The sequence below is a fragment of the Podarcis melisellensis genome (genome assembly GCF_964234715.1).
Source record: "Podarcis melisellensis genome assembly, chromosome: 1".
Taxonomy (NCBI): domain Eukaryota; kingdom Metazoa; phylum Chordata; class Lepidosauria; order Squamata; family Lacertidae; genus Podarcis; species Podarcis melisellensis.
Window position 1 is genome coordinate 72,085,939 of NC_138528.1, and position 103,453 is coordinate 72,189,391.

Below are 103,453 nucleotides of genomic sequence, written 5' to 3' on the forward strand. Positions count from 1 at the left end.
GGGGTGGGAGAGACGCGCCGCTTGCCCGCCTCACCCAGCCCGGACGGGGGCGGGCGGAGAATGTCAGCTCGAACAACTTCCTACTGGGCTCCCGGCGGCAGGCAGTAAAAAAAAAAAAAAGCAAAAGCGACCTTTTCAACTGCTGCCAACGTCGCCGGCCGATTCCTGCCCCCTGGCAGCGTGGAGGAAGCGATGAATGGCCAGAAAGGGGAGGTGGCTGACGCGCTGCACTCCCCGGGCCGCCGCCGCCGCCTGTCCTGCCTGTGCATCTCGCTCCACCCCGTCGCCGTCGCCGCCGCTACGGCCGCGCACTTTCCCCCCGGAGCCCGCGCTGCCGCCGCCGCCGCCACAGAGGAAAGAGGCACCGGGACACCGCCGCCGCCCGGGGCAAGGCGCGGGGCCGAGACAGCTGCGCGAGGAACCTGGACGGCGCTCCTCCTCCTCCTCCCTCTCTCCGTCCCCCGCCTTTCTCCTTCTCCTTTCTGTTTTGGCGGGCGGGAGTCTCCCTGCCATGACTGCGCCGAGGGAGCCTGAGCGAACATGAGCCGCCGCGGCGAGGGCGAATTCCTGAACTGCCGCCTTTCTCCCCCCGCCGCCGCCGCCGCGACCATGAGGAGGCTGGCGCTGCTCGCGTTGCCTCTCTTGCTGTGCCTGGGCGAGGTAAGGCGCGGACGGTTTGGAGGACTGCCACCCCCACCCCACCCAACCCAGGCTTTCCCTCGCGTCCACCTACATGCCCGGGGATCTACATGTCTCGGTCGGCGAACCTGCTTCCCCTGAGTAAACCCATCCATCTTTCGTCTTCCTACCTGTCTCTCTCTCTCCCCCCCCCCTTCCCTTACAAGTCCCTCCTTGGCTTAAGCTAGGGCAGCCTAATACGTCGTGGGTAGGGCAGCCTGTAGCTCTCCAGACGCTGCTGGACTCCAACTCCCAGCATCCCCGATCGTGGGTTTCGCTGCTCGGGGCTGATGGGACTTGGAGTCCAGCAACAGCTGGAGGGGCCACCAGCTTCTCCAGCATCTCTACTATACGTGCTTGGTTTTGTTTTAGGGGACTGTCCCCCACCCCCGTTGAGGATAACGGGTCGTCTGAGGAAAGTCATATAAGATTGGGGCGGAAGTCTATAAGAAACTGCTCTGGTCCTTTTAAAACAAACGGCAACAGGGCATGACCCTCTCTGGTTCCTAGTCACTTCTGGTGTGTGTTTGTTTTGAACCCTGAATTCCTGCAAGCCACTGTGCCTCACTCATTAGAAGTCAATGGGTTTAGCCAACTCTGCGCTGTTACAAACTGGCTGCGGAGGAAGTGTCCACGCATGACTCTGAATGTGCCTGTGTATGTATTTGCAAGGGAATAATGAAAGAAAGCTTTTGATGTACACTCTGTCTAGCCAATGCAGTTTTTCTATTCGAATTACAGATATAGGGAACTGTTGACTAGTTATTACATAGCATAGCAATCCTATGTATGCTTACTAAGGAGGAAGCAGCAATGAACTTAGGAGGACTTTGAACATGCATGTTGTGTGTTTTGAAGTGATCTCTGATCATGCCTGTAAAATCACTAATCCAGATAATCTAACCTTTGATACACCTCAGCTGCTTGTATTTAGACTCAGATTTAAAACAGTAGCCAACCTTAATAATGCATGTTGGAGCACCTGCTCAAAATCACATAACTTGCACTCATTTCCCTTTAAATCGTCTTGTTGTGCTCTCAAATTAGCATGGTTAAAGAACGATAAAAGTAAAAAACTTTCCCCACCCCCTACATACCCTTTAAATCTAAGTTTTTGGAAGAAACCATTATGTTAATCTATAATTAGGAAATGAGGGGGTGGTAGCTATTCTGGATGCCAACACAGAGTATAATTGTGTAATATTGGGTGATAGCATGGAATGGTGATCTTAATTCATGCTAGTTGCTATGGCTACAGAAATGGAAAGTTGTGTTTGGTCAGGATAATTGATCTGGAATGAGATTATTGCCTATTGCCCATTAACTAATCTTGCAAATGCACCTATTAATGGTTTCCAAACTACATGTTCTATACTAAATCCATCTAAGCGGCGGAAAACCCAATTGGGCCAAGGGCCCCTAGATGAGAGTACTGGCAGGTTGCAAGATGTGTATGAGCACCTGTGTTGCTACTGTGCTTGAGTCATTTGCTGACGAAGACGCAGGTATGACCCCAGGGTTTCCTACAGCCATCGTGACATGTAGTTCTGCCCTACTGTGGATATGATGGAATGCAGATAAGGAGTGCTATCATAAAGAAGATCAAAGTGCAGTGTGTAGCGATGATTTTAATAGGCAATTGCATTCTTTGGTGTAACATAGATTGGTTATGTAGTTTAATTGTATTGGCTAGCCTGGTCTATTGCCACAGCTGTCGTCATCGTCCATTATTCCCAAAGAACTCTGAATATGCTGCAAGCCAAACAAAAAAAAAACACAAAAAAAACCAATCACTTTCCTTACAGCAGTGGAAAAAGAAGTCATTTTATTTCTTGCGTGCTCTCTCTCTCTCTCTCTCTCTCTCTCTCGTACACAACTTTCCCCTCATCATTGCTATTGGTAGATGATATACCCTTTGAAGCAAAAGAGATGGTTGGGTCAGATTTTACTGATTGCATTAAAAGTTTGGGTGAAAAGCTATATCATCTTATCTAACTTGGTCTGAATATTGGTATTTCTGGGAGTCTTAATATGAGAGAAGAATCAACTTTCAGAGAACAGGTGTGTAGTGTATGCACACGCATGGTGGTCCTGGTTAAGATATGGGAGAACAGACACCCCAAAGATGGAAGAATCCAAAATACATTAGGAATGGTTTTGTGGGAGAAAACTACTGCAAAGATTGGACAAGGTCACCCCATGTCTGGAGCAAAAAGGCTTCTGATCTGCTGCATAATGGTATAGTTGTGGCAGTCCTTTAGTGAAGTTCTCAGATGTTCCCTAGAATTATGAGACCTGAACAACTTTATTGCCTAATTTGGGAAAAGGTAATTAAAGTTGTAGAAGGTATTTGAAGAAAATAATTGCAGTTGGACCATTGAACTGCAGGCTGATGTCAATAGTGTCTTGGGGCCTCCTCTAATGTCACTTTCTAAGATTCTGGGTGAATGCACTTTAATGCATATAGGTATAATGTTGGAAGGGCTCGCTTCTTGCATATTAACATTTCCCCAGTAATTTATTTATGTGGTTTTGGGCGTCTTCAGAAACCAGTTGACATTTCCTCTTGAGTAACCTTCAAAGGACCACATGCCAGTAATGGGTGGGTCCAAAGGCAAAATCTACAGACCAGCACATGTAAATTTTGACTTCATGCAGCTAGTTTCCACACACTTGTGCCCCTCTCTATCCTCCACCTAAACAACCAAGAGGCATTATCAGAGTTCAAGTATACATTCCAGCCAGGCAAAAACACTGGCAGGACTAGTAAGGGATGTGGACTGGAGAGACGGGGTGGGAAGAATTCCAAGGGCCAGGTAAGAGAGGTCCGGAGGGCCATATTTGCCCCTCTACCAGAAAAACACCCCAGGGCCTCCAGTTCCCCAGCCCAGGTATGTCGCATATACGGTATATAATAATCTTTCAAATATGTCAAGCCACAAAAGTGAAAACTTTAGTAGTCCTCTTTCGATGGTGTGATTCTAAGTAAAGTGAACACATGAGGACGGATAATGGAGATGAGGACAAAATTCTTGGGGAGCCTTCACAAGTAGAGGAGGCTGCCTGCTTCAGACATTCACTGACCAACTCTTAGAGAATGACAGGAGAGGAGAGGAGCAGGGCACCCATCTGAATTGCCCTCCCAGAACCAGAACACCATCATGAGCATCTTTGCCACGGGGTCCAGGTGGCCTTGATGGCTAGGAGTGCCTTTTATCAGCATCGGCTACAGCCATTCCTGCATAAGGGTAACTTTACTAAGGCAGTCTGTACATTTGTAATTTCAGGACTGGTTTACTGCAATGCTAGGCTGTGGTGACGTCCAACATTTCCATCTACTGCAGAACGCTGTAGCTAGAGTGGTGATGGGAACAGGCTATGGCCAACAATAACACTGGTGTTAAAAGACCTGCACTGGTTTCCCATCTGCTGCAGGGCCAGAGTCATAGTTTTTGTACTAGTGTACAAAGACCTGAACAACTAAGGACCAGGATATCTTAAGGACTGCCTTCCCCCAGCTGAATACTAAGATCAAATGGGTGAGCACTATTAGTGGTCCCCTATGGACACAGGTGGCGCTGTGGGTTAAAGCCTCAGCGCCTAGGACTTGCCGATCTAAAGGTCGGCGGTTCGAATCCCTGCTGCGGGGTGCGCTCCCGCTGCTCGGTCCCAGCGCCTGCCAACCTAGCAGTTCGAAAGCACCTCCGGGTGCAAGAAGATAAATAGGGACTGCTTACCAGCGGGAAGGTAAACGGCGTTTCCGTGTGCAGCTCTGGCTCGCCAGAGCAGCGATGTCACGCTGGCCACGTGACCCGGAAGAGTCTCCGGACAGCGCTGACCCCTGGCCTCTTGAGTGAGATGGGCGCACAACCCCAGAGTCTGTCAAGACTGGCCCGTATGGGCAGGGGTACCTTTACCTTTACCTATGGACCAGAAGGATGGCTCCAGTCAACAAGCAGTTGTGCCTTCAGTGTAGTGGGCCCTACGCTATGACATCCCTCCCGTTAGAAAACAGGCACACAGCATCGCTGCTAAGTTTCAGCTGTCTGGTTAAAACTTTTTATTTCAGGAGGTCTTTGCACCATGAATGCTGTTCTGATGATTTACTTCTTTATGTTGTATATTTTTATTCTCTGCAAACTGCTTTAAGACCCATATGAGGGGGGAAACAGAATGTAATTTTTAGGAATAAGATGGCTAAATTTGAGAATCTGAATTAACACAGCTTTAAAATAATGGATAAATGTTTCTCGACATGTAACCTGCCAGCCTGCCGAGCCTCAGCGGCTGAGCACCAGGTCCCTGTTCAATCCCTGACATCTCCAGGTAGGTTTGGGAGAGTGAAAACCCCGGACAGCTGCCCCTAGTGAATGGATACAATACTGCGCTAGATGAGCCAATGGTCAGATTGAGTTTCCTATGTTCTCTCTGCTTCTACAGCCTTTGGGGCTGTCCCTGCTGGTCACAAGTGGTTTAGTTCCACTTACCAAGGTTTACTTTTCAGATTAGGGCATTTTTGTTGTCAACAGCAAGACAAATGTGGGAGTGGCCCTTTGGCAGTGACTCAGACCATGGGATTGATCGCCCTGACTTTTTAGTTGAAGCCCTGTGCCTTCATTGACTACAGTGGCTTTACTTGCAGATTATTCACCCTTGCAGCATGTTTAAAGAGTCGCAGATTTGTTCTGGCATATGCTTTTATGGGCTGGTTCCCACCTCTTCAAACTACTGATATATCCCAAAGCTCCTTCCCACCACTTATTCTTTCTGACAGTCTGCTTAATGATAATGCACATAAGCTCTTCGTTCCTTGGTGAACTTGCATTCCTTTCCCAGAAGCTGTTTACACTCGTATTGTGACCAAAGTTTGAGGAAGACGGTCACAGTTCCGCTATAATAAGCTTAAGTTGTGTTGCTGCTAGTTAATTAGTTACAAATGCTCTTATCACAGTCAGCATTTAATCTCTCTTACTTCCCTAATGCTGGGAGAAGCATATCTGGAGTTCTTGTGTCTACTTTACACTGAATAATGGAGAGGGAAGGGGAGTGGCAAGCGCAAAAGAGGGAGGACTCTTAGAGGACAATTCTCTCTATTCCGGCAGCATCTTTCCAATTGCTTCTCCCTTTATTTGCCCCAAGGCAGTTTGCTAAAAAGCTTCAGTGTGAATTATCTCATTACAAAGCATCTCTGTTCAAAGCAAATATTTTGTTATTGTGAGTCCAGTTTGCTGCTTCTTCTCTCTTTGCCCCCAACCCCCTGACTGAGCATCTGTCTTTAGTTTATGCGTTTACATTTTTTACACGTTATACATCTAGTTAATTTCTATCTCTCTCCCTCTCTGCCCCCAGCCCCCCCTTTTCCATTTTGCATGAAAAGGGTGCTTTAGAATATGGGCTTGGAAACCTTTGTTTTAAAAGAGGTCAGCAGGGCAGGGAAAATACTCAAGATTCCGAGGCATCAACATCAATTTTTTAGGCATCAGTTCAGTGTAGGGCTGAGAAATACTTCAAATTCCTAAATGCCACCATGGGCTTGTTAGTATCCAAGCAACCAATTTGATCAGCCCTTGTGATTTCTGTTTACCTATGGCATTTATTGGCTTACCTTTGTTAAGTCATCATGTGAGTCTAAGTGCTGCTGTAGCATAGTGGTCAAGGATGCAATATTACACCAGAGTTATGCAGGCTGAGGGGCTAGTGAAACACTAGTGGCACAACTGCTAACATCAGTGCAAGTGAGTAGCCACCATCACTTGTCCTCTCTGGGAGGAAGAACTGGAGTGCAGTAGTGGGGTCTACTGGAGGCTATTTTGCTGAGCCCCCCCCCCCCCCCCCGCAAAAGCAAAGCCAGGTTGGGATGCAGTGATCTTCATTGGAGCAGTTCTTCCACCTGTAGAGGAATCCATCCAAGACCTGTCGTGTGGATGTAAAATCTCACACATGTCCAGAGAATAGTGCTATCCTTTCAATGCAGCATAGTGTCTGTTATCATCCTATAAAGCTCTGGCAGAGGATTCGTTTGCTTGCAAATGCTTCTGCTCCTCTGGTTGCTGCTACACTGAATCTGTGATGAGCATACTCTCTTTTGTTCATTGCAGAGTTAATAAATCATAGAGTCAGTTGCAGCCAAATTTGTTCTCTGAAGCCAGACCAATTCAGAACTTAGACATTTCCCAACATGCGTAAGTATTCAGCCTAGGAAAGTACCCTCTAAATATCTGTTTCCAAATCTCTGGTAGACAAAGGTGCATGAGTCGTAAAAGTGTAGAATTGCAAGTAATGATCAGAGAATGCATACATAAATCAATCTTGGAGTATGGAAGTATCAGCGAAATATAATGTATCCAGTGCTCAGCTATATCACATGTAGTTTTACGAAGGGGGTGGAAAGGGGGTGGATTTAAGGGCTAGCAATCTGAGAATAAATCAAGGTGATATCAATGAAGCAGACAAACTCTAAATCAAATACAAAATAAAGTCAATACAGTGTTTATTTTTAGTGGACGGCAGATATGTAATCAACAGACACCACTACAATAATTCATTCTCTATCTCCATCTCTCGTGCACTTTAAACGAATAAATGAAGTTGCTAGCCCATATCATTCATTCCCTTCCCTTCTGCAATTAATGTTGTGTGAATGGTGAGATGATTCTACGATGCAAATGGTCCTGCCCCTCCCATATGACTCTGTTGCTGCAACCTCCCTCCCTACCCAATGTATTGGGGGCTGAACTTTTGCAGCAGAAAGGCGGTTCAACTCAAACAAGCTCCCTGCATGATTTAACAGTCTGGTCTTCCTGGGTCTTAAATAAAACAAGGCACTTCCTTCAGCTGGGAAGGACGAAGGAATGGTGATGGGTTCTGCATGGGAGGGGCAGGGTCACTCTCCCTCTCATGCAATGGAAACTTGTGTTTGCGTGTGCAGAGAACAACTGAATAGGGCTATTCTCTTGGCCTGAAAGCATTCGTTTGGGACAGCTGCTCCCGGTCCTTCTCAGGCAATGGGGAAAATGACAAATAACTACATTACCTGCAGTGAGAGAAGGCATGTCAACAATGTCCCGCTGAAATTTAATCGCTCAGCATTAGCCACAACTTTTAAAATGAGAGAGAGAGAGAGAGAGAGAGAGAGAGAGAGAGAGAGAGAGAGAGAGAGAGAGAGATGGAAATTCTGTGTACAGTTAAGAGCTCATCCCTCAGTGAACCTTCATACCTGGAGCTTACTGTTGAGAATTTCCATGCCATGTAAATTATCTTTTGTTAGAGAAACGTGAGATTTGAAAGCATGTGGGTGTGTTGGTACATAATATAATTTTCTGATTACACAATGAGGATGGATATTACTAATTACTGCTACTAATTACAGGCTCGCTGCTGGAGAATATGAAAGTTGGCTAGCTTTGCGATATAGCAACCAAGCGCTTCCTTTTTCCAAAAATAGAGCCTCTTGCATATGGCAAGCTTAAGACTCATCTCTGCTCTACATTCTTTTTCCGCTACTCAGTTGAGATCTGCTAATTGGCTTCTATTCACTTAAAAGTAAGAGAACACTATTAGCTGCCTGTTCCTGCAAAACTTTGAAACAAAAGACAAAAACCGGAGGTTGCTAAGTGTCAGAAGACTCGTTTGGCTAGCTTTAAAACTAGCTCAAGTGGCAATCCGCACCTATAATATAAAATAAGACTACAAAGAGAGATGCAGTACTGTAAAAAGAAAGCAGCAAGAATATGCCTTGGTTCAGGTGACAATATGTATAGCCCTGACAGGCTTTGGCTGGATCCAGCAGAGATATTTTTTCTGTTCTGTTCCATTACTTCATGTGGCTTCTGCATATGGCAAGTCCTGTTTCTTGCGCCTAGCTCTAGCTATCGATGTGAATTAGCCTCTTTATAGCAAATTAAATCGTAAGACAATTTTTTGTTCTGTCTTGCTTTTTCTCACATTTGCTCAGATCACCACTTTTAGCTTCACAGGGACTTGGTCAGTTGGTCAAGGTTGAAAGATAGCAATTTGCTCAAGCGCTCCTGTCCTCCCTCGGTGTAAACAAAGTGGTGGGGATTTGAACCTGGTTCCAAATTGCCATAACCAAAGCTCTTTGCCAGACAACTGCTGTGTATAGTCAATATTCCAAACAGTCTCTTTGTTTCGCCACAGTGATGGTGAATGTATGCAAACACTTTGTTAAAATAGCAACCTTTTGCTATTTTACATCTTTTAGGAATTCATTATGGGAATGAATTGATGGAAATTAATTGAAGCCTCATTTTTGACCCTATATGTCATGGGTAGGCCTGGGGGCTGGATCCGGCCCATTCATCTTCTCAATCCAGCCCACAGATGGTCCGGGAATCAGCGTGTTTGTACATGAGTAGAATGTGTCCTTTTATTTAAAATGCATCTCTGGGTTATTTGTGGGGCATAGGAATTCGTTCACCCCCCCCCAAAAAAATATAGTCCGGTCCCCCACAAGGTCTGAGGGACAGTGGACCGGCTCCCTGCACAAAATGTTTGCTGACCCCTGCTATATGTAGCCAGGAAGGGCATATTTTTCACCTGAACAATTCTACACACAAACGCAAACTGTCTCTCCATAAACATGAAAAGCAGCAATTGCTCAGCTGGCAGCAGTTACTTGGCATATGTTGAAGGATGATGCCAAGAGTATGTGCCGTTGCTTAACTGTTCATGTAGCTGGCTTCAGCTAGGTTGCTTGGTTTTGTCCTTTTATGGGGTTGAGATTTGCATATGCTCATTTTCTGTGTGATAGGCCATATCAGATAGGGGATTGGGCATGGTACTTAGGCTAGATCATGCACAAGGATAACACAGTCATTATCGAACAGGTGAGATGTTTGGATTGAGACCTATGGGCATAAAGTAGGCATAAATTTGAGAATGGATGCCTGCAACCTTTAGATGCATGGAAAGAAAAGACTAGGGAGGGTTAGACTGAAGAGGCTGTCTGAAATGTGGTAAAGTCATAGGGATGGAGTTTTGCAGCAGATTGAGGTACCAAAACCATGACTTTGCAAATAATTGTTCCAGAATGTTTATCTTCTTAAACACAAAGACTCTCCTCCTGCAAGAGAGGGGAGTGGTTGTGGGTGGGAGCCGGACTCCGCCCCAAGCAAGGGGCGTTTGCCCCCTGCCTCCCACTCACCTGGCTGGTGCCCACGGCCAGGCGCCCAACCAGGTGCCTTCAAGGGGCCGTGTACAGCAGCCTAAATTGCTACGGCGCCAACCTCACTTTTCGGCGTCCCGTCGCGAGTCACCCACCCTCCACTCCCTTAGAACAGGGTTTCAGTTTTCTTTTGGCCTTGCTATGGACCTTAGGTTGGTCGCCCTGGTTGTCCGGGGGGCCTGGTAGGAGTTTTTCCATTTGGCGTTAGGTTTTTTGGTTTTTTCGCCTACCTCGTAGCAATCGTCACAACTTTTGTGGTATTGGTGGGTAGGTTAGGCATTGGAATAATGTGTTGTGGTGTGTGGAAGGGCTAGGTGTGGCCATCGCCTACGCCTTCAATTTTTGGGTATTCCGTTAAAGGAATCCGTCAGTCGTGTATTCTGTCTGATGCCTGCGTGACGGGAGGCCATGGCACGACCCTCGGTGACATCAGGGGAGAGCTTATAGTTGGATTAGCATAAACAGGCTCCACCTACTGGTGAATAAACCCCCCTCTCTAGACTCACCCCTCTCCGAGTGGGTGGAGTCAGCTGACGTAATCCAATGCCTAAGCCAATACCTTTTCACTCGCTGTAATCAATAAAGTTGTGGCCTTTTCTTGCCCATTAACCTTATATCACGTGTCCTTGTGTTTTCATTCCACTATGCAGGGATTGGGTCCTCGAACCACAAACTTAATTTATTTACTAACAGCTATTGTTGTAACTTAAATGAAATAATTCATTGTTAAGATTAAATTAAGCCTCCTTTCTAATCTTGCTTTTAGTGTTTCCTAAAAGTTCCAATTAAAAAACCCCATATATATGCATGTGTATTAAGGCAGGGGAGACCCAGAGATATGCATGTACATGTCTTGCCAGGAAGAGAAAATTACCTTTTTCTGCAAACCACGCCCACCTGCGCCACACCTGATGTCATATGTGATGTCAGATGTATAGCAGATAACGATGTGAATACAAAGGTACAGTTCTAATCTTAAACTGTTACGATTGCTGTCAGTGCTGGCTGGTGCTCACAGCAAGCTCCAGGGATTAGCTGGACTGTGGAGGTCCTCTAGTGCAGGTGATTCCTGCCTAAAGTTGGGCTTGATGTAGCTGCCATTAGGCTTGATGTAGTCAGCTGATTGATGCTATCAGGAAGTCCCACAGGGAGGACAAGCTGGGCTGCAAAGAAGGAAAGGAAAGAATGGTGAACATAGTTAATATGGGCTCCCAATTCTTTCCTTTTGAGGTTGGGTTACCTGATGATACGGTGATGTCAGGTAATCGGTTTACGTGGAGTAGGAAGCTTGATCTTGTTCCCTGTTGCTGACTTAAGATGAGTCCAGCTGGATCACCCGTTCTAGTCCAGCTTTCTTTTCCCACAGTGGTCAATCAGGTGAAAAGCCTGCAAGCAAGACATGAATGCTACAGCTTTCTCCCCACTTGTGCTCCCCAGCAACTGATATTCAGGGGCCTTATGCCTCTGCTCATGAAGATAGCACATAGCTATCAATAACCAGTAGCCACTGATAGTCTTTTCCTCCATTAATTTGCCTAACCCTCTATTGAAGCTGTCCAAGTTTCTGGTCACCTCCATATCCTGTGGATGCAAATTTCATACCTTAACTATGCACCTTGTGAATAAATATTTATTTGTCCCGAATATCCCTCCATTCAGCTTCATTAGAAGGCCCTCTCTTATAGTATTATGAGTGAGGGAGAAGTGTCTGCATCACCACAGTTTATTGCATATTTAAGAAACAGGCTACCTTACTCATATGTTCCAGGTCATAAGCTTGTGTGTATTCTACCACATATAAGAATGCCTGGCAGATAAAAATGTACGTATGCTAAGTATGTATGCCATACTTGTTGTAAATCAGTCAACCAAGTAGAAAACCGTACCACCCAGAAAATTCTTTGCTTATATTTACTCTCTTGCAGTCTAGCTTTAAACAAGGAAATTGACACAAGGAAATTGTGAAGTACTAATGAACTGACCTCTGGTTACAGATGCTTCAGGTTACAGACTCCGCTAACCCAGAAACAGTACCTCGGGTTAAGAACTTTGCTTCAGGATGAGAACAGAAATCGTGCAGTGGTGGCGCGGCAGCAGCGGGAGGCCCCATTAGCTAAAGTGGTACCTCAGGTTAAGAACAGTTTCAGGTTAAGAACGGACCTCCGGAACAAATTAAGTTCTTAACCTGAGGTAAGGTCTGAACCCATAAGGCTGTGATCCAAAATTTCACTTTAGCCATGAACTCAAGCCACTCCTATTCCTTCAATCCTCAGTCAACGTTTGCGGTACAGGAGCAATAATACTGAACTACCTTGCAAAGCTGTCATTGCTAGATCTACAGATTTTGCTCTGGGGGGCAAAGGTTCTGCCCTGCAGCCTCCCCCTGCCCCCTGTCTCTTTGAGAGCAGCAGTGCTGGGTTAAGGGAACAAAGAGGAGCAAGTCTTTATTCCTTCTGTGCCCCATTCAGACTTCCATAGAATGTCCCACCTTTTTGCCCGCTCCAGGAAAAGGAATGTGAGGAGGAGTGTCAATGGAGGACAAAGGGGAGAAACTTTTTCACCATTGATTGTTGTCATTGTCCTGCCGCTGGGCCGGCCACTACAGCTTCACACTTTCCTCTCCTTGGGGTGGATAAGGAGGAGGGCTTTTCTCGGCCACTGTAGATGGGCCATAGCCAACCACACCTCATCCATTGTCAGGGCCTGACTTCACCTTTACATTCCTGCTGGTTACGCTCCTAGTGTCCACCCACCTCTTTGAATATGTGGAATCTGGCTAGAACATAAGGACTGTGATGTGGCTGCAGTGTGCCTCTGTCCCATGCAGGATGCTGTTCTGCTGCCCGGGGCACGTATCCCCTCTTGCCTCCAGGCCTAAAAGCTAATCTGCAAATTAACCTACTAATATTAGAGGTGGTGGATAGAATGCATATGAGGTGCTTTGAATGCTCAGAAAGCACTTTATATATTGAATTGCGTACTTAGGCCCTGCTTTCCATCCAGAATTGACTCACAAAGTAGTTTACAACAATTGAAAACCATCGCGAAGAGGCGCTCAAAAATGTTAGCCATAAATTGTTTGTATGAGAGGATATTATATAAGAGCTACCCCCACAAAAAACCTGAATATTCATCTGTGCAAAATGACGGTTAATATTATATAGATGACAGTACATAATATGAGTGTAAATACTGACATGATCTACCACCCCAGATATTAACAGATTAATATACTTTCTGGGAGAACCCTAAGCAGTACTATTTCCCTATCATTTCTAATGCGCTGCAGTATGTGGTTTAACTGGTTGGTGCTTACTTTCAACACTCAAATTAATTCACATTCTTTACACCCATTTGAGGATTGGTTTGCTGGCACAGCGTAAGAGTGAAGCCTTTGAGTCTTTGCTGATAAACATTAATCATCTTGGATATATCAGCAGTGTGAAGCATGTTCTGGGTTTTTTTTCAGTTCTTTCTGACCCTTGGCTAACTGGTGGCAAGAAAAAATTCCTTAACTAGTAAACATTGTTTTAAATAGTCAAAGTCCCTTTTCTTCCAAGGCAACTATGACACTCATAAGCTATGCAGTTACTGCTGGGAAAATGTAGCCCCAGTGAAACCAAAGCTACATAGAAATAAGTCCTATTGATCTCAATGAAACTTCCTTCTAGGAAAGTATATTTAGGATTCCAGTCCTAAAATCTCACCTCAGTACAGTGTAGCTCAAAGCAAGGGCCACAGCTTTTTCCATTGCAAGCAAGTAGTGATCTCTGCCATTGGCATCACGCCAATATGACCCGATTAAAAAATCCAGAAAACAGATGCAGTGCACCACTACTGGTTCTGTGCGACTTCAGAATGGAGACGTGAGGATTACAGATTTGAATGCTCTCGTATGTTAAAAATATAAAACACAACCCCCACTCTCTTTCTACATGGAAGGCAAACACACCAGCCTGTCTCAGAAAGTCACTGTGCTGGTTTGGATGCTCAACCACCTACTGGAACTGCCCTATGTGGTACAAGGTGAACCACTTCAGTACCAGCACCTTGGACTCTCAAATCCCCAGCAGCAAAGTAAAAACTGATGGCTGATAGTAAAAGATGCTGGGAGGTCCTGAAGAACCAGTAGGGCCACAATCCTCTTGGGTCACACTAGTAGCAGTTTCTATCTCGGGTCCTAGCCTACTGGCTCTTTAAGAGGCATTGAATAGAGTTACAGTATTCTCTTTAAATCTTACTGTCTGGAGTGGCAAGGGTTAGACATAAAGGCTATTGCAGTGCTGGTACTGCATGGCTACAGATCAGAGGGGGAAATCCAGGTGTTCCATCACCTACAAAGATCCTTCAATGGAAAGTTCTTTGGAAACACAATGAGACTTTATGGAGATCATGCAGCAGTATAACAATTATTTCACTTGTTGGTTGAGGAAATAGCATTGATTATAGGCCCTATCTCCATAAATGTTGCTTGTGAGCCTTGGAATGACGGAAACATGATATTTCTCCTCAGGTACTTCTCCTTTTGGTGAATTGCATACGCAGGCAATTCTCTTTGAGTATCGCCAGTAAGATAAGATGATAGATTTATCTTTGCAGAGTGTGTTTCTAACTCCCATTTCTGGGTTTCTCTGTAAGTGAAGAACCATACGCCATGTTTGATGGGGCTCCTTGACACCATATGGGGAGCAGGAGAACGGGGGGCAGAGAAAGAGAAACTCAACCATGAGTTAGCACTATGTGGGCAAACTAAAGTGAGCCCATCAAGTACTGGTTTTCTTCACTTCCCTTTCTTCCTCTCACATGGGTGGGAAATGACTTCAGTTCAAATAACGATGTCACTTTGTGCAATACAAATCAGGAAGCCTGGATTACAACAAATTCTGGGAAATTAAACTGGTCAGCTTCATAACCTGTTGTCTGACGCCGGCTTGCTTTGAAACCACAGTTTGTTGTAACCCAGATTACTTAATTCTTATGAAACAAGTCAGCATTCTTAAAAAACAAAACTATCTCCAGGCCACATAGGAGGGAAAGGAGCGGGGAGTTCTCAACACAACTGTTTGCTTGAGCTTGTTGCATTCCACCCATGTAGTATTAAGCTGTGGTTTAGTGTTGCATGCAAATGCAGCTCTTTGTGTGTGAGTGACTCCCCCCCCCCCCCGCTATCCACAGACCATCTTCTATGTCGATTCTGGAACAAAAGGCTCATTAAAACAATCCCACAGCAGCATAGGAACTGCCTTGTACGGTCCATCTAACTCGGTACTGTCTACACTGACTGGCAGTGGGTTTCAGGCCCACCCGTGGATGCCATGGGGTCGAACTTGTGACCTTCTGCATGGAAAGCAGATGCTCTGCCAAGGAAGCTATGGAGTTGCCAGGAATCAAACCTAGGATGTTTGGCATGCAAAGCAGGCATTCTGCCGCTGAGCTAGAGACCCTGTTTTGTTCCTATATGTTTTATATTTATCATATATAACTTCATATATAGAATTAGATATATTTTAATATAAAATTAGATAATTTATAGCTGTAATAATGTAAGGATCTCAATGTGAGGGATATTAAAAAAATAAGACTATCAGATTAATAAAATAGAAACAAAATAGATGAAGGAGCAGGGACCAAACACCAAAGAAAACCCCCCAAACCCTTGAATGAATAAAGCAGCCCACTTAAAATTCCTGTTGCAGTCAAACAGAAAGCTGCTTCTAAAGCTTAGGAGTTGCTACTTGTTCAGTAGTGGCTACCAGCGTAATGGTTGGACTGCCAAAAGCAGGGGTCAGCAACCTTTTTCAGCCATGGGCCGGTCCACCGTCCCTCAAACCATGTGGTGGGCCGGACTATATTTTGAAGGGGGAAAAAAATGAATGAATTCCTATGCCTCACAAATAACCCAGAGATGTATTTTAAATAAAAGGACACATTCTACTCATGTAAAAGCACGCTGATTCCCGGACTGTCCACGGGCCGGATTGAAGAGGCGATTGGGCCACATCCAGCCCACAGGCCTTAGGTTGCCTAAAAAAAGGTAAAGGTAAAGGACCCCTGACAGTTAAGTCCAGTCGCAAATGACTTTGGGGTTGCGGTGCTCATCTCGCTTTACTGGCCGAGGGAGCCGATGTTTGTCCGAAGACAGTTTTTCCGGGTCACGTGGCCAGCATGACTAAGCCACTTCTGGTGAAACCAGAGCAGCGCACGGAAATGCTGTTTACCTTCCCGCCGGAGCGGTACCTATTTATCTACTTGCACTTTGATGTGCTTTCGAACTGTTAGGTTGACAGGAGCAGGGACCAAGCAACGGGAGCTCACCCCGTTGCGGGGATTCGAACCACCAACCTTCTGACCGGCAAGCCCTAGGCTCAGTGGTTTAGACCACAGTGCCACCTGCATCCCTAGGTTGCCTACCCCTAGCCAAAGGTTCTCAATGATTGAACTTACAGAGCAGAGAAGTACACCTGGAAGAATGTGTTCTCTCTGCTAGTTTCTTATGCAGTGAGGGCCAGTGCTACTAGGATGTGCATCAGAGATAGGGAAAGAGGGCATTCTCATAGCTTGCTTCACTAGGGATTTTTTTTGTACACCCCCCAAAAATTACCTTTTAAAAAGGCAAAACCCTTGTACAACTATTTGCATGGATTATCTATGTCTTGGTTATTCCGTTTTACTGTGATGCCTTACTGCTATCCTATAAGGATTGAACTCCATAAGTTTCCTTAGGGGTTGTAAGAAACTCACCACCACCACTGAGAAAGTAGAGGAGGTATCACACTTTTGGGCAACACACAGACAGAGAGAGAGAGAGAGAGAGAGGTGATGTGATGTTAGCTTAAAAGCTTTGCGCTATAAATTTAGTTTGCAAAATACTAATACTAAGCCAAAATGACTACTGCAACACTGGCCTCAAATTATAAAGGGGGGGGGGCCTTGCCAGATAATACTCTTTGCCCAACTCTGTAATGATGAAATCCAGATGGGTACAGACTACCCTTTTGGAGACTTCCTATCCAACTACAGTGCATAATACGTTTGCATTGTTCCATTCACTGATAATCCACAGATGATCAAGTGTGCCTTCCACACCCATCGCTTGCTATGAGGTCATTATGAAAAATGCACATGGGTTTAATCTGGCAGGCTTTGTATCTAAGCAGGTGACTCATAGTGCCACAGCCAATTTTGTATTTTTTTGTTATTAAAACGTGCTAAATAGCTTCCTGTGATGAATTGAAAGAGCTCCTGAACTGGATGCCACAAATGACCTTTGAGTTTAGGATTTCGAGTGCAAGTTTGCTTAGAAATTGTGGTGAGTTCTTCAGAAATGTGTTTGTGTAGATGTATGGATGGACAACAGATGCTCAAACTAGAACCCACAAGCGTATGCAAATTTCTGCTTTTGTATCTCGGGTGTAAAGAAAGAGAGAAAAAGATGAGAGAATGAGCTGTGAGGTCCGGAGTTCAAATTTCACCTCAGCCATAGGTTATTCAGCTCACCTAAGGCAGGCTACCACCACTTAGCCTAAGGCAGGTTACCACCACTTTGTTACAAGGGGGTAACAAAACTGGCCTACATTACAGGGTAACTGTGTAGATTGTTGAGATCATGTACACGAATCACTTGAAAGGGTAACCAGGATTAGAAGTTGAATTTTCAGTCCTTGGGGTATAGTGTTGCTAAGTTTGAGTGATTAATGCTTAAGGAACCATGCTGTGACTAGAACTTCCTACAACTGAGAACGAAGTATACTGGAAACTAACAGAGCATGCAAATACTGGAAGGAACAAGATGCCTCCAGGCTTAGTAAACATTGCATCACACGGAAGTTTCTGGAGGGGAGAGCTAAGCCTCATCTTTTGTAAGAGTAACGTTTTATACACGTATGAAGTAAAAAATGCTATTGATTTTGTGTTCCTGAAAAAGAAAAGCGGGTCATTCGGCATAATTAAGTTGTGAGAATACTGGATTTCCTAGGTTGCCGCTGGATTTAGAATCCAGTGTAAATTAGCAGGAATGTAGCCCAGTTCACAATGAGAAGGTGGAGATCACCCCTGCAGAAGATCACAAGTTCAGATATTAGTTGGTGGGTTTAAAAATGGGCATGAGGCAGTTTTGCAACTGTGAGCCTTTGGGTAGCCTCCTCTGCCCCTGAATTGTTAGTTGTAAGTGGTGGCATAGTAGTATGGTTGTACCTTGGATCTCGAACGACTTAGTTGCCGAATGTTTTGGCTCCTAATCAACATCCAGAAGGGATTCTGTTCAACTTCCAAGATACGACTGTATTAACAGTAGTAGTGTGGACCTGCCCTAACAACCTCCATCTTGATTCCTCCAAGTTCACTTGCTTCTTTACTTACAACCAGTTCAGAGGGTCGGCCTGGCTCTCTGTTTCCTCCTAGGCTTTAGTGTTCCCCTTTGCAACTCAGGAGGAAAATGGGGACAAAACTAGCATTAGTTGGCTCTGTTAGTCATTGGCTCAGCCTCCACCTACAGTTGGGTTCCTTGCTTTCTCTCCCACCAGGGCCTATTCCAATTAGTAATAGCAGTAAATAATATAATTAATGGCATCTGTGGCTTGTGCAGCTAAGGACATTAGTCAAAATCTCATGTCTACCCCAACTCCCTTTTAGGGTTCTTTATTTTTTAAGAAAGAAAAGAAATGAGAAAAAAATGGCAATAACCCATGTTGCTTGTACATTTCAGCTTACAAGCAGTATCAGAAAATCCAAGATCAGCAAAATATTACAATTCCAGAACAGTTTCTGTGTTTCCTCCCTCTCAGTTCCCTACTGCAGCTTTACAGAATGAATCTTGAACACTGATGCCCCTGCTTTCTGTGCATTGATTTCGTTCATTCTGCATACGTAATAGATGGGAAGCATTTTTCCAGAAAGTTATCCAAGCAGAAAGGGTTACATGGCCCATTAATTTGAGCTACAGTTTGTCCCCAGCTAAAAACTAACATGTTTTACCAAGCCAACTGCAGTGGTACCTCGGATTACAAACACTTCGGGTTGCAAACTCCGCTAACCTGGAAGTAGTACCTCAGGTTGAGAACTTTCCCCCAGGATGAGAATGGAAATTGTGCGCCGGCGGCGCAGCAGCAGTGGGAGGCCACATTAGCTAAAGTGGTACCTCAGGTTAAGAACGGTTTTGGGTTAAGAACGGACCTCCGGAAAGAATTAAGTTCATAACCCGAGGTACCACTGTAGTAATAAGTGGCAGACGCTTGCCTTCCCAACTACTGGTAGTTGCCCCTTGCAAATTTAGCAAACAATATCAACATGAATATTTTATTTATTTATGGGCAGTATCCAGGGGCTTTGTTCTGTTAACACAAAGAATTACGCTTGCACAATGGAACTCCTCCCCTCTCCTCTCCCTTCCCTTAGTGCCAGAGAATTGAGGGAAACACCAGAACAGATTTAGGGGATGCACAGGGGAAGGAGAGGGTCGAAAGTTCTGTTGCGCAAGGGTAAATTATTGCACTAATGGAATGAGAGACTTGGTGCTTCTTTGAATGCAAGATGATTGCTTGGGGCTTCTCATTGCATTTTATCCGCACATCCTTCTTCCTGTGACAGATCTATTTATTATTTAAGTATATATCCTTGTGGAATCCCCAAAGTAGCTAATAACAAAATATACAACAAAATGCAAAATAAATCATTAAAACATATGCCATCATACCAGGTCACATTTTCATACCATTTCTCACATATCTTGAAGCAGGTTGAAATACACCATTTGAAATGCCCATTTATTAGTACTGACCTATTTATTTACTTATACTTTTTATTTATTGCATATTATTAATAAATAGACATAATTAATAATTAATTTTAGATGTACAATATATAATCTGCTCTAAGAGTGTTAGTATTTGTTATATTGTACATCTAAAAATTAATAATTAAGTCTATTTATTCATAATACGCAATAATTAAAAAGTATAAATAAATAAATCACATGTCGTGAAGTGAGTAAGGCCAACAGTCCTCATTCCTCAAATGGTTTACCAGTAATAAATAAATAAACATTCAATTTATAAATGCAGTAAATTTTTCATTGAAACATACTCCTTGGCCTAAAATGCTTTGTTCCCTCTTTAACAGGCTCCATTTAATGTCTCAAAATCTTTCCTTTTCCTTTAGGTGACTATTAATTTTATAATATACAGTTGTTCCCATAGCTTTCTTCCAAGATCTGATTTGTTGAGTTTCCAGTTGCTTTTCCGTGACTTTGCATACAAAATCCTGACTGCCGTGGTTATATATAGTGCTGGTTTTGATGTTCTGGTGCTACAGTACATGAGTTTTTTACATAGTTCAGCAGACATAAAGGAGGGTCCAGTGGAACTTTGTACAGCAATTACTGTATCCCAAAACCTCTTAGCTTTGCTACATCCTTATCATAACCACAAAAAGTCTCCCTTATCTGTGTCGCAGGGCCAGCACTTAACCATTCCCCTTTCTCCTCAACTTTAACTGACTTCCAGGGAGCCCAGTGCCACTGAGGTAACATCTTTACAGAGATTCCCTTATAGTTATTTGCAACTGAGAAAGTAGCCGACTTGGAGAAGGGCTTGTCAAGCTTTTGCAGCCCAACATTTGGAAACCTGAGAAACTGTTATGGGAGACTATGCCCCCCAACCATTGCAACCCCTTCATCTCTTACGACAGTGTGGTCTTCTCATGATAGGCATGGGTGAACTCACAGGAGGAAATCTTTAACAATGTAGTAAGGCTCAGATGTTTTGTAAGGTAAGACAGGACCAGCACAAGGCAAGTCTTCTTTACTGGTCCCCATATGGATTTGGGCCTTAACTCTGATCTTAAGCCAACAAGTTTTTTGATCATTGGATAACTGTTAAATTGACCAAACAACTTGAGAGTGTGGGGGAAACTAGCTGTCATGGCTAATGACCTATTTTCAGACAATGTATCCTGTTCCTCTACAGGCCCAGGGTGCCTCTGTTTGTTAAGGCTTGGCACAAGAGGGGGTTAACTCTGTTTTGACAACAGGCTACTGGCACTGCTCTCCCAAGAACGGAAGCCCCCGAAAAGCAGAACAAGCTTGCGGTGACATTGTGGTGAAGCTTCAAGCTGCTGACAGATTGGTCAGAGGCGGAAAATTTCCTCACTTGACTCACTACAATATTGCGGAGATGCTGGAAGGATCTAAGGCATCTTCCCAGAAGAAGGGTAGTCTAAGGCTGCAGTCCCTAAACACACTCACTAGCAAGTAAGAAGTATTGAACACAATGAGTCTTACTTCTAAGTGAACATGATAGGACGGTGAGGAAGGAACAACTCAAAAGTGTTGTTGTTGTTGTTTAGTCATTTAGTTGGGTCCGACTCTTCGTGACCCCATGGACCAGAGCACGCCAAGCACTTCTGTCTTCCACTGCCTCTCGCAGTTTGGTCAAACTCATGCTGGTAGCTTCACGAACACTATCCAACCATCTCGTCCTCTGTCGTCCCCTTCTACATGTGCCCTCCATCTTTCCCAGCATCAGGGTCTTTTCCAGGGAGTCTTCTCTTCTCATGAGGTGGCCAAAGTATTGGAGCCTCAGCTTCACGATCTGTCCTTCCAGTGAGCAATCAGGGCTGATTTCCTTAAGAATGGAGAGGTTGCTACAAAAGCGTTGTAGCAACCTTTGAAAGCTTGCTTTTTTGAAGTAGAAGGAGGGTTGTGATGTAAACCAGGTGGGGACAACCTTTTGTCAGGGTTTAAATTCCTTTGGGGTAATCTGTTGGGATGCATGTTGACATTGAGTGGGGCCAGAGATAAAAATGTTTTGGAATAAAGAGCCTTCTGCTTCATTTTTCACTAGCAGTGGCCGCTGGTGCCCATTGGGACTGGTAGGGGAAAAGGCTGGGAGACCAACAGTAGGCAGAGCACGAGCCAACTAAGGTCACATCCACACTATACATTTAAATACATCTTAGGCCACTTTAACAGTCATGACTCCTCCCCCAAAGAATCTTGGGAACTGTAGCTTGTGTGCAATATAGCTAAATTTCCTAGCAAACTATATTTCCCAGGATACTTTGGGCAGAGCCATGACTGTTAAAGTGGTATAAGAGGGCTTTAGATGCATGCTGTGGGTGTGATCTGATTTCAGTTTTGCTCCTGTCCTCCTCCCTGTTGAATCCTGCAAAGGCAACATGGAGACTCAGGAGGAGGAAACTGGCAGGCAGTGCTATCCCTTGAGGTGGACATATAGGAAGAAGGCCGGACAGGCAGGGGCTGGTGAAGGGCAGGCTGAGGTTGGTGGGGCAGTTCCACATTTTCCCACATGGACGAGCCTCCACCTGATGCCAGGCTGGAACTGGAATTCTGTCACATGGGTTAGCATTATTCTCCTCCTCCCTTTTTTATATTGTGTGTCCTGTGTATAGGTTAATGTGGAGGAAATCATTTATGGGCACACTTGGAAACATAATAGAGCCCTCCCCCCACCCCTGTAGCTGAGGCCAGAAACACTGGATGGGTTGAAGTGATAAAATGCATAAAAGTTGCCTCTTAATCATCCTGGCATCTGTTATAGCAGTGTGTGTGTGTGTGTGTGTGTGTGTGTGTCTTTGTGTCTTTCATTTGTGTTTGAGTCCTGTAGGAAAGAGAACTTGCTCAGAGCCATCATGTTTCAGACTTGTTACCACCTCCCTTTATGGAAACATTTGAAAAGAAAGCTAAGGTATTTGGGATATCTGCAAGAAGTTAAGAACACAGGGTAGTGTTTTGAGTGTCTAATGAGCTACAGGTTCACCCCGTTCTACTGTATTTGAATCCCAATTCATGTCTCTCACGTAACCTACCGCTATTTTAAAAAGGTAAAGGTAAAGGGACCCCTGACCATTAGGTCCAGTCGTGACCGACTCGGGTTGCGGCGCTCATCTCGCTTTATTGGACGAGGGAGCCGACCTACAGCTTCCGGGTCATGTGGCCAGCATGACTAAGCCGCTTCTGGCGAACCAGAGCAGCGCACGGAAACGCCGTTTACCTTCCTGCCGGAGCGGTACCTATTTATCTACTTGCACTTTGACGTGTTTTTGAATGCTAGGTTGGCAGGAGCAGGGACTGAGCAACGGGAGCTCACCCCGTCGCAGGGATTTGAACTGCTGACCTTCTGATCGGCCAAGTCCTAGGCTCTGTGGTTTAACCCACAGCGCCACCCCTGTCTCTATTTTATAACACCTTAATTAAATAGCACCGCTATTTTATAACACCTTAATTAAAGAGCAAAGGTACTGTAAAATCTTCGATGCACATTCATTGTGTGTGTGTGTGTGTAGCGTGTGCTGGCATTTGCATACTTCATCATTTTGATAATCATGAATACTTTGACACATGGAAAGGTGGAACGGGAAATTATTTGAATATGCTAGTCTAGCATGGCAAGGAACAGCTGCCTGAGGTTTTGCTAGAGTAGACAGTGTATATTCTCACCCCTCCACAGCATGCAATTGCCCCTGAGGCCTGGATTAAATGCAATAATTGTTCCAATTAAATTGCTGTCAGTATTTTAATAGGCATAACTGCATGTGCCATCTGTGGAAAGCCCAGTTTGCAAAACCAAAATATATTGGTTCACAGTTCACAGTTGAATTGGATTGCACCAATCAAATTACCGTATTTTTTGCTCTATAAGACTCACTTTTTCCCTCCTAAAAAGTAACAGGAAATGTGTGTGCGTCTTATGGAGCGAATGCAGGCTACACAGCTATCCCAGAAGCCAGAATAGCAAGAGGGATTGCTGCTTTCACTGCGCAGCGATCCCTCTTGCTGTTCTGGCTCCTGAGATTCAGAATATTTTTTTCCTTGTTTTCCTCCTCTAAAAACTAGATGCGTCTTGTGGTCTGGTGCGTCTTACAGAGCAAAAAATATGGTACTTTTGTAAACAAGTGGTTTTTTTCCACTGAGCAGTATATAGGCTGATAAGGTTGACATCTCTCCCTATGTACTTGTACACTTATGTCAGGTTGATTCATGATGATAGAAAAAATATGACAGCACAGCACAGGCTGTTTGCTTGTGCATATGTTACATGGGATGGTTTCTGGGGCAGAGATGGTATGGCAACTTTCTCATTCAGAAGCAGTTGTTAGTGGGCACCTGGCAAACTGATGTAAGTCTCCCAGGCCACAGAAATGAACTTTCTCTTCCTAAGGGAAGGGTGGGTTCTGTAACAGCAAAAGTGACCACTTTTACTTTTTACAGCTTCTCTTTTTCTCCGCACCCTGCAGTTCCAAAGGCCCAATTGAGCTCTCCCATCTTTGAATACTTAAAAGTTACCAGCTTGCAGCTTGTTTTGAGAGGAGCAAGCTGTGCAAATATTTTGCCTATGCTGAAATACCAAAACTATAAACATTTCTAAAATGGCACCCAGTTTATAGGGTAGAACGTTTCCATTTTTTCCTCTTTTCATGATGGATAAGAGTGTGTGTACACATTGTACTTGGTTGTGTCATGCCACGCAATGGCAGGCGTGGGGAACCTTTAGCCCTTCAAATGTTACTGAACAACAGCTCTCATCAACCCCAGGAAGCATGGCCAATGGCCAGGGGTTGTAAATCACTAACATCTGGAGGGCCAAAGGCTCCATACATTAGAGCCTCTACGAACTGTTACTGTTCCTTGCCATATGAAAAAATGCAGGTATGAATACAGGCTGAACCAAATTGAAATTTTGCGTGAATGCAGAATTCGTATTTTTAGAGGAATGGATCTGTAAGGATGCTGAGTGAAAGCACCCAGTATTTGTTGGAAGACAATTTTTTTGCAAGTCAGGAGTAAGGAAGATGGCAGCTGAGACACAAACTGAGTGAGCCATGACTCCAGTGGCATTTCAAAGGATTCTGGGATGTACACTGTAACTTGTGCCAGAATGCCAAAGACTATATTGTGTATATTTTGGTTTCAGGAAGGGAATCTCTTGCCTTAATTAATTAATTAATTAATTGGTTTATTTATTTGTGACTCTTTTTACAAGAGGCATTCTAAATTGATTTACAACAGAATAAAATATTTATTAGGCACTGTACATAAAAGTAAGACTTTGGGAAGCGAATACGTAAGAGCACAAGGGCTGATAGGTTTGTTCTGAGATAACTTGGGCAGTTTTTACATGCTTAAGAAGCATCACTTTGACAAAACCTGAGAAACTCTGCATTAGTACATTCTGTTAGGTTTCCTCAAAGGAGGAAATGGAAGAATAACTTTTAATTTACAACTGGTTGGCATACGCCTGTGGAAGTCCTAGAGTCATCTAGGGTTAAAAATTGCAGATGGAATTAAAGTTTCTGTATAACTTGATGAAGAACAGATGCCAGAAAACAATGTGGGGGGTGAGTGGGAATGTTTGGGTTATTGTTACAATCTCTCTTCTCCCCCACCCCAAGCATGCAAGAATGCATATTGAAACCATAGCTGTTTGAGAACCCAAATTGTTACCTGGAGGACATGCAATTTTTGGTTGACAAAATTGCTGCCGGATTGGAATGCACAAGAGGGTTTGCAACTTGAAGACCTTATTAAAAAGAAGAATCCACTCTTCCTCTTTAAAAAAAAAAGTTTTTCCATTTTCCTTTTTGTTTCCTTTTCTTAAAACCCCCCAAACTTCATCAGTTTAATGCACGGTTGTTTGATTCCTGCAAGCCTTGGTGCACAAACAGAATACTACTCTATTTATAAACAAAGGGGAAAAGAGGAGTGCAGATGAGCTTGACGCCACTTTAGCATAAAATTGCAGGAGTAAACAAGGTTAATTATGTGACTGGGGGGGGGGAATATCTGGGAAAAGCTGGAGCTTCTCTGCAGCATTTGCAAATGGTGGTTAATGTAATGTTAAATGTTGATTTAAACTTCCCTGGTTGAATATTTGATGAGGAGTTGTCTGCTTACCCTCTGTTTCGAAGATGTTGCCTACCTTTGGGCAGAAGTCTTTGGTTTTACCAGGGCGAGATTCTGCTTCTATAAGTGATACCACATCCATTGGGATAGAGACAGAAGAAGTCAACATGTCTGAATAATAGAACTCTGGAAGGTTCAGAATGGACCCCAGCAATGATCAGTATTGGTTGATGCTGGGGTATAAGCCCATTTTCAAAAGGTTAAGGACCAGGAGCGTTTTCTAGCTTTTTCTTTTAAACACAGTACCTTCTAATCTACATCTGCTACATTGTGCCAAAGACAGTATTGCTGTTGTGATAGATGTGGAAATCACATGATTGGGGAGAGAACGACAGTGTGACGTAGCTCCTCTTGCCAATTAGATGAGTACTACCCAAGACAATCGTATGACAACAGTTGTGATTTTAAATCTTCAAACAAAATGAAGCAAGAACTAATAAAGACCAAGTTCTGTTCATTTAGGAACATTTAGCTGATTAAAGATTGGAAGCTTGCTTTGTGTAAACCCCTCCTGAACTTCCACTTTATCTACACAAGTCTACACATGATAACACAAATGGGTTTTTATTTTTTCACATGCATGAGCCCCATGGAGACATGGTGGACAGGGTGAACAGATGAGGAGGAGTGGAAGGAGAGTGAGGAAGGTCCTTCCAAGGAGGGCCTGAGTGACTTGGGAAGTAAAGACCTAGATCCGGGGGAAGGACCAAGTGGGTTGTCAGAAGAGCGGCACACTTCAGCATCATAATGTAATCCAGGTGCAACATCATCACCATCCAAGGGGGCCCCAGTGCCTCTCCTTAGCAGCGAGGAGGCATCACTCTCAGAGGAGGCACCAAAGGATAGATATGAGAGCAAGTTGGCCCCATCATCTCTGTTTCCATCTCCCAAGAATGCAGAGGTGACAGTGCTGGCAGGACCATCCTCTGCTCACTCATAGCACTTGCTTGGCCAGCCCTGAGACCTGGGGAAACGATTGCACAAATGACGTGCCTGTCCCACTTTTCAAAAGGGAAGCCTAGGGGGTGAGCCAAGTGATGGAACAACGCCTCAGCTTGCCCCTAGCCATGCGTTGTAGAGCTCTGCTGTGCTTTATGAACCTGTCACCTGACCTATGTTGAGATGCTGTACTGAATTTTCAACTAAAGCTTTTACAGCTCATCCACACTTCTGCTTGTGCTTAGAAAGCACAGGTCCGAGCGGTTTTCCCCTTACCCCACTCCTTTCTGAGGGAAAACCCACTCTTTAGCGATAGGTGTCCATCTGGAGAAAACCCGAATTGCCGCTTGCGTCAGTGGAACACTAAAGAGAGGTTTCCCCCTTCGTTGCAGCACCAGAGCCAGGAGTCCCAGGTCAGCAAGTGGGAGCCATGACAATATATATTCTGGCCTTTTTTCAAAGTGGGGAATGTGGATTGGCTTTCAGCAGCAAAGGCCAGGTCTGTCTGCCTGCCTTTCTGTTCATGCAGAATCCATTCACCCGTGGCCGTAATGTCATAGTAGTGCTGCTCATTTTGCTGTAACCGAAACCCTGACCTGTGTCTTGTCAGGCTCATTGAGAGGAGCGGGGATTCAGTCTGTGGCAATTAGGTATTTGGAATCACCTCTATCTTTTTGGGGGGTGGGAGCAAAATCTTGATTTTTATTCCTATTTTTATCATTGCTTCCTGATTCACAGGACACGTACAAGAATAACAGGACACTTACAATATTCTTAGTCATCAAGAAAGTCCCCGTATAAAAAGTTTGCAAGTATTCCAGTTCACAGTCTTCCTTGATGAGGGATGATCATTACTTCAGCTGTTGAGATTTTTTAATTTTATTTTATTTGCCTGTTAGAAACAAGAATGGCGTCTGAATTGAGTCTTTGTGAGGCTTCATCTAGTGAGTTGCAGGGGGGGAAACCGTATAAATGACTATCTGCCCTGATGAAAATCCTCAATAGAGCCCATTGTTTTTTATATGGCTATTATTGGAGATGGCTGGATACTAAATGATTTTAACCACCAGGCTGAAAAACGTCTGTGTTGGGACACACTCTTTCTTTCTCTCTCTCTTTGCTGGGATAATGACACTGCTTTGAATTCAGATATGGAATTTAGTTAAGGGGAGTTAAAGATCTGCTGTTCTACCCATTGTGTCTGTCTCTGAGACAGTGGATCACTTTAGGGTTTGTAACAGTGACCCTGTTGTCTAGTTCAGTTAATCTTTTATTGCTGGTTTCAATAAAGTACCATTGTAGGTTAAATTTACTGGGTCACCAGAAAATGCTGCTAACAGCATTTGAACAAAACAGAAGTCAAGATGGCTGATTAAGGCCTCTCTTCTTGTTTTGACTCTTCTAGTCAGCAGTGGCTGCTGGGCTCCACAGATTTCTTTTTCGTTTTAGGCAGTTTGACTTGTAGAGTGAATTGAAGGGAGGGGGCCAGGATTGCATTCATTGCTCTCAGTCTATTCTCATTCAGCTTAATCTGTGAACAGACCATAGATGCCTTCCATACAAAGCTTTGCACATGATATGTGGTCCTCCAAGATGTTGCTGGACATTCTTAGTGCACTTCTGATTTATGTAAGTTGACAGTATAAACTTTGAATGGCATCTGACATGTTCGATGCATGTGCCAGAATGGGCTAACATAAATTCTGCTCTGTTTTTCTGTTTTGCTCATTCCCAAATTACAAGCCAGGATTTCTTGGTTAGTTGCTGATCGTTATTCATTTGGCCTCTTAAAAAGAGCAGAGGAAGCATCTCTTTTTTTATTTAGGGTTTAGATGAACAAGTGGAAACCAGAGAGAGGGTATAAAATAATAATAATAATTCCCAGTCTCTCTTTAAGCAAAAATTAATGGGAAAACAACCCTGAGCTAAGCATCACACACACACACACACACACACACACACAGAGAGAGAGAGAGAGAGAGAGAGAGAGAGAGAGAGAGAGAGAGAGAGAGAGAGGTGTTAGCGTGTTCTGCCATGCATCAGAATGACACCTCTTCCTTGGAAAGGATCACCATTTTTTTGCATCAGAAAAACCTGTAGTGTTTTTGCCAGTCAGAAAAGGGGATTTCCACACTTAAGGTTGCATGGCAATGTGTGAGTGACGTAGTCCTGTGCAAGCAGGGAGACGGATTTGTGTCCTTGAATTATTCCTTGCCCAGTTCTCCTCTCCTTGCTCTTTTTGAGCTTTCTAGTATCGTGTGCAGGCACAACAGTGCAACTATGAATGGCAGTTAAAATCCACTAATAAGGATTTATCTTAGTGGCTGCAGGCAAGCAAGTAGATTCCCATTCATGTCAAAGGAAGGATGCAAGGGCTACTCACAGTAAATTCTGTGAAATGCAACATGAATGAAAATCACGCAACAAGGACAGCTTAGCAGAGTGTGCAAAGCCGTCTCTCGAGACACACAATGTTTTTTGAAGGTTATACTGTAGGTATGGCGAGTACGTTAATTTTAATGAGGGAAGATTCCTTGAATATCTGGTGAGTTTCTGACTCCTCTGAAGAGGTTCTTACTGGGAGATGGCTAGTCTGTGCCCTCTCTCTTTTCTGTTTACTAAATATTCACAAAAACGGAAATGTTAATAAATAACTAAGTCCTGATCTTGGTTGCTGTTTTACTTGCTTTCACTTTTGTTGTTTTGAAATCCATTTTTAAAAAGACAAAGATAGCGCACCAACGATGACTGGTTCTAGGTCTTTAAACTTGACTATTGTAATATGCAAACAAAAAACTAGCTGGAAAGATTTCTTTCTCCCCTGCTTTAGAGATAGCTGAAGTCTGGTGGTAACAGAAGTAATTATTAACTTTGAATGGAACCCTGTCACATGGGCAGAGAGAAAAAGCTCCTGGCATAAACGGAGGGCAATAAAATGTCCCATAAACCTTATCACTAAGAAGTAATTGCTTTCTCCTGCTAATACATTCAGTATGGGGAATAGTGACTATGAGATAGATATCAAACCTAGTGGAAGAAACCTAGATTAACCTTGGCTACATCTCAGTCCACATATAGCTTAAATAGGTGGGGTTTCTCTTTTTTTCTAGGCTCCTGGGACTTCTGTCTCTGGTGCAGAAAGGGCTTCTGATGAAAGAAATGACAATCTGAAGCAGCTGCACTCTGTACCCAAACTTCCCCCTTCACTTCGGTTTTCTGCTGCTCCTGCAGCTTTTCACATCTGCCATTTGTGGGTGCTCCCACCCATCGACCATGAATTCCCATCAATGAGGAAATTGCATTTTTAGCATCTTACAGTGTCACGACCTCTGTTTTGGCATCACACTTTTCCTAACTCAAACTAGGAGCTGAGCCCTAGTGTAAAAACAAGGCTGAGGGCAGTGGAGTCTCATCTGTGCCTGCAAAATATATTCGCATCTACTGCTTTGGATTAAATATTCTGAGTTACTATAAATAGTCAGGTTTTCTTCTCCAAAATGTTCACAATGGCTTTCTTCACTTTAAGCCGCCCAGAGAGAGAGAGAGAGCACACTGTACAGTTTATTATTTTGTATTGAGAAGGACCTCTGTTTGGGACAGCTAAGCAGAGATTGTGATGGGGCAAATAGAGTAGCTAAGCCAAGCTGCACTTCAAACCTAAATTATATTCTGGGATATTCATTTATGTTAACAGTTCCCAGTATCTATATCCATAAGGTTGTCTGCAATATTAAATTAGTTACTCATTTTTAAATGCTCTTAGAAATCTTGCTTTCTCTTACCTCACTGTTATGTTCCTATTCAGTTTTTTTTGTTTTTTTAATTAAAAAAATACTTTACACAAAGCAGCCCCAGAGAGTTGGAAACCCCCTTGGAATGGTTCGGATACAGTACCAGAGACTGCAGTGGGAGTGTGTATCATGAGAAATCAGATGGGACCCTTTGTGCAAGGGTAAATCTAGATCCAGTCCCATGAAACGGGGCTATTAGTGTAGTATTGTTCAACAATAGCAACATGCACATGTTGCATGCTTTAAAAAAAAGAATGCTGCCTCACAAATATGAATTGTTTGTTGTTAATGAAATGTTTGCACTGTTTAATATAAATAAAAACCTCTAATCCGTTTACATAAAAGCAGTTAAAAATATAGCAACATTCAATAACGGTTCCTAAAAACTGGATAAGTAAAAACAAAACTATAGCTCACAAATAAAACAGACCTGTGTACGGAAACAAGTGAAAATTATGAGGAACTTTTGGGAAATCAGAACACATTTTAAATATGATTACTTATAGGAATGTGTGGCAACTTTTTCAGTTTGAGGGATGCACACAGAGGATGCTCATTCATAATTTACAAGTGTCTATTGGAAAAGTAAGTGGTGACGTAAAGTAAAAGATTAATTATTAGTTAATTGATGGACTTTGTTAAATAAGTCTTCCACATGAGATTTTATGGATTACTTAGCACTGGATGCTGAGAAGCTTTACAAGCTTCGGGTGAGACATCTCAGCAGCCACGTGGCCTTGACGTGTGAGCACCTCTGAGCTCCAATCTCTGCCAGTCACTCATGGGAATAATCGAGCCCTTCCAGAAGTGCTAACATGGAGATTATGAGGAAATGCTGGAGGGTATGGAAACATTAGAAATCAGCTACAAGGGCACTTGAATTCCTGCCTCCCCCCCAAAAAAAAACCAACTAGTGGGGAAATGGCACATTGCAGGCCACAAGAAAAGAGAAGTTTGGTTAAAAAGGAAACGCAGCCGCCACATTGTCGGGGGTCTTAAGAGGCCTGCTAAAAATCTCTTGGAGCGCAGCAGCTGGGCCACAGGTTGACCATACCTGACCTGTACTTGGGCACATGCTGGCGTTGCTCAGCCTGTTTCACAACAGAAATCTGCGAGTGTCCAACTATCACGATGGCAGGCTTCTAGATAGTACTAAACTTCTCCAGGTTTTCAACCAGTTTGTTTGCTCTGTTGGGGTGGTTGCTGACATGAATCTCCTATTTATAACGAAGCAACAGACAGTGTTTGCCATCCTCAGGATTGGAACTAGCGCTAGGCTGTGATTCTGGATCCCCTCGAGTTTTTCCATTGAAAATCTCTCCAGAGTGTTGCCTTGTGAATGGGACCTCCTGCTTTGCCTTGTTTCAGCTTTTTGCCAGGGCTTTGATGCCATTCATCCTCATGGACTACTCCTCACATTGGAGGGGGGTTGGATATGGCTGGAATAGCCATCCAGCCGCGATGGTTTTGCAGTGAAGTGGGTGGGCAGGCGAAAGGTCTGCTATGTTGAATGTATTCTGGCACTGACAGCTCAGTATTTGCTCTCTAAGCTCCAGTGATAAGATTAGCGATGAATATTCAGGAGTTACCTTTTAATATTTAAATGCTTACATAATTTCATTTGAGATCTCTTCATGCACCAAATTAACTTGGGGGGGGTCAGTTTGTATATGCATTGCCCTCCCCCCTAAACATGGGACAGAATTCATTGAGCTTGAACACACACTGCACTACCAACAAAAAGCACTTTTTTTAAAAAACACTCGTCTGCTTTAACGGATATTTGGCTGCCAAACAAAATAAGCTGAAGAGGCTTGGATTCCTCAGCATCCTGCAACATGCTTTCCATTCCAAATGGTTTGTGAAATTATGAGCTGGTTCTTTAGAGTTCGTGGAAAGGTCAGAACATGGAATTCTGCCGGAAGAGAGATCTCCACCCCACCCCACCCTCGGTTTACATTTGGGATTTTCTTTTTATTTCCCCATGTTGCTTATGCTTTCCAAACGCTCTTACAATGCCAAACTTTTCTTAAACAGAGAGTCAAAGTGTAGCATCTCCATCATATTTATGACATGGGAATCATTGGGGATGCTTTTTAACCATTGCATTTTGGCTGCTTGTGGGGGAACTGATCAAGTTGATTGCTAAGTGGCCCTTTTCAGGTGTTTAGGGACTGCACAGGCAAGTGGAATCAGGATCCCCTCTCTCTGTGTGTTTGCTGACTTTTCTGAATGCCAGTCACAATGAAAGCGGGCAATTTCAACAGACCCCTGTTAACACCCCCCCCGAACTATAAAATCCCTTGGTGTGTTGGCCCTTTGGCATGGGCAGCCAAGAACACAGGTTTCTGGAGGTGCACGTTTGAGTGGAATGGGATCAGAGCTAGTGGGAAGACGCTGCACAGGTATTGTGTGGGACCTAGTTCTGTTTGATGCAAAACTGTCAAAGACCCTTCAACTTGCAATCTTGGCCTTGATTCTAAGAGATATTCAGTGGGGGGTTACTATAAGACTAATGCTACTAGGAATGTAGCTGTGTGATACAAGAATTGTGTGACTTTAAGAACTTGAGCTTGCTTTTCCTTCCTCTGTCCCATTTCTTTTTCCTTGCGTGTCGTGTCTTTTTTAGATTGTGACCCTGAGGGCAGAGTTGTCTTACTGTATGCTGCTCTGAGAACCTTTTTGGCTAAAGAGTGGGGTATAAATGTCTGAAATAAAAGAAGGTAGAAAAAGGGGAAATATTTTCTGAGCTTCTCCCAGCAGCTGACCCAGATAATCACATCTTCTCAGTCCCCAAAGAAGTTGAGGAAACTTTGCCAGAGGTTTTCAGACTTATGTGGATTTTCTCTTTCATACATTCTTAAGTTTGGTGCAAGTGGTTTTGAACACAAATGCCACAGAATGTTTGTCAAAACAAATGTTTGTCAAAACACTTCTACTGTACTTGAGAATACCTGCTTGCCTTCGTCCTTGATCTGAATCTTAGAGAGTCGTCGGTGGTTTATTGGAGTAAATGGTAGCTTAAGTTATTTGTTGTCAAATTCTAAGTACGGTAAGTCCTGACTTGGAAAGCACTTCTTAGCTGACAGAACCACGCTTTTGTGCCATCTCTGATATAAATCTGCCCTTAAGTAAACTTTCTGCAGAAAGACAATGAACTCGCTTACTAACAAAGTGTGGAAGGAAAGGAAGGTAGTAATATATGAGTTAGAATCTCAAATCTGGGAGCACCAGGCCAGTAAGAAGACTGTGTGAGGTTGGGCCTTCTTAAAAACTGTTAAATGAGAAATGCCATGTGCTGGGTTTGAAAACTCCCAATATAGAATACTTGACTGAAACATTGTTCCTCATTGCACTTTATATCATTCATTTTCCAGCTTGGTAGTAGAGCATCTACTTTCCATCCAGAAGATACTAGGTTCAGTCTCCAGCATCTACTCCTCTGAGTGAAAAGGGCCAACTGCTTAATAGGACAGTTAAGATATTTGTTGACAGCTCTTTAATATGGGCAATCCAGTGAGTTAAATATAATGGTGAAAGGATTTCTCACTCACATACACCACGTGGATGCATGCATGTGAAATACTCTTTATGTGTGTGGTTTTTATATGCATTAGTACAGGGGTGAGGAATTATTCTCAACTAATTAATTCCATGTAAACATGTGTGAGCTTTTTTTACGTGCTGGGAAAGCAATTTCAGTACTCACTGAATTTGCCCAGACAGAGATCCATATGCTCTCTGAAGCACATGCATCTAGCTTTAGAAAAATCTGTAGAGTGAAGATGCAGAATTGTGGATTATTTGCACTTTTTAATGACCCACGACTTCTGAATGCACAAATAGGTTCTGAGGAACACTGCTTCCTTCTTTAAAAAAAGTTGACTTGAGGAAGTTGTAGTGATAAATTGAAATTATGTACAATATTGTTGATCACACAGGCACTTCATTTCCCTGACTTTAAAAGCTTGAATATGTGAGTTTGAGCTGTGGAGTTACTTAGTCTATGGTCTGTGACACAAGTTTCCCAAAGCTGATCGTATCTCCAGAAGTACCCCCTTCACTTTAGGCCACACCAATGGCCTGTATTGAATCACTGAGACCTTTGCCCATTTATTTATTTGCCTTACATTCATATCCTGACTTTCTTCTGTCATGGAAGTGAAGGCAGTGTCTATGCAGGTTGTCTGTATATATGTATTTCCCCTTTGAGGACCTTTGAATGCTATGAGAGGGAAATTGAAGCACATGTTCATCATGAAGGACCATAGCTCAGTGGAGGGACATCTGTTTTGCATGTAAAGAGCCCCAAGTTCAATCTCTGGCATTTCCAGGTAGGGCTGGAAAAGATCCCTGATGGAAACCCTGGAGATCCACTGCCAATCAGTGTAGGCAGTACTGAGCTTGATGGACCAATGGCAGTGTCCTATGTTCCTATGCTCACATTCTTCTCCGTCTTGTAGGTGAAAACTTTCCTAAAGGCAAGCCAGTAATTTTTTTAGTGTCTGCATGAGAGAGATTGTGTGCATATGTGTGTCCTTTTGCACATGCATCTCACAGATCCTGAAATAACTTCTGTTTTGTCCTAATGCTTTCTACTTTGTTGCAGTTAACTGAAAGCATAGAGCACCACTCAAGAGATTAATTTTTCTGTTGCAGTTGAATGCCAAAGCCTTGACTCCCTTTCTGGTTGGCTGGCATTGTGTTTCCTTGTTGTTGTTAAATATTCCGCATTCACAAGTGCTGTGAGAAGTTAAACACAGCAATATTTCAATTCAATTGAACCATTCTAAGAATCGAAAGATACTCCTGCCATTCTGACTTGTTTGGGAGTGGCACCCCAGTCTTGACTGAAGGGAAATAATGAGTAGTGCTGTTTACCATTGTGCCAGGAGTGCTTTTGACTGACTAATCAGCAGAACAGAATAGCCTGCCTAGAGGAACTTGGCAGTTACTTTCCATCTTGCCATTCCGCAGGGTGATCAAAACACTTCCGTGGCTGTTTTGCCAGGTAAATCTAGAGGCACGCCTAGTGATCTAGGAGATGCAGTGTGGGGAGGGTAGAAGGGAGGAGCTTTTACAGTGGTACCTCAGGTTAAGAACTTAATTCGTTTTGGAGGTCTGTTCTTAACCTGAAACTGTTATTAACCTGAGGTACCACTTTAGCTAATGGGGCCTCCTGCTGCCGCTGTGCCGCTACTGCGCCATTTCTGTTCTCATCCTCAAGCAAAGTTCTTAACCCGAGGTACTATTTCTGGGTTAGCGGAGTCTGTAACCTGAAGTGTCTGTAACCCGAGGTACCACTGTATAGCCGTAGCTCACCTTCCTTCTTTCATGTAACCCAAAGCAGTGGCCACCCATCCAGGTAGATCTGCTTAGCTTTAGAAAGGTGATGGGTGAGGCACCTGCAGTCTGTTGCGGGGAAACTGCTGCTTATGTACATATTAAAACTAAAACAAGTCTTCTCCAAGATCAAACATGGCTTGTGCCTCTTTCTCACACATCTCCACGCCATCCCTGCTTTTGTGTGTGCCTCTAGGCACGTTAAGATGTTGGCCGACTGGGTCTCACCAGCACTACGCTTTGCAGCATTCCCAGCCACTTTGTAAACAAGGTGGTTGGTTGTTTTGGTTTTTTAAAAATAAGTGTTATAAAAGAGGGGAGAAGCAGGAGGTCCAGGGCCCAGGACAGACCCAACTCCTCTTTGGTATCCATCCATAGCACCCCTGCTCTTCACAAATCTAGTACTTTCCCATGTTTTTAAAAAGCAAACGCCTCCCTGCACATAGGGCACTAACATGGGAGGGAGAAATCTGGACTAGAGGACCCGCCTCCCTGACTTGCTAGTTCCAGGTTTGTTTTATTCTAACATCCCCACCTCCCAGGCAGTCTGAAGTGGCTCAGCAATCTTTCAGAAGCTTTGCCTTGTGTGTCTGCTGATTCGTGTAGCTCTACTTTTAGGTTCTTAGCTATAAAGCTTGCATTTCTTCCTGCTATCCAGCTATCCCACTTTCCTCTTGAAAACTGTTGTACAGACGTACCTTGGAAGTCGAACGGAATCCATTCTGGAAGTCCGACTTCCAAAATGTTCGACTTTCAAGGCGCGGCTTCCGATTGGCTGCAGGAGTGTCCTGCAGCCAATCAGAAGCTGCGCCAGACGTTCAACTTCTGAAAATAATTTGAAAACCGGAACAATCACTTCTGGTTTTCGATTGTTTGGGAGCCAAAACATTCAAGTTTACAAGTGTTCGGCTTCTGAGGTTCCACTGTACTATGAATGATCAGCTAAAATTGTATTGCAGGAACATAAGACACTGCCTTCTACTGAGTCAGGCTATTGATTCACCTAGCTTGGCATTGTCTACACTGACTGGTAGCGACTCTTCAGGGTTTCAGAATTTGGTCTTTCCCAGCTGTTCCTGGATATGCTAGAGGCTGAGCCTAAGACCTTTTGCACAGGAAGCATTGAGTTATGGTCTTCTCACTGTGCTCCAACCTCTGTTAAGCAAAACACACACACCCACACCCACACACACACCCCAACAGGAGTTAAGAAAGGAAACAAGAGTCAAGTTTCTCGAACACTTATTCCAAAGATCCAGCGCATACCACGACTCATATTCAGCCTGTAATAAAACCTTTTTCCCACAATAGTGTCTGCCAGCTGCATCAATTTTCGCCCCCTGAAATAAATTTAAAACATGTGGTCCCACTTATGTTTGTCCCTTTTTCCGCTTAGTAATGTTTCCAGTTCAGGATTGGTGGTCCTCCCTGAAGTGAACCCTCCCACCCCACATTGAAGAGGACAAGGTTGAATATGGAAGCAATAAATCCCCTACTGCTGTGCTGAGTGTTGGCCACATTGAGTACCACTTGTAGACTTAGGTTCATTGAATGTGTTGGATCAAGGCCTGGCTGGTTGAAAGCAGTGAGAATTTGGCCACAGACCTAGCAAAGTTTCACCCTTGACATGTAACCTCGTGTCATGTGAAGCCAAATAATCCACTGTAACACAAGAGAGTAGCTGCTTTCCTGTAATAGCTGGGCTTCTGCTACTGGAAGGGTTGAAGCAGTGGTTATGAGGCTTAGCTGTGCCCCTCCAGGTGTATCTGGACCACAACTCCAATCACCTCTGACTCCAGCAACATCTGAGGGGGCCATAGGTTCTACATCCCTTGCCTTAGAACAACGGGGGGGGGGGAATAACATTTCATAAAGGCTTTATTAGTATAATGGAGGTGATGGGGACCAGCAACCAGATATTGTGGATGAACCAGATTTGGGTAGTTTGCCTGAGATGTGCACAGTTCGCTTGAGGGCGTTCCATTTGTTGGCCAGGTGGTGTTAGTGGGACAGAGTTGGGTAGCGCCATGTGACACCCGACCGCTTTGCCTGGTTGTAGGGAGAGGGACAGAAGAAACAAGGAGCTCCGGTCGATTTTTATTTTAAGACTTAGGTGAGCATTACGAAAGACTAAAAGTCTATCCTTTAGGAATCTGGATCCAGACCATTGCCTGCTTCCCATGGCTATCTTAGAGATCACTTTAGCCTCATAAGGCTTATCTCATAATAAAACTTAACTCTCCCAGGCATTTGATGGTTTATGATGATTTTGCTGGTGCTGTTATTTTGCTGCTGTTTTACCTTTGTCTTCTATGGATTTTTGTATGATTTTTATGGTTGTAATGGATTGTTCTCCCCCACCCATCCACCCCGTTTTACGCTTCTATTAATCCATCCAATTTATTTGCTGCTTGCTGCATGTAGTGATTGTGATTACGATGCTTCTGTGTGGCAGTAACCAGAATGAAGTGACAGGCTCTTGTAGGAAAACAAACCTAAATAGAAATCGCATTTCTGTTAGTCCTACCGCAAAGTAAAATTTCTACATTCCTCTACAACTTGTTTTGAGGTTTCTTTTTCAATTGCCTTAGTCCTGTAACCCAAATTGCTGATGTAATGGATTGTCTTTGTTTGCCAGATGTGACACACTTACAAGTATAGATGTGCTTTAAAACAGTTGGGTGTGTGGGAGGGGAAATCCCAGCCATAAACTAATGTAGTTAACTGTTTGGGACAGCCAGGCAATGATTTATGGTAGAAGCCGACTTAGACAGCATTGCATGATGTCGTTTGTTTTGCTGATGTTGTTAGTCTTTCCTTTTTACTTTCTGTAAAATCAAGCAGGTTGCAGAGTTTGAAGTACTAATGGAGAGGGGGGGGAGTAGGAGGTTACTATTTTTCTTACATTTCTCCATGTAAATTGATAGCATTTCAGCCTTATGCTGTAGAAGCAGGCGAGACATTTTCACTTTAAAGTAGGCCTCTAATTGTAAAGTGTGTTTATATGTATTGCTGACTTTTGTTTTCAGGAATGTAGCATAAAATGAGATTAAACAACTCCCTAATACATTCCAGGAATTCTATGTGCAGTGATAGCAGTGTGGCAATGAAGAGATTTACATCACTTTCTTTTTTTTTTAATTAGATGGCTTCACTACTCGCAAGTAATTAGGAGTGCCTCCTCCATAGTTCTACATCGAGTACAGTGGTGCCCCGCAAGATGAACGCCTCGCAAGATGGAAAACCCGCTAGATGAAAGGGTTTTCCGTTTTGGAGGTGCTTCGCAAAACGAATTTCCCTATGGGGTTGCTTCGCAAGACGAAAAAATCTTGCGTCCCCCCGCGGTTTTTTTCCGCCCTTTTCTTAAGCCACTAAGCTGCTTATCATCTGTTCCGCTGATAAGCCGCTTAACAGCTGATCGCTGGAAGCCGGTTGACAGCTGTAGCGCTAATCCGCTAAGCTGTCAATGGGCTTGCTTCACAAGACGAAAAAACCGCTAGACGAAGAGAATCACGGAACGAATTCTTTTCGTCTAGCGAGGCACCACTGTATTACAGCACCTTCATAGGTGGCATTTTTTAAAAAAATGCATTTCCTTCAGTCACATTCAGTACATAGGTGTACAGGCTATGTTCCAGATGCCAGCTACTCATATCAATGAGGAAATTTAGCTCAATTGATGCTTTTGTTGTGCCTGAGGTCTATGTGTAGAAAGCGGAAAGGCCACTCATATGAAAATTTCAGGCTGTTGTGATGTGCATGGAACATATCTTAGAATTGCTTCATCCAGGCAAGAATTATTATAGCTACAGATTAAAATTTTTTGCATCAAATGTTGTTGGTGCTTCTTGCACTGTGGCTCCAGTGGGGGCAACTGCAAATGTAGTGGTGATTACCGTATTTTTCGCTCTATAAGACCACAAGATGCACCTAGTTTTTGGAGGAGGAAAACAAGAAAAAAAATATTCTGAATCTCAGAAGCCAGAACAGCAAGAGGGATCACTGCCCAGTGAAAGCAGCCATCCCTCTTGCTGTTCTGGCTTCTGGGATAGCTGCACAGCCTGCATTCGCTCCATAAGGCACACACACATTTCCCCTTACTTTTTAGGAGGGAAAAAGTGAGTCTTATAGAGCAAAAAATACGGTAACCTTTCTTTCCCAGGGGCTGTATTCACTCTTGGCCAACCCTCCATGGGCCTTCTTTCAGTGATGGGTGAGGCCCTACACTCTTGTACGTACACACACACACACACACACACACACACACACAGGACCTCCTCATCTGATTGGTATAGATCAGTTGAACTTGCTGCTCCCTCTCTGCTCATCTAATTGATCTAATGGCCTGAGTTTGGTTTCTGACAAAAATTAAGTTACTGCCTACCATGGGCATAGCCAGGGTTTTTGGGGGGGGGGGGCAGGACTTTTGTCAGAACCGGTGTGATTGGTCAGTTAAGTATTTCTATTGATTTACTTGATGAGGGGGAACTGCCCCTCCCTGCCCCCCCCCGGCTACATCCATGCTGCCTGCTATGGCAAAATATTTCACAATCCATTACATAGTCCTTTGTGTTATTGTTGTATTGTTCCAAACCATTTATTTCACTGCAAAGGAAATGCATTGCAAATCCTGGAGGGATTACTATTGATAATTGTGTATCATTATACTTCATCTGTGGATCGCTGTTTCAGCCATGGGACAAATAAGTAAATATCAGCAATTTCTGCTCTACTTTCCATTGAAATTCTCCAACATCCCTTCCTGATTTGCGTGCCTATCAGGGTTCTCTGCTGTGCCCACTGTGTAGCTTTTTTTGTTTTTGCCACCATGAAAATCAGTTGGGTGTTGGGGGGAGGGAGGAGAAAAACGTATTTCGGAGCCTGCATCAGGCCCCTGAATTAAGGTAAAGGTAAAGGGACCCCTGACCATTAGGTCCAATCGTGACTGACTCTGGGGTTGCAGCGCTCATCTTGCTTTATTGGCCAAGGGAGCCGGCGTACAGCTTCCGGGTCATGTGGCCAGCATGACTAAGCCACTTCTGGCGAACCAGAGCAGCACATGGAAACGCCGTTTACCTTCCCTCCGGAGTGGTACCTATTTATCTACTTGCACTTTGACATGCTTTCGAACTGCTAGGTTGGCAGGAGCTGGGACCGAGCAACGGGAGCTCACCCCGTCGCGGGGATTCGAACTGCCAACCTTCTGATCAGCAAGCCCTAGGCTCTGTGGTTTAACCCACAATGCCACTCGCATCCCAGCCCCTGAATTAAGAGTTAGCTAATGGAAATAAAAGGAAGGGATTGTCTCCTGGAACAGATTGGGGGGGGTGTTTGCTGGGGAGTGCAGCGGAGAATCAGCAAAATATTGCCTCCTTTCCTCTTCTGAAAGTGGATTTCTCTACTGAATCAAAGTTCCTTGCGCTCCTAGAAGGGTAACAATTGGATCAGCTACCTCCTTCTGAGTTGTCTAAATGGACAATAAAAGGCTTGTAGGTGGGGAAACCTCCTTCTTTGCTGTAAACTAACTACATGACAACCTTTCGCCATTCTTGTTTTATCTTATGCCTGTGTTTGGTGATGGGCTTCGCTTGCAATAGATAGAGAATGTGGACAGAATGACACATTCTGGAAACAACTAAAATAGCAACAAATGTATATGGTGGCATTCAACTAAATAATTGTGCTGGTGCAAGGATTACCAGTAACTCAATGGGACTTTCCCCCATCTCCTCCCACTACACGTGTCCCATGCCTTCTCCAAATCTGCTCCGGAGTGTTGGAGGAACCCTAGATTAGATCTACAGGGCGTGGGGAAATATCATTCCTATTTGCCTTTGTCCTATGCTGAATACAACCCCTTAATATGCACAATTGCCACTGATCATAACTGTTGATAAGTATTTCTTAGAACAATACTCTGCCGAAGGAAGAGATTGCAGGCATTGGAATGGGAGGATACTTTTAAGTGCACTCTTTTGTTTCTGTTACGTTCCAACACCTTACTTAAAAGTGACGAAGAATCTTGTGGCAGCCTAAAGTCTGCCATTCGTTTTGCTGGAAGCTTTCTTCAACTACAATCCCATTTCATCATAACTCTGAAGTGCTTCCCTCAGGGAAAAGGGAACGAACGGGTCTGATTCAAAGCCTGTAATCACTTGCTTTGGCAGCATATTATTAAAGGTGCACCTGTAGCAAGAAATACCTGTACTGGTTGACAGTTATGAATTGCACCCATTCATTCAGTTTGCTCCAACGGAAGCCCCCTTTAAGGCGTTAAGATGCAAGACTGTGAGAAATGCAGTCTTTAAAAGTTTCCATCCATTTCTGATACAGTAATCCATTTACAGCAGGAATAGGGAACCTGTAACCTTTCAGATGTTGAGCTGTAACTCTCATCATTCCTGACAATTGGCTGTGCTGGCTGGGGCTGATGAAGTGTGTGTGTGTGTGTGTGTGTGTGTGTGTGTGTGTGTGTTGATTGTAATAGATTTTATTAAAGTTTGAAAAAACATACAATGGTTAGTATCAAATATCCAATCTACTTTTATCAAAGGTTTAAAAAACCCTAATCTAAATAAAAGCACAAACCAAAAGAAAGAGAATTAAAAAAAAAGAGGGGGGAAGGAAAGAAGAAAAGGAGGGGGATGAACAAAGGGGGAATAACGTCTGGTGCTTTGACTGTCATCTATATATCGAAAAATGTTTGAAACATCCACTTTGAGATAACACCCAACAATCCCACTTTCTAAAAAGATTTATTTTCTTCAATCCTCAAACCCAGATATCATGTCCATTTTCTTTTTCACACAAAAAGTCTATAAGGAGTTTCCAGTCTTTAGTAAATAAGGGTTGGTGGAAGTTTTGTCCAGCAACAGTTTCCCAGCCCCAATTTATAGTCAGGTTCAAGGTATGGATGCTTGATGAAAAGTAAGTGCCGCTCTGAGGAATGACATTTATTCCCAAGTAAGGAGACATAGGATTACAACCTTTATTTGCTGTTTGTAGCAAAATATAGAAAAAAGCCTATGCCTATACAATTAGTTTCAATTTCCAAAAACAGCCCAGTGAAACTGGCTTGTTAGATTTCACTTCTTTTTTCTGTGTACATACAAAAAGTATTCTGGAAGGTGGCATTGGATGCCACAAAACAAGCAGTGGTCAAGGAAGCAGAATTGAAGTGTTTCCTTCTTATTTCATGCGTCTCATCATGAGGGAGACAGGTGAGTCTCTATTCATTATGTAGGATGTGCTTGGTGTTAAGAACAACCCACAGTGAAACTAAGGAACTGTAAATTTCATGTTGGCTTTTATTTCCCACTACCACAATTCAAGTGCAGTGCTATTTTAATATCACCGTGCATCCTTAGCATAAGATTTTCATTCTGTAGAACTTGTTTGTGACCTGTCTAAATTGGCTCATCATGTTGAGCCCAAATATCATTTAATAATCAGGCAATTATCTGAAACTTAGCAAAGTAAGTGGAAAGGTCGTCCTCAGTTTGTTTCTGATCAAGATAAAGTTAGGATAAAGTGTTATGAAATTATCTTTGCAGAGTAATTCTAGGTTTTCTGTTTCATCGCATGTTTGTATTTAAAGTAGAAATCTGTATAGAGAGGGTTAGGTTTGAACAAGTGTTACCTTAAAAGAACAAGCCAAATCTATATATACATAATTGAGGAAGCCAATTTGTTGGAAATCTCATATGAGATACACACGCAGTGGAAGTCTCTCCCGGTAGTAGTCACCACATGGAATCAGCTTAAGGCCCAAATAGTTTACTGTTGCAGAAGATAGCTAAAACAGTTATTGTATGTACAGCTTGTAGGCTTTTGCAGATACAGATATACAGTGGTACCTCTGGATGCGAACGGGATCCATTCCGGAGCCGCGTTCATATCCTGAAGCGAACGCAACCCGCACCTGTGCGTGCGCGGGTCGCGATTTGCCGCTTCCGCACATGCATGTGACGTCATTTTGAGCGTCTGCGCATGTGCGAGCAGCGAAACCCAGAAATAATGCGCTCCGTTACTTCCCGGTCACTGCGGAGCGCAAGCCGAAAATGCTCAGCCTGAAGCATATTCAACCCAAGGTATGACTGTATACAGAAAATAGAAGTACAAAGTATCTCTGTTGCTCCAAATAATCTCCAGCAATTCAAGATGTAACCCTGAACAAGTAACACCAACAGACTGACGACTTACATACTAACTGACAGACTACTGAGCTAATGCATGCCAGCCCAGTAGTCTGTCAGTTAGTATATGAACAGGTATCATAGATATAGTCGTGGCACTGGGCAGTTACTGTAGAAACTGGCTTGGCTGACCTTGCACCTGTGATTAGCTCATCCATAGGGTGACTCACACCAATGAAGGAAATTGACCGCTTCTTATGTCCGCTTACTCCAGCACAATTATCTGAAGCTTTGTGATGGAAGCCAATCTCATAAAATGAGTCCTTTTATGCAAAGCTCTCTACAGGAAGCAGATTGAATGCACTGCAGGGTTTTGTTTAAACTGCCTCAGTAAACTCAGTACATTTCTCTTCTAAAAGTCAAACTGGCTAGTAACCAACACACCTGTTCTTCTAGTGCAAAGGATGTCTGCTAGTGGAACAGAACCGCCACCCCTTCTCTGCCCGCCTGCGGCCCACTGTGAGCCCTCAGAATCAGCTCTGGAGGGTTGGGGAAGAGGAAGGTGAAGTCATGTTGCGCAGGCAGAAGTCTGTGGCACTCAGACCCCTGAGCAGTGCTTGTAACAACTTTCTTTACCCTTCTATCATAGTGCATTTTCTTCTCACTTGTCCCTCTAAACCTCTCATTTTTCATTTGACTACAAGGTCTCATATCCACAACAATCTACAATGTGGAAAAAGAGAGAGAGAGCGTGCATACATACATACATACGTACATACATACATACATATATCTGACATAAAAGTTATTTATTGATTTCTTATTTTTGGCATTTATTTACTGCCCAGCCAATCCCACTCCCTGGGCTGCTCCTATTTTAAATATATATAAATTAGGCTGCCAGTTATCCACAGAGGGTCTGTACTGATCAGCACCTGCAGAAGGGAAAAGCCCCTCTAGGGCCTGCCTTTGCCATTGAACATGTGTTTCTTTAAGTATGCCAGTGTTTTCTAAAAGCTTGCCAGATTTTCTGTGAACACAGCCATCTTATCAGCACCATGAAGGCCCTGCTTCCTTTCTGGGCCAAGACATTAATTTATCATGTTTTTCTTCACATTTATAAAGATAGGTTCATAAATATTTATAAAGGAGGCTGTTTTCCTCTTTCTTTAAGACCTTGATAACTCCTGGGACTTGGCTGGTGACAGAAGGAAGTCATGTTGAATTCAGTACTTTGGGGACCTTAGCAAGTTTCCAGCAAGCATATATTAAATATTGCCAGTAACGTACTCTTTTAGGAAATCTAGTAGCAAACCAGTACAATGCAGCAGGTTTTATTTGTACTTATGGGCCACCTGTTCATCATGGAACCCAAGGCTTGCATACATGTGGCTCTCAGATAGCCACCCAACCAGGTATGACCAAATTCATACCTGCTTAACTTCAGCAAGGTGGCCACATTCTGTGCCTTCAGATCACACTCTGGAGCAGTGGGTGTCTCCACTTAGCCACAAAGTCCACTGGGTGACCTTGGGCCAGTCACTGTCTCTCAACCTACCCAACATCAAAGGGTTGTTAGGAAGATAAATGGGACATGAGGAAAGCCATGGTACGCTGTCTGGAGCCTGGAGGAAAGTGGGGATATAAATGAAATAAGTACATAAGAATCAAGGGGGGTATCCAGTGCTCTTACACTTGTGCAATAGAACTCCCCCCTTTTACTCTCCCTGTCCCCACACCCTTGTGCACCCTACACTCTCCCATAATTTCCTCTGAAAGGTTGGGAGAAATTCCCAGAACAGATTTAGGGGGTGCATGCAAGGGGCGGGGAAGTTCTGTTGCACAAGCATAGATCCTTAGGCTAAAAGAATGAGTGACTTAGCGCTACTTTGGATACAAGCCTAAATAATTGGCATATGACTCTTCAGCTTTTGAGTTCTAGAACACAATAGAAAAATTCCTAACCATTGTAGAAATAAGTTGCTGGAAATCTAAGATAATTGTGCAAGGATGGGATTTCGCTCACATATAATTACTGCTTTTATTTCAGGTCTTTCTGGCTTTGCTTCATCATTCTGTTTTGTCCTAGGGCACCGTGAACCCTTTTCAGGGTGGAGTAGTATTTCAGATAAACACTTTGTCCCATGTTTTCCGTGATAGCATTTTAAAAAAATAAATCACATGTCTCTCTTTGTTTATAATACTTACTTCAAATCAAAAGTTGTTCTGATGCACAATTAATTAAAGCAAAACTTCGTGCTGTAAAACATAGTATACTTCCATACTTTATAAAACAAGTGAAAAGCAAAATTAACAGTTCTCATTAAAGTACATTTACAAAGTAGGGAGTGATACCAGCTAATTAAGAAGTTTTAAATAGTGATTTGGGGGTTGTTCCACAGGCTTCCCAGGAAAGGCAAATTCCAATTATCCACAGCAACTGAATCAGGTGAGCCTGGCGGAGGTGGTTTAAGGGAAATAGTGGGCAGACAACAACCAGCTTAGCTCCTCAACCGGTCACTAGTACTTGCCTAAGATGCTGGATCAGTACAGGTGGCTAACATCTTAGACACGTCCACGCACGGGTCATTTGGGACCTGGAAGAGGATGGAATGGGGGCGGGCTGAGGCACGCTTCAGTGAAACATGGCGGCCAGGAACAGAACCCCCTCCCCACAAAATGGTCACTGCCTGTATAGTTTGCAGGAACAAAGAAAAGGGCCTTCTCAGTTGTGATACCCAGGATGTAGAAATCCCTCCCCTAGAATACCCACCTAGCCACCTTTTCGTTGGTCTTTCACCATTAGCTGAAAGAGTTTTTGATCTGGCAGGACTTTGGCCTGTCCTTCGTTTGATTCTTTCTCTCTGTCTGGATGATGTAGGGTTTTGTCCTGCCGGTTTTTATTGCTGCTGTGACGTCTTAAATTGTTTTATTTTGGATTTCTGTTAATCATCTGCTGCCCTGAGCACTTTGGAGTGACAGGTTGAAGTGGAAATTTCATAATAAACCTAACTAGTCATATCAGACCCAAGGTTATCTGCTCCAGGAAGTTCGTATAGGTGTAGGGGAATAAGACAGATCCCTGTGGCACTCACCATAAATCTCAGCGGCAGAAGTAAAATGGCCCCAAGTAAAACTGCCCACTGGGATTGCCTGGAAAAGAAGGGGGACAGTTAGTACAGTGCTTGGCCTCGTTGTCCCTGCCAAACCCTGATAGCGACCCAACAGAATAATGGGTCATTTGGCTGACAAAATCTAATGTAAATGTTTCATATTTTAGGTTATTGTGAGCATATAACTTTTGTGGTTTTGTTGTGGCCTCTAGTGGTTTGCCCTCAGTATTACAAGAAGTTAACATGGTAGTTTAGATAACAGCATTTTACTTGAAGCGTATTGATTTCATATGCGTGGTTTGTGAAAGGCAAACAATACACTACAAAAAATATTTGAATGTATGTATATTATTATATCTTCTATAAAAAAAAGTTGCTTGAATGATTACATTAATACTATGGGGGGGACTATAGCTCCTGGGGATATTCAGTAGACAATAATCGCTAATCAACTCAATCAAGCCAGCAGAATTTTTCCTTAAGTGTAGAAAAACAGATTTTGTAAAACTTTTTTTAAATTAAAAAATCTCATTTAAAATATAAAAGATCATTTGACTTTTGTGTATGAAAAGTCAGGTTTTTAAAAAAGAAATTTTAAAAAATATATAATGTTAGTAGACTATTTTTTTTGTTAAGAGGTAGGCAATGGGAATAATGGAAGGGTCCAGTGATCTGGGGCTTCACAGTGGCCTAGATGAGCTTCTGTAGGTGTGAGCAGCAAATAATGACATGATGTCTACATGTATCCAGTATAAAAAGCTACTGTAAGTGATGCCCACAAATGGAGTCACTACATAGCATAACAAACCCTCAGGGGTCTTGTTAAACATATTGATCTTTTCAGCTTTTCATGTTTTATAAATATTTCTAGCTGCCATATTTAGGGGAAGTGATAGAATGTGTGTCAACTGCTATCCTTTCTCCCCATTCTTCTGCATGTACATCTCTCTGCTTTTTCTTTTTTGCTTATGCATCTCTATGGGTGAAAGCCAAAGCTGACATTCTTCTTGCAGAATTGTAGCACCCTGCTTGTGGTTAACGCTTAGCTGGAATGAAATATTCAACGCAGCAATAGAGAAATTAAAATAATAATTTATTTGTCAGACAAATAAATGAGAGGCACAGTGGTATATGTTACCAAGCTCTGGCCTGGGCTCCTGCCATTATGGCCAGCGCTTATATTCCCTCAGCCCAGCCTCCTTGCTCCTCCTTTGGCTGCCTCTGTCCAATCAGCCTGGTTGAAATTCCCATTGGCTGTTTGCTAGAACCAATCACAAAAGATACACCCATTTCATATTACCTTTTATGGGAGACAAAAGCTATATATTCTTCTATCTATAAATGACAAATAAGTAGTCATTTATCTTACATTTATCTCAACAAGGAACCTTAATTACCAGCTCACCTCTTGCCCTCCTTGCCCTATTGCCCTCCAAAACAGATGGTTAATAGTTTTAAATTTTTATCTTAAACAGATGTCAAGGATCTTGAGTTCACATTCTCATGCATCATCAATGAAAGATCTCCTTTTGGAGGTCTTTAAACAAAAAGCCTGACAACCATATATCAGGAGTGCTCGATGGCGTCTCCTGTCTGGCAGGGGGCTGGACTCAATGGCCCCTGTGGTCTCTTATAACCATGATTCTATGAAATAAGAATCTAGCATAAGGTTTTAACATTTCTTAGTTTCTAAATCCTTTGCATAATTACATTTAAGCTAATATATTTCATACATAACATAAATAACCTTTTAAAAGGAAAAGAAATCTTAAAAGGATCTCAGTTTAAGAAAGAAACAACTTTAGAAAAAGATTTCCCAAAATACTCCCTCCCTTTCTGCCAGCCAGATGCTTTTCCATTGCTCTTGACCTTTTTAACCTTAGGAAGAAGATATGGCTCATTTTACTATTTACCAACGCTTAATTTGTAGGGTCGGTGTAACCTTGCTCTTAGCCTGTAATTCCCTTTTTACGACTTTGAGAATTGTTTTCTGCTATAAATCAAGGGGCCCCTTGTCCAGGAGAATAAACATCTTGCCAAGGTTCTTAGGCAGCTGGTCTTCTGCCTGGCATGAAACATTTGAAAATCTTTAAGCTCATTTTAAAATACAGATCCTGATCAAAATATAGCCTGGATAAAAATGCAGGCTATGATTAGATGCCTCAGAATGGCTTTTCATCCAGTGGATGTTTGTTCACAAATTCCCCCCATCCCCAAAAACCTGTTCCAGAGGATTAGATGGTGATGGAAGGAACCACCAGGGAAAGGGTGAATTGGAGAAAATCACTTCCCTCGCATTAGCAAACACCATTGCTGCATCAAAAGCACAAATGTATGCCACAGGGGTAATAACGTTTTCAGGATCTTCTAATACCTTTTCTTTCCTTTTAACAGGTAGCAGTTGCTGCTGAATGTAAGTACCACACTTATTATCTCTTCAGATTTCAATTCTGTCCCTGATAGAGGGGTCACTGGTGTTGATTTATGGTTACCTAACGCAGCTCTGTAAATGATGTTTGAAACCTTTCACCTCTGTACCTCTGTTCCTAGGCCAGAAAGCACCCCTGGAGTTGTTAACTTGTTACTTGAATTTTATAGCTTTTCACATTATCCGGTTTATGAATATTAAATGGTATGTTGATAGGCTTGCTTCCCTTTAGATTGATTATTCCACTTCTGTAGATCTGCTTGGTTTGTACCAATGCAACAGCTTCTACACTTCGTAGTTTCTCCCTTGCAGAAAACCTAACTCTCTTTTGTTGCTATGAACAGAAAGTCACTGAGAATGCTGCATATTGTGCTCATCCAAGGCCCTACCCCCTTTTTTGTGCCATTGCCATACAAGTATCCTGGCATTAGATCAGTTCTGCATACGATCTGGTCTCTTGTTGACTCTTGATCTGCAGAAGCACCTCTTCCCACCCCACACTGCTCACCAGTTTCATACTGTCCAGAGCTCATATAACAGACAGAGAGTGTTTCCCCATACTTCGTAACAAATATTTCATTTAGCAGTGGAAAAAAACTCTAGCTAAGCAAAGGCATTTAGCTGTTGGCTCTTTTTTCCTTCTGCATAGGTATTAATGAATGTGGATCTGTAAATGTAACCGTATCAGAAACAGAAATACATATCCAGCCACATGACAACCATACAATAAGTAATGTAACTTTTGCAAATGGAACACGTGCTGGAGTGCAACTATCGAATACGACGGTATCTGGACTTCAACCTGGCACGCAGTATGAAGTGACTTTTGAGATTTCTACCAATAAGTCATGCTGCAAAATCATTACAACAAGTAAGTAATGGGCTGGAAGAGATGTTTACGGATCTGAAATGGCATTGGAGGCAGTTCTTACATTTTAAATAGAGAGAAGATTGCTTGGATTTCTCACACGTGTGTGATTCTGCTACTAGTAGCTGATTCCAGTAAGACCAGGCGCTGCTACTGACTAATGGAACTGAACTGTTCATTCTAATGCAAAGCACAACTGAAGTCTATAGCCTCTACCAGCAGCCAGCCATCTGATCAATAGTGCAAATGACAGCCAGGGTTCTTCTTCCCATGCTTAGCCTTGGAAAGCAAATGGCTCCTCCTACAATTATTAGCACTTCAGGCTCCATTGTGTGCACTTTGCCTCACTCAGGAAGTTTTCCTGCTGAGCTGTACAGGTTTTCCTTTCGAGTCATGTTTGTTCCTGCAAGCAAATAAGTCCAAATGTAAGCCTCCTTCATTTGGTCCACATTTAGAATTTTTTTTGGGGGGGGGTCTGTGTAGTGCTTTGAAACAGTAATATTCTTTACATAAAAATAGTTGGTTTAAATTCAAAGAGAGCACTCATTTTGTTTCCCTGTTTCATGTGGCTATTCTTTTTTTAAAAAATAATAATGTCGCAGGAAGGCTTTTTGAGGTAATGGAACTATACAAAGTCCAGAGCTGCCAAGTAAGAGCCTTAAATAATTAACTGATGAATATAGTAATTGAGTTCTACAGAAAAGAGATTTGGTTTTAAAGACACTCAGGAGCAATGTTAAGAATTAAAAATGTATGAATAGCTTTGCTGTCCTTCAAATCCGACATATGGGATCAGGATTTCCTTTGCCACAGAATGTTTGTCAGTACTGTATGAATCCGAACCTTTTCCTCCTGACACAATTGTCTTAGATGTGTGTTGAGACTACACAGCTTTGCCTGGTCAGCTGCTGTGTACATGAAGCATTTCTAAAATCACTGCTTGGAAACTGTAGGTTCACCCTTGGGTTGAGTAGCCAACATTTGTCTTTCTGGACCTTGCTGCCACATTTCACAATGTAGTGTTGGTACCCAAATGTATAATGACCACCAGCCCCTTCTCAGCATACACAGCTAGACTGCTTCATGTTATGTGCAGTTTTTCTTCTGGACAGACAAGTTGGTTGCCATGTCTTCAATGCAACCATTAAAGCACATGCCAGTGTCTTTGAAAGCAGTTGTGTCCAAGCCTTTGTAGACAAGAACTTCCAAACATTATAGACTTTCCCTTATGAGGACTCATACCTCAATACACTTGCTCACCTTTAAGGAACACCTCTGGTGTCCTTGCTACAATTGTCTAGAATGAAGGCCGTCGTGGAATTAGTCTCAAATGCCTGTTTTTGAAGAGTGACTCTCCCATTAAGAGGACCTGTATGAATCCATCTTGAGGTACCTCCAAGATGTGGCATTCACCTGATCGTTGGTCATTTTGTAGCTTGTGCCTTTCCTCGCATGGGTCGATTTTGAACTGTGTAGGCAGAAATGGCTCACCTGATGCTGCTGTGACACCAGCTGATTGGCAGTTGGACAACTCCACCCAACTGTCAAGCTTGCTGTACTCCATCAGGCCAGCTACTTTAGTCTTCAGGCTGTGCACTTGTTCCCACAAAGACTGCACTAGACACACAACCACAGCATCTGTCCAGCAGCCGTTGGATATGCTAAGTCAAATTTTGTGCAGCTCAGCTCTTCCTTCACACTCTTGTTAGACTTTTTCTGTACTTCCTGTTTCTTTTTAGCTTTAAAGAGTTTTTTATTAAGCCAGGGATTGGGAACCTGTTGCCTTCCAGATGTTGTTGTACCCCAACTCCACCATCTCTAGCCATTGGCAGTGCTGGCTAGAGCTTGTTGGAATTTGAATCCAACAGCATCTGGAGGGTCCCAAATTTCCTATACCTGGCTTAGCCACTATATAGTCTATGCCAAGTATTAAGAACTGCTTCTGATTACCTGTCTGATTACTTAGCTGGGAAAGAGCTTGGATTTGGGGTTTTTAATTTTCAGAATTTGTTGCCTTTCTTGCAATAAAACAGTAGTTTGACATAATCCCACAGGTTATGGTAAGCTACCTGAGCATTGTTCATCTGACTCTTGTACCTTTGTGCAATAGAATGCAGTTTTCATACACATCGATAGAAGGGAATATTTAACCTTAAACAAAAATGTCCTGTGGCTTCCAGGTATGTTTGCAGGACATATCAACTGATATACCTCCCAGGAGTGAAATCTCAAGTGGCACCAGTGCATGAGCTTGTGGTGTTGCATCTCCATCAGTTTTGTTGCCTTCTGTTCATAGGTAAATTGTTAATGAATAGGAAGCGCCTGCTTGTAAATTCCCAATTATTCAACCGGTGTTGTAACATATATCCTCAAGCAGATGGTAACAAGACTGAAGGAGAGCCAAGTGCTGCAAACATTTATTCAAGTGTGCCTTCAAATGATTGATGCAATTGCACATAGAAAACAAATGTTAAAATTTAAATTGCACTCACTCTGTTTCTTCACCAGAACATATTAAAATTAAAAGTAGAAGTTTAGTGCAATTCAGGTACCTTTCCATTTTTATGTTATTTATCAAAACATCTATAACTGGAGCAAAATGAGCACAGTTTTTGCAAACCAAATTGTAATGCCTCGTATCTCTTAACAGATTTTGGGTAGCACATTCTCATATGGAGATATTTTCTTTCAGTGGTGCAGATAAAGCCCTTTTTCTTTTTCTTGAACAGAACCCAGCCCAGTTTTTGACATCAGCCTTGAAAACCGCAGTAATTCAACAGTAAGTTTAAAGTGGAGCAATCGCGATCCAAATGCATCTAACTACACTTATCGGATACTAATAGAAGGAACTGATCCTCCCAGGAAAGAAACTTCTAACACCACCAATGCAGTAATTAGGGGCCTGGAACCTGCAACATTGTATACATTCACAATATTCCCACAAGCCGATAATGGTAAAATTGAAGGAGAACCAAATCATACAACTGTTTATACCAGTAAGTAAACATTTGAAATGTCATGCACATTCACATTTTATTTATGCATTTGCCGTCTTATGTGGGTGGGTGGGGAAAAATAAATGGAGAGCAGGTTTGCTACCCACCAATGGTGAAAATAGTTTTTTAAGTCCTCCACCTCTCTTACCTGGCTCTAGGAAGGTTGCAGGAGGGCTCTGGGAGCACCTCAGGACCCTTGTGCGACCTTCGCAGAGCCCACTAAGCACCCCTCACAGGGGTGGGGGCAGTTCTTGGGGTTCCTGGCTTTGCCTGCTTTTGGTTTTTTTGCGCTTGGACCCCCAGAAACAAACTGTCACATAAGTGGCTAGTCCACTGCACCTTGCTTCCTTGTGCAGCTTATGTGCATTAAGGCTATTCCTTTCCAAATATGAAAGATGCTTTAGGAAGTAGGTGGGAAATTGACTGCAGTTATTAAAAATGTTTTCTGAATTTATACCAGGGTATGCACTGAAAGGACGCAGGTGGCGCTGTGGTCTAAACCACTGAGCCTAGGGCTTGCCGATCTGAAGGTCGGCGGTTCGAATCCCCGCGACGGGGTGAGCTCCCGTTCCTCGGCCCCTGCTCCTGCCAACCTAGCAGTTCGAAAGCACGTCTATTTGCACTTTGACGTGCTTTCGAACTGCTAGGTTGGCAGGAGCAGGGGCCGAGCAACGGGAGCTCACTCCGGCAGGAAGGTAAACGGCGTTTCCGTGCGCTGCTCTGGTTCGCCAGAAGCGGCTTAGTCATGCTGGCCACATCATCCGGAAAAACTGTCTGCAGACAAACATCAGCTCCCTTGGCCAGTAAAGCGAGATGAGCGCCGTAACCCCAGAGTTGTTTGCAACTGGACTTAACTGTCAAGGGTCCTTTACCTTTATTTTTATGCACTGAAAAAGTTTGATTTTTTTTTTTAATTGATTCTACAGCAAGTTTGTTCTTGGCAAGTAAAGGTGGAAACAGATATGACAAGTAACTGATGCCTCCTAAGTGAATATTTAATCTTGGCGAAATATTAGCTGTAGGAATTTATGCAATACTAAATCTGAGAACACTTCCTTAAACAGGGCCCAATCCAGTTTTTGGCATCCAGGTTGAAAACCGCAGTGACACAGGAGTAACTTTAAAGTGGAACAACCCAAATGATTCCAACTATACTTATAGGATACTAATAGAAGGAACTGATCCTCCCAGGAATAAATCTTCTGACACCAACAGTGCAGTAATTGAGGGATTGGAACCTGGAACATTGTATACATTCAGAATATACTCACAAGTTGATAATGGTACAGTTGAAGGAGAACCAGATACTACAACTGTTTATACAAGTAAGAAAGATCTATGATGATTTCTAACTGCCATGGGTTCCATAAAGCTACATTCCCTGCATCTTCAATATGGAGTCAAACAGAACTATAGCCAGAAGGCCTGTAATGTGCTGGGGAACTAGTATTCTGCACACTTAGTTGCAGCTGTTTAATACGATATGCTTGTCATTTTAATGGAATGGATGCCAAATTGCAATTGTGGGGCGTTCTTTTATTCTTATTCTGAAATTTATGCTCAGTTGTAGAATTGACAGGGGTTGAGAATGGGGGAATAATTCTGATTCCAATTTATTGGGTGGGGAGAGAGAGCCCTTTTGCCAAGTTCATAAGCAAGATGTAGTGGTGACACAGAATGGAAGTGTCTGCAAGGGGTTTTGGGGGGGAGGTGGGAAGGAGTGAAATAAAATTTGATATTGTGAGAGAGCTAACTGGGAGAAGATAATGCAAGGCCTATAGGTAGCACTGACTCTGCCAAATAACTTCCCCCAATTTTCATATTTTAGTATGCCGTCTTGCAACTTGATGCAGAAGGTAACATAGAAATGTTTTAAATTAGTACCGTGGTACTGCTGGATGTGAACGGGATCCGTTCCGGAGCCCCGTTCACATCCTGAAACGAATTCAACCCACGTCTGCGCATGTTGCGATTCGCCACTTCTGTGCATGCGTGTGACGTCATTTTGAGCATCTGCGCATGCGCGAGCGGCGAAACCTGGAAGTAACACGCTCCATTACTTCCGGGTCGCCACAGAGCGCAACCCGAAAATGCTTAACCCGAAGCTACTTCAACCTGAGGTATGACTGTACATGCAAGCGGACTTCTTTAATTTTTGCGAGTTCGAAAGCAAAACTTAGGCATCTGCCCTCCCATTTTTATTTTTTTGTGGTGAAAATATTGAAATCCCCACAAAAAGGTCGTATAGTTAAACTATAATAAACCTATATCAGGGTCAAAAATTTCTAGCAGTAACATCTAGCAGTGTGATAAAAAAAATTCCCTTCATCAGTGCGGCTAAAACCCTTTTCCTCTTTTTAACAGAGCCCAGCCCAGTTTTTGATATCAGTCTTGAAAACCGCAGTAGTTCAACAATAACTTTGAAGTGGAAAAATAGCGATCCAAATGCTTCCAACTACACTTATCGGATACTAATAGAAGGAACTGATCCTCCCAGGAATAAAACTTCTGACACCACCAGTGCAGAAATTGGGGACTTGAAACCTGGAACATTGTACACATTCACAATATTCCCACAAGTTGATAATAGTACAATTGAAGGAGAACCAAATGCTACAAGTGTTTATACAAGTAAGTCCAAATTCATACAAGTAAGTAAACATTTCAGACTGCCTGTTTTGTACCATAAAGAGTTAAAGAGGAACGCCAGCCGAAACATAGTCGTTCCGTATCATTTTGCTAGACTAAATGTATTTTTCCTTGGTCAGTCCCCTTCCTGGCCAGAACCCCCTCCAGAGACATGCCCCAGTATATAATTCAGGATTCATAGACACACCTTGGCAGCAAATTCCACTGTCGAACAGCTCTTACTGTCAGGAAGTTCTTCCTAATGTTTAGGTGGAATCTTCTTTCTTGTAGTTTGGATCCATTGCTCTGTGTCCGCTTCTTTGGAGCAGCAGAAAAACAACCTTTCCTCTATGTAACATCCTTTTATATATTTGAACATGGCTATCATATCACCCCTTAACCTCCTCTTCTCCAGGCTAAACATGCCCAGCTCCCTTAGCCGTTCCTCATAAGGCATCGTTTCCAGGCCTTTGACCATTTTGGTTGCCCTCCTCTGGACACGTTCCAGTTTGTCAGTGTCCTTCTTGAACTGTGGTGCCCAGAACTGGACACAGTACTCCAGGTGAGGTCTGACCAGAGCAGAATACAATGGCACTATTACTTCCCTTGATCTAGATGCTATACTCCTATTGATGCAGCCCAGAATTGCATTGGCTTTTTTAGCTGCCACGTCACATCCTTTCCCACAGGAGGGAAGGGCCCAATGTCTACCCAACCACAAAAGGAACTGCTGCCCAAATGCAGAAGCAAAGACAATGCAAGAAGTGAAAGGGGGGACAGGAAGATGTCAAAGGCCATTAGCTCACACCAACAACTGGACTGGCATATCAACCAGAACTCTCCATAACGAAGTGGACAGATTCATGGAGCATAAGGCTACTAACCAAGATGGCTATGCTCTCTGCCTCCATAGTTGGACGCAGTAATACTTCTGAATACCAGTTTCTGGGAGAGAGTGCTCTTGCGATGAGGTCCTACTTTTGGGGTTCCCCACGGGCATCTGATTGGCCACCATGAGAACAGGATGCTGGACTAGATGGGTCACTGGCCCGATCCAGCAGGCTCTTTGTATGTTGTTGTGATGGTATGGGAAGAGGGACCCTCTTTCCTGTGCTTCAGTGTCCAATTGCCTGTGCCTGCCCCAAGTCAAAGGAGGCACCCAGTGACAAAACGTGAAGACCCAAGAGTTCACTTTTCCCTGCTGCATCACCTAACTCAAAAGTGTTGCCTGTCTGGCTCAGTCTGGGTGGAAATGCTCAGGAAATGGACTTTCGTAAGGTTTTGTGGAACCTCTCACAATATTATGAACCATCACAATATTACCAACTGTACTCGATGGGCCTAGAGGTCCCGGCCTCTAATCACCACCACAGTAGCCTACACCTGACAAGCTGCAATGCAGAAGGAAGGGTCCCTTTTTTGTTATTCAATATGTGCTTGCAGCAGTTGCTAGAAGATTGATTGCAAGTATTAAGAACGTGATTATCATGTTATTTTAATATTTTAACCTGAATTTTAGAATCAGAGTTGATTGTAGTACAGTTCTCTATTTAGCAAGTAAAGCAGAGGTGGTGATATAGCAAAAGTCTGTATAAATGAACATCTAAAAATTTTGTACCTTAAAAGTAAAACTGTCCTTCTGTATTTGTTTTTTATAATGTAAATGTTAATATTCCAACAAAACATTAGCTTACTACATTATAGTTAAACTCTATACCTGTTCAAGAGATCTCTTTCACATCTAACAGTGTCATAATATTTCCCCTCGCTTGCATAGCTAAAATCCTTTTCCTCTTTTTTAAACAGAGCCCAACCCAGTTTTTGATATCAGTCTTGAAAACCGCAGTAGTTCAACGATAACTTTGAAGTGGAAAAATAGTGACCCAAATGCTTCCAACTACACTTATCGGATACTAATAGAAGGAACTGATCCTCCCAGGAAAGAAACTTCTGACACCAACATTGCAGAAATTGGGGACTTGAAACCTGGAACATTGTACACATTCACAATATTCCCACAAGTCGATAATGGTGCAGTTGAAGGAGAACCAAATTCTACAAGTGTTTATACAAGTAAGTCCAAATTCATACAAGTAAGTAAACATTTCAGACTGCCTGTTTCTTTACCATAAAGATGCATTCTGTACATTCAAAATATTTACTCAAGCAGGAGATGACAAGATTGAGGTAGACAAGTAGATAATGGTAAAACTGAAGGAGACTCAAATAATATAACTGTAGATAGAAGTATGTTTTAAGATTTCTCTTAAGGGTCATTCTATATATTCATGATACGTACTCGAGCAGAGTAAGTATTATATGATTGCCCTTGTAGTTTCCTGGCTATTGGTGGTTATGCTAATACATCTGCATAGTTACACAAGCTAAGGATACTGGTTGTTGTCATCGTGGTTAAAATAAAAAATTGCATGCCTTAAGTCTCCAGTTTATACCAGGAAAGCAGAATTACTATTTTTAAGTTGATTCTGAAATACGTTCTTCTGACAAGTGATGATCTACTAAAGAATGTGTGACCTCTACATTATGCCTATCCTTCAGTTTTTGTTTTATACCGTACTCTAACAAAATGGTAACCAATCATATTGTAGTAACCTTTTACATTTCTCAAGGAACTTCTGATATCACTATTTTAATATTGTGATGCAACTTTATGTTATTGGCACAGCTGGATCTCTTTTCTTCTTTTTGAACAGAACCAAGTCCGGTTTTTGACATCAGCCTTGAAAACCGCAGTAATTCAACAGTAACTTTGAAGTGGAACAATAGCGATCCAAATGCATCTAACTACACTTATCGGATACTAATAGAAGGAACTGATCCTCCCAGGAGTGAAACTTCTGACACCACCAGTGCAGAAATTAGGGACCTGGAACCTGGAACATTGTATACATTCACAATATTCCCTCGAGTTGATAATGGTGCAATTGAAGGAGAACAAAATGCTACAAGTGTTTATACCAGTAAGTAAATTACAACAGGTGGAGATTCCCAGTCTCTGCTTTTCTGTACCATAAAGGTATATTCACAAAATGTGCTTGATCAGAAGCTGACAAAATGGTGGTAGACATCTACGTGTCTAAACAATTAAATTCAGTTTTCATGTTAAATACCATTTATTTTCCACAGTTAGATACTGTTTACAGGTGCGATGTTCTTCTTGTTTTTTTGTGAGAAACTAGCCTGCTATCCCATTTCAATGATTTACTCCCTCCCCACCCCCAAAAATTCCTGCAAATTCAAATATATCCAATAGCAGCTGATTTAAAAAAACAACAACCGAAGAAGACCAAGCTAATATATCTGTTTATATAAGTAAGCAAATTAAAACGGGCCGATTTCCAAAATGATATCCATTGCTATACCATTTAGGTACTTTACGTACATTCGATTTTGTCTTTGAGCAGAACGAGCTTGAGGTTGGCCCAATTTAAGAAGAATCTGTACAAAGCTGTTCTTGGACACTTAAGGCATTTCCCACCCCCTCTGGAAAAACGTATATATTCTGGGTGAGGTTGTACAGGAGGCACAACGGATCTTCCCCTTCCCCTTCTCCCTGATGCCCCCTGATGCCTCCGATCTGCTGCAAAGATTCCCCCAAACCTCCAGAAGTGATTGAGAGTGTATAGGAAGCTTTAGGAGGGAGGAGAGGGTGGCCTGTTGTGCAAGCAGGACAGCACAGCTGGATTTCAGGCAGTGTACTTACCCTTATTTGTCCCTCCCATGGTTCAGATCTCACTTTCCTTTTGCTTTCCCCCCATATAGAGCCCAGTCCTGTCTCTGGCTTCCATGTTGTTGCTATTGACACAATGAACGTAACCTTAAGATGGGAAGACAACGATGCTGCTTCTTCAGGGTACACTTACATAGTATTGTATCAACAAAACCAAGTGGAAATGAATGCGACATCACGAAAAAAGAACATTACCATTCTAGGACTTTTACCAGGCACCCTCTATCGCTTTAGTGTATTTCCACAAGCAGCAGACAACCTCACCAAAGGGGACCCACAAACCACACACAGGTACACAGGTAAGCAATGAAAAGTGTTCCTTAAAGTGCTAACAATAAGTATTAAAAATACGTTTCCATGAGAGAGTTGAATAATTTAGTGTGCGCGTGTGTGTGCCTTATAATAACAAAGGAAAATATTTTGGAGGTTATGATGCCAATTTGGAACACAGTTCAGCTTATATATATATTTAAAAGCCTTTTTTCCCCCTTTAACAGCTCCTAGCTCAGTCACCAACATCAGAGTTACAGATGTCAGTATAACAACAGTCAACTTAACATGGGAAAATCTTGATGCAGCTTCTTCAGAGTACACCTACAGGATACAGATTGGTGGTGAAGCTATTGAGGACAAGATATTCCCAACTACGAGTGCTGAAATTTCAGAGCTAACTCCTGGGACCGATTATACATTCAGCATTTATTCAGTAGCAGGGTATAATCAAACTGAAGGGAGACCAGGCAGCATAAATAACTGTACAGGTAAGTCTGTTAAATGGCAGAAGGGCAGAATCTTCTCCTTTATATGCTTAAGCAGATAAGGTGATGTCTGCAGAAAAGGGACAGGGGCTGAAGCAAACAAAAGTAGAGCAGACTTCATGTCTTTTTTGAGGAAAAGTGTTTTATTAGGCTACCATATTTTAAATCTTACTTATTTTGCTTCTCTGTGCCCTGGGTATGTGTACAAGGCAAATGAACAAAGGAAAAATTATCCTCACCTTCATGTCTATAGCACTTGGTGACATCCAGCCAGGCTATGGAGTGAAGAATGCCTGAAGAAAATACGTCCACCTGTATGTGCAAACTAAGAATAACCATTCTTAGATTCCAGCCCTAACCCTGCTTACTTAGCAGCAAGACCCGTTGAATTCAACAAGACTTGCGTCTGAAAAGACATAGTTAAGACTGTGCTGTTAGATGCAGTGTTTGAAACAATTAATCTTCTTTTCAGTTCCTGGTGATAAATAAAGGATTTGATGTAGAGGTGCAAACAGAAAAACCTCTTTGGTGTGCAAAAAGGCCTTTTCTAATTGAGTGTTTTATCTCTTGCATAAGATACAAGAACTGCAATCCTTGTGCTTCTGTTTGCGCGAGGTGTGTGCAGTCTCTTGCCGTGTGGTCTTGCACAGAAGCCCCACACAGTGCCTTCTGTTAGCCCTTATGCAGCAGTTAATTGCAAGACTAGGCCCCTTTTTTTTTGTTTAACACATTTTTTCCTGGCCAGATGAATGTTACATATCAGGCATGTCCTGCAGGTCAATTGTGATCTACCACTCGATTGTGAGGTGTCCCTGGTTGATCGCCCCTCCTCCCCAAAACAAAACCTCAACAACTTTGGTCAATCCAATGGAAGTGTCACTGGCACTATTTTTATAGTGGGAGTAGATTGCAGTCTCTTGGGAGTTGGACATGCCTGTTATACATAATCCAAATCTGATATTTCGTTTCTCATTGTGCCCTCCTTGTTGTGGTGTGTCTTGTCTCCTATTATGAACAAACTGAAATGCATACAGTGGAACCTTGGTTCTCCAACGGCTCAGTTGACGAACAAATCAGCTTCCGAACGCTGAAAACCCGGAAGTAAGTGTTCCAGTTTTCAAACGTTTTTCGGAAGCCGAACGTCCCGATGCAGCTTCCGCTTAAGTGCAGGAAGCTCCTGCAGCCAATCAGAAGCCACACCTTGGTTTTCGAACGTTTCAGATGTTGAAAAGACTTCCGGAACGGATTCCGTTTGAGAACAATGGGACCACTGTATTGTAAAGAGACAAAGTAGGGAACAAACCTAGTAGGAGGAATTAAGAGATTTGGTTCTGTTCTGCCCTGCTGCCTTTTACATTCAAGTGCTGTGTGTGTTTATTAAATACCCTGTGTGACTAGCCTGCCTTCTTTGTTGTAGATGCCGCAAGAGTGGAGGTGTTGAACTGCATGCAAGTCGCCAAGCAGCCAAAATTGATTCTAAACTGGTCTAATCCAAAGGGGAGGTTTGCTGACTTTGGAGTTGACGTCTTAAATAGTACTTGGGGCAGTAAAAAAATATTGGAAAACCATACCACAGTAACAGATTTGAACTACTATACCAACTACACTGTTAGAATTGTCACACATTCGTGTGGGAAAGATAGCCATCCTCAGGAAAAAATATGTTCCACAAGTATTGGCGGTAAGCATATAGTTGCTTTGTCTGGGGTCGTTGGCAAGGAAATGGGTTTCTGACCTATAATGGAAATGGGTTTCTGACATAGATAGCTATTGGCATTACATAAAATAATTATATCACATCACAAATTTTAGGCCCAGTGGAAAAGTGTGTGTTTGTCAACAGAGATAGACGTGGGTGTGTGGTTGTTTAAAAATTTACAAATAGTTTTATGACCACTTATTTGAGAAAAAGAGTCTTTCCATTTTTTTGCTAAAGGAAAACCTCATAGCTGGAGAGTTCATATCTTATTATCCTTAACCCCTTTGTCCCTTGTTTTTATTGCAATTGTGTCTGTTGGGGTGGGATACCAAAACTAAAACAAAAATAAAACAGAATACCATTAGTATATACAGCATAGAACCTTGTAGTACTTTCAAGATGAGCAAATTTATTATGGCACAAGCTTCTCTGGACCACTTCAATAGAATATATTGGACTGTCGGTATTGCGTGAAAACTAAAGTATTTCTAAGCAAGAAGATGCCAGTCCAAATAGGAACATCTTACAGTGCTTTCAGAAAATATTAAGCTTTTGCGAAGCTCCATGGAAAGGAAGTTGCACAGTTGTGGGGCAGCCACCAAGAAAAGTATCTTACAGTTTGACTTGGAATAGAGGGCCTTAAAGCTTTCACAACACCAATGTTTGCTGCTTGATCCTTTGTTGTTTGCTATGTTTGTAAACCACTGCAAGGAACATCCATGTGGTGGCGTCATGCATGATGCAGTTGCAATGTGTAGTGGCATTTGGAGCTTCTGAATGAAGTGGGTGACTCCAGGTGGTAACTTGCACTTTTAAGAGTTGTAGAGTACAGAAGCCACCATACAAAAATCATTTCAGCAAATCTCAACATAGCTAATGTGCTATACAGATAATCAAGAACTAGGCTATTCTTTGCAAACAGGCCGCTGTGTTCCTTTGTAGTGCTGCAGAAAGAGATGTGATATACAAAAATTGTTTCCCCCACATTCCTTCCATGTTTGTTTTATTTGTTTTTATATGCTTTATACTAGTGGTTTACAGGTTTTACATTGTATTTTTGCTTTTATGTTTACTGGTTTTATGTTGTACACTGCTTTGAGACTTTTAAAATATTAAACAGTTTATAAATGTTTTCAGTTAACAAATATTTGTTTTCCAGACCCTCCATCTCCACTTACAGCCCCATCCATTGTGGGAACCACTCACAACTCCTTGACAGTTCGGTTCAGTAGCTTTAATGCAAGCCATGGACCTTTAGTAGCATATGCAGTAATCGTCACATCAAAAGGTAAAACAAAAACAAAATGCCTGGCCATTTTATCATTTATTTTAAAAAACCTGTCTCTATGTAAGAAGCTCTGTTCCATACTTTCTCTTTTGTTTTTAAAAAAGTAGTAGAAGTAAAATTCTGAGCCTGCATTTAGGGTTGATACCTCCACTATTGCAATGATCAGATCTGATTGTTTCTGGCAACGGTGAAGGAAATGTCAATATTTTTTGGGTGCAATCAAGATTGTATTGATTCCTCAGCAAAACCAAGTTTTGTATCCCACTTTGTTTCATGTTTATATTGCTATAGAACACCTGTCAGCATGGTATTGATCAAAGCTATTATATCAACTTGAACGCATTGTGTTTTGACTATACACGATTTTGGCTTTAGGCTCAATCCCCAGAATGTAACCCCCATGTAACTTATGGGTTTACTTCTTTTTTTAACTTAATATTTTCATTTGGGACAATATTGAAGTAGCTGTTGACTATTTTACTGCTATTGAACTCTATGAGTATCTAAAAATCTATCACTTTATATTTTCTCGATAATTACGGTACATGATGATGTATTCTCATCCCCCCCCCCATACAGATGTAGTCTCTGCAGAGGCCTTGAAATATACCTATGGTGATTTCATGAATGGGGGAGCAGATGCTTACGTTGCATATGTCAAAGATGTGCAAATGCGTTCCTCTTCCTCCTCCAACAGTGAGCAGCATACTATCGAAATAGGAGACGGATCCGTAACACATGGTTATGTCAGTGGGAAGTTAATCCCACTTAATTCATACAGGTATTTTAATTCTATTTCTAACTCCATTTCCCTGAGTCGTGTTGATGACTAAAACATAATAAATGAGTAACACACACTTTTTCTTTAAAAATCAAACTCTGATTTCAAATCCCTTTTTTTTCCTCCTCTGCCTTGCATTAGGGTATATGTTGCTGGTTTTACTCGCATTGACTATTTGAATGACACCATCGATGAAAAGGAGAGTTATGTCTCATTTTCAAAAATTTCAAAGGCTGTTGTCTTACCTCAAGATCCAGGTACATTTATTTCATCATCATCAAACCTTTTATTGGCATCACATCCAAACATACAAAACAAATCAATACACAATTACCACTTCCCCAGTGGCAAAAAACATTTGCTAAAAGAAAGGAGGCAGAGCAGTCTATCGTCACATCTCTAGGTCTCCAGGGAGATCAGACATCTGCAGTGTATTTTGACGACAAAAAAACAAATAGAGATATTTAGCCACTAACTTGGTGAGCTCCTGATCATTCCCCAGTAATAGAAAATGTATGATCTCCAACTCTGGTTTCCACTTGGGGATACAGAGTTGATCTAGAAATTGCTGACTGAGATCAGCATATAGTTTACAATTAAGAACCATGTGTGTAAGGGTTTCCACCAGGTGGTCTTCACATGGGCAAGTTCTTTCTCCTTCCACCCTGCCTGAAAACCTTCCCCAAAGGAGAACCCAGTTCTGTTCCCCTCCTTGCCAAAGCGTAGCCTTAGACCTTTGTGTTTCAGAGTACCTTTGTGAGCAGGGTATATAAAACCAACCCTGTGAGTTGGTTTTATATACGTTGCCACCACTCCTTAAGTCCAAACAACCTGGAATTCCCAGACATTACTGGGCAGCCCTAAAATTCTAGTGAAGCAAAAACTAAAGGCCAGACCCTCTGTTTCCAGAGTCTCAGGTTAAACACTTACTCAGTAGCAAGTGACCAAGAGATTGGGAACTACTGTAGATTCAATACCCAGAAGACAGGTATCAATCTTATATGGTAGGTTTATTAAAATTAGTACAGTGGTACCTTGAGTTAAGTACTTAATTCGTTCTGGAGGTCCGTTCTTAACCTGAAACTGTTCTTAACCTGAAGCACCACTTTAGCTAATGGGGCCTCCTGCTGCCAGAGCACGATTTCTGTTCTTATCCTGAAGCAAGCTTCTTAACCTGAAGCACTATTTCTGGGTTAGCAGAGTCTGTAACCTGAAGTGTGTGTAACCTGAAGCGTATGTAACCCGAGGTACCACTGTAGTAGCAGAACTCCAAGGTCTGTAAAATAAAATAAAATTTAGAAATGCAAACCCCACAGTGAGGACCAAGTATACTTGGCAACTGTAGAATGCAAATGTACTATTGGGATTGCAGTGGAGCGCTGGAAGGAAAAAGGGGGAGAGAATGGAGTGTCGCAGAATACTGAACAGAAAAATCCCACAGTGCACCATTTTTTCTTGTGAATCCCACTTAAATATGGAATCTTGCATGTATCTAACAGCCTCACCTCCCTTACCATCTGATGTCTTGTGTGAACTACACACTGGATTGGGCATAAGGTCCTAGTACTAGCTATTGAATTTTCTTTGCTCTTGAGACTTTCATCCGCTTTGTGGCTTGTAGTTGAGTCAGATGTGCCCTGGAGCAGGCTCCAGTTCACCTTATGGGAATTTTCCAGTTGCCAGCTCATGGTCAGTAGGGGCAAAGCCTTAACCATAAGTCCTGGTTCAGAGGACACAGTAAGAAGAACCTTAGAATAATAGCTATGTAGAGTTGGAAGGGACCGTGAGGGACTTCTAGTCCAACCCCCTGTAATGCAGGAATCTTTTGCTCAACATAGGGCTTGAACCCACGACCCTGAGGTTAAGAGTCTCATGCTTTTACAGGCTGAGCTATCCTGCCTTGGCTGAGGTCAGTGCAGCACCGCAGTTAAAAGGACTGAGGAAGGAGCAAAGCAGCTGCAAGCTCCTCTCTGGGAGCCCACACAGTTGGCTTACTATGTCAAGTGAACCAGGTCTGATACGTGTAACGGGGTGAGACCTAAACTCTGATTTGTTCAGGCACCACTGAATTGCACTGAACGACCCTTTGCTTCCTGAGAGTTCTGCTAGCAATGTCTGCTCATTTTAGCTTGTTTGGATAATGGGAGATTCAAATATCTCACTGAATCGTTACCCTTTCCAATAATTTTACCCAATAAAATCTCAGTGCTGAATAGAAACTGTGAGCTTCTGCCTTGCTAGGGCAACAAAAGCTAGTGATTGCTGAGAGTCTACTTGAAGGGCCCTTGTTAACACCTTGTGGTTGTTGGTTTTTCGCCTTGTCGTTATGACTTGTAAAGGAGTTAAAATCGTTTGTTTCTTTTCCAGATGTCATCACAGGAGCTGTTGTTGGATGCATTCTGGCTGCTGCTGTTATTGCTGCAGGGATTGGTTTTTTCATCTTCTGGAAAAAGAGAAGGTATATTAGCTACTGCATAATTCTTTACAAGGATGTAGTTGTGCCTAACACTTCATGATGCAGGTCTCCGCTGCTTCTCTTTCACGTATTTGGAATTCTTGGGCTCTGTTTCTACCATGCATTCAAACCATCTTCAGGCTGTCTGTCTTAGGAAGGTCAGGGGGCCTTAATTATTTTTTATCAGGGTGTAATAACTCTGCAGGTAAGAAATAGGTTCTCCTTAATGAACCAGCTTAGTCCAAATACAGAAAGTCCTGCCAAACTGTGACTTGATAGGTCAGCAAAGGTTGGTCTTTAAAAATAATTAAAGTTGCTTTACTTCTTTTCTTAGTCTTTATTCTCTGAGTTCCCCATGGCCACAGCTGACTATTCCAGGGATACCCACTTGATACAGTGCTCTTGAAGGGAGTTGACATGACATTTTATCAGAAGTCATGCCCTGCTGATACTATTTTTTTTTCTCTTGGGAAGGCTCTGTGGGTGGATTTTGTTCACTCTCAGTACTTGATTGCCATAAAGTTGGTCTAGAAGAAATTCCTCCCTGATGAGATTGGGCTTGTGACCCTGGGTAGTGGTTTCTGTTTTTGGCCTTCATGGCTTGGATGGTTTACTTCCTTGAAGGCTCTGGATCTGTTGCTCTGCAGACTGTTCTTCATAGAATGCTGTGTAATCTGCAATCAGTGACAGAGGAAGCAGCTCAGGTGCCTGGGGCAGCGCACCCAGGGGCGGGGCGAGCTGCCCATGGGGGCAGGGCACACTATGGGGCCTCTGGAGTTTGCCTGCCTCTTCCCACTCAGCTGCCCTACAGCTGGGGAGGAGGCAGCGGGTGGAACGCTTGGGCAGTGTGGAGCCTGCGGGCACCCAAGCTACTGTGTCTCTCCCAGGAGAGACACATGGCTCAGGCGTGCTGCAGGCCCCGCGGTGAGTGCCGCCTGGCATTTTGTCACACCCCTCAGTGGTGACACCCGGGGTTACCCACACCCACCACACCCCCTTTCTCCACCCCCCCCCCCCCTGTCTGCAGTGTGTCAGTTCATCTTTGGGGAGAGCCGTGCCTTGTGGCAAATGGGTTGGGCCACATGGACACCACTGCTTTCCAATCCTATATATTTGTTGCTTAATGGAAGGCATAGTTTGTGGCCTGATGTTGGCATTTTAGCCAAACCAGTAGTTGCGGAAAGCTTTGTATTTTTTATTTCAGTTTTTCCAAGAGTGAAAAATGCAACTAACCCTTTTTCAAAATCTACAATTCTACAGGAAAGGTGGAAAAAACAACCAGGTGCCATTTACCCAATTAGAGTGAGTTGACTATTACTATCTTCTCTTTAGAATATACTGAGGATCAATCAGAATTGGCTTTGTTTTAAAGTGGTGGGGGAGATAATACTTAGAATGCTTTAAAAGTATTTTGGGTCATTGAGCGCCTAATAACCTATGTTATAAAACTCTGTTATGATTAATTGGTGTAATAATGTGTCAGAATGCCTGTGTAAAGATACTAAACAACATGCAAAGGTCTCTACTACAACGCTACCTTTCTTCCTTGGTGGTTAGGTGTGGGGTGCCCTGTTTCACTACCTAGTTTCTATGGCTCTAAGATAGATTGTGCATTGTGTGTGCGCAGGGGAGTAGGGTTATACCTGTCCAGGTAGGGGCACAGCTGGGCCACCCGAGCCTCAAGCAACAGCAAAGGATCCAGGAGTACCCCCAAGCTATGTGTAGTAACTACTGGGTTGCTTTTTCTTATCCTTCCGGATGAAGCAATTTATGTGAGGAGTCAGGAGAAATAGATGCAACTAAATAATTGGAAATGGCAGGAGAATAGCTTAGATAATAAAGAAGATCAATTTTTAAAGCTATGCTTTTGCTCCAAAATTTAATTGGGCATTCTTGTATCACAGCAGGGAATTTGTAGTAGTACTAGATCGGAGTATTATGTATAAAATTGTTCTGCTCAGTTAATAAAGACTGTAACTAATGTGTGTGATTTTTCTCTCTTCCTTTCCGTCTTCCTCTGCAGACCGAGAAAGTAAGCAAATAATTTACTATACTCTAGATGAATAATAGAAATAGTGCTTAAATTCATGCCTCTCACTTGATTATGTTTTATTTCTGTTTAGCTTCTCAGAGAATGCTTAGTGCTTTATTTCCTAAGCAAACGTGTTATGTTGTGTACACTCAGCACTTCAGCTGTCAAAATATGGATTTGGAATTTCTCAGTTTCTGTTGTCCCTAATTCTCACCTTGTTGGACTCCAGCATGTCCTTGGTGTAGGGGCCAGATTGCTGCCTGTGAAAATTCATGGCACAAATAAGTCGAGAGCAGCCAGCGGGGAAAGGTGGCAGCTTGTACCTTGGCCTCCTGGTGGCAGCATCACTGCCACTTACCAGGGGAAAGAGGGTAGAGGCAGCTGAAAGGTTTACAGTTGTGCTGAACTGACTCTGCTGAGGTGCCTGCACAATGCTGACCTCCCCACCGCCACACCTTCCCCCCTCCCTCTATTTCTTAGTAGGTGGCAGCAACGCTGATGTCAGGAGGCCAGGCGTACACCCAGCCACCCCTCCACACCAGCTATTCCTGAAATAAAACCTCTAGTCCCTACTGGGCTATGACCCTTTTCTATGTCAAGAGTCTGTGCTAGGCCCAAAACAATAGATGGCATATCTCAGGTACTGTCCCTATGAAAGGGAACTAAATGTGCCTGGGTGGCTCTGGGGACATTCCAGCACTGCTGCCACCGTCTTCAGGAGACCATGTGTGCACCGCCACCTCTCCCTGGCAGCTGCTCCTTGAAATTGAGTTTTTAGCAAAATAAGTGTGTCCTAGATAATGTCGACTACTACAAGGTGGTTGTTTTTTGTTTCTTTCAGATCCAAGTTATTTAAAGTGGAAGACTTTGAGTCTCATTTTAAGAAACAGAAAGCTGACTCAAACTGTGGATTTGCAGAAGAGTATGAGGTATGCATCTGAAATGTTCTTAGCTTTTTCTCTGTCGTCGTAATGTTTACATTCTTCCACATAAGAGCTCAGCTATGTAGCTCTCGTGTTATAACCCACCCCGGGCCCTTAGGGTGAAGGGCAGGTAATAAATTAAACGATGACAACAACACATAGAATAGAATCATAGAATCATAGAGTTGGAAGAGACCACAAGGGCCATCGAGTCCAACCCCCCTGCCAAAGACCTCCAAAGAAGGGGACTCCACATGCTTCCTCCTGCACAGCTGAACGATTAAGACCGTCCCGTCTTCGCCAAACGGTTGGAAAAGGAAGGTGCAAATAGGACTTGAGTCCCTGCGAAATCTGAAATTCATGTTTTGAGGTGGATTTCATTATTTAAAGAGCCAAAATTCAACTGTGAAAAAGCCATATGCAATGGGAAACAATAAGCAAACCTAACAATTAGGAATTACCTTCCCACAAAGTTCAGTACTGTTGGATGTCATGTGGCCAAGCGTTGAAGAACCATTTGCATGCCATGAGGTAAAATAATCCTAAATTCCTTCTCTATTTGCTGCAGGAGCTCAGGCCTGTTGGTACAAATCAGCCCAGATTTGCAGCTGAACTACAAGAGAACAAAGCAAAAAATAGATATAACAATGTCTTGCCATGTAAGTTCCTCAACCCTACTGCTACTAAAAACTGACCTGGCACCATCACTGTGCCAGAATCCCTTCTCCCCCTCTACCCCTATCAGCAAAGATAAGTGGGCTAGGATCAGACTCTAACGCTACTTTTAATCCTAATTACTACACCACCTATATTCTTTCATCTGGTTCATAGTGTTTTCTTTATTTAGTGGCTTAATTCATTTTATGTGGTGTGTGCTGTGGAAAAAGGAAAATATATTGATACATCCTAATAATAATAATAATAATAATAATAATAATAATAATAATAATAATAATATTTTTTTGCAGATGATATTTCTCGTGTCAGACTTCAGATCCATGACCATCCAACCAATGATTACATTAATGCAAACTATATGCCGGTAAGTGTTCCCAGCCTATTAAAAAACACACATGGTGTTTTAATGACAGATTTATAAATAAGAAAAGTGGTATTCAGACCATACTTTGATTGCAGGGTTACAACTCCAAGAAAGAGTTCATCGCTGCACAAGGCCCTTTGCCCAATACAGTGCAAGACTTCTGGCGCATGATCTGGGAGAAGAAAATTTATACCGTTGTTATGCTGACTAAATGTATTGAACAAGGCAGGGTAAGTTTTCATTAAAGTTCCTAAACATGCTACAAAATGTTGCTGTGCACCACAACCGCCACAAATTTTGCAGCTCAACAATTCTAAAAAATAATAATTCAATGATTAAAAAAAAAAACCCTACCAGTTTAAGACCACAACCTGGGAAATTGGAAGCTAAGATTGATGCCTTAACAGATGTACCCCGTGATCAGTAATAAAGTTGTTGAATCCAGATGCGGAGGACAAAGATGCCCCACATTGCCCTGGTTTTATATTGCCCTAAGTTTTTTGTGTAAGGTAAAGGTAAAGGGACCCCTGACCATTAGGTCCAGTCGTGGCCGCCTCTGGGGTTGCGGCGCTCATCTCGCTTTATTGGCTGAGGGAGCCGGCGTACAGGTCATGTGGCCAGCATGACTAAACTGCTTCTGGCGAACCACAGAGTGCACGGAAACGCCATTTATGTTCCTGCCGGAGCGGTACCTATTTATCTACTTGCGCTTTTTGTGCTTTCGAACGGCTAGGTTGGCTGGAGCAGGGACCGAGCAACGGGAGCTCACCCTGTCGTGTGTATTTGAACTGCCAACCTTCTGATCAGCAAGTCCTAGGCTCTGTGGTTTAACCCACAGCACCACCCGCGTCCCAAGTTTTTTGTGTAGCACTACAGTAAAGCAGAACGATAACAGCTTCTTATTCTGGATTTGGGACTGCAACATCGTGAGTGACAGAAGAACATTTCTCGGCTACTGCCGTGCTTAGGCCTCCACCCAGCAGGCATGCTGCAAGACCTCTGGGGTTGCTTTGAAGCCTGAGATGCTTGCTGGCGGTGATAGTGGGAAGCAGGCAACCTAGGCAATATGGTGCTGCAGTGGATAATATGGGATAAGTGGAGGGATTCAGCACCCTCTTCCAGCCCAGCTCTTACTTTGCTCCTGATTTGTTTGGTGTTTGGTGTTTTTAATATTCTGTTGGGAGCTGCCCAGAGTGGCTGGGGAAACCCAGCCACATGGGTGGGGTATTAATCATAATAGTAATACCTGCCCCAAACCACTTTGCAACAGAAAAGACTTGTGAGTTAGGAACTGTGTTTGATACTCTTATGCAAGTCCCTACAAGAACCCTTTTAGACGGGAAAAGGGCACTGGCCTGCAAAGCATTGACATCTAAATAATTACGTAACTCAACAGGAGAGGAGACCAATGGGGGGGGCATCTTTACTGGTCCCAGGTACTTTATCCCACCCCCACCCCACCCCCATCTGGTCTGAAAGCCAGTGTCCCTTTCCCTTACCTTTCTTACATTCCTTTTACTTTTGTGGACCTATCACATAAGTTGACTTAATAATTTATATTTCTAGACAAAATGTGAGGAATATTGGCCAAATAAACAATCCAAAAGCTATGGAGACATAACAGTAGCCATGACTTCAGAAATTCCCCTTCCAGAGTGGACAATAAGAGATTTCTCCATGGAAAAGGTGAGTTGTTTGCTCTCACTCTTTCTGTGTGTGTGTCTGTGTTTTGCTTATACTCTGGATTGATGACGTATCACTTAGGCTGCAATCCTATGGGGTCCCAGCAGCCATAGGGTACATCACATTTCCTTGTCAGAGACACCAGAGAGAGGGGGTTCGGAGAAGGAGTTTTGCTGTCTTATCTGATCTCCTTGTCACTACAGAAACCTTTGGGCGCTGATATGACTGGGGCATGGGTATGTCTGGTTTTAGACATTTCTGTTTGCCTTATTATAATTATTCTCATTTTGGAAAAACAACAACTAGATATGGGCAGCAGAGATTTTTCACAGGAGAAACAAGGGCTCTGGATTAGATATGTGACCTACCTTTTCAATGTGTTTTGTTGCCTGCTGTTAAACCTATTTGTCAGGGGCTCAGGAGCAGAGGCACAGGAGAGGGAGGAAATGGAGAGCGAGGGGGAGGAATCCGAGGGGAGCGTAGGCGATGACAGTGGTCCGAGGGATTCCCTGAGTCTCTCCAGCGAATCGGAAGATTCACAGAAGGGGGCGCCTATGGCCAGGGCAAGGGGGGTGCCAAGGGGGACACCCCAGAAGGAAGGGGCCAGCGGGGACTCAGAGAGCAGCAGTTGGAAATCAGGACCAGCTTTCCCACCAGAGCGCAGTGGGGGGGAGGAGTCCCAGGTATCGGGACCAGGGTGTTCACCACCAGCGAGAGGAGATGAGTCAGGATTGACCACGCCTCCATCGGAGAGCGCAGAAACGGTCAAGAGGAAGGTTGCCCACTGGGCGCGCGCGCCAAGTTCAAATGTACAGGCGAGCAGCACAGCAGGTAGCCCGGATAGGGAACCAGGTCCTAAAGCCCGCCGAAAAGGAGGGACAAGAGTCAGGGGGGTCAGCGTCAGAGGAGTCCAGGAAGGAGGAGACCCCGGGGGGCAGACGGACCCAGAGGAGGAAAGAACAACGGATGAGGTGGAGTAAGGCCAGGGTCTTAAACTGGTGTATAGGGGGCGGAGACTCAGACGGAGCTTCGCCGGTCTAGGTTCTAGATGTAGAGCTGCACGCTGCGGCTTGTAAATGGAAACTGAACTTCAATAAAGACTTTTGTACATTACAACCGGCCAGCGTTGGTCCTCTGTGAGCTGGGACCTGGAGGCAGCTCTGACACTATTTATTTTAGGTTAATCTATACCTTGTTTCAGATTTGGAACAGGCAACAAAACGAGCTCACAATAAAAGCGTTTCTAACTCTGAATTTTAGAGATGGGCAGAATCCACTCCACTAAAGTTTGAAACTTTTCATAGAATCATAGAATTGTAGAGTAGGAATTCGAATGGATTAAGCAAGAAGACGTCTGCTGAGACCCTGAAATTAAACACTGGGTAATTGGGAAACATCATAATTGGGAAAATTGATAGTTTTCAGATTGACGAGGCTCCTAAATCTCCTTATTCATCACTAGGAGCAAAGTAGAGCCTAGGAGTCTCTATATTTGACAAACCTCTCCCATGTGAATAAGTTCTTTGAAACCATGCTATTCCCCCATAGTCATCCAGTCAATAGTCAAGCTAGATACAGTGGTACCTCGGGTTAAGAACTTAATTCATTCTGGAGGTCCGTTCTTAACCTGAAACTGTTCTTAACCTGAAGCACCACTTTAACTAATGGGGCCTCCGCCTGCCGCTGCGCCGTCGGAGCATGATTTCTGTTCTCATCCTGAAGCAAAGTTCTTAACCCGAGGTACTATTTCTGGGTTAGTGGAGTCTGTAACCTGAAGCGTCTGTAACCCGAGGTACCACTGTATAAAAAAATCACTTCCCTGATTTATCCAAGCTATTTGAAACCATCAAAAATACACTCAGCTTGCAGCAATTCCAGAAGGTGTACTGAACCCAAAGTCTTAGGTCAAGCACTCAGAGGATAGAAATAGGAGTTTGCTCAGTGAAATGTATTTGGCACTTGGTGTGAGTCTCGTACACTTTTAAACATTTGTTTCTTCCTCCCCTGACACTGTTCGCCCTGAGCAACTTGTCACTGTCTCTTCTTCCACAGCTGTCCTTGGGGCCCAACCCTTCCACTTAGCTTTAACCTGCCTGTCCCCCCCCCCCAATTCCACCAAGCCATTCTCATGGCTCACGTTTTCCTGTGCCAGGCGCTACAGAATTTGCAGGAAGCGGCTTACAGGCTTAATTTTTTTACTATAATAAAATACTTCGTGACACCATACTCCTGTTCCTCTATTTTCATTTCTAAGAGTGATTCATCTGAAAGTCACCCCGTGCGACAGTTCCACTTCACAGCCTGGCCAGATCACGGTGTCCCGGAAACAACCAACCTCCTTATTAACTTCAGGCACTTAGTACAGGAATACATGAAGCAGAACCCTCCAAGTTCTCCTACCTTAGTGCACTGCAGGTACAAATATTACTTTCTGGAAGGGGAGGGGAGACTCCAAGTCTAAGTGGTATCCTATATACAGTTATGTTTGTGTGGAAGTGGGAATCTTTCAGTGCCACTGCTTATGTAACTATAAAGGGATGTGAACTCACAGGGCCTTAACACATGCAAAGTTGGGTATTCTTGTTTCTATTGCCATACTAGTTTTCCCTACAGTCACTGATTTTCAGGTGAACAGTGGTAAAGGTAAAGGACCCCTGGACGGTTAAGTCCAGTCAAAAGCAACTATGGGGTTGTGGCACTCATCTAGCTTTCAGGCCGAGGGAGCCAGTGTTTGTCCACAGACAGCTTTCCGGGTCATGTGGCCAGCATGACTAAACCGCTTCTGGTGCAACAGAACACCGTGACAGAAACTAGACCTCACAGAAACACTGTTTACTTTTCCGCCACAGCGGTACCTATTTATCTACTTTTCACTGGTGTGCTTTCAAATTGCTAGGTTGGCAGGAGCTGGGACAGAGCAATGGGGTGTCGCGGGGATTCGAACCACTGACCTAATCGACAAGCCCAAGAGGCTCAGTGGTTTAGAGCACAGCACCACCCGTGTCCCATTGGTGAACAATGATACAGCACCTGATTCTTCCAGGCCATTTCCTGTCCACAATCTTAGCACTAGCAAGATGAATTTACCTCACTCTTTGCATATTTAGAGTTATTTCATGTAGAGGTGTCCAACTAAATGGAGTGAGGGCAGGGACCAGACCGTTATTTTGCTTTCTGCCCAGTTGTCAGAAAGGAGGCAAGGTCTCCTCAGCTCTTTTTAAATAGATATACACTGTAGACCTGTGGTCCTCCAGATGTTGCAGAACTACAGCTCTCCTTTCCCCTGGCTGTTGGCCTTGCTGGCTGGGTCTCTTGGGAGTAGGAGCCCAACAACATCTGGAAAGACATAGGTTTCCCCATCCCTGCCTTAGACAAGCAGGCAGCTTTTGCAGTGGCTGCATCTCCTGGGACCGTGGTGCCAATAGGCCCTAGGGCCACTTGACAGGTTATTTCTCTCTACCTGTGCATCACTTCTGTGGAGGAAAAGGCATCCACCGAGAGTATTAAGAGCAGCAGAATAGAGTGTGTGTGTGTGTTTTCTTTCACAGAAGGAAGATAATTATGCTGTGTTAAGTGATCCTTAAACCGAGATATAAACAAGGATTTAGGGCTTAACTGAAGGCAAGCACAAAGCCATTAAATACACACGCAATTGTTTTTTCTTACAGTGCTGGTGTCGGAAGGACGGGGACATTCATTGCAATTGACCATTTGATCCATCAAATGGAGATGGAGAACACTGTTGATGTGTACGGTGCTGTATATGAGCTTCGAATGCATCGGTCTTTAATGGTGCAAACAGAGGTATGGGCAGGATGCTATTCTAAGCACGTAAATCAATGACCTACACATGGCATAGCAAGTAATATTGTCACCAGCTTTCAGCATTGTTCCAGTTGATTTAATATTTCTTTTGACAACCTAGAGATGCAACTGCAGACATTAGACCTAAATTTCTAAACAATCAACTCTGCACCGTTATTTCAGTTTCTGTTCCTATTGCTCACCTTGAGGGCCACTGTTGTTGATTTCTTTTGAATGCTGGAGAAAAAGAAATGCCTTTCTTGCAGTCACTTTCTATATGGGCAGGAAGAGGCAGATGTTTTAAAACTGCAAGATTTCCCCCCTTTTCTTTCATATAATGAAATGGCAGTGGAGAAGCCCAAGATTTATGGATGCAGTTGTTGACTGCAGTAATGGGCATAATCTCTCTATAAAATGATTCATCATATGAAATGTATGCTACATATTCATTATTAATGTTATTGTTATTCTTTCTCTCCTTTAGGACCAGTATGTCTTCCTAAACCAGTGTGTCTTGGACATTATCAAATCCCAGAAAGATAAGAAAACGGACCTTATCTATCAAAACACAAATGCCATGGCAATCTATGAGAACTTCACACCGTTGCCACATATTGGGAAGGCAAATGGCTACCATGCATAACTGCAAGGGAATGACAAGCCTCCCACTTCTGCCTTTTACATAAGTGAGGAAATATGCACTGTTTTTATATGTCTTTCTATACAGAGACTTTTTCCACTTTTAAAAAAAGAATAACTGAAGATGTACACATTTTTTAAAATGCCAATGGGAACTGTAGTTTCTACAATAGTGTTAAAGGGAAAATACACTGTATTTTACAGATGAATTTGAAGAAGGTGAAGAAGCATCACATGATTGGTGTATTATCACTGAATAAATGACGGGATCCCTTTTTGAACTTCAGAAATAATAAATGACACAGATACTTAAAATCAGGTTTGAGGGTCACTGTTCCAGAAATGTTTGTATGTATATTGGCTTTTCGCCAACAGAAACCTACGTTATCAGTGACTGCTCAAGTTCTTTTTGTTTTATTTAAAAGGGGAACACAAAAATTAGCAAATACGATATTTTATTATGTAATTGTGCCTTTTTCTAGCTGTTTTGCTATAGACAAAATGATCAGAGTCCTATATTTTTGTATTGAAATTCTCGGCTGAAATATAACATTTAAATAATATCAATATCAATTCTCATTTGGAATAGCTTTGTTGATTCTTCCTTCATGGAGGTGGCAACCCTTTCTTTGTATTTTACTGCAGTCTGCAGAGACTTTTCCCTAGAGGAAATTCACTTGATTGTGTGAGGACTGGAGCAATCGTGTGACACCTTGGCTGTATAAAATTGTATAAAATTGTGGAATGGAGCCTTCTTGTATGGTTTAGCTGATACTTGTTTAGCTTTGTATTCATGCGTCGAGATTAGTACTTCCCACTTCTAAAATCTTTTAATACCAGTTGTAAGCATATTCACGCCCTTTCAGTGCTCTTCGGAACCCATTTGTGCCTTTGCCTGTGCCTGAAACTTCCTTTTCCTTCACCTCACTGTCCACAGTCCCATTTTCACTCACTGCCAATGAATCTGGTGAGCTGAAGATGTCATTGTCTGATGTCACGATTCTACTTCTGACATGCCTGTAAACATGTGACTCCCTAAACCAATCTAAGCATGAGTGAGGAGAAAGGTGGCTGAGGTCAGTGAGGGCAAAGTGAAGGAAAATGGGGAAGAAATGAAGTGGCAACTGCCAGTGGAACAAAAGGTCATCAAGCACGTTAAAAATAATAAATAGCAAATCTTCAATATGAGTATTCCCCCCCAATTGGTTTTGCGGAATATGCTAATTTCAAAGCAAATATTGAACATAGGAGATGTTTTGCCTAGCTTTTAATCATGTAAATACAAGCCCATCAATGTATTGTGGAAGCAGGATTGTTAAAGTACACACTGGCTACATAAACACTTGACAGGGTGGACTGAGCTGCGTGAAGAGGCAGTTGTGTGTCAGGTCCACTAAATCCAGCATTACCACACAGGCCCTCAGGTTTCACAGCAGTTTCAGGAGAGTAGTGGTGCTGCCTTCAACGTGTGTAGATAGGAAGGAGGCAGCTGCTTCTCCGTGTAGTTACAACCCATCTCACTGGGAACTCATTGAGTGCCCGCTATCTAGTTAGCAGTTAATCCAAATGTTGCGGTTATCACTTGATAGCTTATCTCCTCAGTTGGTCTTGAGGGATGGCCTTTAGTGGTGTCATTCACAGAAGAGGAGGGCTATGTTTCAATCTGAGCTTTAACTTGTTTTCTTTGTGTGTTGGTGTTGTAGTATGTGTCTTTGTCGGTGGGAGGGGGGGAATGAAGGACCCACCCTATCCAGGTTGAAATTTTTATGTTCTCGTATGTGATAAGGATTTATTTAAAAGTGCAATATTTGATTTACTGAATGAACGCTTGTCTCTATTTCCATAGAGTTTTACTCAGGTTCAGTATCTCTTCTTAGTTGTTCTGTGGTTTAATGTTCTTAAATGTGTCGTTTGTGGAAGACTGAAGAACTCCTATGGCAGAGTGATCCCAGGAAGGTCCATTGACTTTGCTCTGTTTCTATAAAAAGTAAATGTTCTAAAGATCTACTGATTCTTTCAGCTGCAGAATATGTTTTAGCCAGTTAAAACTGAGGTATATATTTTTAATGTTGTTGTATCAAAGATATATAATTGCTCTACCTTTTGGTTTATTTCTTTGTTTGTATTATGCTGCTGTAGTTGTAACGGATATGATTAATGAAAATTGGAAGGGTTCTCCATTAAATTAATTGTGTTGGTACACTGATGGTGAAATTATGAAGGTATTCTTAATGAAGGACTTGTGGCGTGGGAAGTGGGAGGGGTTGTGGTTCACTCTTTTAGTCAATGCGCTGGCAGCATTAGGAACTCTCTTGAGTGTGTTATAGAGCTATCTGTAAAGTACTGGAGTGTTGTGGGCTCCACTCCTCAACTTTCTTTGGTGCAAAAACCCTTTGAATTGCATTGAGCTTGTGCAGAGCAGGCAATATGCTTGAGGGAATTAGGGTGCTGAAGGGTATACAGTAAGCCGCACTCCATGGCTTTGGAGTATTTAAAATTCTGCCAGTGGGGCGAAATCTTTTGGAAACCAATTGCTCAAAAATGGGGAAATGGTTGCTAATACAGTTTTTCTCCTACCAAAGTCTATGATTGGTGGCTTTTTATATCTATGCCTTAGGTAGAATGACATTTGGATGTTGGTGGTTGGACCAAATATATACATATTTTTAAAAGGTTGAAAGAGGGGCCCCACTAAAATATAGATTAATCTGTTTCATATGTGCCACATTCCAATGCAGGGGTCTTCTACATAGTAGAAATGAAATCCTGCTTGATTTGGGGGGAGAGCCAATAAACCCTTGTTGTTGTCTCTGTAGATCATTATCCAGGAAGAGGTTTTGCACAAGATTTGTCTAATGTAATAAGCAACGATCCTAATCATGCCATAATTGATGCTAGCAGTCTTTGTGCATCTCGACATAAATACAGTTAGCATGCAAATAATTGCACTTGTGAACTCTCCTTACAAAATGGGGTCTCAGACCAAAACTGGCCTATTGGGGTTTTTTCTTTTCTCTTTTTACAAAGTGCCTGTCTACCATAGATGACTGCTGTGTCTGAAAAGTTACCAGAATGTATGTCGTTGTTTCCTGTTAAAATAAATGGCATCCTTTCAAGGCAATGCAAATATTCTTAAGAATGATGAGGGGAATCTGGACTTGTCCTTTCCTGTGGACAGAATGGACTGAGATCCAGTGCAGACTCCCACTGAAGGAAGTGAGGAGTGTTTTTCTACAAATATCTTTCCCTGTACTTTTCAGTGACACCTTCCACACTGATCTGAAATGTCTCCCAATCCTGCAGTGTAGTTGGGGATGGGGTCACAGAGGAGCTATAGAAGCACGAGAACAATCAAAAGTCATCTTTCCCCTTTCTTCAGCAGAATATCCTACAGGTAGAGTTCTGCTAATCAGGATCCAGCCCTACATGCCTACAATTTGTGCTGGTTGAAAACATTAGAAGTTTAAAAGTTAAAATTAAAAGTTGCAGGTTCACAGGCCCAGGGTTCAGAGGTAATTAAATTTCACATAGGCTCCACTCATTATGGGGGTGTAGGACTTGGCCAAAGAAAATAGGGGGAAGCATAGGAGCTGCATGCTCTTTGCCTTGATCAAAGGTGGTGTTACCCTTCAGATATGGCTGAATTACAGCTCCCATCAGCCCCTGCCAGGGATCATAAGCTGCAGTTAAGCAATGCCTGGAAGGCAACAAGTTTCCTCACCCCTGACTTAGATTCTTTCCCTTACTTCCTTTCAGTTAATCCCTTGCAGCTCATTCACCCTACCTCATGAAGATGTTGATGGATGCTACTAAAATAATGTAGCTCCTGATAGGCATCTTCGTCAGGGGACAACTGTGCCCAGTGATAAGTTTATAGCAGGCATAGGCAAACTCAGCCCTCCAGGTGTTTTGGGACTACAGCTCCCATCATCCCTGACCACTGGTCCTGTTAGCTAGAGATGATGGAAGTTGTAGTCCCAAAACATCTGGAGGGCCGAGTTTGCCTATGCCTGCTTCATAGGGTTTGGCCAGAGGCAGTCTGGCCTTCATTACTAGCTGCAATCAATGGGGCTGTCAGGGCAGGACTTTAGAGCTCAGGACTCAGCAGAACGAGCAGGGAGGGCCCCAAAAGTAGCAGCGTTGGATTGCCGCATTTTCAGCCTATGACTATCTAAAGAGGACTATTAAGTCCAGAGCCTAAAATTGCCTAACTTTAACTGAGTGCACATCATTTTCATAAGCCATCTGTGTGAGAGAGAGAGGGGGGGGTGCTGTTTTAGTTCATGCTGTAAAAACTTAGCCCTAAACATTTGCACTTGATTACCTGCCTGTAATGGGAACATAACACAATGGTCTGTGGATGTATTATGCTAGCCCATCCTAAGCATTTGTTTTGCTGACAGGCCTAATCTTCCTCTTAGTCAGAGTGTAGAAGCTCATCTGGGGCAGCAGCGAAGGGCAGTTAACTTGTCAATTATTTGGCTTCTTATTTTTACCACTGTTGGGTTGTTATTTTTTTGCAGGTGGGGGTTCAGACACCAAAATGCCTTGGTCTGCCTCCTTTGCTGACTGCAGAGAGAGTCCAGCAGGGTACATATCAAAACTGGCTTGAATCGGAATAGTTTCTCACTGGTCTGCTTGTTATATAATTTCCTTTTGATCTACGCTTTGAAGTTATAAAAACACCTCAGAGTGCAAAATTATGTTGCTTGGAGTGTTCAAATCATCCTTTTTTTTAGCCTTAAAACTTGGGAGTAATAACCTATGGGTCAGGATTCAAAGGAAGGAGAGAACAGTTCATGCAGGCAAGAAGCTTGCTTGTTTGCTGTTTTCACCACTGTCAAAAAGAGAGAAGTTGTCATTAAGTTTGAAAAGCAACTAGTCTCTTGGACAGTGGAACCTGCTGTAATGCCCACATCAAGCAAAATCCCCCATGCACCCCCCTTCTTTGGATGCGTGCCAGTCTCCTTGTTTTTTATTCTATTTTTAATTTCCAGGCAAGGCATGATTTTGAAAAGAGAGTATTCTTTGTGCATCGGCTGTTGCTGTTATAATTGTGTGTTCAAATGATGTACAATGTTCAGTGTTTCATTCATTGTACAGATGTTTGCTGCATACTGTCCTTAATTTTAATTGTCTGATTGTCTTTTCAATGACATCAAAGTAACTAAATAAAACATTGACAGAATATGTTTCAGTGTATGTTCTTCCTCTGTGGTCCGTGGTAATTTAATCAACTCCCCTTCCATTTATCTCATTCTAGGGCAGTTTCAAAGACTTAAATCTCAATCCTTAAACAGTCTTTAAAAAATCTGTGGCCTCAGGTGTGTGTTTGTGTGTGTGTGTGTGTGTGTGTGTGTGTGTGAGAGAGAGAGAGAGAGAGAGAGAGAGAGAGAAGTATACAAACACCCACATGTTATTATATGGAGTGATGCATGTTCAAGCAGCTATGTGGTTTATTTGCATGTATTTTGGTTGCTGAAAAGATGTCTTTAGTTGTTTCATTTGCTGCTGCTTATTTGCACCCTGTCACAGGGCATAGGAAGTGGTGGGCCTTCAGATGGTTTTAGACTACAGCTCTCATCATTCCTGACCATTGGCCACCTTGGCTGGTTGCTGATGGGAGTTGGAGGCAACATCATCTGGAGGGCCACAGGTTCCCCACCTTTGCTTTAGTCCCACTAGAACTGCACGGTCCATTTGAAACCAAGTTCAAATGTCCAATATGCATAGCTAAATCAAAGGAGTCAGAATGCCACCAGGCATGAAATTAATGAAAAGTACCAGCTGTAGATATTCAAAGAGAAGTAGTTATAGCACTAGCTTTCCCTGGTGGTGCAGTGATCAGTGATCACCTGCTCAGTGCTAACTCTGTATTCCTAGTTGGGTCTTCTTCATCCCAAGGGACTCCTGTCCCACTTCTGCAGCAGTCTACCCTGCTGCCATCCCCTCCCCCCATCTGCTGTCTAGATACACAGCACTGAAGTGGTCTGTGTATAATTAGAATAGTTAGGTGCTCTTCTGGGCCCGGATCTTCATAACCCTAACCCATGCTAACACAAGTAAAGCCAGGCCACCTTCAACCAGCAGAAATCTGGTTAGCTCCCACTGTAATACATGGATGTAGGATCATCAGCATTGCTACAGCCAACAGACACCTCTGTTGTCAGCTCACCTGTCTGCCTACAGCTTCCTCCTCTTCCTCTTCCCCCATCTCCTGTACTGAAATGTTATTAGGTACTGTTGGCCACAGTTAATGGATTGTTCCAACAGCCAAAGATCTTTTTGATCCACCTCTTATTTATGTGTTGTTTTACTCAGTTTCTGTAAACTATAATCATCATGACCCAGTAAAACAGACTGGCAGACTAACCATTGGGTCTTCAGCAGGTAACCATCTTTGCAAGCATGGAGACTTGTCAGCCACCTCACCAGATGTGGGCAAGGTGAAAGGAATCCTTATCTTTAGGAAGCCGACTAATATTTCCTGTGTTTACCACCTTGCTGCCTCACCTGTGCATGCAAGCACACACGCATATACGCAGGGACAGAAGAGAGGATAAGCAGTGCATGGATCCATTCCTGAATCTGCATATGGAAGAAATGAGTACAAGGCTAGATATGCACCTCAGGTGGCAGGCATCTGTTCACAGGTTATACCAAGAGCTCTGGCCAAAAGTTTCAATACAAGGAATAATTCCTACTCGAGAGTTGAAAAGAAAAATGTGTATATTCTGCTAAGAATAACAGTTTTAAACTAATAGTAGATTTAAACACAACATATAAGTGTGACAGTTTTAAAATAATAGTAAATTTAAACGCAACGTTTAAGTGCAAAGATAATGTAGTTTCAAATATGCAGTAATATAGTATAAAGGTACATAAAATACCAGTACACAACAATTGTTTTATACAAGTCTCAATGGCAGTCAAAAGAGTCCATATTATATAAAATCAGAAGAAAGAATCAAATAGGGCCAAAAAGAAGTATCCGGAGTATGAATCAGATGTGCGACTCAGTAGTGGTGACCAGGACAGGGCCCTGTTTCGGAGTAAACGCCTTCTTCAGCTGGTAATATCAAATAATATGTCAAAATAGATCAAGGTTCTCCAATACCATAATTCATAAATATAATAAAGTATATACATTCTAAAGTGTATTAACACATATCATAATATTTGGTTCCATACCTCGGTTTTTTAAGGAATATAAATCTGTTGGAAGTCTGTATCATTCAATTCTTTTATGTTTCTTTTTCTTACATACGTCTAGAAATAAGAATTTACAAGAGTTATTATTTCCAGTCAAATTGTTTGTGAAAAACGGACATCAGATGAGTGTTTTCTCACCTTAGATAAATGAATCCAAATTTTCTGGCGTTTCTCTGTGCGTTTTCTATTAGGGAGTGAGATCATTGTCTTTGCACTTAAACGTTGTGTTTAAATTTACTATTATTTTAAAACTGTCGCACTTATACGTTGTGTTTAAATCTACTATTAGTTTAAAACTGTTATTCTTAGCAGAATATACACGTTTTTCTTTTCAACTCTCGAGTAGGAATTATTCATTGTATTGAAACTTTTGGCTAGAGCTCTTGGTATATCCTTTTTAGTGTATCTGTTCACAGGTGACACGAAAACCGCAGGAAAGTTGAAGTGCCGTTCTAAAAAACATGCTTCTGCAATATCATTGACACATTTAAAAAATTGTACACAGGCACATTTAAAACTTCCTTTCTGCCGTTCACATCATCAGCAGGAGAGAAGCTCAGAAGCATTCAAGTGGCATGTGTAACATCCATCCTAAGTAGCCGTTTCAGTGTGCAAATGATAAAGCCTAGATTCCAGCAGTCAAGCGATGAGCTAACAGCTCTGAATCTCATTGCCCAGTAGGAGTGCAGGGCTTGTAATTGAGAATAAAGATGAGAAAGGTATCACAGCTTCATTCAAAATGGGGAAGAGATGCCACAGATTGCAACAGCATTTCCGTTTTGTAACCAACACCTCTGTGACTTGAGCCTGTCTTGGAGAATCGCATTGTTTGCCTTGGAAGCCTTTATCCCCTAGTTCCAAATGGATGAGCCTGGTTGCTGGTAGTTAACTAGAGCCATGGGGAGTATAAGGAATCATATGAATGCCTGTCTAGCAGCAGTGCGAGATTACGTTTTGCATGTAGCTGCCACTAGGAAGAATTCAACATAACGCTAGACAGATTGCACAAGCATCTTTGCTTGCCTGGTGGAATGATCGCCTCTCTCCTTCCCCCAGTGCACTCTTCTGGGAGTTTTCCTGACCCCCAGAGCCAACTTGGGGGGTATGGGGGTGCACAGGGAGAGAAGAGAGAGGAAAACACCCCAGAGGACAGGATCACACTTCAAAATGACCTTGACAGATTAGAGAACTGGGCCAAAACAAACAAGATGAATTTTAACAGGGAGAAATGTAAAGTATTGAGAGGCACAAATACAAGATGGGTGACACCTGGCTTGAGAGCGGTACATGTGAAAAGGAGCTAGGAGTCTTGGTTGACCACAAACTTGACTTGAGCCAACAGTGTGACGCGGCAGCTAAAAAAGCCAATGCAATTCTGGGCTGCATCAATAGGAGTGTAGCATCTAGATCAAGGGAAGTAACAGTGCCACTGTATTCTGCTCTGGTCAGACCTCACCTGGAGTACTGTGTCCAGTTCTGGGCACCACAGTTCAAGAAGGACACTGACAAACTGGAACGTGTCCAGAGGAGGGCAACCAAAATGGTCAAAAGCCTGGAAACGATGCCTTATGAGGAACGGCTAAGGGAGCTGGGCATGTTTTACCTGGAGAAGAGGTTAAGGGGTGATATGATAGCCATGTTCAAATATATAAAAGGATGTCACATAGAGGAGGGAGAAAGGTTGTTTTCTGCTGCTCCAGAGAAGCGGATACGGAGCAATGGTTCCAAACTACAAGAAAGAAGATTCCACCTAAACATTAGGAAGAACTTCCTGACAGTAAGAGCTGTTTGACAGTGGAATTTGCTGCCAAGGAGTGTGGTGGAGTCTCCTTCTTTGGAGGTCTTTAAGCAGAGGCTTGACACCCATATGTCAAGAGTGCTCTGATGGGGTTTCCTGCTTGGCAGGGGGTTGGACTTGATGGCCCTTGTGGTCTCTTCCAACTCTATGATTCTATGATTCTAAGTTCTTCTGTGGGCTTCTGCTGGCAGGACTAATGAGTTGAATCCAGTCCAATATAGCTATTTCCTCATGCAAACTGATGCTGTACCCCCATAACCATTTGCCAGGGCCAGCCCACCCATAAGACAAAGTGAGGTGACTGCCTTAGGTGGCAGGATCTATGAGGCAGCAGATCCAGCCACCAAGGAATGCATCAATCAGTGCAGCTGCCGCGGGGTCAGCAACAGCTGTGGCACACTCAGAGGCTGGACCTGCCTCCTCTCAGCAAACAGGAGGCATGGCTCATCGCCACTTCTAGGGAAGAAATGGCAGGGACTGCGCCTTCTGGAGTCTTCTGGGATCTGCACCCTCCCATCATGGGCTTTCTGATGGAGATCTTCACTCAGCTTAACAAGGGCTCAAACTCATGACCCTGAGATGAAAAGTCTCATGCGCTACTGCAGGCATAGGCAAACTCCGGCCCTCCAGATGTTTTGGGACTACAACTCCCATCATCCCTGACCACTGGTCCTGTTAGCTAGGGATGATGGGAATTGTAGTCCCAAACATCTGGAGGGTCGGAGTTTGCCTATGCCTGCTCTACTGACTGAGCTATAGTGGGAGGCGGATGCCATTTTGTGGGTCACCCCAGGTGCCAAAATGACTTGGGCCAACCTTGCCCTTTTCCCTTGCTCATTGGGGTTTCTGGGGTGCATTTTGTTTGCCTGAACAGGGAAAACTCTCATCAGATTTCATCAGATTTGTATACCACTTGAATGTAAGAAAGACCCTCAAAGCATTTTCCACACATCTGTGGCCCCTTTTAGCAACACAGGTCAATTTGGGAGGCCCTCCATTTTCAACTCAACGCCAGCATCCCCTGGAGTGAAATCTTTGTTCCCGATCTTCACACTGTTTCATGATGAACCTATACTTCCTGTTTTCACTTTCCACATCCCCAGAAGCTAAGACTTGGCCCTGTGCTGGAAAGTCACATAGAGCTCACATTTCTCTACCCAGGTCTGCTGTGTGCAAGACCACAGGTGGATGGAGCGGAGGTGCAAATTCTCACCTTTGCAGGGTACCCAAGCAGCATGCAATGCTCCTCCTTGCACTTTGTGGTGCTGATTTTCCTTATTGGCTAATGCCTTCGTCCGCAGCCAGAGCAGGAGAGAGGCACGGTCTCCTGTGGAATGGCAGCTTTGGACAATTTTATTGGCTGATGAATCAGTTCTTCTCTGGCAGCTTTCCAGTAATGCTGGATTGCCTGAGATGGGAAGGAAAAGCAGGTTACTCTGCCTAAGGCTGTGAAAGGATTGCTTGGAGACCAACGCGGCACTCATGCCTTGCTGCACAGTGAGTATATTAAGAGAATATCTCTCTCTGCTTGCCATGCTATCTGAGGACGATTTGCCGAAACCCTCAATTAAACATGCAGCTTCAGCAATCGCTGCTTAACTGCAAAGATGTTCCTGGTCGTCGCTGAGATCGGATTGCTATTGCAATTGGATGAGTTTGAACGTGGCATTTGGCTCTTCCTCTGGCGAATTCCTTTGCTGCAAGATCCTTCTTGATCTGAAGGCTTATCTGCAAGATGCCAGTTTTGAATAATTTTGTAGCCTTTTCCTCTGTCCCTCCCCTGGAACTCCTACATTATAGGGAGGCAGGGAGGGAACCCTGATGCTTAATTTGAATTCATTTGGGAGATAACTTCTTTTGAAGTTGGAGGGGGCTTTTGGCTGGGGGTGCTTTTGCTATCAGTTGTATAGCAAGGATTAGATTTCCAGAGGAGTAGAAATGGGGCAGTATAAGAAAGGGAGGAGGAGAGACAGAGCTTTTACTTTTACCAGCCTGGGGAGTGTGCTGTGCTTAAAGGGACAGGATACTGCATTGCACCTAAATTACTTGCAAACAGTTCTCCTCCTGAAGTCTTATGGAAGTGACATCAAAAAGTATTGCTACCTAGGGGTTTAATGGGTTACCCCCGTATATATGCCCCCCCCAAAAAAAGGAACTCTGGAGAAGCTTGAAGGAATGCAGCTTTTTCAGACTGCAGTAGCTGTCTAACAAAACCTGCAGTTGAACCTGTGGACCTGCCTGCTTCTCGGAAGTGCTGTTGAATATTTTAAGTTTGGAGCAAGCGCTCCTTCCACTGCTAAAACTATCCATGTGAGAAGCTGTGACTTTGGAGTAGTTTTTTTTTTGAAACATTAATATTTTATCTCCTGATGTGGTGGAGGGGGAGATTTTCCCAAGTGACTATAGTCTTTGGAAATGGGGGAGTATGTATCTGAGAGACAAGCATCCTTCCTTTAGCAATGGACACCTATGTGGTGAATCACTGTGGACTCTTCTGGGTGTGTGTTTTTTTGCTCACCAGGGCACTTGGACTTCTGAGGTGCACATTACTATTTTGTGTATTCCAGACGACTGGGAGTTTCTTTGTGTATTATACTTCTGAAGACACTGGTTGGCTCATTTTGGTTGTCTGTTGCCCAATAGAATGAGTTGGTTTTCTCCCATTCTGTGACTCTCATTGTCCGGAGCTGAGTAGGCTCTAGGTCTCTCTGTCTAGATGTCCCTAAGGAGGGACTCATGGCCTTTGGGCTCTAATCTCATCTCCATAAAGGGTGGCTAGGTCCAAAAGAAGAGAGCTCTTCAGCACCTTTAATAGCACACAGCTACAAACACTGCAGAAGCCCTCTCCTCTTCAGCAGCCAACCACCCTATCCACAGCCTTCTGCTTCTGGCCATTCCATTGCTCTTAGCCTGCCTCTGTTTTAATCATTATATGCATTTGGGAATTCTGGGTCATAGTTTATGTCTTTGATTATCTCCACCACTGTTGTCTGAGGAATGCCTCTTTCAAAGATACAGTGGTACCTTGAGTTACAGACGCTTCAGGTTACAGACTCCGCTAACCCAGAAATAGTACCTTGGGTGAAGAACTTTGCTTCAGGATGAGAACAAAAATCGTGCGGCGGCAGTGGGAGGCCCCATTAGCTAAAGTGGTACCTCAGGTTAAGAACAGTTTCAGGTTAAAAACGGACCTCCAGAACAAATTAAGTTCTTAACCCGTGGTACCACTGTATTGCATTTATGTGAAATTGTGTTTGAGACTTGCCAGTACAACCCATGTAGTGGGGAAGGATTCTACGTCTAAAAATTTGCCCATCTGGAAGAGGGTCCTTGTGTATGCAGGTTTGAAGTACTATTTCTGGGTTAGTAGAGTCTGTAGCCTGAAGTGTATGTAACCTGAAGCATATGTAACCCGAGGTACCACTGTACTGCAAAAATGAGCACTGTATATTTTTGAATAGCAGTGGCAAAAACAGCCATGATAAAGGAGCCATCAAGAGTCACCAGATTGTTGATATCCCCATTCCAGTGAAGCTTGGGTATTTTATTTTTTTAAAATAAAAGCCTCCATCTCAGTTGCCACATTCTTTGATACTGCCATTTTATTTATATCATTTATATCATGCTCTCCCTATCCCAAAATACCTCAAAGTGGCTCTACAAACAGTACATTCATCTTGGCTGCTCCGTGGAGCACATAGTCTACATATTTCCCCTCACACCTTCATGTGGTGCCACTCCAGTTCTTTCTGAGCCATGTGTAGATCTGTCCCAGCTGAGTTGGGGATGACACCTCTGCGGAAAGCGTCCTGCTCCCAGGCTTCCCCGACCTTCCTACTTGTAGTGACAATCTCCTGGGAGGTAGATGCCGTAGGCCCAGCAAGCAAGAGTTTCCAGGCCCCCATAACCAGTGATGGACCTTGGCGCTTTCATATTTCAGTGGTGCCCTGTGAAATGCCAAATTCCACCAGGCACCCCCCGCCTCTCGTGTTCCATTGGGTGTCATAGCTGCAGCACCCGCTGCAGTGCCTCAAAGGCTCAGCGCCCAGGATGACCAAACTGGCCGTGATACCCTAAATCCACCTTTTCCATAACCCACTGTATGTGTCACCTTTATCACTAGAAGCTCAATGAGTCTCAGGAGCTGTCCAACGGGTCAGGAGGCATAGTTTCCGCCAGAGAGACAAGCTGTAGCATCAAATTAGTGATGAATGACACACAATCCATGATTACCACTTCATGCTTGAATCAATCAATGCGTTAACTTTTTGCTTTAGTTTCCCCTGCCCCCAATTCTTGTAGTGGCTATTCTTTCCCAAATTGAAATGCATTGCAAAGCAGGAGCACGCACTGCTAGCCAAATGTTGTTTAATATGGCGAACAATAGTGCAGCAATCTTGCTCCAGGATTAGAAACATTGATTGCACAAGACTGGAGCAAGATTGTGTGCCCACCCCCACCCCCATAAGAGCCTGATATTTTTGGCTCCAGTTTTGTGCAATCAATGGTTCTAAGAAGCCGGGCTTTTCTCAGCCTGAACTCACCTGAACTCTCTCAGGTAGGTGCCATTGCTATTCCAAGAGAACAAGGGAGGCATCATCGTGAGTTCCAGCACCTCTTTTTCTAGAAAAATAGCACTGCAAAGAAGAGATGGCCACTCACAGCAAAATGCATTTGTTTATAAAAAATATTTCCATCCCACCTTTCAGGACCAGCATCCTCACATGACCGCCATATAAAATGCAACAAATTAACTATTTGAAAAATGTAGTTAAAACAAGCAGTAAAGATGTCAATAAGATGCAGTGGTTGCTTAAAAGAACAAAAAGAACAAAATGCAGGTGGATTTGGAAAAGACCCTGATGTTGGGAAAGATTGAGGGCACAAGGAGAAGGGGTCGACAGAAGACGAGATGGTTGGACAGTGTTCTCGAAGCTATGAACATGTTTGATCAAACTGCAGGAGGCAGTGGAAGGCAGGAGTGCCTGGCGTGCTCTGGTCCGTGGGGTCACGAAGAGTCAGACACGACTAAACGGCTAAACAACAACAAAATTGAGAGTCAGCTGATCATAGAATGATAGAATTGGTAGGGTTCCTGAAGGTCCTCTAGTCCAATCCTGTGCAGTGCAGGAATATCAAATCAATATCACAAATATGGGTCCACCACTGGATCCACTGTGTCCCTGGTGCCTGCTTACCTAACCTTTCCTATCTAGCCTCTCTTATCTTAAAAGATACATCTGGGCCATGCAATAGGCCAGGAGCAAATGTGTGAGGGTGGGTGGGTAGGGCAGTAGCAAGGTTGGTGCTGTGCAGGTGCACTGATAGAGCCAATCTGGCACTCTCTCTGCTTCACCTTTACAGCCCTAAAACTTGCCACATCCCTGCCCTGTCCAGATGACCTGCACTGGGGTTTCTGTTGGGAGGTCCCATCTCCAGGATAGTGGCTGCTTCTCCAATGGGGTCTGATAAGTGTTGCAGAAGTGGGACAGGAATCTACATCATCTGTGTCTATTGCTCATTTCTGTCACTGGACTTCCCTTTTTAGGGAAGACAGGGTTTGGTGTCCTTCTCTGTTTCTGGCTTTCAAAACTCAGCGGACTCTTGTGATTATGGAGAGCGGTTGGAGTGGCTGATGTATATCACTGTGAAAAAGCTTTGTCTCTTTAGACAAATTAGTTTTTTGTAACACGGCTGTTCAGAATACTGAGTGTTACATTATTTCATCATTCAAAAAGAAGCAAGAGACACAAAACAGGAAGGAAGACATGTAACCGCATAACTGACAATTAGGAGTTAACCTTGTTTTATAGCAATTTGGACTCTGCAATTAGTTTCATTGATCAGATCTGAAGAAAAAATATCAGCCCATGCATATGCATGCAAGGATAACACTGTGAGGCAGTGTGCTGTGAATATGTATGAGCACATTGTGGGACAGTAATGCAGGGCATGGACTGTCAATACTCCCTTCCAGAGGTGTGATGGGAATACATTAGGCGATGTTAAGATCAAGGAAAGGAAGTGTGTGTATACGTACTCTGAGTGACACACAGACACACAAGAGGCTACTCCATCAATTTGGAATAACAATAAAACCACTGCTTTCTTGTCTTTGGACAGGATTGGCCCATCTAGCTCATTATCATTTACACTGTCTGTGACTGGAACCCTCCAGGGCTTCAGACAGGTGTCTGTTCCTGTCCTACCCGGAAATGCCAGGAACTAAGCTATGAAAGAATCATAATAATAACTTTATTATTTATACCCCACCTATATCAGCTATTCTGAGTAGATTCCAACACATATAAAAACATAAGGGAAAGAGAAAATTGTGTTGTTGTTTGTTTTAGATTAGATTAGATTAGATTAGATTAGATTAGATTAGATGAATAACCTACCCTTCCCCAGAAGGTCCCAGGGCTGGCTACAGCAACATGAAACTAGGCACTAAAAACAGTTTAAAATGAATCACAATTGCAGCTAGAGTGGGTCCTGAGAATATATCCCTCAATTATGCAAGCTTAGCCAGTTTTCACTTCCCAAACCAATCTGTGAATAGAAAGATGCAGTCCCTTTGAAATTTGCAGTTCCTTTAATGTTGCGGTACAGTTCTCCAACCACTAAAAATGAACCCCAAAAGCACATGCTAGGAGGAAAGTGTGCACAAACATTATATATATTACTGAGGAGGGGAATTAAAAATGCATTAAAATTGAGAGAAATTGCTTGCAAAAACGTGTATATTGGTAAAAAGTATATATTAGGAGAAATGCACACACAAATGAGTACAATTTTTGGTGTGGATTATTTTTTTTAAGTACAAACCAATGTACAAATGGGGCAGACTGGATTTAAGATTAGAAATTTGAGAATCCAATGTGTACAGTTTTGTTGATGCCTAGATTGAGCTAGGGATCTTCTACATTACAGATCAAAAGCTGTGCCACTGTGGCCCTTTCCCATCTCAGAATGTCACCCAGGTGAGAGCCTGAGCTGGAACTGTCATTCAAGGTGCCCACAGCTCTGCTAATATAAGAAAAACAGATGGCATACCTTGGGTATTGGCCCTATGAGAGTGATGGGGCAACTGACTGCAAGGCTTTGGTGTGGTTCTCACAATGCCACTGCTGGCATGCTTGCCTCTATTGCACCGCAAATATAAACACAGAAAGGGTGGCACTTCGTGTGTTACTGTCAACGCTAACATAAATTAGTCACAACGATGCACAATAATGCTCCACCTCTTTATATTTCCAGTGTGGTTTTTGTTCTCACTGGGTGCCAAAATTAGTAGGGCTGCTGCCGCCTCATTGTGAACTGTGTGATTGAAGGTTTCTGGAAGTAGGAGAGAGCTTATATATAACTTACTGCTGCATATGTCTGTTAATGATGGCTGCACAAAGTCTAATTCTGTGTTACGTGTAACACTGCTCAAGATCAAATTGGCCAAGAGGAGGGAAAATAATAAGCAGCAAATGTGCTATTGAGTCCAACTGAAATCTAGGCTAAATATACTGCCTGGATGACTCAGGGTGAAAACGTTGCTCTGCCAAAAATATAAATGATGAATCCTGGGAATTAAGGAAAGACACAAAGTGGTGCTTTCGTGGGGATTTTGAATCATAATGTGCATTAAAATTCTACTAATGATAATTTACCTAGGTAGCAATATATTATTAAGCAGTGCTTTCATAAATGGTTAATCAAATTCTCTGGATGATTACTGAGAAAAAGCTTAAGCTTCTGACAAATTTTATCCAGTAGATAAAATGAGTTAACAATCGCAAAATGTGCGCTATTGTTATCAGGGATGGAAACTCCCACCTAAAAGGAGTTCTTCTTTATCTAATTAAAAGCATTTTAAAGTTGTTACAAAATAGTACTGGCATGGGGGGGGGTGACACTCTATCCTGTGTGAGAGTCAGTGTCCTGCAGAGGCTAGAGTGTTGGTCTTGGAACCGGGAGAGTGGGATTCAATCTGTACTCAACCCAATGAAGCTCACTGGGTGATCTGGGCCAGCCACTCTCTCTTAGCCTTAGAAGCACATAGGATCAGAATAAGAGGAACTACTACTTTCCTTTTTATTTCATTTCCTGTTTGCTTGGAGCAGAATGTGACTGTGTAAAACACCCACCCACCCCACTACTTTTCCATGTTATTTTACTCTTTTAAAAATTGCAGTATTGTTCTCTGTTAAACACACTGCATTTTACATACATTTCTGTATGTTTGGGTGATTTCTCATCGTTTATAATACAAAGCAAAGCTATTTCTTTACCAAGGTTCCAACCCGTAAATTTGCAAAAAACGCAGCAGTGACGCCACTTCAACAATGACAGTCTGCCATTCCCATGTAATTCAACTCTCACTTAGATGGTTTAAATAAAATGTTTCCTAAGGCTGTGGAAACAGCCTGGCTTTGAAGTACATGGTTAGAAGAAAACAATAAGTAAGCTCTGCCTTTGTGTGTTAAGGGTGCGTGTATTACCGGTAAGTGTGCATCTGTATGTGTGGACGATTGTATGGTTTGTGCCTGTGTGAGAGGGTGATTATGTGGGAAAGGTGATGATTATATTAATAACTGGCTCCACCCACTCCCAGCATGCACCACCATCCCACCCCCAAAGGCTTTTCACTGAGGTGATATGGCCTCAGACTGCCACCGCCAATCTTTATTATTATGGCATGAAGTGAGAGCAGTTTCCATTAAGTCAATTCCACAAAAGTCAGATAACATGAATGATGCTATATAGCAATCATTTTGGGGAAACGTAGACCTGAGGGAAACTTTATGCCTTCCTCCCCAGCTACAATACTGGTGAAGGAGCGTCTCCACCCCCATTGTTCAGCCCGGACACTGACGTCCAGCATAGAGGGCCTTCTGGTGGTTCTATCCCTGCGAGAAGTGAGGCTAAAGGGAACCAGGCAGAGAGCCTTCTTGGTAGTGGCGCCCACCCCGTGGAACGCCCTCCCATCAGATGTCAAGGAAATAAACAACTACCTGACTTTTAGAAGACTTCTGAAGGCAGCCCTGTTTAGGGAAGTTTTTAATGTTAGATGTTTTATCGTGTTTTTAATATTCTTTTGGGTGCCACCCAGAGTGGCTGGAGAAACCCAACCAGATGGGCGGGGTATAAATAAATTATTATTATTATGAAAATCCCCAACTCGCTTGACAATTTACATTAGGAGCAGAGCTCCCATTGGCACAAATTGAAACTTTCCCCTAACATCACCTGTTACCAGGAAAGGTAGGGTATTATAACTGAGAAGTGATGGTTTAAACCTTCCTTCGCCACATGCTAGGACACCCACCCTACCCCTGATATTTAATTTATCTAAAGCCATGACGTTGCTAATCACATAACTTTCATCATCTGTTCATCAACGTATTAAGAGCTGACAGATTAAAGGCTTTGGGAATCTCCATATTTACAAGCGGCTTGACCGCAATGACAGAGTTCCTCAGGTGGTACACATCACCATTGATATTAGCAAACCTGTAGCTATTAAAGGCCTGCCCATTGAGATCTCGGGCCTGGTGGGAGTTTGACACCTGTGTGTAGCTATCTTAATGCTTCTGCACCTGTTCATTCTGCTGCAGTCTGGTGCACCTTTGCAGCACAACTATAACTGAAAGGTCAACTGCTATTTACTGGAGGTTTGTATCTGTGCCACTATATCAGGCCAAAATAGTAAATCATGAGCACCCTTATTTCAATATGCTTTGAGACTGCTCCTGCAGTAACCTCTCCTTCCATGGCCACTGTTGATTTTCCTACAGAATTTTTCTATGTGTTCAGATTGGGCAGCTGCTATTTTCAATATCTGTGTGGGAAGGAAGGAAGGCCATAGACAAAAAGTGAGCAGAGCAATGGACGTAAATTTTACTTTTGTACAGTAGGCTAGTTTCTACGCACATACCTCACACACATGTGGCTTTGTTCTCTAGCCAGGCAAGCAAGAGGCATTATCAGAGAGCAAGGACACATTCCATCCATACTAAAACTCTAAAGGTTAGTGCAAAACAGCTATGGAGTGACTTGGGAAGACAATATATAGTTACTGACTCCTACTTGTGTGCATAAAAGGTTTAACCTAAGTCCTGAGCTCATGTTGCTCCTTAGCAGCCTTTTATCCCCACCTCTATTATTATTATTATTATTATTATTATTATTTTGCTTTTTGTGCTTCCTGGAACAAACAAGGAGCCATGCAGATAATGGCTCCCAGCTGAAAATAAAACCAAGTGAACTGAATATCTGCAAAAGGAGATTTTATAGTCTGCATCATCTCTAACAACCCAAAGATTGCATGGTCCTTTTTGAAAGGAAACAAAGTTATTTCCTTTTTAAAGTCATTTGGAACGCTTTTCCAAGTGATTTAAACTTCTTCACTTTACTGCCAATGGTTGGAGACTTGCTTGCTGCAACTCCAGGAAACTGTGAGTAAAATATTCATTTATTTGCAAAGCTAAGTGTCTGATTAATTCTACCCTAAGTATTTTTGTGGTGAACGTTTGTTTAAAGGTGGAGGAAGGCAGATGGAAATCTAACCACATTTTAATGTGCTTGAAGCAATCACTGCTGTGCTTAAGTCTGCTACGAGAGAGTAAGGATCTCTCTCCCCAACCTTTCTCTCTAACATATGTGTGGCTAGGGTGGGGCACGGCCTTGGAAAAATCCTGAGGATTCAATAGATGTTGCTGTGGCCTCATTATATATGGCAAGTTGTGTGGTGTATTTGGGATGGGAGGGTGTAATGGTGGTATTGTCCCAGAGGCTAGGGTGTGTGTGTCATTGTCCCTTGCTTTTTTGAACTGTGTGTTCTTCCTCTCCTTCACTAAGCTGGGCAAGTTTAGAACATGACAAATTTTGTGCTGGGGTAGTGATGGTTCATCTCTCCTCCTGGCATATTGGAACTGAGCCTTACCCTTTTTGTCCCTAGACAAAGTCTGGGTACGCTTATCCTGAGGGAAGATGCAATAGTAAACACTCAGTTTCATTAAAATTGTGGGGTGGAGGATGTGTGGGATCTAAATCTGCTCCTGGATGCATAATGTATGTGCAGAAGCCACACTTCAGGTTTCCATCAGGGAGGTGGGTATTCATGCAAGCATTTCATCTTTCCTTCCAGGTAAACAGTCTGGGGTAGAAGTGGCTAGGGATGCCTTTCAGAAGCCAGCATTGTGATAGCGCTGTGAATTTAATTATGTTGCTCAGGGACCCAAGCCATCAATGTCAGGGAATGTATCTGAATGTCAACATGCTTGACACTTCATCCTCCAAGATTTAGATAGTTCCACCGGCAGGAACACAAGTCTTGAAACAACTCACGATCTAATCTTCTGGGGTTTTCTTCTTTTTCTAAAAGGATGAGGAGATGATACATAGCAGTACTTCTGAGGGTTGCACTCTGGATGCCCTCTATATCGGAATAGTCTGTAGCCAAAAATACTTAGCTCAGAGTTTAGCTACAAACTATAGGTAGGTTCTGAATGTTTACTTTATCTTACTAGAAACTCTGCCCCTCGTTCATTTTGGTAAAGCCTGAGTCCTGTACAGAAAAATTCAAAGATTTCTCAATACCACTTATAGATTTTTGAACACTGCATAGAGACTTTTGTATATATTAAGTGTCAGAGCTGCCCAAGGTCCCAGCTCAGAGAGGACCAACGCCAGTTCTTGTTATATACAAAAGTCTTTATTAAGGTTCAGTTTCGATTCCAAAGCCGCGGCGCGCAGCTCTACGTCTCAACCCTAGACCGCTGAAGCTCCGTCTGAATCTCCTCCCCCCAGACACCAGTTCAAGACCCTAGCCTTGTTCCACCTCCTCCTTTGCTCCTTTCTCCTCTGGGTCCTTCTGCCCGCTGGGGTGTTGCCCTTTCTGGACTCTTCTGATGCTGATGCTGACGAGTCCCCGGATTCTTCCCCCTGCCTCCGGCGTGCTTTAGGACCTGGCTCCCAGTCTGCGCTCCCGGCTGTCCCGCGCGCCTGTGCATTTGAACTTGGTGCGCGCGCCCAGCCGGTAACCTTCCTCCTGACCGTTACACTGCTCCTTTCACTGCTCTCTCCTTCGGGGGGGCTAACTGGATCTGACTTCCCCTCTATTCCCTCACTCAGCGACAGGGGCGTGGTCAGCCCTGACTCATCTTCTCTTTCCCCTGGAGTGGAAACCGGTCCTGACACCTAGGACTCTTCCCCCCCGCTACGCTCTGGTGGGGAACTTGGTCCCAATCTCCAGCTGCTGCTTTGGGAGTCACCGCTGGTTCCTTGCTTCTGGTGCCTCCCTCCCGGGAACCCCCTTGCTCTGGCTATGGGTGCCCCCTTCTGGGAATCTTCCGAATCACTGGACTGACTCATGGAATCTCTTGCCCCACTGTCTTCCTCACCTACACTGCCCTCGGTTTGTTCCCCTTCGCTCTCCGCTTCCTCCTTCCCCTGTGCCTCCGCTGCTGAACCCCTGACATTAAGCATTATATAAATACTTTTAAACAAATAAATTCCTCCAGAGAACAGCAGAGAAAGGGCCTTTTCTGCAGTGGCTCCCTGTTTGTGGAATGCTCTCAGCAAAGAGAGTCACCTCTCGGTGCCTTCATTATGTATTTTTAGGCAAAAACATTTCTCTTCAACCAGGCCTTTTTAAATGTGTTTGGGGGAGGGCAGTTAATGGTTTGTTTTTGTTTTTGTTCCATTATGTTCTCATTCTGTATTTTTGTGTTGTGAACTGCCCTGTGATCTTTGGAATAAGGTTGCTATACAAATGTAATACAGTGGTACCTCAGGTTAAGAACTTAATTCGTGCTGGAGGTCCGTTCTTAACCTGAAACTGTTCTTAACCTGAGGTACCACTTTAGGTAATGGGGCCTCCCGCTGCCGCCACACAATTTCTGTTCTCATCCTGAAGCGAAGTTCTTAACCTGAGGTACCATTTCTGGGTTAGTCTGTAACCTGAAGCATCTGTAACCTGAGATACCACTGTAAATAAAAATAAAAAGAACTCCTCTGTGGGGCAAACTTTAACAGGTGGGTGAGATTGGCCACTTGCCAGACTGACATGAGGGTGGGCCCCACTCCCCTATCAATGCTGGCCCATGCCAAGATCTAGCTGAAAAGGTTCCCCACCCTTGTTTTATAGAATAAATTTGATGCAGTTGAAAATAATGGCTCTTTTCCTTTTGTTTGTTTTTTGCTCTGTTACTGTGGGGGCGAGAGGTTTGTTCCATGGATGCTTCTGCGCAGCAATTCATACCACTCAGGGTGAGAGGCTGGATGGTGTGTAGTTGCACTGGAGCTGCAGAGGGAGGGTCCATTGGCAGAGGTGGGGGCCCTCTTTGTATGAAAGACAGAGGGGGTGGGATATATTGCTAATACCATGGGCTGTGCAGTTTGTTGACTGTCCCGTGTGTTATGTACTGAAGTTCTCACCCTGGGCTAGCAGGGGGATACTGTAGACAGTTCAGGTCCACATATGCAAATAAGGGATCGAAAGTGACGTTCAGTGATTGGATAGTTACAGAAAATGGTTACTGTTGCGTTCTAGTGGAGCTCTATATAAGCAGGCTGGCTGAACCCTTCAGTTCAGTTCTGTTCTGGCCTCGGAATAAACAAGAGCTGTTTGAAGAATCGCTGTGTTGTCTGATATGTTCACCCACAACTTAACACCGTGTATTTGGTAGTATTGGAAATTTTAGATTCTTGTCCTCATTGTAGTTTTGCCTTGTTTGCCTTATGACAGAATTGTTGCTTGTTGAACCTGTTTTTATCCCCTACCCTTCTTTTCTGTTTTTAAGATTTTGTACTTTTTGTATATTGTTGCATTCTCCCCCACTCCCCACTCTATTTAATCTTTATTGCCATGTTCTATTGTTCCCCACTCTGGAGTTGAAAATATTCATTGAAAAGCAGGTTATAAATACTGTCAATAGATAAAGCAGTCAAAATTGCATTGGTGATCTTCCATAGAGAGTTTTGCCTTGCAGTGGTACATATGGAGCATAAAATATAAATTTCAGCATCCATGTACAGCTCCTGTAGCAACAGACTAATCCATAGAAATGGGAGCTATTGAGGCATGGAGCGATTTTAACTACTTCTGGCATGCAGACATTTGGCTTTGAACTCTTTTCAATCAGAGATTGTTTAAAGAGATTTCTTCGAATTAATTGATAGCTAGATTGAAGCTATCAAGAGTAATATATTCACTTGGTGTCCACACTATCGATTTTGTTCCATTAGCGAGCTAAGCATTATATATTAATGGACAGAAAATCTCCATCTTTGGTTGCCTGATTAAAAGAATTGCAACCTAAATGGAGTGTTGAAGCCCAGCTCAGCTGATCTATTGTTATTCTTTGGCTGGGGAAGTGTGCAGTTCATAGTGGTTTCAGTGAATTGTATGGTTTCCCCAAACTGATCTACAGGAATTACTATCACAAACATGATGCACGTATGCCAATGGCTCTGTGGCTTCTTAAATGACCAACAGGTCTGCCTTGCGTTTATCATTAGTTCAACACTCTTTAAGGCCCCAGTCTGGTACCAGCACTGCCATTTCCTGTATCTAAGTAACATACGGACTACGGTGCCTCTTAAGTTGTGGGTGAACATATCAGACGACACAGCGATTCTTCAAACAGCTCTTGTTTATTCACAGGCCCAGAACAGAACTGGGCTGAAGGGTTCAGACAACCTGCTTATATAGAGCTCCACTACAACACAACAGTAACAAGTTTCTGTAACTCTCCAATCACTGAAAGTCACTTTCAATTCCTTATTTGCATATGTGGACCTGAGTGAAAACTAACTACAGTATCCCCCTGCTGGCCCAGGGTGAGAACTTCAGTACATAACAGTGCCTTTGCTAATGTTGTTCTGTGGCAAGACAGGATTGGCCACTTTTCTGCTGTAAAAAGTGCTTCTTTGTTCATTTGTTTTTAGAGTTACACAGTTCATGAAGTTAGGAATGCTCTTGTGTAAATGTCAGGTTACATTTTCAGCTACACCTTCTCAGGGGCCCACTGTTATCATTGGGAGGAATGAGGGTCATTTGTTTCCTAGAGCTGCTAGGGTCAAGGACGTGCATGTTCCACACTGACAAAGAGACACTCCCTGAAGAGCTACTCTCCCAAATTAAGCCACAGGGCCCAGAATCTTGGAGGTGGTCACCAACCATTTTAGATCAGTGGGCACACTTAGAATTTTGAGAAAGTGCTGTGAGCGCCAGCGATAAAATGGCTGCCATGGGGGTGTGGCATAAGGCAAAGGGAGTGGAAAGCACACTGAAGGAGTAGGAGAAAGAGACAGAACCACCAAAATATGTGGGTATGCTCTCCCATCAGCTGCCACATCAATGGGCGGAAAGGCAGCTACATCAGCTACCACCTTGCTCACTCAGAGAGAAGCACTTTGCATCTCTCCTTTGTTCAGAACAGATGGCAGGATGGTTGTCCAATCCTGGCATCCACTGGAATGTTAGCATGTTTAAACGGACATGTTTAGTGTAGAAGAGTCTGAGCGAGTGCAAACAGGAAGCTCAAACAACCTCTTGTGCCTTGAGGATTGTTGGGGTGACATTTACTGATAACTTTTGCATGTGCCATTGGAGGTCCTAGCCGGCATGCTGGCACCTGGGGGTGCCTTGCTAGCATCTCCTGTCTACAGGCTATGTGCAGTAACTGCTGGTTCATCAGAAGAGGAGCAACAGGACTCAGGAGAAGGCATGAAGCAGACACACACATGTCATCATGACTGTTAAGCTGTGGGCAAACATATCAGACGACACATAGATTCTTCAAACAGCTCTTGTTTATTCCGAGGCCAGAACAGAACTGAACTGAAGAGCTCAGTCAGTCTGCTTATATAGAGTTCCAGAACAACGTAACTGTAGCAACTTTCTAAAACTATCCAATCACTGAACGTCACTTTTGATCCTTCATTTGCATACAAACTATCCAATCACTGAATGTCACTTTTGATCCTTCATTTGCATAACTATCTACAGTATCCCCCTGCTGGCCCAGGGTGAGAACTTCAGTACATAACAATGACCGTAACACAGACTGCAGGTGTGCTGAAGTCAGGTCTCTCATGCTGTCCATGAGTACATACTGCAAGGAGCAGAAGTCTGTAAAGCTTCTTTGAATCAGTACTGGAGTCTTCCCAAAATCTAATGATGTCACAGTACTACCAAGTATTGTGAATGGTTTTTTTGTTTTGTTTTGTAATTTGCAGACTTATAAATGAATGATTTGAATGATTGATGGCTATTTGGACAATGATTGCTGAGTCAACTGATTAAGGAGCGGCACACACACACACACACACACAGACGCACACACGGATTAAGCGTCATTCTTAGTGCAGGTGGTGGAGAGTGGTCTTATGGGGATTGCTAGGCTTTCTTGTTAATCATTTTATACGGCTGTTTGAGTTTCACCACCAGAGTGGTCCATAAGAGGTCACTTAGCCTCTAAAACTGCCAACAAGGCATCTAAATATTTTATAACCAGAATATTTCTCCAAAGAGTACAAAGATGTGAAGAGAGTGTTGCTGGTTGCAACAGTGACAGATTTGTGTGCTGGCCTTTTGCTGTGAAAACAGCAAATCCTAAGCTCTTGAATCATTCAAGAAATGTCCTTAATTTATTTCACTTGCGTATTTCTCTGCAACAGATTGGTAGCATCTTCCTTAAACAGTGAGACTTCCTTAAAGAGGTGAATCTTCAGCTGTTCTTACCGTTTAGAGACTATTAAATGTCCTTAATATTGTATGTGTCATGTCAGTCAACTCTGTAAGACGAATCAGCATTATGCTATAGATATGTGTGCATATGCTGGACTAAGTCCAAGAGAGAAATTTACTTGCCTTATTCAGTTATGTATTTATTAAATTTAGATCTCACCCTTCCTCCCAAGTCAGCCTAGGCCAGAAAGAACAAGTATTTTTTTAAAAATGGTTCCAGTGCAGCTGCAGAATGGAAAGATCTCAGCTTAAAAGGTTTTCAGAAGACGTCAAAAAGTCAACAGAGACGGCGTCAAATATTAAAGGGGAGGACAGTCCAAAGGGCAGGTGCCACAACCTGGAAGACTCAATTGCTGCATTGTGCAGAACAGAACTCCTGATAAGCTGGTATCTGCATGAGGCCCTCACCAGCAGACTGCAGTGGTTGATGGGGTATATAAAGAGTGAGGCTATGTTTCGAGTATCCTGCTCCCAAACTGTGTATGGTTCCCAGAACAAGAATATGTGAAGTGAAACACAGCTATCCTGCAAAATTCACAGTCTTTAACATTTTACAATGCAATTCACCATCCAGACAATTGTGTACCAAAAAGTGTATATTAGGGGGAAGCATGCCTTTAAAATCACATCTTAGTGAAAATAACCTATAAATATGTGTTCTATTAAGACAATTTGCTTGCTCAAATTGCACACTAAAACGGCATTTATTTTTTAAAATGCAGATTAATGCAGAAATATGGAGAATTTAAAATGGGAAAGTATGAGAAACTGAGAGATACCAAAGTTGATAACTATGTCCATCCCAGTTTATGTATGGGTGTC

General features: G+C 43.0%; 1 protein-coding gene across 1 annotated transcript; it reads left to right on the forward strand.

Moving 5' to 3' along the window:
- The first annotated feature begins 471 nt into the window (after window positions 1-471).
- LOC309366176 (receptor-type tyrosine-protein phosphatase eta-like) lies at window positions 472-82,062 on the forward strand. The gene is made up of 24 exons (XM_081904688.1): window positions 472-660; window positions 49,494-49,512; window positions 50,177-50,398; window positions 53,125-53,391; window positions 54,456-54,716; window positions 55,756-56,022; window positions 57,826-58,092; window positions 58,734-59,000; window positions 59,803-60,069; window positions 60,268-60,531; window positions 61,946-62,209; window positions 63,387-63,515; window positions 64,095-64,296; window positions 64,438-64,553; window positions 66,664-66,754; window positions 68,012-68,053; window positions 69,625-69,712; window positions 70,275-70,365; window positions 70,675-70,748; window positions 70,844-70,978; window positions 72,315-72,434; window positions 74,686-74,846; window positions 76,100-76,235; window positions 76,720-82,062. Exons 1-24 carry the CDS (start codon window positions 541-543, stop codon window positions 76,876-76,878), a joined length of 4,029 nt encoding a protein of 1,342 aa, XP_081760814.1. The 5' UTR covers window positions 472-540; the 3' UTR covers window positions 76,879-82,062.
- Window positions 82,063-103,453: the final 21,391 nt, after the last annotated feature.

What these genes read in the sequence shown, in the direction of transcription:
- LOC309366176 (XM_081904688.1), top strand. Translation starts at nt 541, where the DNA reads ATGAGCCGCCGCGGCGAGGGCGAATTCCTGAACTGCCGCCTTTCTCCC. An exon ending in TGTCTTACCTCAAGATCCAG is followed by an intron (nt 64,554 to 66,663) that starts GTACATTTATTT and finishes TTTCTTTTCCAG; the next exon opens with ATGTCATCACAGGAGCTGTT. An exon ending in CCTACCTTAGTGCACTGCAG is followed by an intron (nt 74,847 to 76,099) that starts GTACAAATATTA and finishes TTTTTCTTACAG; the next exon opens with TGCTGGTGTCGGAAGGACGG.